The sequence below is a fragment of the Echiichthys vipera genome (genome assembly GCF_963691815.1).
Source record: "Echiichthys vipera genome assembly, chromosome: 13".
Classification (NCBI taxonomy): Eukaryota; Metazoa; Chordata; class Actinopteri; order Perciformes; family Trachinidae; genus Echiichthys; species Echiichthys vipera.
This window is the reverse complement of record NC_139838.1, coordinates 4,777,201-4,921,379: the sequence shown is the minus strand read 5'-3', so window position 1 is coordinate 4,921,379 and position 144,179 is coordinate 4,777,201. Positions and strand designations below refer to the sequence as shown.

Sequence of the window (144,179 nt, the reverse complement as noted above, 5' to 3'; positions counted from 1 at the left end):
AAACTGATCAGGAGGGCCATAGATGTCATGGGGGAGGAGCTGGACACCCTGATGACCGTGGCAGAGAGGAGGAGGCTGTCCAGGCTCCGGTCTGTCCTGGACAATGTCTCCCACCCTCTCTACGACACACTGGCCCGGCAGAGGAGCACCTTCAGCAGAGGAGCACCTTCAGCAGAGGAGCACCTTCAGCAGAGGAGCACCTTCAGCAGAAGACTCTTTGCACCCAGATGCACCACAGGAAATCTTTCCTGCCTGTGGTCATTTAACTATACAACACATCCCTTGGAGAGTCTGTAACCCCCTCTCTGTAATACGGACTCATTCATAGACAATCTGTCCTATTGCACATTAGTCTGGTATTTTTGATCTTGTTTATATTTCCTAAAAGTTCGTTATAATATATGTTTTCGGCTGTATAATATTTGTTGTTTGTATATCTGGAGTTCCGTAGCAGAAAATAATTTCCCCCTGGGATTATTAAAGTATTTCTGATTCTGATTCTGATTAGATATTGTGTGTTTTATTGGTTTGTTTGTTAATTTGTGTAAATGCATCATTGTGAATATAGGCTTTCTCTTTAATCAGTGACTCGTACTGCCAACCTCTTCTACAACACGACCTCTGAAATCCTTGGAGTTCAATGTCTATTGAAAATGGTCATTTTGGTCGTAGTTATTCATTTATAAAAAATTAGAATTCCAAATTAGTAATTTGGAATTGGCATATTTTTTTATGAAACTCAAGTTAGTAAATCGGCTATCTTTTTCGGATCAGGTTGGGTTGAAGTAAGTTAATTTAATTAACATTATTGAAATATAATCAATAATAATAGTTATGATAATTATTAGTTATTTCTGATAACCATTTCAATGCTTTGACCCCAACACAATTGGTACATTCAGGTGAGGTCTGGATCCCAGGTATACTTTACGAAGCATTCATATTTTCCAGGCTATAAATCGTGAGCAAAAAGAAACCAAAGCATAAAAGTCAAGGCAAGTTTACTTATAGAGCCCAAAATCACATTACATGCCCCAATGGGCTTCACAAACGCACATTTAAGGATTGAAGCAGGCGACAACTATCGAGCCAGAAAAGGTGCTTTAAAAACAATTAAAAGCAGTGTATTGAATGCATACAAACAAATGAAGACAATTCACAGGCCTAAAACCATTAAAAATGTAAAATAAATAAAAACAATTTATGGTTGATCATAGGTAGCAGAAAGAATGGGTGAGAGAAGGCTCTGCTGCCTGCAATAATGAACGATTGCATGCCAGAGTAATAACTAAATTCACAGGAATAAATGACATGCAGTCGTTTTCCAGAAAGGGCTTCTGCCACCTGCACATACTGTGGACACGGATCAGTAACAGTACACGCCATATGCAATGTGTTATTATGAGATACATCTAAAATTAAGTTCATGGACTGAAGCTTCTTTCTTTGAATGCTGTTTTACATAATTGAATCATTTCTTTTTGTCCTGCGTCATTATTGACTGTTGTCAGCAGTGTTTGTTCTCCAACACTCCAATTTCACACTTATAACACAATGTGTTTGCCAATAATAATTGATTCATCAGTAGCTCCTAGCAGGGGATCTGGTCCTCTTTAGATAACCCTGCTGCATTCCTGACCATGTCAATATAACTATCCAATAAAGGGCTATATATATATATACATATACATAACACTCTGTTTTCCATATTTGTATGACTCCAATACACAATGGAACTTTCTACACAAGACAAGGTGATAAAAGTTACAATTCTTAATAGTTTATAACTTTCCTTTGGAAGATTTTATTCAAGGTAGAAAATCTCCAACATTACTCCACCTGCCCAGCACCAACCAGCAGGTTCAGCAGCGTGGATGGTCAAAGCTGGCCAATCACAATCACACTAACAATGTAATGTAATTTGCAATTTAAAAAAAGTGAAAGCATTTAGTTTTAAAATGACCAGCAACAGCGAAATACAATGCACAGTTAAGACAATAGAAAAGTTAAGATAAACTTTACTGATCCCACACCAGGGAAATTAACATGTTAAGGCAGCTCAAAACTGTTGATGGCGAAATTAAATTATTATTCGGCAAGGCAAGACAAGGCCTCTTTATTTATAAAGCACATTTCATGCCAAGGCAACTCAATGTGCTTTACATAAAGACAAAACATTATTTAAAAACAGCATAAAAACAAAAAACAGTTAAAGGCAGGAGCAAAGAAGAGAAAATACACCTATCTGTGTGGAGTTTGCATGTTCTCCCTGGGTTCTCTCCTGGTTCTCCAGTTTCCTCCCACATTCCAAAAGACATGCAGGTGTTTGGTTCATTCATGACTCTAAAATTGCCAGTAGTGTCTGTCTCTGTGCGTCTCTATGTGCCCTGTGATAGACTGGCGTCCTGTCCATGGTGTACCCCGCCTCACGCCCGATGTCAGCTGGGATCGACTCCAGCCCCCCGGGACCCCAACAGGGACAAGGGGTTGAAGATGAAAGAAAAGAAAATAGCTAATGTTTAAAGTGATTAAAAAGAGCTCAGCTATAAGCACATGAAAAGAGAAATGTTTTTAACCTGGATTTCAAAGTGCTCGCAGATGGGGCTGATTTCAGATCTGCTGGTAGTTTGTTCCTGTTGTGTGCAGCATAACAGCTGAATGCTGCTTCATCATGTCTAGTTTGAGCTCTGTGCTCCACTATCTGACCTGAGTCTGTAGATCTCAGAGCTCTACTGGTTTATACTCTACTAACATTTCATTCATGTATTCTGGACCAAAACCATTCAGTTATTTGTAAACCAGTAGAACTTTAAAATTTATTCTGTAGCTGACTGGGAGCCAAAGTAAGGTCTTAAGAACTGGGGTGATGTGATCTGATCTCTTTGTTCTGGTTCAAACTCGAGCTGCAGCTGTTTGATCTTTTTTTAGGGGAGTCCTGTCAGAAGACCGTTACAGTAGTTGAGTCTATTGGAGATGAAAGCATGAATCAGCTTCTCCTGATCACTTTATGACATAAAACCCTTAATTCTGGAGATGTTCTGAAGTTGATAAAGGTTGACTTGGTGACTGATTTGACATGGCTGTTGTGAGTCTATCACCACGCCAAGGTTTCGAACTTGGTCTTTAGTTTGTAAAGACAGTGTCTCAAGGTGTTTACTGACAGCAACTCTCTTCTCTTTATTACCAAAAACAATGATCTTTTTTCCTGATTTAACTGAAGGGAATTTTGGTTCATCCAATGAGATGAAATGGTAGTGGTTTGGTTTAGTCCGTCCATGACATGAAGTGCCACCACCCGGGAACCTAACCCCGCTCTCCAGTGATTTATAAAGCTACCTCCACATGCAGCGACTCATTTACTCAGCGTTTCATACTACGTGTCATGCTTTCGGTACATGGTATACACACCAATTAATACGTGGAACACACAAATTACTGTGCATTACTATTCGTTGTTATATGTAAGAAAACTGCATGAGACCACCCTGTTTCATTAGTGGATCATATGATCAATCACCACTGTTTTGACTCACTCTGTGATAGATAAGAACTTCAAAGACAATTAACTAGCTAAAAACCTTACAGATTATAACTTTAATTCTTCATTAATGAGTAATTTTATGGCAAATTACCTCAACCAACCATCCATCCATAAACCTATCCACCCTTCATATTCAAAGGAGGACCTCTACTGCCCAACGTGCATGGACATCCACCAGCAGATGTCCTGTTTCAGACTCTGTACAAAAGGTTTTTAAGGAAAGAGTTGATCATGTGGCAGAAAAGAGCAGAAAACTGTCTATCAAATATGATACAAATGGCTTTATAGAAATCACATTGTATTACAAACTGGAGAAACATCAGCCATTATAGACGGATCATCATTACTTTAGCTATCTATAAGGCGATGTCAGTGTTGTGTTTACAGCTTGCAAATATAATCGAAAACCATATCTGTGGTTGGATGTTAGCAGAGCTGGCCGTGTGGCTCTGGGGATGGCAGATGTTGGTTGGTCCACGGTTAAATGTCTTTACTCTTCATCTGAACAGAATGAATTCCGATGCGTGCACTTGCTCATGTTCAGTCATCCGAAAGTTCACTCTCGGTCGACTTTACATAATTCTGACCTCAACCCAGGTTCCTTTCACTTGTGCCTCTCAGCAACACCACTGTTTATTCTCGACTGCGGTTAACAAGACCTCTGTACTTCTAAATTGATTGCGACTGATTAGAAAGTTAATGCTTTGGATGATTCCTTGAAGTGAATTCAACTCACATAGTGCTGCAAATGAAGCTGTTATGGAGTATTGATTTTTTCCCCCTCTCATGTTACGCACACTTCTTGACACAGCTGTGTTGTATGGTGAAGGAGTAGTCACGGTAATTGAGCAGCCCACAGTTCAGAGCCCATGCTCTTCCCTGTGGAAACATACAGACAGATTGGCCAGGTACTATCCTTTGTCTGGGTGTGCATCGACCTGTTTGTGTGTTGTTCGGTCTCATTGAAGGGCATTGCTCTTTTAATGTGTGTTTTGTCTCATGTAGAAGGTGTAAGATCACTGGCTGCGACAGCTGTCACCTCTTAAGTACAGGTGAGACCACAGGGAGCAGAGTGTGATGGTATCTCTGCTTATGTTTCATGCATTTGGATCCTTTTATCCCATTCAGTCCATCAATGATATATGGGTACAGCACCTCTTTTAAAGGTAAATTTCAATTTCATACAAATGAAGTCTTATTTGTGTAGCTCTGGCCATCATTCTGATTTCTAACAAATACACAAAAGATCCGTACCGTGAAAAACTGCTTCTTTGCTAGGAATAAAACATGTTCACCGCACACACACTTGGGATGCACTGGCATACAAACACACACTGAGACAGCCTTTACACTGAACAGCAGTGCCACAGAAAAATGCATTGACAGTGGATCTGAAGCTGCGTACAAAAGGTGCAACATGTTCATTCAGGGATTATTAGTAGTATGCTTTTTTTTGATCAACTATCAAATTTCCATATTTTAATGTTTGCCCACTGCGTACTCAGGAGGCCCGCCTCGTCCAGCAAGAGGAGTTCCAGATGGCCACGGCCAACCACATGGGACAGCTTTCTGCACAGCTACAGGACCTGCTGGGGCATCCTGCTGGGGCATCTTGCGCGACCAGCGGCCACAGCTCCTCCTCCGGCCGTGAACACTACCCCAGCATCCACCTTGCCAGCCAGGGGCGCAAGTTGCAGGATGGCTTCCCCTGCGCAGTATTTGGGAGAGCCCGGAAGTTGCAAGGTCTTTTTAATAGACTGCTTGCTGCAATTTGAACTTCTGACTCATGCATTCCCCACAGACCGCTCCATGATTGCCTTCATGATTTCTCACATGTCTGGCAGAGCCAAAGCCTGGGTGGCAGCTGAATGGAGCCAGGGCTCCGTTCTCTGTTACTCTTTCCCTGATTTCCAGACCACGCTACTCAAGACTTTTGACCCCGTTACCACACACCGAGAAAGGGCGCAGGAACTCAGCGTTCTCACACAAGGCAGCGGGTCTGTATGTGACTATGCCACCCGTTTCCGCATTTTGGCGGTAGAGAGCGGATGGAACGCCACAGCTTTATACAACGTGTTTTTGAAAGGACTTACAGCTCCCATTCAGGACCTCCTCGTTCCCACCGACCTGGACGATCTCATCGCACTCGCCATCCGAACGGATAATCGGCTCACACAGCTCGGACGACAGCCAGGCGGAGGATTCGCGGCGACGAAGCGACACTCGCTCTTTGCTACAGAGCGGACAGTCCTACCACCTTTCACCGCCAGAGCCACAACCTCGTTTTCGCTCCGATCGAGACGAGGAGCCCATGCAGCTGGGAGGAGCCCGGCTGACACCGGAGGAGCGAAGAAGGCGACTGCTGGAGGGGAGGTGTTTCTACTGTGGGGAGATCGGTCACCTCGTCGTCTCATGCCCAGCTAAGATTCCCCAGACGGTGAGTCCCATTAAATCTTCTCACCATACTCCCCGTACTCTAACCACCGTCCAAATTCTGCATCATGCCTCGTTCAATCAGAATGCCCTCATTGACTCTGGAGCTGATGAGAGCTTAATGAGTTGGGGTTTAGCTAAAGTGCTACTGGCCAAACATATCCGGGCCAGGTCGCTCAATGGCCAAGAGATTTTTTCCATAACCCATCTCAGTGAACCAGTTAGAATGCGGACTGAAAGTCACGAAGAACGCATTCGTTTTTATTTATTCACGTCTTCCATGAACTCATTGATCTTAGGATATCCATGGCTCATACAGCACAACCCGCACATAGACCGGAAGACTGGGAACATCATTAGTTGGAAAAAGGGGTGTGCCAAAGACTGTACTGTGTCCAGCCATCTGACTGATGTAACCTGTTTGCTGCCAACCCTGCCACAGACATTGAGAACCCGGACCTGACCTCGGTTCCACCTTAGGACCAAGGCCATATCTCTCCCCCCACATCGTCTGTACGACTGTCCCATTGACCTCATCCCCTGGCTCCCCCATCCCTAAGGGTCACCTTTATTCGGTGTCTGGACCAGAGAAGGAGGCCATGAAAGAGTACATCTCGGCCTCTCTGGAAGCAGGGCTCCTCATCACCCGCGGGAGCGGGGTTTTCCTTTGTCAAAAAGGACGGATCCCTCAGACCCTGCATAGACTATAGTCCACTTAATGACATCACGGTAAAGAACCGTTATCCTCTTCCCCTCATGTCCTCAGTGTTCCATCAGCTTCAGCAAGCTCAAGTGTTCACTAAACTTGATCTCTGAAACGCGTACCATCTGGTGCGGATAAGGGATGGGGACGAGTGGAAGACGGGATTCAATACCCCTAGTGGACACTATGAGTATCACGTCATGCCTTTTGGCCTTCACCAATGCGCCGGCAGTATTTCAGGCCATGATTAATGACATGCTTAGGGACTTTCTTGACCACTTTGTCTACGTGTATCTCGACGACATCTTAATTTACTCCCCCGACCCAGACACCCACCAGAGCCATGTTACCCAAGTGCTCAAACGACTCCTAGATAACCATCTTTATGTCAAAGCCGAGAAGAGTGTTTTTCATGCAGACACTGTATCTTTTCTGGGCTTCATTGTAGCCCCTGGAAAGGTACAGATGGACCCGGCTAAAGTTAGCGCTGTGGCCAATTGGCCTACGACTGACAGTCGCAAGAAGGTTCAGCAATTCTTGGGGTTTGCTAACTTCTACAGGTGATATGTCAGAGGCTTAAGCGCAATAGCTGCTCCTCTCCATGTTCTCACTTCTACCCAGGTGCAGTTCAGCTGGTCACCAGAAGGTGAAAGTTGCCCTTGAAGAATGGAGGCATTGGCTGGAGGGGGCCGGCCACCCATTCATAGTCTGGACTGATCATAAGAACCTAGAATACATCAAGAAAGCCAAAAGGCTAAACTCACGCCAGGCCAGGTGGACTCTCTTCTTTAACCGCTTTTCTTTCTCCTTCTCTTACAGGCCAGGGTCCTGTAACGTCAAGCTTGACGCCCTGTCCCGAGTGTTCGACCCCGAGCCTGAAGCCAAGGAACCAGAAACGATCCTTCCACTGATCCGTGTGGTTGGAGCGGTGACTTGGCACATAGAAACTGAGGTAAAGCAAGCTAATGGTGGAGCCCCATCACCTAGTGGATGTCCCAATAATCGCCTGTTTGTCCCCGAGTTGCGTCCACAGGTGATTCATTGGGCTCACACCTTGCTGCTTTCATGTCATCTGGGAGTCAGAAGGACTATGTCCGTCATCTCCCGGTGGTTCTGGTGGCCATCCATGGAGCCGGAGGGCAGGGAGTACGTGGAGGCATGTTCGGTCTGCGCACGGAACAAAACATCATCCAGGCGCCGCATGGGCTTGCTACAACCTCTTCCGATTCCCTCCAGACCGTGGTCAGATATCTCTCCCGACTTTGTCACAGGGCTCCCGGTCTCCCAAGGTAACACCACTGTCCTCACTGTAGTTGATCGATTCTCCAAAGTGGTCATATTCATTGCCTTGCCTAGCTGAGGAAACGGGGGCGTGGGTCTCACAAAATGATGATTTACTAATATAACAATTAAAATGATTATTTACTAATATAACAGTTAAAATTATGATTTATTAATATAACAGTTCAGTAAAATGATGATTTTCTAATATAACAGTTCAGTAAACCAAAGATACTCTGTTGGCTGCTCAGGACAAATAAACAAGAAAAGTAATCACAGTCAATGATTCCATGTGCAGTACACGGGCGGCTGTGGCTCAGCAGTTTGAATCCCGGCTCCTCCGGTCCGCATGTTGAAGTGTCCTTGGGCAAGACACTGGACCACGCATGGGTGCATGAATGTTCTACTTGATTAGATGGTATGGAGATGTTCACTACCATCAGTGTGAATGTCCATTTTACTTTTCGAATGATTATGGCTCTATGAAGCAGTGATTTAAGGTGGCATGGTATCACAGAGGACACGTTCAGCAGGTGCTGGTTGAAAGTTCTTTCTGGGTCTCCTGAGCCTTTTGGAGCTGCAGGGCAATCTTCTACCCTCCTCAGGTCAGAAGTACCTACTACATTATGAGTCTTTCAACACATTTGAGCAGGAGGCAGTAGAGTTCCTGCAGCGTTCTGCAGTTCACGATGAGGAGTCGTAGGCAGAGCAGCCGGCTGAAGAACAGGAGAGAGATGTGATCGATTCTAATCTGGGTCATATTAGAACCCACACGTGGATTAGACTTCAGGAGAAGTTGTGGCTTCTTCGGTAAGTTACAGGACACTTTCAGCATGTCTGTGGCTCAGGCTCAGAGCAACTTCCCCCCAAACCTCCCACCCCCAGGAGAACACAGTTATGGTCTTTTTATTCTTTGCCCCCTCCCCCAAAGGAGACAATTAAAATAAGAATTTCCAGGTTTTCTCTTCAGGATGTAATAAACACACAAACAACAGTTCGCACTAGAAAATGGAGTTACATATTATTGTTGTAAAGCAGTGTAAACTGTAGTTTCAATCATCACTCTCCTTTTTTAAGTAGCCACTTGGTAAAATATGGTGCTGCTTATTACCAAGTGCGAGGGAAGTGATGGAGGTCGTGTTAAACAATTACTGAAAGCCCCTCGCTTATTATCCTTCAATTAATTACAGTCCGGGCCTTTCAAAGCTGATATGAATCACTGATTTAATTAAGAGATTGGACTGGATGTAGCCTACTCAGTGATTGTTAGAAGGGAATTTATAAATCATACCATGACATAAAATATAACACAAATAATACAGTAATTAGAAGTCGGTCTATTTGTAACTGCACTGAAGCTGAAGATTTTTTTATTTTTTAAGTTTTGTTTAAAGGTGCTCTACTTGAATACAGTTCTCACAGACCGTTCCCAAACTCATCAAATAGTGACGTTTTGAGACGGCCCACAGTGTCTGATATCCACGGACAAGGCACTCGCATACATGTAGAGCTGGACTGACCATGGAGACAGAAACTCAGATTCCAACACACACACACACAGAGGGAGAGTGACTTTATTCTCCACCATATGTTTACAACGAAAATATTTGTTTACTGCTATAATAATGTTCTGAACATTGAGTACAGTGCCTTTTAACTAAAGAAGTACTGATGCAGGGTTTAGGACTTAGGGCGCACTAACACTGTCCATCCGTACCGTGCCCGAGCACGTTTCACGGGTAAAGTCTTGTTCGTTTGACCAGTGTGAGTGCAACCGCACCGCGCCTAGGAGCGGTACGCTTGCCGGTCACGGCCCGTTTGGGAGAGGTGCGCTTTTATAAAGCACGTTTGCACATGTACGAGCACGAGCATGCGCCTGTTTGGACATATAAAGAAGAAGGGACCATGCGCGGAAATTTAAAACAATGGCGGCAAAAGGTTCACGTTGGTGTGAGGCGGAGGTGGAGTGTTTACTGCAGATTTGGTCGATGAAAATATTCAAAAACAGTCGACAAGACACACAAAAACGCCGAGGTCTATTGAAAGATTTGTAAACAAAGCAATGCATCGCGATGACGTCATAAATGCGTGTGGCGTGTTACGCTGTGATGACGTATAGGCAGCAAGAAGCATTCGCAGAGGCCCAGGTAGTGTGAGTACAAATGGGCCTGGAGAGGGGGGGGGGGGGGCAAGTACCCTAAAGCACGGGGCACGGTACTGATGGACAGTGGGAGTGCACCCTTACAGTGCTGCTTGAAAGTAGGTGAACCCTGTTAATTTTTCCACACCATGTAGCATTATAGATTACACTTAATATAGATCAAAATCCATCTTATTCCTCATCCATCTACACACAATACATCATAATGACAAAGCAAAAACTGATTTTTTGAAAATAAAAAACTGAAATAACACATTTTAGTGCTAAAGTTGATGAAACCTTTAGTCAGTACGCTGTCGAAACACCTTTAGAAGTAATTCCAACCTGGATTGCTACAGGCTTTACACACCCATCAACATCCTCACCCTCTTTCTATCTGATTTTCAGGGAGATACTAAAGCATCTCTGCATTTGAATGGATCTCTATGAGACTTGAGGGCGGGACTAAATCACACTGGTGCAGTATGGAGCAGGCGGTTGAATAAACAGCGGTAAGTCATCGAGGGTCTGATGGATCAAGCCAGCCTCAAAGCATCGCTCTGCTGTCAGACATGCAGCAGAGGTGAATGGGTCACTTTAAGGGCGGATTTTCCTCTTGGACTCTATGGAAGAATTAGTCAGGAGAAGAAAACTGTAAAGTGACCACATGATCTATGCAGAGAGGCTTTAGTATCTCTTGTAAGGGTCCCTGAAAATCAGATAGAAAGAGTGTGGTAATGTTGATGGGTGTGTAAAGCCTGTAGCTCCATACACAAGAGGAAGCCAGGTTGGGATGACTTCCAAAGGAGCTTTAACAGCAAGTAAAGGCTTCAGAAACCTTTTAGGAAGGGTTTCGTTGCCGCTGTTACTCATGGGGGAATGCTGAGTCTCCATGAAATCCTAAATTAGGGCGCACTCACACTGTCCATCCGTACTGTGCCCAAGGACGTTTCACAGGTAAAGTCTAGTTCGTTTGACCAGTGAGAGTGCAACCGTACCACGTCTAGGTGAGGTACGCTTGCCGGTCACGGCCCGTTTGGGAGAGGTGGGCTTTTGTAAAGCACGTGTGCGCACGTGTACGAGCACGAGGCCTACGGCGGTTCTGATGTCATTTTCTGTGCGCCTGTTGGGACATAGAAAAAAGAAGGAGGGACCATGCGCGGACATTTAAAACAATGGCGGCTATAGGTTCACGTTGGTGTGATGCGGATGTTGAGTGTTTACTGCAGATTTGGTCGGATGAAAATATTCAAAAACAGTCGGACAAGACGCACAAAAACTCAGAGGTCTATGGAAAGATTTGTAAACAAAGCGACGCATCGCGATGACGTCAATCAACGCGTGTGACGTGTTACGGCGTGATGACGTAAAGGCAGCAAGAAGCATTTGCCGAGGCCCAGGTAGTGTGAGTACAAACGGGCCTGGCCCGCGGGGGGAGATGGACGGGGGGAACAAGTACCCTAAAGCAGGGTGAGTGCGTGAGTGCATGAGTGCGTGAGTGCGCCCTAAGAGTGTGGTCTAGCCCTACTTAGTGTCCTGAGATAACCTCTGTTTTGATTTGACACTATATACAAAATGGAATTGAATGTAACTAAAAAATACAAACGCAAGACTGCAACAGAGAAGATCTCCACAGCCGTAAGAGAGCGCCAAACAAGATGTAAATTTGGATGAGACCAACCCTGGCTCCTACAGTAAGGCCTTCTGGATATCACACACGAGGTATTCTGCAAACGTTTGAAAAGGACAATAGAAGCTATTTCTATCAAAACAAAGATGGCAGTGGGAGGCAGGGGTTCAACGCAGCATTATACTTGGACCAGATGCAGGACAAACACTCCTGGTAGCCATCGGGCACCGCTGATTATTTTTCCTTTGTGATGCCTGAACTCTGTGGGAGGCAATCGGTGCATCAACAACCGCATGTTGACGTTTAAACAGCTCTAACGCCCCTGCCTCTCCCCCTCGGCACCCAGCTCCTAGCTTTTGTGTCCGCGTGGATTCAAGTGCTCATATTTCCACGTGGATAATGAGGGTTTCACCCCAACAATGGCGCAGCGTCGCTGAAAGAGGTGTGATGCTGATGTGTTCCTGCGGAGGAGACAACTCGCTGGTGTTCCTTCACGACCACAAACTCACATTTGTATTCATGCAAAAAGAAAAAAAACTTGACAGAGGAAACTAATTAGTGCCACCTTAATGCACCTGTAAAGAAGACAAGCACGGTAACAAAGAGCTATTCCACAGCACTTTAATAAAATCAAATATTCTAAAAAGCCTCTACTTAGCCTTTGAGCACCATCATCTGAAGCACTCAGAGGTAATATATTAATGGTCTGAATCCATCATAGCACCTTGTGTGTGTGCTTTTCTTTTAAGTCCGGGCACATTTCTTCTCACTTGCCGTCCTCCTGGATGTCAAACTGTCTGCTGGATTTGGTGGATTCCAACATTAGTTCGTACAATTGGCCGATCTGGTCGTCCTGGAAGTGGCTGAGGTTCCCCTCTGACAGACTGGCCCCAAACTTGACTGAGCTGAGTCGCTCCCCTACTGACTCTAGCACCTGAGTCTGCAGGGTGCCCTTGTAGTTCTGCGGGGGTTTAAACACAGACAGAAATAGCAGCAGCATTAGCACCTGGTCTTTCATTCTATCTCCACTTTCAAATTCATTAGACACATCACAGTGGGACTTTTGCAACATATGGTTCAAGGTGGATATGCAATAAAATACCATAACTAAAATGGAAGACTTTAATCAACCTTTGTGAAAGGATAAGTCTGTGCTTATTAATTTTTTGTAAACAAAAAATATCCAAAACATATATACCTCCTCCTAACAATGTTGTGTTTATGCACGGCCTGATAAATCTTATTCTTCTGTGACACACACACATACACACACGCACACGCACTCGCACACTTTGACTCAATCACAAATACAGTGTACGGCTCACTAGAGCACAAGATGTGGATCAATCCGCAGCTGAAAATAGTCCTCAACAAACTCACTAGTTCCTTCTAACCCCTAACCTTTTCTGTTTGATTACTGACCATCTTTAAAAACTGAAACTATATGTGAGCTTGTTTTTTTTGGTGTGTGTGTTTGGTGTGTGTTTTTTTTGAAAGATTAATGTCTTCAGCAGAAACCAATGGATTTGAGATCCCCAGACATGGTAGGGAAGTCGGCATGGCACGATATGAAATTATGATTATAGCCAGACAAAATATCCTGGTTTCTGTCTTCAAGATTATCGATCAGGGAATTTATTATTCGACAATATTGAAAGGAAAAAGACGGACTAGCATTCTTAATTACTAGTCCTACGCCGTAGAATTTCTGTATGATTTATTTATCTAGCAACACTGTCTTTTCTTTGTACAGTGTCTATAGAAAGTGATGGTACCCTTTGGAAATAGTCACTTTTTTTGTTTTACAGCCTGAAATGATAATACATAAAAATATATAATCTTCCAGCGTGATTTTTGCCTTACAACATTCAAGTGAATCTTTTTTTTCCCAGGGGACAATTCCATCCACAGCTGTTGTGTAGGATTCAGGTCAGGGCTCTGACTGGAACACTCTAGGACATTCACCTTCCTGTCCTTTAGCCCCTGTGTTGTTTTTATGGAGGTGTGTATTGGGTGGTTGTCATGCTGGGAGGTGAACCACCTGCCCATTTTCAAGTGTCCCTTTAACAGAGGGACAAGGGTTTTCTAAAGAATGTGGGTGGACTTGGCAGCATCCATGTTCCCTTCAGTCCTGACCAACTGCCCAGTCCCTGCTGAAGAGAAACAAGCCCACAACAGAATGCTGCCACCACCATGCTTCACTGTAGGGATGCTGTGTTTTGGGTGGTGTGCTGTGTTTGGTTTCTGACAAACATAGAGCTTAGAGTACAGCCCAAAAAGTTCAGCTTTGGTCTCATCTGACCACAAAACCTTGTACCACACAGCATCAGAATCTTCAGTATGTTTTGTTTTTTTACGATACTAAGATTGAAATTTTTCAGAAGAGGCTTCTTTCTCTCCACCCTACCATACATGTAGAACTTGTGAAATTGCTGTCACATGCACAGATCGACCAACCTCAGCCATTAAGACTAACTCCTTCAAGGTTACCATGGGCCTCTTGGAAGCTTCCCTGATCAATCTTTTCCTGGCTCGGTCCTCCAGTTTGGAGGGGCGGCCCGATCTAGGCCAGGTCTGGGTGGATCCATATGCCTTCCACTTCTGGACAATACTCTGAACGGTCCTCAGAGGGAGAGTTAAAGCCTTTGAAATCTTTTTATATCCTTCTCCTAACTCCACAACTTTATCCCTGAGCTCTTTTGAAAGCATCTTTCCAACCATGGTGAATTCTTTGTGTTACCATGCTCTTCTAGGAGTGGAGTCCTCAAGGAAGAGCTGATTTTATTCTGAAGTCAATCAAAAACACCACAGTGGTGGAGGCCAGTTAACTAGGTTTGTGATCTGAAAGGTGATTGGTTATACCTGAGAATGTTTATAATGGTTATTCTAAAGGGATTCATCAATTTTCCAACCGTGCTATTCTAGTTTTTCTTTTTTTATTCATTTTCAGAAATTTTGAAAAAAAAAGTCACTTGAATGTTGTAAGGCCAAATGTGTAAATTACGCTGGAAATATATATTTTTTATGTATTATCATTTCAATTCAATTCAATTTAATTTATTATGCCAAATCATAACAAAAGTTATTTCAGGACACTTTACAGAGTAGGTAAGGACCACACTCTATGACTTATTTATGATTTACATAGACCCAACAATTCCATTCAATTTTTTCCTGCATATCCATCCTCTACAAGAACTCCCTGGTCCTTTTGTAGAAAAATGTAGACCGCGGCCACACTGAACTGCAATTATGAAATGAAATGAAATGAAAAAATGAAATTATGCAGCTGAAAAGCTGAAAATATCATCACAGTGAGACAAAATAGGCAATTTGTTATTTTTTTTCCCCAAGCATTTTTGAAATGATACAGGCAAACGCACTGAACTGCAGGCTGGAGTGTTTTCCACTGCTACCACCAGCAGCCCTCCTCTCGTCATGTTGCTTTTTCATACGTCAGCTGACTCATTTGCCTAATCCTCATGGGTCATTAGTCCAAAGTCAAAACGAAGACAATAATGGCCTGAAGTGCCCAAATCCTGAGGTTCTTAATATTGTTTTTCCATTGACTTGAAACCTTCGGAACCTTCTGGGGGGGAAATGCTCTATCTGTACAGTATAATGATGGGTACATTCTCAAATTGATGTTGTTCGTTTCTGAACTTCAAACGAATGCAGTCACAGTATTTGAGCTTCGGCTGGGGTTTCTGTTTTCATGCACTGAAATATTTGTGACGGAAACAACCAAATTGTTCAAGCCCATCTTTTGTATTCATGTGGACAGCAGGAAGCGGATTGTGAAAATTAATAAGATGTTTCAGATTTATTACAACATGGGTTTATTTTCATAGTTCAGGTTAGGATTTTTTTCTCACCAAAGTAATCACTGAGATGCAGGAACATTACGACATTGCTACAATAACATTTGACATGCCAAGAAATGACAAATCAGACAAGCAGACAGGTTGTAAACAAGCCAACAGTTTAACTAGATTATCTGAACCACTTTATTTATGGTAAAAATCCAACGTCCCCTGATGTTTTGCAAATTATCACTTAGAGCACAGAAAATCCCACAGGAAATAACAGCACATTTCTAATTTTCACCTCGGCCATCACAATAAATCTTTGGAAAGAAAAAAATGTACTGTATCGTAAACTCAAGGTTATTTCATTCAATTTACAGCACTATTGTTGCTCAGGGCCAGTCTGGGCGCATAGATCTCCTCTTCTTACAGAATGAACTTTGTAGTTAACATCAGCCCATGTGTGATGAGTCCAAGCTGTCAGGGTTGCATATGACTCATCCTGAGCAGGACCACAGCCACCTCCATCTGTTTCACTTCTGAATAGCCATCCATCATTTGAACAAAGAGCACACAGTAATTGCGAATGTCAGAAAGCATCTTAGCTTTTTTGGAACACATTCACTGTTCACTGAAGCCATTTCTCTGAGAGGCTTTTGCCTTCGAATAATGCAATTATGTTAAACATTTTTCAATGAGTACTATCCTCCCTGAGGCAGAATAAAGGAATACTCCCACAGTTGTGCTGATACTTTTTACTACATCATTAAAGGACTTATTGACAAGGTCTAGTTGACTAAATAGTTGTTTTCAGACCAAACGGTTCTGGGCACTTCCTGGGTGGAACTTCTGAAGAGCTGCCCCAAGAACTACATACCTTCAAGGGCGTTTTTCTTTTCTTTTTTTCTTTTAGCGTAACATAAGACAGCTTTCTGTGCTATGATTGGCTAGTATCATTGCCTTGACCCATCCTTGTGATGGATGCTGTGTGGAATTATGAGTGACAACTAGAAGAAGTAGCATTTCACTTTTTTTTTTTTTTAAGTTTGTGGTTTAAAGTAAAGTTTGAAACTAGAACTGGAGTGAGCTCCAGGTCCTGCTGCCACGGACAGACCCAGCTGCCCTGGGTACCATCATCTGCAAGGATCTGTGTTGTGTTGAAGCTTTTTCTGTAGCATAGTACAGGTTAATGTAAGGGAAATCCATCTCAACAGGGTCACAGTCTTGGACACAATGCCGTCAGGTGTCAGGTGCAGAGCTCTCCATCTCCAGCTGGACTCCAGCTGGACTCCAGCTGCAGTTCGAAGGTCACAATGTCTTTTCCTACTCTGTGCCAGCAGTTGAAACTCTGGAGATAGCTGGAAAGCTCTGCACCAGGCAGCAGCAGCTCGCTGAGTCAACAGCCAGCAAATGCAGGTACTGTGGCTCACCACCCGCTTCCTAAGAGCCAACATCAACACCTAGACTAGCTAGCTAACTAACAGAAGTGTTGGAAGTGTACCGACTCTGAAGTAATAGATCCCAAAATCCCAAAAGGGGGTTCTTAGAACCATGATCTTGGAACTATGAAAAGGTTCCTCTCTGAAAACGCCTACTATTTTGTGTTTTTATTGCCTCTGGACCCAAAGTACAGAAGCTATAGATTGGTAAAATGTATGGATTTGCTTAAAGTGTTATTCCGGTGAAAAATCATCCCACGGTCTTTTTCGGCAGTTACATCCATCAAATAAGCCATCAAGACAGTTTTTTTTCGTGTAACAACTATTAACGGAGAAATTGGGAAAGTTGCCAACAGCCCATTGGTGCTTTGTTTTCTGTGTAGGGACTCTTCTCATGCTACTGCAGAGGTTTTCTGTTGTTTTGAGCAGTATTAGTGGTTAAAGAAGACGTTTTAATGCCTTCACCGTACTGCCCCAAGCTAATCAATGTTGGCCACGTCCCAGTGTTAGTGTGCCACTGATGTCACCATCTCTTCATTTCTGTTTAAAAATACTCCATCTTTTCCTTTGTTCCCTACAAACACATTTCTCCTTGGCGAAAGCTTGTTTGGAGCCGATTTATTAGGAGCAGGAACTCCCATGGGTGCATCTGAAATAAATGGATTACACGCTGAACACTCAGTGCTTGTAATCTCATTGAGTCTTGCTCCCCGCCTGTTTGCACTGCTCTGTATTTTTCTGAAGAAGATGAGATACAGCAGACACTTGAAAGAAGGGACGGAGGGGGAAAGAGGACTAGGGCGACTACTGATGGACAAAGCAGTTCTTTTCCATGTAATGAAGCAGGTAGAATCTATTAAAAGATTTACAGAATCGTTGAGTCCAACTACATGTAGTCGAACAACTCGGTTGGATAAAGATAGCCTACCGTTTGCAGACAGAAAGCTCAAGTCGTGCCCTATTATACAGCACATATATTCTTTGCAACACATACTAACTATTTTGAACTGAACACAATATTAGATGTATATTAACCCAATTAAAGCACAAAGGTTCATTAACTAATGAAAGTCAAGATGTGCTGTTTCAAGTAGCAAGAACCAGAAATAAATAAAATGAACACAAGACCCTATCCTATTCCAGACACATAGTCAATACAAGAACACAGAAACAGCATTATTTTGGCAGAGTACATCTATAAGTAGCAGTGTGTTTGGCGATTTGATTTAAAGGGCTTTGAGGTTTTAAAAAAGTACATTTTAAATTTGAGATATCCATTTGGATCATCACAACAGCATTCAGAGTTTCTATTTTAGCTACTAACAAATGTAGTCAATTTAGTCATAGACCATACACAGCCTATTTTAAAATGTCACTTTCAAAATACGTTCTGCAGCTGCGCTACAATCCAACTCACTCAGAAGAAATAATGTAATAGTGACAGTTTACAGACCACCAAAAGTATTACTTATCAGCAAACATATATAGTAGGTGGTGCGTTCATGTGGAAAAAAACAAGTGTAATGTCCTCTTCAAATTCAATATGGACAGTGAGTAAGCCCAGTCCATTTGAAATACTTTCCCTTGTGGTCCAGCAGAGGGCACACTTACAACTCACAATAAGCTTATCTTATTACATGCCCTAATGACCTATTCGTAATATAAGCTATCACATAAAGATGGAGGACAATAGCAAGCACCGCCGTGCTAACTGGATAATCATTACACTGAAGCATCTGAGAAGCTGAGTGTGGACATAAGTTCCATACAGAGAATTACCTACAACCTGGTAAAAACAGAAATTAGCTGTCTTACACTCCAATGACAACAAATACCAAAGATCCCCACTAGAGCAACTGAAATTGTACAACATTGTCTGACTGCCTACGTATTGACATAGTCAACCTCAGGACCCTCCCCCAGAAGCTCATACAAAGGCCATCATCGATGCAGTGTTTTCGGAGAAAGTTTTTAGGATAATGACAGAGCTGGAGCCACAGTATAGAATTTAAAATTGCACCTCAATCTCAGTCATGACCGAAAGAACGAGGTCGCGGGTACAAGCAGCCGAAATGGGTTTTCTCAGGAGGGGGGCTGGAGTCTCCCTTAGAGATAGGGCGAGAAGTTCAGCCATCCGTGAGGAACTCGGAGTAGAGCCGCTGCTCCTTTGAGTTGAAAGGAGCCAGTTGAGGTGGTTCGGGCATCTAGAATGGGTTCCCCCCTGGGCGCCTTCCTAGGGAGGTGTTCCAGGCACCTCCAGCTGGGAGGAGGCCTCGGGGAAGACCCAGGACTAGGTGGAGAGATTATATCTCCACACTGGCCTGGGAACGCCCCGGGATCCCCCAGTCAGAGCTGGTAATGTGGCCCGGGAAAGGGAAGTTTGGGGTCCCCTGCTAAAGCTGCTGCCCCCGCAACCCGACCCCGGATAAGCGGTTGAAGATGAGATGAGATGAGACCTCAATCTCAAGATACATATATTACAGTTGTATGACCCAGTAAATATAAAGACTTTCCTGAATCATGTTCTTTTATGTATGATTCAACAGGACAGAACCGAGGACTTGTTTCTTCTATAGATGCACGGATACCGAAATCGGATATAGGCAGATACTGACTCAAATAGCTGGATCTGGTATCAGTGACAATGGGGCCGGCCTGATTAATCGATTTCTCATTCCAATTAGGCTTAAGACCAGGGTCAATTAAACAAAAAGCTATTAAAGCTCTTGCCATGAGAGTTATCTGTCCACATGGGGACAGCAATCCAGCTCAGGTGTTTTTCTCTGCGATTTATCACAGACAACTTTGGCTTTTTGTTGTTTAGGTTTGGCAAGATGATACAGCAATTAGAATCTGTACATTTCCATGAATGCCTCCCAGTACTTTTAGTCAAACTAAGTTTGCCTTAAAACGAAATGTTTCCATTTGAAATAGAGCCAAAGGAGTGTGGAATAGCCTATGACAAAAGCTACTCCTGTCCCCTGATTGGGACCAATGCAAATGGACTGTGTCTTTGGAAACAATGCATACTGATATAGTCAAGGCATAATGAAAGTGACTACCTCCTCCCCGGTGGCTTCAGCTACTGCAATGACAAAGAGACCTCTCAGGTTTCCAGCTGCAATCACCATTCTACTTCATTAGATAAATTGGCTGCAGATGGGTGATTTACCATCCCCCAGCAAAGCGTAATTGTGCTGGAAAACATTGGTTGCCCCCATAGGCACATTAAAATGACCTGCCATACTCTTGTGATTGTTTTGGGAACTGGAGGATGAGTTGCAAATACACTTGTATACAATAATATAGGCCTTACACCAGGCTATTAAGGAGTCCCCAATGCAATTTCAGTCAAAAGCAACTGGACTTGGTTATTTGTCTATGAAGACATTTCACCTCTCATCCAAGAGGCTTCATCAGTTCATGTACGCATCTGACCAGGCTGGGACTGGTTCGGACCAATAACCAAGTGCAGTTGCTTTTGACTGAAATTGCTTTGGGGATAACGATGACCTGGACAGATGAGAATATTCACAGGCTACATTAAGGAGTGTCACTACGTTTACATGCACATCAGTAACCCGAAAATGGTCTTTCCCTGGTTAAGGGAATAATCAGATTATTACAGTTCCTGACGTATACATGAGAGGGGTTGAATGGGAAAATGACGGGAGTAACTCTTCCTACGATACAGTAGGTGGCGCTCCACCAACATACAGCTGGTTGGAATACGGATTTTTCTTCAGGTTCAACTTTGTCAAAATCACAAGAGGGGGGGAAATTACTTTTGGACAGAATTACAACAGAAACAGGTCTTTTTGGTAGTGATGTTACTTTCCATGTCGAAGTCCTCCCTCGATTTAAAGGTAACGCTCTATTGTTGTTTTTTTCATGTTGTTTTTTCGGCGCTGTTGCTTCCTGGTTTATTCCATTTCCAGCTCAGAAACCTACCCCGCGGGGTGAGGAGGGGGAGTTATGATTTACGGAGCATGCGCAGACGCAAAACCTCATATTAATCCGGGAAGGCTGTTTACATGCACGACAAATCGTGGTACTGGATGAGTTATCTAGGACTGTTACCGGGGTGTGATGATTTTACCCGGGGTACGGTGTTTACATGGTGGTTGAGAAACCGGAGTATGCCCTTAACCCGAATATAATCAGGTTTTTAAACTGCACTGTGGTCTAACGGCAATATGACTGAAGGTAAAGGTCAAGCTTTTACATTCGATAGGATTAGTCCTAGAATAATTAATATACTGTAGCTATCTGCATAAGGAAATACAAATGGTATAGTAAGCTAGTTAGGCCTTTAAATTCCCCTAGGAACATAGACCATCGACGAAGTTCTTCCATCCTCTTCTGTCTTGGGCCCCCAGCTCCAGTTGTTGCTATGACACCCTTTATTTTTTTATCTCCTGTTCTATGGTTCTTCTCCTGGTTGTTCGTGTCCAATGGGTCCAGTGGCAAGTGGGTGTAAGTTGTGGACAAAATCAGTTCTGGTTAGGCTAGGGCCATGAACAGTGTGAGCAGAGGTGAAAGTAGTTTTTATTTCTAGCCGTGCTGGTACTATTATATTGGCCAATAGTGCACATAGCATGCACAATGAAGAAATGCACTTCATTCCCGACGACACATTCTCATTCCGGTCTTGTTGGGCGAGTTCCCACAGGTTGGCATTAGAGATGGTGTTGGGCCGGAATATTCCCAGGAGTCGTCTGAGGCATCGCTTGGTGAAGGTCTGCAGCTTATTGAGTATGGCGGTGGTAATTCTCCAGGTTTCTGAGCCGTAAAGTAGAGTGGTTTGTACGTTTGAGTTGAATATTTGCAGTCTGGTCTTGAGTGACAGGTTCTGTGCCTTTCAGACATTGTTTACTATTTGATGAGATGTCGTATTTAAATACAATAAATTACGGAATTATTAGTATATCCTTTTTCAGGAAATAGTATTCACTTTAATTAAGTATACAATAGCCTACTTATCAGTTGATGATATTTCAAAGTGGTTAAATGATCTGCAACAGTGCCAGTAAGTGGGCCTTCCATGAAGATAGTTGCAGTAACAGTTGCCATTGGCAACCATTTTGAGAAACTGGCAACCAGTTCTTGGAGTTCGGTTTCCATCAGTGGCAACCACTTTTTAACATACAAAATAAGGACAGCAAATGTGTACTCCAAAATAAATACATTTTGAATATTGGTTGCATTAGTGATATTCACATATTGCTGCTTTGAGTCTGAGTCTGCCAAATTGTAAATTTGTAACTTTTTGAGTCTTTCATGTCACATTTTCATTATAAGGCTGATGTATAGTATCTTAATTACTTATAATATAAGATGATGTATGGTTGCCAACATGACAACTATTTTAAAAGTTAGAGTTGAGCCCTGGATGATCTATAAAATGTATGTGATATATTTATGATTCAAATTAGATTTGCCTAAAATGCTAATTTTTCCGGTATATAACACAAGACACACCATACACAACAATAATGCATCTTTAAAATCTTGTTAAAAAATAGAAGTAATAAAAGTGATGCATGGGTTGGCTGGCATGCAAGACCATCAACACATTACAACAATGCAGTGATGCTCAGCATTCTTTAAACAATAAATAAATATACATTAAAATAATGTTGTTGGTTGCTGAATGTCCTATAAATCAGCCTTAATGTTTGGGCGGGGGCTCAACGTTCTGTAAAACCTGCAGTGAAAGCTGTGTAACTGAGATTCACTTTCACACAGACCTCCCCTGACAGGCTAAATAATAAACTACCTTTGGTCCAACAATAACATGTTCAGCAGATAACTGATTTACACAGGGGGCCGTGTCAATGAAAACTATAACCCAACTATGAATATTCAATTTACTTTTCCTCCAGCAGTCCCTTAATGTCACCTTACCGTTTACTGGAGCTGCTCTGCCATCATGTGGTGATGGACTGGCATAACACTAGCAATGCTAAGGCCATCAAAGATAACATTACTGATGAGAGGTGAAGTCAAAGAGCACCTGCAGACAGCACCACCATTGACACAGAAGTCATGTCATGTTTCCAGTGAACTCTGAATCTCTCAATTTGTACCCATGCGTGGACCCAATAACTGAGACCAAAATGGCAATGTGGTCAGTTGTTGGTGGCCCAATAGCAGGACTAAAAGTCTGGGAGGACTAGCCCCCAATTATTTTCGGTAGTTGAAGTATAGACCTTCGTATCCTACTAGGACCTTTATTCCAAATGAAGGAAGATATGGCTTGGTTAAAGCTTGGTTAATGTTGAATTTGTAGCCAGAGATGCAGCCAAACTTTGTGATATGGGTTAGCACATAGTTTTTATGTGAAAGCAAGCTTACCTGAATCAGCTATTTTTAAATTCAAAAAAGATTCTTGAGAATGATTTCATTTTCCACTAATCAAGCACCATCTGCACCCTTATTTCTAGCAAATTTAAACTTTTATCAATTCTCTCTATTAACATGTTTCAAACGTGTCTGTTTATGTCTAAATTCATTCATTACAAACAAGACATTCCAGGGACTTTTCATACGTTTTTTTTGTTATCATCAGATACTCATTCTTATTCAGTGAGAGATCTGAAGAATTTCATTTACCTCTTTGTCCTTTTTACCTCCAGTCATAAACCGTTTATCAAATTCCATGGCCCCCTACTCTGGAACTCTTTAGATAGGTCTCTTAAACTTATATCATCCTACAAAACGTTTAGGACTGGTCTGGTGAGGTATCTTCTATCCAGGCAAAAATAATACTCATGTCTAGCATAACTGAAATGAATTTGTAATTTTATGGATATTTTTCACTCTCTGTTTATTTGTTTATTGTGTCTTTTCTTTGTTCTTTTCTTTTTCTATTAGTAAATCTGTTTTAGTGATTTGTATTTGTATTGTATTGAGGGGGAGGATTTTATATAAGCCCTGGGCTTCTTTTCCTCTCCTGCACAAATATTTGCCTTGTATTATAAAATATGATTCTTGTTTATATGTATGTATATATATATATATATATATATATATATATATATATATATATATATATATATATACATATAAAATAATTAAATAAATAAAGATTCAGTGCACACTTGAAGTCACCTTCCATGATGAGCTGACGGGTGGCAGAAATCACTTTGGTGTCCCAATTTGGTGCGTATACATCACAGTGTGACTTTAGAGGAACACAGAACGCCGGACACAATTTCAAATCTGCTTAATAGGCCCTCAAGTGTAAACGAGGGGTGGAAGTGCACATTGTTTCCGACGAGGATGGCTACACGCCTGGCCCTACTCTGAAGTTTTGAATGGAAGGTTTGTGAGATCCGGGGCCTGTAAACTAAAATGACAGCGCGTGTAGACGCAGCCACCTCTCTCTCTCCCGATCATAACAGACACACAGAAAATGACTATGCAAATTGCACATATGGACCTGCTGCTATCAATCGTTTTTGCACTGTTATGCCACCATCGGCACTTTATTATTATTTTTATTATAACTATTGTATTGTTTTGTTGTTTCTATAGCATCATTTATGTTGTGTCACTTACCATCGTTTCTTGTCTTTGTCTTGTCTAGTCTACGCATGGGATAGTATGAAACAAAATTTAGATTCCTTGTATGTCTTGTTCATATGAAGAATTGACAATAAAGCTGACTTTGACTTTGTAGAGGTGATGGTTTTGATTTCATTCGAGGTGTGTATCTTGTAGAAACAGAACATCTGCATCAAAAATCTGATTACATTCAAATACCTTATTTCTTTTGATCGCTGAGTTAAGGCCTCTAACATTCCAGCTTAGGAAATGAACCACTCTATCCTTAAATGAATGTAACTTTAATCTGGATACAGTAGATCCACAAAACGGCACTTTAATACCTCAGTCCACCATACTCTAGCCTGGGGATGGACAATGTAGAGAAAATCAAAATATCACAATATTTCTTATCAAATATGAATCAATATTCTGTTATTGAATTGGATATTTCTCAAATAAAGTATTTTTAGGAAAGTATTTTAGTGAACTGTTTAGCTATAAGATGAGAACGTTTCTCTGGTGGAAAGGGCTTGGTTTTGGCTCGACTTGGACACAAACTTTTGGCTCCAAAGAGGACACTTTTGCACGCATTTTGGCTCCTGGAGGACACTTTAGCACACGTTTTGGCTCCTGGAGGAAACTTAGGCACGCATTTGGGCTCCTGGAGGACACTTTAGCACGCATTTTGGCTCCTGGGGGACACTTTAGCACGCATTTGGGCTCCTGGAGGACACTTTAGCACGCATTTGGGCTCCTGGAGGACACTTTAGCACACGTTTTGGCTCCTGGAGGGCACTTTAGCACGCATTTGGGCTCCTGGAGGGCACTTTAGCACACGTTTTGGCACCGGGAGGGCACTTTAACACGCATTATGGCTCCTGGAGGACACTTTAGCACGCAATTTGGCTCCTGGAGGGCACTTTAGCACACATTTTAGCTCCTGGAGGGCACTTTAACACACGATTTTCAACAATTGGGCAGCGAGCCCTGGGTGTTTCGGTACTGGGTACCGGAACTGCAACTTGTAACATAAGTATACGTGTCAACAACGGAACGGTTAAATTGAGAGCTTCTTGAATGGGGTTCGGTTAGTGCTCCTGGTGAGCGTGATGGTTTACCTCCCACTCTGCCATGAAGGTCTTCACTTCTTCGCCTGATGCACCTTTGTGTCTCCTGAACTCGTCCTTCAGGTATTGGTCACCGAGGGCTCTTAAATCTATCGGGAGGAACCGGTGCAGGACCAGAATCCTCTTGTACAATGACCGGACTCTGGAGACGTGAGCAGAAGCCGCCATGAAGAAGAGAAACGCTAGCTAACAGTGTGTAACACTGTCTGTTTAAATAACACTTCTAACACCCGTGCTGTAGTCCGATAACAGGGACAGAGGACAGAGACAGGGAGGGTTATTTAACAACACATGTCCTTGTTTATCCCGGAAATAAACCTTCTTCTTCTGGTTGGCCAACTAGCTAAAGCTAAAGGGCGCGTTTACGCCCCCTGCTGGACCGGAGCAGTAGTACTGCAGAAAAAGCCAAAATGTTCTCTGCTCAACCTTTTTTGTCGTTAATAACATTATTATCTATATATTTTCAATGGTTCCCTACCGCGAATATAGTTCCCTTTGTTTAGCATCTAACAGGATATTACTAGGACACGTTCAGTAAAGTCTGGCTGAAATGGATAATGATGCTTTCCTTGTTCAGCGTCATAAAATATTAACCAAAAGGTTATAATTATTATTATTATATAATATAATAATTTATTATTGTATATTATTACATTATTAATTTTATAACCTCTTTGATATAAACGAGGACAGAGATAAGACACTGCTACAGCTGCAGCTTCTAGCTTCTTCCCTTTCCCCCCTGATTTACTGCTTTATTCTTGATTATGGTGCTCACTCTCCTTCTTTTAGCTCTCTCTCTCCTTCTTTTAGCTCTCTCTCTCTCTCTCTCTCTCTCTCTCTCTCTCTCTCTCTCTCTCTCTCTCTCTCTCCATTGGTTTGTGACTTAACCAGCAGACTTTGCTAAGACTGTTAATTGGCTATGGGGACACAAAGGTGACGTGTTACGTTCTAAAACCAGCTGCTGGCGACTTGTCAAGCTGAGTCTTAGTCTGAGTCTCAGGCGACAACATCAGCCGGTTTGAGTCATGGACATGGAAAAAAGAATGGACGGCGGACGGGAAAATGGCGCCCATTCATTCCTATGGAAAGCTGCTCAGTGGCACTGGTTTCCTTAATGCCGCTGCCATTTTGGTTCTCGTTAACGCGGGAGGACTTACCGGGTGTAGAAATCATTGCGTTCCAGAGTCCATGCCGGAGCAAACAATGTTTTTTTTTCTGTCTGTGTTTCCCTGTATGTGTCTCCCCTCTCTGTTTTTGTCTGTTGGAGACGGGAGGCATGGTTCTGGACCAGCTAGTCCCACTAATCACCTCCCCTGCAGTATAAGAAGCCGGATGTGGGACATGTTGGGCGCCAGATCGTTTCATATGTGGTATCGTGTCTGGTTCGTTGGCTCCCCTTTGTCCCTTAAAATAGATATTCTGCTCCGTGTATTTTCGATGCTCATTGTTTCTTTGTTTCTTTTTGATTTAGTTACCCTTGATCCTGTTCCTTTGTCTGCATCCCCGTCTGTTTTCCTACAACCTGCTCCTGTTTTTCCTGTGATCATCTCGTCGTCGTTTGTTCCTTCCCCTTCACTGGACTCGCTCTGGACAGCAAACCCTTCACCTGGACCCCACTCCTTTTCCCCCTGCTCACTGGACACTCTTGTACATAGTTTAGTCATTAAAGACTCATTAAAACCTGACTCTGTTTCCATGTCTGCATTTGGTTTCTCTGTGTTTCTCCCAGTACCGCTCATGACAGAAAGTTAAACCACATGGGAACACTCAGTCATCTCATCCGATAACAAAGAACTGCTCATAAGTAATTTGTCAGCAGATTTGATTTTATGTTCTACAGCGATATGCTCTGCCTGGTTATAAACTAGTTGTAGATGGCTACCAGTGTGATCCCATAAGGGAGGACACCTGTGGGATGGGGTGACACAGCACTCAGACTGCAGGGAATCCCCACATGAACCAATTTGGCAGCTTCACCTGCACACACAAACCTCAAAACAGACAAGCCTAGATAATGAAAAGATATTATAGAGAGGGAATGGAAAAACAGGATACGTCTTAGAATAAAAAACAAGATTGTCAACAGGAATGTTGCTGGGCTGAAGCATAGGCTTACATTTCATTGTGCAGTTGCTAAGACAATGGGTCTTCTCAGGTTTGCCCTTATCATTATAAGTGAAGTGAGTTCATAACTTTATAAGTGAGGTGAATTTATAACTTTATAAGTGAGGTGAATTTATAACTTTATAAGTGAAGTGAATTTATAACTTTATAAGTGAAGTGAGTTTATAACTTTATAAGTGAAGGGAGTTTATGACGTTGTAAGTGAAGTGAATTTATAACGTAAGCGAAACAATGCAGTCTTTCATCTACTGCTGTTGCTTTACTCACAGTACGCTGCTCTGCAAAAAGCGATAATTTTGAAACAAGTTCGGATGAAAGCTGTCTGTATCTGTTCTAACCGTTTTTCTACAGCTGCCACAAAGTGCTCTAAAGAAGCTGCTGGCTGAAACAGACCAGCACCTGTCTCTACCAAAGGTGGCGTATTATACATGATGTCATCGGACCGAACAGTATTTTTTCAGAGTTTGCTGCAGACACAGTAGCCTGCACGGCATACAGCAGCGTCTGTGTTGATCCTGAAGTGATGTAGTTCAACAAGGAGTGTAAAACAAAACCATGGCGGAGAAAAACAAAACACTGTTTTTCCAACTTTGAATCTCGTAAATCGGCGACATTTTTACCATAGATTTGCTACTTTTTAATCTCTTAGATCTGCAACTTTCCTCCGTAGAATTGATACTTTTTAATCTTGTGAATCTACGACTTTTTTCTCATAGATTTGCTGCTTTTTAATCTCGTAAATCTGTGACTTTTTTCCTGTAGATTTCATACTTTTTAATCTATTAAATATGTGACTTTTTCCCCGTAGATTTGATACTTTTTAATCTCGTAAATCTACAACTTTATTTCTCATAGATTTGCTACTATTTAATCTTGTAAATCTGACCCTCTTTACCGTAGATTTGCTTCTTTTTAATCTCGTAAATCTGTGACTTTTTTACCCGTTGATGTGCTGCTTTTTCATCGCGTAAATCTGCAATTTTTTCCTGTAGATTTGCTACTCTTTAATCTCCTAAATCTGCAACTTTTTTCTCGTAGATTTGCTACTTTTTAATCTCCTAAATCTGCAACTTTTTTCTTGTAGACTTGCTACTTTTTCATCTCCTAAATCTGCAACTTTTTTCTTGTAGACTTGCTACTTTTTCATCTCCTAAATCTGCGACTTTTTTTCTCCTGTAGATTTGGTACTTTTTCATCTCCTAAATCTGCGACTTTTTTCCCTGTAGATTTGCTACTCTTTAATCTCCTAAATCTGCAACTTTTTTCCCTGTAGATTTGCTACTCTTTAATCTCCTAAATCTGCAACTTTTTTCTTGTAGATTTGCTACTTTTTCATCTCGTAAATCTGCGACTTTTTTCCCTGTAGATTCTACGTGGTCTCATGGGAGGGCGTATAAATAGCACGCCACTTTTCATGACTTTCATGACTTTTCGCATGCATGTCTACGCATATTAAGCTTTTCGCGTGTCATTTAACGCCCGTAGTTCGCCAGGGTTAGGGTTAGGGTTAGGGGTTAGGGGTTAGGGTTAGGTTTAGGGCATTACACGCCCGTTATTTCAGCCGTCCTTCACATGAAATATTGATTTAGAAACAACCCTCTGACAGAAAGCTCCACCACTTCGTTTTTCTCCGGAAAGTAGCGGAGAAATACGAACACGTGGGTTTTCCCTCAATGATTTGATACTTTTTAATCTTGTAAATCTGAGACTTTTTCTGTGTAGATTTGTTACTTTTTAATCTTGTAAATCTGCAACTCTTTCCCCTGTAGATTTGAATAGAATAGAATAGAATAGAATAGAATAGAATTACTTTAATGAATTATTAATTATATAAATTATTTTGTAACAGCAGTAGTGGGTCAGCAAATAAAAACTTTGTACACAACATAAATAAATGCTATAAATCTGCGACTTCATTCTCGAAATAATACTTGGCACTAATATGCCGCCATAGCGCTACCATACTGTACAAACCTCTCAGTAAATAGCTGATGACTGCCAGCCATCATGGGCGTTTACAGCAACTATTGGGCATTCACGGGGCAGATGATCTGGTTTTTCAGGCAGTGGAATGTGTTGTGTGTAGCTCCGCCTGACGGGACTCTGACAGTGGAAACACGGATATGAGCGCAGGGGCCGTGACATTGTGCGTCTCCTGAAGGAAATACAGAAAGAAACGGCACTGGTGCTAGATGATCATCTCATCTAAGGTAAAAATGATTTATAATTGAAAACACTCACAAAGCTCAATTGATTACTGCTCTGTGATTATTTAAGGTTTAATTGTGTGAGGTTATCAATTTAACCTCTCTGAACATTTTGACTTTTATTCTCATCATGTTGAGTCGGCTTCAGTGTGTGCTGTAACGATTTAACTGACTAATAACCGACTAATTCCACATTGTGTCCGACAGGTAACTCAGAAGAATGCGGCCCAGTTCATCTAGTTTAATATTCACCACTGGACTGATGATGGGATTTCTTTCCCTCCGCTTTCTGTTGGAGTCAAACTTTTTAACAGACGACGCTATGTATTTCATGAGGGCTGTCAAATATGAAGTCAAACAGGATTTACATCATGTGCATACAGGTAGGCACTGCTTTAATGGATATTTTCATTCCCATGTTTCATCTGTGCATGCTTTATGGCTGATGCGCCCCAGTAAGAGGTGTCATGTCTTGTCTTTGTTTTTCCTTTTAATGAAGTAGCCTGGTAGTCCTGCACTGAGACCACACTGAGAACCAATGAACCACGGTAGCGTCATAAATCAACGCATAGGTGAATATAGGTTCAAATAGTGTAGGATATATTGCATATGTTGCTTTGTCTTAACAAAATCTACATGTTAGGTTAAGTTAAAATTGGAATTTTCTTTGGAGAAAAATGCAAAAGTCATCTGTAAGGATCGGATATTCCCCCGAGAGTCCTCATTATAATGAATCAATTCAGAGATTTATTTCATGTATTTATTTGTATCTATTTTATTGAATATGTTATTTTGTATAAACTGTGGTGACGGTGCGTAATTGCGCACTACAGGCTGCTCAGCTGAGAAGGCTCATAGACAAGTCGTTCAATACATTACATCATTTCAGTTCTAGGCTATAAGTCTTTATCAAAAATAGCAAACTTCACCAAATCATTTCCTAGCTGTGATATAAAGTACGGGAGAGCGGGGCATCTTGTCACACTTTTTGCTGTCATTTCAATTTCTCAGCGTTGGTTCATTACAGTCACTCATTTTCCATGTCCAAACCCTACATCCTTGTGCAGAAAAGCTCAAATGCTTAGACTTCACTTCTCACTTTATAGTTAGAATAAAGTACAAAATGGGCATCTGTGGCAAGTTGCCCCATTATAGCATAAGTTGTCATTTTCCAACCGGTAAGAACAGGACAGGCTTGCCACACTCATTATTGCACATCTGTAAATGATGTAGAAGAATTTGGCAGTTACCTATCCGTCAAATGGTTTGACACAGAACCATCTGAGAGGACCTAATTGGAAACAGATTGGGAAAGTAGGTGATTGGATTAACCATCTGTCTATCAAACTCTCACTGAAGTCACACATGTTTACAGGAGTAACTCGGCCTCCAGTACAGTAGGTGGAGATCCACCGACATACAACTGGTCCGAATACAACTTTTTTTCCGTGTTAACCTTTGTCAAAATCACAAACGGGGGAAACAGATGACTTTTGGACAAAAATACAACAGAAACGGGTCTTCTTGGTAGTAAGTCAAAGGGAACGCTATTGTTGTTGTTTCTTCACGTTGTTTTTGGCGCCGTTGCTTCCTGGTTTATTCTATTTCCGGGTCAAAAGCCATCTACGTGGAGTTGGGAGGGAGGAGCTCTAACCCCAGCACATGCACAGACGAGAAACCCGATAATACTTCAGGCACCAGATTTTACCCAGGGTACGGTGTTTACATGGTGTTTGAGAAACCAGAATATGCAGAATTCCTTTTCAACAACTTTTTGAATCCAGTTGTGAACTAACCACAGGTCCTGTACCTTGGGGTGGTACCATGATAGTGAGTGGATATGCTGTCATCAGGGCGCTCTCAGCACCTGGGATCGTTTTTAAGCTTCACCTTATACAGTCTAGAGGGCGAACAACACTTTCTGTTAATAATCTTAAATTGAATTAAACTAATGCAAACATTACGTGACATGCATTTAATATTAATTAGGAAATCAGCCCATTAGTTTGCTGTAAATGTAATTTTGAAATTTGTTTCCCACACAGTTTACAGGGAACTATTAGTATTATCTTTCTGCAATAACATCGAGTATTATGGCCCCTACCGTAGCTTCAAATAATAAAAGAGGGAGTCTCTTTATTTTGGGGGGCCGAGGCAGTTTTAAAAGCTTCAGCAAACTATGATTTTGATCATACTGCCAATATTGTTGCTTCAGCATGTAATCCATCTTAATTTTATTAATTGTTTGCATAATCCTTCAAAAAGATATTTTATTATTGTTTATTTTTTAAACCCTCCTGCGTGTTTCATCCATTTCGTGAATACATTATTCATAACAATTGAATTACTACTAAATTCTGCGCGAAGCATGTATCAATACACACATTGTTGTTTACGTGTTACATAGCAAGCAGCCACCAACTTCAGCAGCAAAATCAGCTTCAGGTCACAGCAGGGTAATGTATACTGGAGAAAACTGCCACAAGTGATGAATAGCCCTGAAAGCCGTTTGTTCTGTGTATACACACTATTTATTTATTAATTTATTTTAGTTTAATATTTAGGTGACATGCCATTGTACATTTTGTACTACAGTGACAATAAAGGTAACTGATCCCCAAAGCAATTTCTGTCAAAAGCAACTCGACATGGTTATTTGTCTAGGAAGATGTTTCACCTCTCATCCAAGAGGCTTCATCAGTTCATGTACGCATCTGACCAGGCTGGGACTGGTCCAACTAGCTGGTGTGAGATCCAGGTATTTAACCTCTCACAGGGGCGATGATGTCACTGGAACCCTTTGTGCTCCAAGTGCCAACGACCGTCGTTAGAGTGACAGTCGTTGGTGGGAAGTAGGTTTGGACTCCGTTAGTGCTCTATTGATTCTTAACGACAGTTGTTGGAGTGGCAGTTGTTGGTGGGAAGTTGGTTTCGACTTAGTTAGTGCTCTATTGAGTCTTAACGACAGTCGTTGGAGTCACAGGAGGCCATTTGTGAACAGTTGTTGAATGAAGGGATGAAAGGGCAGCATTGTAAACTGGAGATAAGTGGTGTCTCAGACCTCCTCCTCCGTTTTGCGATGGTTTCTCAACTTTTGCATAGATGGCTTCAAACCATCTGTCCTCTCTTTTCAGGATTTGGAACATTCACAGGCTTAAGGGTAACTGATCATATCTGATCTGCTCTTATCTTAGATGGATTTCACAAGATGAGACCCGGTCCTTTTTTGCTTAAGAAGGTTCCTAACTGATTGAAATTACCTGAAAATATTTAAGTGGCAACCATGATAAGGGCTGGCTCAAAGGTGTGTTCACATGCGCAGCTGTTACTGGAGTATGGTCTTACTCCGGTTAAGTGCCAACTGGAGAATTGCAGTTCTACCCGTTTACATGAGCAGGGATTAATGGAAAGAACAACTAGAGTAACTCTTCCTCCGGTACAGTAGGTGGCGCTCCACCAACGTACAGCTGGTTGGAATACGGCTTTTTATTCCGGATCACTTTTGTCAAAATCACAATCGGGGGGAAATGGCCGACATTTTGACAGAATGGCGACAGAAATGGGTCTTCTTGGTAGAGATGTTATTTGCCATGGTGAAGTCCTCCCTTGGTTTAAAGGTAACGCTTGTGTTCCACGAGTGGGGAGGGGAATTATAACCAACGACGCATGCACAGACGTGTGACCTTACCATACTGGAACACTGATGACATTCATGAATACTTGGGTTACTGAAGGCGTTATCTAGGTCTGTAAACATAGGTATGAGAACTCAGATTTGAACCCGGGAAAGGTGTTTAAGTGGTGTCTGTGCAAGGTTGGGTCCATGCACTTTGAAATAAAATCCTGCTGTCTAATGCTCTAAAGTTACAACCTGACAATACATATAGAACAAACCCACCCAAAAAAAGTGAACCCTCATGCAAGAACAAAAAAAATGATTTTTCTTCTTGTATATACTTTTATTGACTCATGGGCCAATGTGCAGTCTGAACAGGTGAGTTTTCAGTCTGTGACAGAAGGTGTAGTTTAGTTTGGCATGAGAATATTTCATCCCAGCAGAGAAACTGGTATACCAGCTTATCTGTTGACAACAGATGCACACTGTACTGATCAACCTTAGGTCTTAAAGTGAAATTCCGTTTGAAATCATCCCAGGGTCTTTTTCTGCAAAATACACTCATAAGCCATAGAGAAAAAAATGTCTGTGAAATAACTATTAACGGAGAAATCCTGGTGAGTCGTTAACAGCCGAACGCGGCTAACACTGATTAGCTTGGGGCAGCATGGTGAACGCAGTAAAACGTCTTTTTTAACCACTAATACTGTGGTGTTTGCCGCATTCGGCTGTTAGTGACTCTCCAGGATTTCTCCGTTAATAGTTGTTTAGTATAGTAAAAATTGTCTCGATGGCTTATTTGAGTGTATTTGCCAAAAAAAACCCGTGGATGATTTTACTCCAGAATTTCACTTTAAACCCACAGGTCTAAAATGTCCATGTAACACAATTTTTTGATACTTTGTTCTCATATTTCTCCAGTTGAGAACACAAGCTCAGCAGCTAAATCTTACCCAACACGGATCTTATGCTGGATCATGACGGGGCCCAAGTACATGGAATCCCGAACCAAGCACATCAAGGAAACATGGGCAAAGCGCTGCGACAAAATGCTGTACATGAGCTCCGTCGAGACTGACTTCCCCACTGTGGGACTGAACGTGAGTGAAGGGAGGGAGAACCTGTACTGGAAGACCATCCGAGCCTTTCAGTACATCCACCAGTACCACCTGGATGAAGCAGATTGGTTCCTGAAAGCGGATGATGACACATTTGTGGTCGTGGAGAATCTACGCTACACTTTGTCCAAATATGATCCAGAAAAGCCGTTGTACCTGGGCAGAAGGTTTATCCCCTTCATCCGTCAAGGCTACATGAGTGGAGGAGCAGGTTATGTCCTCAGTAAGGAAGCAGTGAGAAGTTTTGTCAAAGGGTTCGAAACCGGGGAATGTACACACTTCTCGGACATTGAGGACATGGCTCTGGGCAAATGTATGGAGACAATGAAGGTAGAGCCAGCAGACAGCAGAGATGTGAAGGGGAGACAAACATTTCATCCTTATCCTCCAGACCATTACCTGATCAGAAAGCCACCAAGACAACGACCTTGGTATCTGATTTACGACTACTATACTCCAGTAGAGGTACGCAATACAATAAAAAACACTACAATTCCTGTTGAACCTGGGTTTTGGTTTTAGGAAATCTCATTATAGACCTTTTCAGCGGAAGGTAAGGTAAGAGGTATGTAGGTTGTCATTTGTCACAATGAACATTGAAAAACATTGCAGTGTTAGGGGCTCTGTCAAGGTATACTTAGGCATGGTGATGCTTTGAGCTAAATGCTAACATCAGCATGCTAACATGTACGTGGTCTGTCATGCTGCCTGTCATGTAATGTCCCAACACAAGGCATTACATGGATGTCACTAATGACATTTTTGCCTTGTGTTAGATGCAAAATTTGGAGGGGGTACGCTGTACCGGAAAGAGAAATATACTGTCTCAGCAAGAGCAGTCTCTCTCTCTCGCAGCGTAGCGCACGTACTGCTAAAACACTTTGGAAACCATCCTGCGCCAACATCCGCAGGATGGTTTCCAAAGTGTTCTAAACAGGCGTTTGTTTCAATGTTATAGACTTTCACACTAGCAGTGTGATAAAAATGACTAGGGTGATAAGAAGTCCTGGTGAATGCTTGATAAGTAGACTATAATAAATAGTGAAGTGTAGACGTGTGCATTCGGGGCTGTGGCCTTGGATCTCTGTGCCGAAAAAAAAACGACAACCTAATGATGATGAAAATAGCCTAGTACAGCAGACTTGTGGTTGCATTACCAGCAGCCACAGATGCAACCTTGTAGCAGTAAAAAATGTAAAGCTCTGACATGTCCAAACTGACAAGAGATAACTTCAAAACTTATAGCAGACTTAGCTGATACCTTCAGAATCAAACTTAAAGCAGACTGACTTGATCACTTCAGAATCAAACTTAAAGCAGACTGACTTGATCACTTCAGAATCAAACTTAAAGCAGACTGACTTGATAACTTCAGAATCAAACTCAAAGCAGACTGACTTGATAACTTCAGAATCAAACTTAAAGCAGACTGACTTGATAACTTCAGAATCAAACTTAAAGCAGACTGACTTGATAACTTCAGAATCAAACTTAAAGCAGACAGACTTGATAACTTCAGAATCAAACTTAAAGCAGACTGACCTGATAACTTCAGAATCAAACTTAAAGCAGGCTGACTTGATAACTTCAGAATCAAACTTAAAGCAGACTGACTTGATAACTTCAGAATCACACTTAAAGCAGACTGACTTGATAACTTTAGAATCAAACTTAAAGCAGACTTACCTGAAAACTTCAGAATCAAACTTAAAGCAGACTGACTTGATAACTTCAGAATCCAACTTAAAGCAGACTGACTTGATAACTTCAGAATCAAACTTAAAGCAGACTGACTTGATAACTTCAGAATCAAACTTAAAGCAGACTGTCTTGATAACTTCAGAATCCAACTTAAAGCAGACTTACCGGATAACTTCAGAATCAAACTTAAAGCAGATTGACTTGATAACTTCAGAATCAAACTTAAAGCAGACTGACCTGATAACTTCAGAATCAAACTTAAAGCAGACTGACTTGAAAACTTCAGAATCCAACTTAAAGCAGACTGACTTGATAACTTCAGAATCCAACTTAAAGCAGACTGACTTGATAACTTCAGAATCAAACTTAAAGCAGACAGACTTGATAACTTCAGAATCAAACTTAAAGCAGACTGACCTGATAACTTCAGAATCAAACTTAAAGCAGACTGACTTGATAACTTCAGAATCAAACTTAAAGCAGACTGACTTGATAACTTCAGAATCACACTTAAAGCAGACTGACTTGATAACTTTAGAATCAAACTTAAAGCAGACTTACCTGAAAACTTCAGAATCAAACTTAAAGCAGACTGACTTGATAACTTCAGAATCAAACTTAAAGCAGACTGACCTGATAACTTCAGAATCAAACTTAAAGCAGACTGACTTGATAACTTCAGAATCAAACTTAAAGCAGACTGACTTGATAACTTCAGAATCAAACTTAAAGCAGAATGACTTGATAACTTCAGAATCCAACTTAAAGCAGACTGACTTGATAACTTCAGAATCAAACTTAAAGCGGACTGACTTGATAACTTCAGAATCAAACTAAAAGCAGACTGTCTTGATAACTTCAGAATCCAACTTAAAGCAGACTTACCGGATAACTTCAGAATCAAACTTAAAGCAGACTGACTTGATAACTTCAGAATCAAACTTAAAGCAGACTGACCTGATAACTTCAGAATCAAACTTAAAGCAGACTGACTTGATAACTTCAGAATCCAACTTAAAGCAGACTGACTTGATAACTTCAGAATCCAACTTAAAGCAGACTGACTTGATAACTTCAGAATCAAACTCAAAGCAGACTGACTTGATAACTTCAGAATCACACTTAAAGCAGACTGACTTGATAACTTCAGAATCAAACTTAAAGCAGACTGACTTGATAACTTCAGAATCAAACTTAAAGCAAGCAGACTTGATAACTTCAGAATCAAACTTAAAGCAGACTGACCTGATAACTTCAGAATCAAACTTAAAGCAGACAGACTTGATAACTTCAGAATCAAACTTAAAGCAGACTGACTTGATAACTTCAGAATCAAACTTAAAGCAGACTGACTTGATAACTTCAGAATCCAACTTAAAGCAGACTGACTTGATAACTTCAGAATCAAACTTAAAGCAGACTGACCTGATAACTTCAGAATCAAACTTAAAGCAGACTGACTTGATAACTTCAGAATCAAACTTAAAGCAGACTGACTTGATAACTTCAGAATCAAACTTAAAGCAGACTGACTTGATAACTTCAGAATCCAACTTAAAGCAGACTGACTTGATAACTTCAGAATCAAACTTAAAGCAGACTGACTTGATAACTTCAGAATCAAACTTAAAGCAGACTGTCTTGATAACTTCAGAATCCAACTTAAAGCAGACTTACCGGATAACTTCAGAATCAAACTTAAAGCAGACTGACTTGATAACTTCAGAATCAAACTTAAAGCAGACTGACCTGATAACTTCAGATCAAACTTAAAGCAGACTGACTTGATAACTTCAGAATCCAACTTAAAGCAGACTGACTTGATAACTTCAGAATCCAACTTAAAGCAGACTGACTTGATAACTTCAGAATCAAACTCAAAGCAGAGTGACTTGATAACTTCAGAATCACACTTAAAGCAGACTGACTTGATAACTTCAGAATCAAACTTAAAGCAGACTGACCTGATAACTTCAGAATCAAACTTAAAGCAGACAGACTTGATAACTTCAGAATCAAACTTAAAGCAGACTGACTTGATAACTTCAGAATCAAACTTAAAGCAGACTGACTTGATAACTTCAGAATCCAACTTAAAGCAGACTGACTTGATAACTTCAGAATCCAACTTAAAGCAGACTGACTTGATAACTTCAGAATCCAACTTAAAGCAGACTGACTTGATAACTTCCGAATCAAACTTAAAGCAGACGGACTTGATAACTTCAGAATCAAACTTAAAGCAGACTGACTTGATAACTTCAGAATCAAACTTAAAGCAGACTGACTTGATAACTTCAGAATCAAACTTAAAGCAGACTGACCTGATAACTTCAGAATCAAACTTAAAGCAGACTGACTTGATAACTTCAGAATCAATCTTAAAGCAGACTGACTTGATAACTTCAGAATCCAACTTAAAGCAGACTGACTTGATAACTTCAGAATCCAACTTAAAGCAGACTAACTTGATAACTTCAGAATCAAACTTAAAGCAGACTGACTTGATAACTTCAGAATCAAACTTAAAGCAGACTGTCTTGATAACTTCAGAATCCAACTTAAAGCAGACTTACCGGATAACTTCAGAATCAAACTTAAAGCAGACTGACTTGATAACTTCAGAATCAAACTTAAAGCAGACTGACCTGATAACTTCAGAATCAAACTTAAAGCAGACTGACTTGATAACTTCAGAATCCAACTTAAAGCAGACTGACATGATAACTTCAGAATCCAACTTAAAGCAGACTGACTTGATAACTTCAGAATCAAACTCAAAGCAGACTGACTTGATAACTTCAGAATCACACTTAAAGCAGACTGACTTGATAACTTCAGAATCAAACTTAAAGCAGACTGACTTGATAACTTCAGAATCAAACTTAAAGCAAGCAGACTTGATAACTTCAGAATCAAACTTAAAGCAGACTGACCTGATAACTTCAGAATCAAACTTAAAGCAGACAGACTTGATAACTTCAGAATCAAACTTAAAGCAGACTGACTTGATAACTTCAGAATCCAACTTAAAGCAGACTGACCTGATAACTTCAGAATCCAACTTAAAGCAGACTGACTTGATAACTTCAGAATCCAACTTAAAGCAGACTGACTTGATAACTTCAGAATCAAACTTAAAGCAAGCAGACTTGATAACTTCAGAATCAAACTTAAAGCAGACTGACCTGATAACTTCAGAATCAAACTTAAAGCAGACAGACTTGATAACTTCAGAATCCAACTTAAAGCAGACTGACTTGATAACTTCAGAATCCAACTTAAAGCAGACTGACTTGATAACTTCAGAATCCAACTTAAAGCAGACTGACTTGATAACTTCAGAATCCAACTTAAAGCAGACTGACTTGATAACTTCAGAATCCAACTTAAAGCAGACTGACTATATAACTTCCGAATCAAACTTAAAGCAGACGGACTTGATATCTTCAAAATCAAACTTAAAGCAGACTGACTTGATAACTTCAGAATCAAACTTAAAGCAGACTGAATTGATAACTTCAGAATCAAACTCAAAGCAGACTGACTTGATAACTTCAGAATCACACTTAAAGCAGACTGACTTGATAACTTCAGAATCAAACTTAAAGCAGACTGACTTGATAACTTCAGAATCAAACTTAAAGCAGACTGACTTGATAACTTCAGAATCAAACTTAAAGCAGACTGACTTGATAACTTCAGAATCAAACTTAAAGCAGACTGACTTGATAACTCTAAAATCAAACTTAAAGCAGACTGACTTGATAACTTCAGAATCAAACTTAAAGCAGACTAACTTGATAACTTCAGAATCAAATTTAAAGCAGACTGACTTGATAACTTCAGATTCAAACTTAAGGTAGACTGACTTGATAACTTCAGAATCAAACTTAAAGCAGACTGACTTGATAACTTCAGAATCAAACTTAAAGCAGACTGACTTGATGACTTCAGAATCAAACTTAAAGCAGACTGACTTGATAACTTCAGAATCAGACTTAAAGCAGACTGACTTGACAACTTCAGAATCAGACTTAAAGCAGACTGACTTGATAACTTCAGAATCAAACTTAAAGCAGACTGACTTGATACGTTCAGAATCAAACTTAAAGCAGACTGACTTGATAACTTCAGAATCAAACTTAAAGCAGACTGACTTGATAACTTCAGAATCAAACTTAAAGCAGACTGACTTCATAACTTCAGAATCAAACTTAAAGCAGACTGACTTGATATCTTCAAAATCAAACTTAAAGCAGGCTGACCTGAAAACTTCAGAATCAAACTTAAAGCAGACTGACTTGATACGTTCAGAATCAAACTTAAAGCAGACTGACTTGATAACTTCAGAATCAAACTTAAAGCAGACTGACTTGATACGTTCAGAATCAAACTTAAAGCAGACTGACTTGATAACTTCAGAATCAAACTTAAAGCAGACTGACCTGATAACTTCAGAATCAAACTTAAAGCAGACTGACTTGATACGTTCAGAATCAAACTTAAAGCAGACTGACTTGATAACTTCAGAATCAAACTTAAAGCAGACTGACTTGATAACTTCAGAATCAAACTTAAAGCAGACTGACTTGATACGTTCAGAATCAAACTTAAAGCAGACTGACTTGATAACTTCAGAATCAAACTTAAAGCAGACTGACCTGATAACTTCAGAATCAAACTTAAAGCAGACTGACTTGATAACTTAAGAATCAAACTTAAAGCAGACTGACTTGATAACTTCAAAATCAAACTTAAAGCAGACTGAGTGACGGTGTTTCGGTTTAACGAGTGACCCGGTTAACTGAAGACTTTCAGCTGTGTGCCTCTGCGGTTGCCGTAGCGACTGCAGATGATTCAATTTAATTTTCAATTCAATTTTTAACAGTACAATAACCACCTGTCATCACTCAATTGTGGAGGAGATAAAAGTTCAGTATTCCTACATGAACCCAGTATAGACAATAAAACAATGCTTACATTAAGGGACACTTACTCTTTCCTCCTTTATGACGTGAGAAATAATGTAACAACCACTTTTACTTCGTGGTTGTAAATCAAGTACGTTTAGTGTCTGGTGTTCTTGCACTCCAAGAACATAAGCCAACGTCCATATCCTGGTACTGAGAGGACAAATGCTCCCTTCACAAAGTATCCTGTTCCCTCATGATGGGCAAGTCTTGGAACACCCACATAATAATTTCATAACCAGCTTTATCAGACAAGAGCCCCTTTTCAAGGCAGACCCTGTTGCCGTTTGTCTGCGTGTGTACCGCACTTGACTTTTTTAAAGGAGATTAGATTGATTCTCTCCTCTATAATTAGGCCAGAACAGAGGTGGAAGTTTACCTTAAATGTTATATTATTATTATTATTATTATTATGTTTTATATATATATATATATATATATATATATATATATATATATATATATATATATATATATACAGTTTTAGCTAACTAACTTTGTTAGGCAATCAGTTTGTGGCTTTTCACAGCTACTAACCAATCACACTAGTGGATTTCAGCTTCCCATTTTATAACTCAGAATAAAACTTCTGCATGTCCTTTTTTATAACATCGTGACTCTGTGCACACAATATGTTTCTTACAGTAGACCCACTAAAATAATAAAATGTTTATTGCACATAATGTGTAATCTCAGTTTAAATATATGGTTTTCCCTGGGCTTTTATAGGGCTCAGGCTCAAATGACACCATAAAGCCATTTGCGTATTGCACAATATTTTGCATAAAGCTTATTGGTAGTTGGTTGCAATGAGTACTACTAAAGTAAAACTTAGCCGAAGTTGTAGCATTTATTCATCAACAAATAAACTGTACAAACACTGCTCTGCTAATGTAACTGTCAGGGTAAGTTGAACTTGTTTCCCCAACAGGTAGCACTAAAAGAATACGTTGCAACGACTGGTGTTATTACCGGTCTGTATATATACTGTGCTGTGGATGGAAGATCATGGTACTCGTCAAACATTCAAACCTGCTGAGTTGTCACTGGCTTCCTGCTGTTTAAGCACAGACTTCTAATGTGTTTCTGTCTCTTTCCCTCCAGGGTCCAGGATGCTGCTCAGACTTTGTTGTGTCCTTTCACTACATTAATGCTGTCCAGATGCATGTTTTGGAGTACCTGACATACCATCTACGGCCATATGGATACAAATACAGATTTAATCCAGATGAAAAAAATGAATTTTACACCACAACTCCACTCAAGTCCACATGACATCAGTGTGCGCAGAACAGCCTCTAATTAAACGCTATTCAGATTTAAAGAAAAAATGAATGGGTAAACTGTGTTCATGATGTTTGGGGGGGGTGAGTCGGTCTGTTTTACTAAGCTACTTTGTACATAAAAAGAAATTAGGAAATGTGTGTTTTTTGTTTTTAACATTTCATTTCTTAATGATGATAAGTGCTTTCAATATGTCTTCCTTAATATTATTTTTTTTATTTTTATGTTTGTACTTCAATAAGCATGTCTTTCTCTGGGAAAACTGTGTATATTCTACGCTCAACTTGCTGAAAAGTAGATTGGTGTAGATTGGCAACAAGGGTAAACGACTTGGGGTGTGTAGGTGAAATATAGAGAAAACAGCAGTCATTTGCACAGGGTTATGTATCTACAGAAAAGGCCAGCTGGTCTAAATAGCTCACATAAAAAACTAAAAGTTAGGCCAACGAAAATTGGTTTTCTTAAAAAATTAAAAAAAAAAAAAAGCTGCTACAGTGCTGCTTCTGCAAGCAAAGCAAGAGCAGTTTCTTGTAGACTGGTCACCAAAGCCTGTGAATATTCTCACTTGTCCAGGTCATTGTTACCCTCAAAGCCATTTCAGTCAAAAGCAACTGGACCTGGTTATTTGTCTAGGAAGACGTTTCACCTCTCATCCAAGAGGCTTCATCAGTTAATTTACGCATCTGACCAGGCTGGGACCGGTCCAACTAACTGGTGTGGAGATCCAGGTATTTAACCTCTAACTAGGCCGATGATGTCACTGAAACTCTTTGTGCTCCAAGTGCCAACGACCGTCGCTAGAGTGGCAGTCGTTGGTGGGAAGTTGGTTTCGACCTCGTTAGTGCTCTATTGAGTCTTGACGACGGTCGTTGGAGTCACAGGAGGCCATTTGTGAACAGTTGTTTTTTGAGGTTAGATTGTTGAATCTCCTGAAGGGATGAAAGGGCCGCATTGTAAATTGGAGATAAGTGGTGTCTCAGACCTCCTCCTCTGTTACTGTACATAGACAGCTTCTTTTACTCCTCTTTCAAACCACCTGTCCTCTCTGTCCAGGATGTGGACATTGTTGTCATCAAAGGAGTGGGCTTTCTCCTTGAGATGTAAGTGGACCGCAGAGTCCAGGCCTGAGGAGTTAGCTCTCCTGTGTTGGGCCATGCGTTTATGCAGTGGTTGTTTTGTTTCTCCAATGTAAAGATCTTTGCATTCCTCGTTGCATTGGACAGCATAAACCAGGTTGCTTTTGTGGGTGTGTGGTTCTGTCCTTGGGATGAACTAGTCTCTGTGTCTGGTCACCAAAAGAGTAATGTACTGTCAAATGTGCAATAGTTGAAATGCACTGTACTTGATATTCAGAACATTAATATAGCAGCACACAGATATTTTCTATGTCAAGATATAGTGGAGTTTCTGTTGTTGGCTGCGGTAAATGGTCCAAACACACATGCATCTTAGCACATGTTAGAGCATGTAACCGTGAAAAACCTTATTTTCCAGATTGGGATGAGAGCTGTTTGGAAGCAATACCAACCCACTTTGTTTCAGTATTTTATAGTATTTCAGTATTGCTGGCCCTTGTGGCGGCAACTTGCGATGGTGACCACGGGAAGTGGGGGGTCAGGGTTCAATACCAGAGAAGGAAGCAAGAGTTTCGGGACAGTTTTGGTCAGAACTTAGAATAGTTTGACATTTTGGGAAATATCTTTACTTATTCACTGCCGGGAGTAAGAAGAGAAGATCGTTTACAGCTCACGTTTGTACAATATATAGGAAGCTTACACTAGCACCTGTTTAGCTTAGCATAAAGATGGGAAACTGAAGGGAAGCAGCTAGCGTGGCTATGTCCAGCGATCACAGTGTTGCCAGAACCTGTAAAGGTCTCTAAATAGTATTGATGGGGATGAGTACTGGCTTTGGACTTCAGTATTAGTTTATTGGATCAAATACTAGCTTCGTTATTTTTTTTGCTTTGTAATAATATCTTACTATAATGTACTAGCCTATTATGGCAAGTGGCTAATGCAGACACCAAGCTAATGTGTATGGTAACGTTATAATGTTACAACTTACGTTCAACTTGCTCATGAAGTTATCTTTAGTATATTGTTTTAACCACAGATATCACGAGGCTGCACAACGACTAAATTCAGCAAATAATGTTAGCTACTGTGGGCTGATAGTTGATTCCACTAATGGTACCTGAATGATAAGTAGTAGTAAGCTAGGTAGTGCACCCCATGTTCCCTCTGCATCGCTCTGATGCTGGGAGACTTTGGCCAGAGGAGAGCCTAAGGTAGGACCAGAGCATACAGGTGGCTGGCTAGTTAGCTAGCTATTTAGATTTCTAATTCCCTCGTGCTTTACACCGGTTATAGAAAATCAGTCCATCCTGATTTCTGAGCTCCATTCTATTTTACCCTCAGATCAGTCTGGTAACGTGCAGCAGAGAAAATTTTCCAAGCGACAGAACCAATCAGCGTTGGTTTAGAGGCAGGTCGAAGAGTGACGAAAAAGAGAAGCAACTGTTGAGTGTAAACAACATGGAGGCTTCCACAGATGAGATGAGCAGCTATGGAGCAAGCCGCTCACTAACTCTTCTCTGGATCCTTCTGTTGAATATGGACCGGGCTCCTGAAATTGGGCCTTTGATCCTTAAATTCACATTACACTATTGGAAAATATTCTTTACTCACCTGTTGTTTCCTTTCTGAGCTTTGCCTGGATGCTGTTAGTACCTCATGCACTTCAGTGATCTGATTGGTTGATTTGGCCCATATGTTGGTGATAGATAGATGGTTTATCCAATCAGCATCAGTATTTTCGCCCCTTCCCAAAAGATCTCCAAACCAGAGGTCCCAGATGGATATGCTGAGAAAATGTGAATTATGCAAATCAATCCATCTGGCGGAGTCAGCTTATCAGTCCTCTACCTCAACAAATAAAATCTAAATATGTCGGAAACACTGTGGCTATTTAGAATGAAAATTACATAATGTGAATAAACTCTACTGGGAACGAAACTTTAACGTCTTTTCACCAGCTATATACTGTATCTACAACATATGACAGTGGTATCAACCCAAATTGAACAGCAAGTGAATAACATCCAGGTGGAACCATCATCTACAGTTTGCTTCTGGCCGGGGACCTTTTTTTGTCAGTCCTCCCTGTTTCTCTTTTTCTCTGGACCACTCTCCTGTCACTGAAAAAGTCTATATATTTTTTCTATCTGAATGAACAGCCACAGCCAGAGGCTTTGGATCAGGAGAACTGACAATGTTCTAACTTTGTGTGCTCTGTGTCAAATGTACCCTCTGAGTTGCACTTTTGAGAGGATTATTAAAACGGACCATTTTTAAGAAATAGTTTTTAATTTATTGAAAAAGAACTTTATTTTGTTGAACTATCATGTTCTAAGTTTACTATTCCTTCTGGCACTTTTACAGTGTTAAACAATAAAGCAACTTATTTTACAGTCAAGTGTGTCTTTTTCCATACAACATTCATCATAATGGAGATTAATAGATTTTGTTAAGATTAAATAAAACATCTACATTTTAAGAAATGAACATCGAAGTAGCTACAACATAGTTTGAAAATAGCATAAACTGGTTAATAATACAATACACTGTGTGTTCAGATATCAATGCACGGTTGCTTTGTGGAAAACTCTTAAACACCTACAAATAGTGACCCCCAAAAACAATATATGACAAGACAAATCCCAGAATTCAATACCCTAGAACGAAAAAGACAGTGAGTTTTACTTTGGGTCCAGAAACTACATCTGTAACAACAGTATGTACAGTAACTAAGTTCACATTGCAGGTGAAAGTGCCTCAATTCTGATGTTTTTCCCTGTGCTCTTTCCATATTGTAATATTGTCATGATATACTTCTCACTGCGATATTCAATTAAACTGACCAGATTTGGACATAACTGTTAATAATTCAGAAATGAATTGTCATAATAATAGACAGAACCATCTATGCTGCATGGGGCAGATATAATGTGCTCACTGTACAGTGGGTACTGAGCTGTTGAGTAATTACCTGCTGAGGGTACTGTATTCTCTCAGTGACTCTCCCCTGTGCTTCCCCGTTGCTATTGTTGTTAACGTGACATGAAATCCTGCTCAAACAAGTCAGCTCAAGTTCAAGCTCTATTGTCTCTGAGAAACCGTTTGCCGTTTAGCTCTAAAGGAATAGTTCAACATTTAAGGAAATACTCGTATTTGCTCTTTGGCAGATAGATATTCAGCCTGCTACCACTCTCATACTTGTTGTAAATATGAAGCTATAGCCAGCAGCTGCTTAGCTTAGCTTAGCTTAGAAAATCGACTGGAAACAGATGGCCGCTGGCTGTAGCTTCATACAACAGCCAGAAATAAGAGTGGTATAGATTTTCTCTTCTAATTCAAGACAGCAAATTCAAAATGTCTCTAAAGACACAATCCGTCTAAAAGAAGTGTAAGTAAATGATGTCTGGTTTGCAGAGAGATTGTATTTAACATATGAATCTCGGACGTTTTGTCTGCACTAAATATGTGTTAGCTGTTATTGAGTTTCAGTTTACAGTTTGATATCTTTGGAAAGGAGGATGGAAAAAGTAGAACCAGTTTTGCGAGCCTGGCAGTGCAGAATGATACTGGTGGCATCTATTGGGAGCAGACAATGAAAGAAAAAAGCTATGATCACTGAGATCAGCTGAGCCGTGTCATGTTAGCTCCTGCTGATTGTTCTGGCTTTGCTGATTTTGAACAGACACCAGCCTCCTTCTGCATTGGAATTGTTCGCAAAGATCCGCCTGAATCATTTGACATTACATCTTTAATCATGCTATTTGAAACAGTACGACTAAATTCACAAAGTCAATAAACCTGAGTTAAAGTTTATCCTGTTGCATAAAACATATGCTCCTGGTAAATGACTATATGACTTAATGACATGTGTGTCCGGAGGCCTGTATCACAAAGTGAGTTTAGTGGGTTAGCCAGCTGTCTTTTGTTTGAACTCTGGTGTCACAGAGCTGGATCATCAGGGTAGATCACCACATGCTACACAGCTAACCTGCTCCAGAGCAGGTTAGCTGTGTAGCAAGGGGAAGCATGCCCATTTTCAAAATTCATGCATGCTATTTCCATTGCCTAAGAAAATTTCATCAATATGAAAATACACATTAGCTACTCTCTCAAAGCCAGAAAACAGAGAAGTAAAGGCTTTTACACCCTTGGGGCGTGAAAAATAAATAACACCAAAATGCAAAATGCTTGCGTGCAAATATGTATACCATCTAGGGCTTGTATTATGAAAGGTAAGACTGGAAGGGGTGGATTGTGTATGCACTGCCACTGTCAAGGCTGAAAGGAGTAAAGGCTGCAGTCTTGGTTCAGACTAAGGAGCTTCCATGCTGTTGTTTCATGCTCCTCAAGCCTTTATTTGTGGTGCAAAAACTCAGAAAAATGTTCCTCGATCCAAATCAAAATAACATTGCTTCATCGTTTCATAATATTCACGTTCTGTGTGACAGTACAAAAACTACAATTTGCAAACAGTATATTGACGTGTGAATGAATGTCATCAAGTAAGAAGCGAGGAGCTGCTCCAAAGATAAAGAATGTTAACTGATTTTTTTCCTTTATTTTATTGTGGGGTTGTCAGTGGTGAAACAGAAACTGTCTCCATATAGTAACAACATTTCCCTGGTGCTCTCAATGTCAACATCTCTCCCAGTTCACTGTCAACGGAGCAGCTCCACACTTTAAACTTGATGACGTTTGACTTTTAGCACTCTAGTTTTGGATTTGGGAGAAAGTGGTCATATTCTTGGACTTTCTTAGACCATATGAATAATGTATACATTTTGAAAATGGGCGTAGTTCCTGTTTAACATAACTGACTTTACAATAGAGTGATGCAAGCATTAAAGAGCGTTAGGCTACGTTCACACTGCAGGTCTTAATGCACAAGGTCTTAATGGTTGCCTGTTCACATTACGTCTTTAAATGTGGCCTGTCTATGGACTGCTGTGTGAACAGCTTACGCTCCTGAAGTGACCCACATGAGCAGTTGATCATTGATGACACCACACCACAACGGTGTTTAAGGAAGCGAACATGGCAACGGCGACTGGTCTTGTAGGACTTCATGGCTAAATGCTAAAAACAGTTTTGGGCGTCAGCCAGTACATTTGTGAGTGGGTGATATCAGGAAGGAGGAGGAGGAGAAAGAAAATTCATATTTTACTGATTCAATGCTGTCCTCCATGTTTGTTTTGATTCTGTTCCTGGCTCCCGCCAGTGGCACACCTTTTTTTTCATTCATTTACAAAACAGTGCAGCGCAGGTCAGTATGAACGTCAAAGTCACCTGGCTGTACAGATTGCGGTCGCATTCAAAAAAATTCAGTAGCACATTTAAAAGTGACCTAATTCTGATTGAAAATGTCAGATTCAATGCGACTTGTGCTGCTCACACTGTCAAAAGCAGATCACATATGGGTTACATCAGCAAACAAAACAGATCCAGGTCACTTGGAAATGCAGTGTGAACGGAGCCTTAGAGATGTTGTTGCAGATCACTTTGCTCTGCGGTAATAATTATATTAAATATTTATTAATTATATTAATGAAATGTCAGCAATAGAAGAATCATGTGTTCAGACTCTGGGTACTTAATCACTCTACCAGACTAATGAATGGCATACACTGCTAATTAGCTCGCAGTTGATCATAAATCGGACATATCACTCTGATAGATCAGGCATTCCTTTCTTTTCTTCAGTCTTTAAGTGAATCACATATTCATAAGACAACTGTATGTATTATCCACTGTGCTCACTCCAGACCACGGAACAAGTTGTGAATTAGTACTCCTTTGATATTTGGATTGTCCTCATTTTTCTACAGCTATTCTATTCAAGTTGTGTGATCACAGTATATTGTGTCATTCTCCTGGTGCTTCATGTCATGTTATAATATAGTTAGTACTCTTATGTTACTGAACGAGCAGAACACCGCCATCTAGTGTCGTAGATTGTAGTTGCAACAACAAAAAATAGTTCCAGGGTCGGGTTGCCAGGTTGGTCAGACCCGGCCTAGTAGCTACAGGAAACCGGGAGTCTGTTTTAGCCTGTTTGAACCCATCCCCTCCAGCAAATCACACCATAAAAACAAGTATTAGAGGAGTTTGACTGACAGTTAGCGTTAGCCGTTAGCCGTTAGCGTTAGCCGTTCCAGGTAAGTAAAGATGAAAGTGATGTTAGCGATCAAGGAGAAACGTAGCCATTTGGGCGAACGTTTTAATGGCGTTTCTCTCCTTTCTCTCAGTCCATGGAGTGAATGCTCGGCCTACTTTTGCCCGTCTCCACTCACTCAAATGCTGGGACAAATAACGCCCCCTTCACTGAGGCTCCGAAGCAGCTGCAGGATTGGCAAGCTCCATTTCACCAAGTGCCAGCCTACAGTAGCTGCACCCAACAACAGACAACCCTGGCAACCAGCAACGCCCAACGCTATTGGCTGCTACAATGGAAACACAACGGGACACAAAGTCATTGTCAAACTCGTCAAAATGTTCTTAAAATATTAATTCAGACTAAATATTTTTTCACGGAAAAGCAATACTTTCATTCTGTACCCCTCAAAACGCCCCGTGGGTGTATTATTGTTTTAAATATATAGCTTTTAATAATTCTACATATTCAACCTTTAATGTGGTGGCTTCCGGTTAAGAGCTTTCACATAAACAGGAGCCTCATTTTTAAAACCGCGTAGATTCCACATTAAATGCCTCCATACAAATCTGTCCATACAAATCTGCCTCATTAAATGATTTTATGTTTATGATAATGTGGATCTATAAGGGTGATATTACTTTGACTTTTGTGACCTTTTTTAATAAATCTCAATTCATGCTTAGAAGGTGGCATGTGCACATTTCTCTGCCCTTTTTTGTGCACATGTAACGGTTACAAATGAAGCCCCAGAGCCCAAGCCCCAGAGCTGTAGAACTCAGAGTTAACTGAGCCAGTTAATAAGCAGCATCGTGGAACTGGTTACCCAGGATCACTACTGTCAGACTCTGTGAACACCAAACAGACTTAGTTGAAGTTACTTTGTGATTCATGGCCCTGGTTTTTCCACTCCAGTGTAAATAGTGTTAGCCTGGGGGACTACGACAGAAAGACAGTGAAAATAAAATGATTTGCATTTGGGATGACACATTGAAGCAGTCTTTTTGATGCTCCTGTCAGCTTATATTGTTTTTTTTAGTTCTATATTTAGGTATAATTTCCAGAGCAGATAGAAGTAGTTTTCCAAAATAATCAGAGAACAAGTACATGTGCAGCAAAATTGAGCTGGAGCACCTGCAGTGTGAACATAGCCTAAGTGACAGTGAGGAGGTCCAAGTCTGCTCTCCAACAACTCCTCCCCCTGTAGCAGTCCACAGAGTGTGAGCAAAGCCGCAGCTGCTGGCCTGCATCATCACTCCGCTCTGTTCCTCGGTGACAGTGATGGAGCGTGTGAGCTTCGCACACAGCCCTTTCTCCAAACACAGTTTGTTACGTGTAGACGCAGGAGCTCCTGCAGCTGGCGTCAGTCTCAAAGTTGTTCTCGTTGCCCTGACAGCCTCCGAACCAGAACTGAGCGCAGGCGTTGGCCTCGGGGTCATAGTACCACTTGACTACATACTGTCGGCAGGGACCTGGGTCCAGAGGCTGACTGCACCCCTCGTCTGAAAGAACAAGAAGGGTGCAATACATTAAATCACTGCTGTCATTTCAACTGCATCTCACTGTTTCAACATGCAGCAGGTCATGTGTAAGGATGATGATGACGCTCATATATAAGTTCTTTGTTGGGTAGTTCACTTTATAAAATGCAAGTTCAAATGATTAAAATGATCTTTGTATGTTAAAGTGGCAAGAGGTCACGTTTCTGTTCTAACGTATCATTGTCAAATGTAGACAGGAAGACTGTCCGTCGTCATCCTATCTCACATCTCCCTCGCTCTGTCTCTCTTCATCAGATACATCAAGCTGTCAGCTAAATGGGGGCGGGTCACCAACACTCTCTAACCTATCAGGGATCTCATTGCTCTACCCTTGGCTTCACAACCCCTTATACATGAAGTCTCGATGGAGTTTTATCGCCAAAGACTATTATTCAATCATGTTATATAATATTGTCATGCGTTTTTAATAAATTCTTACTTTCACATCTAAATCTGAAATCATTGAATCTCTCCTGATTGAAGTAATGGTGTAATGGCTCTAGAATACAGACACCACCAGTGTTTAGACTGGGACTGTGTCTCTGTCTGTCTTTGTCTCTCTCTGTCCATCTGTCTGTCTTTGTCTCTGTCTCTCTGTCTGTCTTTGTGTCTGTCTTTGTCTCTCTCTGTCTGTCTTTTCTCTCTTTCTCTCTCCCTTTCTTCCTCCCCAACCGGTGCAGACAGATGTCCGTCCTCCATAGAGCTGTGTCTGTCTGACATTCCTGCCTGTTAAAGGGAAGTTTTTTTCGTTCCACTATGTGCACAAGATTGCTGCTGCTACTCATGGAGGAATTGTTGGGTCTATGTAAACCATAAATAAGTCATAGAGTGTGGTCTATACCTACTCCATATGTAAAGTGTAAGATAGGAGATAACTTTTGTTATGATTTGGTACTGTAAATAAAATTGAATTGAATTGAATTCAAGTGTTCCTATGAGCACCACCGCCTTGTGTTATAAAGATCTGCAGCAGCCAGACTCCCTTTAACTGCAGCAGGGTGTGACTGCAGCGGGTCTGCCCCGCTCAGTCCTGGGTCTGGCTCTCCCGTGCCTCCCTTCCCTTCAGCGGGCCCAATAGTATGGCCTGAGCCTCCAGGAGTGTGTTGGCTGCCAGGAAGCAGGTGGTGACAGACCCCACTGCCCCTTTGCAGCCTCTCGGCAGTGGAACTTCCTGCAGAAGTCAATGTACAAGCCATCCTGGACCAGGTGAAATGTCCTCCCTACCACCACCTTATCTGTGGCCGTTCCCATCTAGATCAGTTTGGACCAGATGGGGAGCTCTCTGCCTCATGTTATTGGAGGTCGAAGATAGAAGCAAAGCTGGATCTAGGTCTGATCACCAGATCCAGCTATGTCTGGTTGCTGTTGGAGTCTAAGCTGAAGGAGTTTCCGTCAGATGACGTGTAACGACACATTTTGTGTCATTCAGCAGATTTCAGGAGAGCATGATGATACCAAATGAGAGGGACCAAACACCGTTGATCTAAACACAATGCCCACACAGCCATGGCACAGACCTATGAAATCCATATGTGCCTATATACTATATTTGATTACCAGTAAAAAAGTCCTTGTTGTAACTTTAAACAAGATAAAATTAATAATGAAACAGCAACTCCTGTCCCTCCCCAGTATGTTTGGTCTCAGTATTGTTATACATATAATATATGTCATATTGTTAATATTATTATATGTTCACTACTGCTCATCTAACAAAAAAAAAAATATTTGAGAAAGGGAGGCGGCTGATTTCCCGTCCAAAGCGAAGACACAATCAGATAAGCAGCCTTATGATGTGTTGCACAACTCGATCCCATCATCTATGTGTCATGTCATTGTCTTTAGCTAACACAGTTATCAGCAAGATCACATGGTATGTATCTAAGGCATAGCTCATCTGTTGCCGTTCTGCTTGTTTACCTGGCAGTGATGAGTCTGTCAGGGGTGGAGGAGGAGGGCTGACGGGGGCCTGTGTGCCCTCAGCCTCATACAGCCAGTCAGTGGGAGACTGAGGACCCAACACAGAGATCACCCCAGGGCCCTGCGGCCCCCTGCCACCAGGGGAGGTAAATGTGATGTCTGGCAGCTCGTTCCAGGACTCCACCAACAGATTACTATCAACCAGGTTCTCTTCCGCCGGACCTGACCCATGGAACTGTGGAGTCGGGGCGGTTGCTGTCTCCACTGGGAGCTCGAGCTGGGGGGTAGACAAGCTCAGATTAGACACACTTAGTCAAACTTTTACAAAACAGGTTTTTATGCATTCTTTTCTGTCTTCCATGCAGCTTCCTTCTAGTAATGTCAGTATTAGTTCATTAAACAATGAAAAGCGACTTCCAGAGACATGTTTGGGACAGTAAGACAGCAGTTGGTCTGTAAATTTGGTCATATTCATGATCCATATTCCCCACGTAGCACATTATCAGCTGACTATCTAGGCCTTCAATATTAAACACCTGCCAAAAACTGCTCATCTATGAGTATGAGGGGACAACCGAATGGATCAGTAACCAAAGACAGTGAACTCCGTGTAAGAAGGAAAGGCTGGGGTGGTCGATGGGTCAAACAAACACTTGACTATCAGCTGGGATGTTGGTGTTTGTGTCCTGTGTGAAAACCAAGAATCAGCATTGACTTTTTTAAAGCTGTTACCCATCCATGAAGTTGACTTTCTTACGTTCCTCACGTAACGTTCTTAACTAACGCCACAAACCTTAGTTTTTTTTAACCCAGACCATCATCTTTTTCTAAACTTAACCATGTAGTTTTGCTGCCTAAATCTAACCTAAGAATTAGAGCGACAAAAAAGGTCCTGACCATAGCAGCGCTAGGAGTGGGACAAAATATTGATACGCCAAAATAAGGCATTACATTCTCTTGCGATACATTATCCATACACTGGAGCCAAATATTAATAGTATAATAAATGTGTCATTTTTGCATTCATTTATTCGTTTTTGTGAGTTTTCTGTATATTCTCTCTCTCTATATATATATATATACTGTATATATAATATAAGTAATCTTAAATTGTAATGATGGCACACATGGGCATGGAAAAGTTGCAGCCAGTGTTTGTGTGTGTGTGTGTGTGTGTGTGTGTGTGTGTGTGTGTGTGTGTGTGTGTGTGTGTGTGTGTGCGTGTGCGTGCATGTGTGTTACTAAGCTAATATGCACTTTGTTGTACATAGTTTGATCTCAGAAAATGACACCATAATGCGAATAAATTCATAATTGATGCTTTCTGTTGTTTCTTCTTCAGTTACAAAAATATCCTGATGTGTCATAGCTGAATGTCTGTATCGTGAAACCATTTTTATCTTTGGCAAGACATCGTGATCATATCACATTTGCTACGTCCACACTGCAGGTCTTAATGCTTAAATCCGATTCTTTGTTTGTCTGTTCACATTACGTCTATAAATGTGGCCTGTCTACAGACTGCTGTGTGAACAGCTCACGCTCCTGAAGTGACCCGCATGCGCAACAAAACACAATGGTGTTTACGGAAGCGAACATGGCAACAGCAACCGGTATTGTAGGACTTGATGAAACACTAATGAGTTCTAAAACATCACTCTCCCTCCACTGGCCGCCTGCTTCACTGATGCCCTCCATGTTTGTTTTGAATCTGTTCCTGGCTCCCACCTGTGGCACATCTTTTTTTTCAGTCAACTTTATTTGTCATTCATTTACAAAACAGTGTTGCGTGGGTCAGTATGACATCAGTCATAAGTCACATTAAATGTGACCTGGCTGTTCACATTCAAAAAAATTCAGTAGTGCATTTAAAAGTGGCCTAATTCTGATTGAAAATGTCCGATTCAATGCGACTTGTGCTCTTCACACTGTCAAAAGCAGGTCAGATATGGGTCACATACAATATGAGTGAAAAAAATTGGATTCAGGTCACTTGGAACTGCAGTGTGAACGTAGCCAATGTGACTTCATGTGTGCCTCCTATCCCTAAACAGCGAATAGATGATAACAGCCTTCTGAACCTACTGTAGCCGTATCTATGAGGCACTCAGTTGTCCCTACACCAGGACTTGGTGTAAAACTCCCTCGTGCTGTGCTAGCTGGGCCGCGTCCATCGCTTATGTAATGCTAGTCTTCCTTGTAGCAGTCCGACATGGGGACTCATTCTCATTAAATACTGAGTCCAGTTGGGTATTACAAATGTGAAGTGAACTGTTTCTTCAAAATAAGGTGTTTTAGTCATATTCATCAGCTGAAGACTGAGGTTATCCAAGTACTAGCATTTTTCCAAACAAGATAAAAGCAGCATTACTTGTATGTTTTCCTCAACTGGGAACTCTTTGGAGCGGCTGTCTTCTGGAGTCTTTGGGTGGATTTCCACAGGTGGAAAGACAGACTTTGGTAGAAATGCCATTGTGTCATCCTGCTCACAAATCTGACTCAGTATTCTGCTTTCCAGGGCTGTACCAAAACAAACAACAGAAGTTTGCAAATTAAGTCTAATTAAATAATACAAGTTGGACTCACAGGAAATGATAGAGATTTATAAACCGAAGTTGACAAAGCTATGGGAAATGCATCCCCACAAATGTTTTTGGCATACCATACAAAGATACTATGCATGTACATACATAAGTAAAATGATCACATTAATGGAGTTTCTCATTCTTCTTTTCTCTCTTGCATAAACGTGCTTTGACTTTTGCTGCAACAGTTTCCATCATACTTCCCTTCAGTTATATTTAGCGTAGCCTTGTGCTGTGGGGGTCGTTTGTCTTTACTTACTTACCATGAAAGTTATGCTATATTAGCTGCCAGTTTTTCCTGTTTGCATAGTAACCATGGATACGCAGACACCTATCACTGGATTACGGCTGAAATAATTTCATTTGAATTTGATGATTATGGATCTGAAGTTATATTCTAAGTAGGAGGTCAAAGATACTGCAGTGAAGGAGGTTAAAGGTTGAATATGGAGAATAAATGGCAGATTTAGTCACCAACAACGTAATTAGTGAACCCAGAGTTTATTAAAAGAGTGTTTTAAAGACTTACCTACTGGCCCCTGTACCAGCTCCTCTCATAGTAAAGTCCATTCAAGTGGATTACTAAAGTCAATCCCAAAGGAAGGAGCCCATTGGTGCTTTGTTTTCTGTGTAGGGACTCTTCTCATGCTGCTGCAGAGGTTTGGTTTGGTTTGGTTTGGAGTTTTTTTTTGTCATGTCAGATCAAACTGACTGGACTTTTACTTACTTTTTACTTACTGCAATATCTCTAAAATGATTCAGTGGAAATGCTTGGTTTTGTGTCTTTATGTAGTCAGAGATGCCCTTATATCAAATGTAGCAGTCATTGTTGTACATACTGTATTGTAGTATACATAATTCACATATTTCCTTCCGCTCCTTAAAGGTTGAATATGTAGAATTTTTATTAAAATTAAAATATTTTATATATTTTTTTAAATAATACACCATGCTGCATTTTGAGGTGTACAGAATGAAAGTATTGCTTTTCTAATAGCGTTGGGCGTTGCTGGATGCCAGGGTTGTCTGTTGTTGGGTGCAGCTACTGTAGGCTGGCACTGGGTGAAATGGAGTTTGCCAATCCTGCAGCTGCTTCGGAGCCTCAGTGAAGGGGGCGTTATTTGTCCCAGCAGCTGAGTGAGCGGAGACGGGCAAAAACCAGAGTCAATATAGGCAGAGCATTCACTCCATGGACTGAGAGAAAGGAGAGAAACGCCATTAAAACGCACGCCCAAATGGCTACGTTTCCCCTTGATCGCTAACATCACTTTCATCTTTACTTAGCTGGAACGGCTAATGCTAACGGCTAACGCTAACTGTCAGTCAAGCTCCTTTGTTTTTAACAAACATTGTCTTGCTATTACTTGCTGCAACAAACCTGGAAACCCGACTGCTGGAATAATTTTTTGTTGTAGCGACTACGATCATGATCATTATTTTCCATATTCAACCTTTAATATAGTTATAAAAATAAACATATTTTATTTGTATTTCCTTCACAATAGCTATTTCTTACATTTACATATACAAGTTGACATTTACTGCAGCTAAATATGTAATGTATACATATTGTATTTGATTGTATTCATTCTTTCTATTCAGTGTTATTGTTCATTTTTATAGGCTAATTTATATATTTCTTTATATATTGTTCTATACAAGAACGGAGCAATTATAATGAACAAATATTTCAGGATGAATAAAGTATTTCTATTCTATCGTAGTGTCATTGTTCTATGAATTATTCATTTTCCCCAAAAAAACTAAAAGAAATCAAAGAATAAAGACATTTCTCTCATGATTAAGTGGTATTTTACCTCTCGTGAATTTCATTCAATAATGGTATTTCCATACATATATATAGTCTCTATTAACACAAATTTTTTTTGAAAGCTAGACTTTGTGATCTAAAGATAAAGATATTAAAACATTATTTTTTACCTTCTCAGCTTCCGTTGAAACCCAATGGTTTATGGAAGATTTGTCATCATGCAAATGTAAATAAGAATTTGTATTCAATGGTGTACCAGCTTAAATAAGCCTAAAGGTTACATAAATATTATAAATAAAATAAATAAGACACCAGTATGATTATGGTTAATGAGGTGTGAGAAGACATTAATTGCTTACTAGGCAGTGCCCTGAAGTCATCTGTGAGAAAGACATGCTCGTCATCAGGATCAGAAGCAACAACATCCATCTGAGCCTGGAACTGTTCGTATAGAGGGTCAGTCTCGTTCACCACTCCAATCACAAACACTTCGATCCCCTCTGCGTGGGCCTCTGTGGCTGTTTCTTCAAACTGCATGACGTCACGGGGGTCGGCCTGGCCATCTGTTAAAACCACAGCCACTTTCCTCACACCGGGACGCGACGCCTGGAAAAGCTGGTTGGCTCGATGAATGGCGCTGCCCGTGAAGGTGCCCTCGCCTAGGTAAGGCATCTTCCTGACGGCGGCCTTGATGTCCTCCTTGCTGGACTGCTGCTGCAGACTGACTACCACCACATCCACATGGCTGTAGAGCACCACGCCGATCCGACTGGCTTCTCGGCTAACTGTCACGCGGTCGATAACAGCGTTCACAAAGTCCTTCACCAACTCAAAGTTTTCTGGTCCCACACTCTCAGAGCTGTCTATCACAAACACAAGCTCAAGAGGGCTCTCTCTGCACTTGAAACCGCAGCCTAGGAAATAAATCGCTCATTATCAATTATAAATGTCAAAAACTACAGGGATGGATACAAAAACATGAACTATTGTGAAACAAAGCTTTGAAATAAGTACTATCCCTGTGCATCTTATAATCATACCTGATGGAACAAAATACACTGCAAGTCCCTGCATACACTGAGTCTGGGGGCTTTGAAGAAAGAACACAACTGCTTTGTGTAAACTTAAACAGTTATCCGACACCAATGTAAAGCTGTGAAAATATTAATAATATATTTATTTAACTGATATATATTTTAGGTGAGCCCTTTTTTAGGTGTCTAAAATACGTTTAGCTGCTGCTACCGTCCACAGCAGTACATTATTAGTTATTAGTCAGTGCGTTTACATGCACATCAGTGACCCGAAAATGGCCTTACCCTGGTTAAGGGACTAATCGAATTATTGAAATTCCCTTCGTATACATGAGCAGGGGGTTGAATGGGAAAATGACAGGAGTAACTCAACCTCCTGTACAGAAGATAGCGCTTCTTTAACATACATCTGTACAGAATACGCCTTTTTCTTCCAGTTGACCTTTGTCAGACTTTTTGACAGAATCACGACAGAAATTGATCTTCTTGGTAGTGATGTTTCTTGCCATAGCGAAGTCCTCCCTCGGTTTAAAGTTAACGCGCTGTTTTTCTCACGTTGTTTTCTGCGCCGTTGATTTCTGGTTTATTCTATTTCCCGGTCAAAAGCCACCTCCGCAGAGTGGCAAGGGAGGAGCTCCAACCCTGTCACATGCGCAGACGAAAAACCCGATAATAATCCGGGTAAAGCTTTTACATGCAAGAGAACTCCGGTTACTAAAGTATTCTCTAGGTCTGTCAACCGGGGTATGAGACCTCCAATTGTTCCCGGGGTACAGTGGTACATGGTGTTTAGGAAACCCGAGTTTGCCCATAACCCGAATATAATCAGGTTTTTAAACTGCATGTAAACGCACTGTGTCTGCCCTCTGTCTGCCTCTCCAAACTGGCGGTGTGCCGACATCCATCTACTGTTGGTAACACACTGACTATTGATGTACTGTTACTCATACAACCACACAGCAAAAAAAATCAAAATTATCCCTTGAACCCGCTGAAAAACATGAACAAATGTGTAATTTACCACAGATTTCCCTTATAATCCTGATGACCTCTTCTCTCTGTGTACAACAACAAAAGGAAAAAAGGTCTTCAATTTGAATCTTAAGATATAGAACTGTTCATTGAGTCATTTGTGCCAGCCACTTTACTCACTGTCAGTCCTGGGTCTCCCTTTTCTCCAGGTCTCCCCTGTAAGATAAAACTCAGATTAGTCAGTAGAATGATGACATAGTACGTACAAGAACATGTGAGCTTAAGTAAGGGAGGATAGCGCAGTATTCATGCTGAATGTTGACAGTATAGGATGTGACACGTGCAGAAATCAGTTTGTTGGTTTGTAGTCCGTTTGAGTTCTGTGGTTGTTGGTTTTGTAATAAGAATATTAACTGGAGTCAAGAAGTCAAGAAAGTCAAGAAAGACAACCAGACGGCATCTCTCTTGTGGGACAGTAATTTCCATGGAGAATACTGTGTATTACAATGATGATTGGAGCCTGTATTTATGACATTTTTTCACGATGGAAATGGACACCAACATGCTATCAGGTTCTGTTTGACAGGCTACTGTATATTACCATTTGTCCAGTGGATCCATGTTCTCCATAGTCTCCCTTGTCTCCTTTCTTTCCCCGGTCTCCAGGGATGCCTCTGTCACCCTGTTTGTGTGTACATGTGTGAAAGCATTCTTTATTTCAGCAAATATGGAGCACTGGTAACCAGAGGCAATATGTCACAGGCCATGCAACCACTGGCACTGTTGTTATTACCTTCTCCCCTGGCAAGCCGTCCCCTGGTGCCCCTCGAGGGCCCATCGGCCCCTGAAACCCAGGCTCTCCCTAAAAATAAAGATGGATGAATTGGTAAGTGTGACAGTAGAGAGTATCATCAGCATATAGAGTCATCCTGAAGTCCTGTCCATTGAGTCAAACGGCACATTGATTGATTTGATGTAACTTTTTGAGACTGATAAGTTATCAGGCTAACAACTTAATAGGGGACATAGTTGAGCCTTACAGGACCAGATTATGGATCAAAAACAAGCTCAGCTCCAGCTGAATCTTTAAAAAAAAAGTACCCATCATTGGTGAACAACATGATATAGTTGAAATACCAATTTTCCAGTGACACAAGACCAGCTTTGTCAAGTGTTTTTATTACCCACCTTTGGTCCCTGGATGCCCTCTCCTGGAGGCCCTAGCAGGCCTGGTGGACCAGGCTGTCCCATAGAGCCCTGGGGATACAATACATCACAGTAATTGTAAAGTTATAAGGCTAATATCATTATGATATGCAGAGGGCATGGTTTACAAGAACAACTGAAATTGTGTAACCTTCTTCATATTGTATAAAAAGACTAACCTTTGGTCCGTAAAGTCCAATTCCAGGAGGACCTAATGGCCCTCGCACGCCCGCCATGCCTCTGTCCCCCTGACACACAGACAAACATAGTAAAAATGTGTTCTACTACTAACCCATATTATACAGCACTTTATACTTTTTGGTAACACTCACTGTGAATTTTAAATGTGCAATGCCACATACACACACACACACCATTCAGAATTATATTCTATAGCCATTTGTTGTGAAAGAAATGTGGATCAAACTTCAAGCATTTTCGAGTACCGTATGATCCCTGCACGCACACACACACACACACACACACACACACACACACACACACACACACACACACACACACTAACGTGCAAAGAGATAAGCCATAGTTGTAATAAGAAATAATTTAAGCCTGCTTTCAAAAGAGTCTGCCCCTCCGACTTGGGGCATAAATTCTGAAGGCAGCAGCCTCTCCTGCTGTATGGTAAGTACAACTGATGGTTTAAAGACCTCCACATGTGGACATGAAGGTTCTGACGGGTTTGTATGTAATAAGCATGTCTTTTACATACTGAGGAGCAAAGCCATTTAGAACTTCCTACAAAATCAGCAGAGTTTTAAAATCAGTGCAGAGATCCAAGAACAGGTGTAATGTGCTTTTACACATTTTGAATCAACTGTAGTCGCTGCACAGCTGATGTTGGGAGGCCAGTGAATAGACCATTACAGTCTGCCTGTTATAAATGCATGTATTAGTTTGGATGAGTCTGATTATGATAGAAAGCTTCTGATTTTTGAAATGTTTTAGATGGTAGAAAGCTGGTATTGTGAGATGATTGGTCGCTGTCTAGGATTACACCCAGATATAAAGCTTCATTTTTGCTAATGACAGAGATGTGAGATTAATGCAAATGTTCTGTCTCTGAGCCTTTGCACCAAAGATGAGCATGTGTGACTGTCCTTCGCATATTTCAAGAAACATCGGTCCAATCGACTTCATACCTTGAATTCATGAAGTAAGATTTGTGCCTCACCTTAGATCCAGGTACTCCTTTCCCTTCAGGCCCCATCTCTCCTTGCAATCCTGGTAAGCCAGGCAGCCCCTGATGATTGAGGAAGAGATGTTCATTTAGGCCTGTGAATGTTCTCATTTGTCCAGGTCATCGTTGTCCCTCAAGAAATTTTAGTCAAAAGCAACTAGACTTGGTTATTTGACTAGGAAGACGTTCATCAGTTCATGTACGCATGTGACCAGGCTGAGACTGGTCCAACTATCTGGTGTGGAGATCCGGGTATTTAACTTCTCACAAGGCCAATGATGTCACTGGAACCCTTTGTGCTCCAAGTGCCAACGACCATCGTTAGAGTGACAGTTGTTGGTGGGAAGTAGGTTTCGACTTCGTTATTGCTCTATTGGGTCTTAACGACAAGTCATTGGAGATGTTTATCTAGGGCGCACTCACACTGTCCATCTGTACCGTGCCCCGTGCTTTAGGGTACTTGTCCCCCCCTCCCTCTCCCCCGCGGGCCAGGCCAGTTTGTACTCACACTACCTGGGCCTCGGCGGAATGCTTCTTGCTGCCTTTACGTCATCACGCCGTAACACGTCACACGCATTGATTGACGTCATCGCGATGTGTCGCTTTGTTTACAAATCTTTCCATAGACCTCGTAGTTTTTGTGCATCTTGTCGACTGTTTTTGAATCTTTTCATCGACCAAATCTGCAGTAAACACTCCACCTCCGCATCACACCAACGTGAACCTTTCGCCACCATTGTTTTAAATGTCCGCACATTTTTTCTATGTCCCAACATGCGCACATAAAATGATGTCAGAACCGGCGTTGGCCTCGTGCTCATACACGTGCGCACGCTCGTGCTCGTACATGTACAAACCTGCTTTAAAATCCCACTTCTCCCAAACGGGCTGTGGCTGGACCGTACACACACAGGTCAAGACTTTACCTATGAAACGTGCTTGGGAACAATACAGATGGACAGTGAGAGTGCGCCCTTACTAACCTGTCTGTAAGGATACTAGATTTGCCTGTCTTGTTCCTAGTTCATTTTGTCATGTTCCTGGTTTGTTTCCTGTTTTGTTTTGTAGTTCTCTCCTCTTGTACCCTGTTGGACCAGTCCCAGCCTGGTCAGATGTGTACATGAACTGATGAAGCCTCTTGGATGAGAGGTGAAATGTCTTCCTAGACAAATAACCAAGTCCAGTTGCTTTTGACTGAAATTGCTTTGGAGATGTGTCCTTTCTTGTTTCTCTTCCTGTGTTGATTGCCCTCTCCAGCTTTGTCTTGTCTATATATACCCTGGTCCCCTTTCGTTCCCTGACAGTTAATCGTCACTATTTGAGGTTTGAAGCTTTTTCTGTGTGGAGCCTTTTTTGCTCTTATGCTTTTTTTACTTGGATTAAACCAGTTATTCTTTTAGTTCTCTTCTCCTGCCTGTGATGTTCTGCATTTGTGTCCTCCTCTCTGCTTAAACCATGACACTGTCTTTCTCATGCACTGATGGTAAGGATACTACAGTCTTACTCCTCCTGGTTTCCTCTCACCTGTGGTCCTGGGAAGCCATCTCCCTTCATCCCTGGTCGCCCCACAGGTCCAATATTCCCTTTGTTACCCTGAAGACAGTCAAAATACTGTAATGTGATATTACTCTGATATAAAAAATTCCCACAGCAATGAGGTGTGATACTTAGCGCTACCTTCGGCCCAATGATTCCTACTCCAGGTTCCCCGAGAGGTCCAGTTGGTCCTACAGGCCCAGGATCTCCCTGTTATTTGGACAAGTGAAGAATTAACACATAATTATGGCCCATAATAGCTCAGTCCATAGGTGACTTGGCTGGGAACCGTAGGGTCGCCAGTTGGAGTCCCTGTGTGGACCATGAATGGAGTGTGGACTGGTGGCTAGAGAGGTGCCAGGGCACTGCTGAGGTGCTGTTGAGCTGAGCTGCTGATACAAAATTTTGGCGATCAAACTATGGAGGAGTTGATTGCACAGTGTGTATCTCCAGGGGGGGAATCACCTGCTGAAACTAAAATACAACATGGCGGCTGGCACCACAGTGGTTAGAGCAGTCCCCCCGTGTAAAGAGGTAGTAGGTCCTCGAGGCAACGGCCGTTAATTTGACTCCGACCTGCGGCAATTTGCTGCATGTCTCCCCCTCTCTCGCTCTCACCCCATTTCCTGCCTGTCCTATATAATAAAGGCTTAAAAACTGCCCAAAAAAACCAATCTTTAATAAAAAAAATTTAAAAAGAGAGAGGGCGACTAACTGGGAAAAACAGCTCAAGTGAAATTCCCGCATAAAATCCTCCCAGGGTCTATTTCGGCAAATACACTCACTAAATAAGCCATTGAGACAATTTTTGTGTAACAACTATTAATGGAGAAATCCCAGAAAGTTGCTAACAGCAGAATGCGGCTAACAGTGGTTAGCTCAGGCAGTATGGTGAACGCATTAAAGCGTCTTCTTTAACCTTCACCGTACAGCCCCGAGCTAATCACTGTTAACAATTCCCGGCTGTTAGTGGCAGTTAGTGACTCTACCGGATTTCTCCGTTAATGGTTGTTACACGAAAAAAATTGTCTCGATCGATTATTTGATGAGTGTATTTGCCGAAAAGGACCCCGGGATGATTTTACGCCGAAATTACACTTCAAGCAAATCCGATGGGCTGTCAAATGCTTTGAAGACTGGTCTCAGGATAAAGATGTAGTTTTAAACCGTTAAACAAAGGATCAAATCTCTGTCGATAGTACTTTAACTACGTAACATTCCTTTAACATTGTGGTACTTTTACTCACCAAAGTGTATTACAGAGGACTGCAGGCTAGCAAACATAGATGTATACAATGCAGACTTCTAAAACGTTTTTTTATGATGTTTGTCAGACCATAGGGATGCATACATGTGTGTTGATGAGTAATGGTGAATACAAACATTTTTCCCATTAAATTTAATTTGTTATTGGTGTGTGTGTGTGTGTGTGTGTGTGTGTGTGTGTGTGTGTGTGTGTGTGTGTGTGTGTGTGCGTGTGTGTGTGTGTTGGGGTGTGTGTGTGTGTGTGTGTGTGTGTTTCTGATTTACTGGGTGTCATCACCTTTGATCCAGGTAAGCCACGCCCAGCAGTTCCAGGTAGGCCCATCATTCCTGGACTGCCAGGCTCTCCCTGAACAAAAGGGTCAATCAAAATGACATTAAGCTGCTGGAAGTAAATGTTTCTTTCAAGACAATTCAAGCAAAGCAAATATTTGTCATGTCTTTTGTTAAACGTAGTACAATGTTTGTCACGAGGGCTACAGTAGAGGCTTCCATCAGTGAAGGCATTAAAGAAGAAGAAAGAAGAATTACTTTATTGATCTCGCAACGGGGGAATTGAATTTTTATTTTTATTATTAATCATGTTACACACACAGGCCCGAAATACACACATGCACAACCAGGACCTATACATGCAATTCTCCTCCTATTATGGGTCACAATAAGCAGACCCTGGGTGGAGGTGAGGTGGGTGGAGCAAATCTGTCCAGTGTCTGTGGTTCAGTGTCTGTAATAACAGCAGGACAGTCCAGTGTCTGTGGTTAATTCAACTGTCTGTTATAACAGCAGGACAGTCCAGTGTCTGTGGTTAGTTCAGTGTCTGTAATAACAGCAGGACAGTCCAGTGTCTGTGGTTAGTTCAGTGTCTGTAATAACAGCAGGACAGTCCAGTGTATGTGGTTAGTTCAGTGTCTGTAATAACAGCAGGACAGTCCAGTGTATGTGGTTAGTTCAGTGTCTGTAATAACAGCAGAACAGTCCAGTGTCCGTGGTTAGTTCAGTGTCTGTAATAACAGCAGGACAGTCCAGTGTCCGTGGTTAGTTCACATGTCTGTGATAACAGCAGGACAGTCCAGTGTCCGTGGTTAGTTCACATGTCTGTAATAACAGCAGGACAGTTCAGTGTCTGTGGTTAGTTCAGTGTCTGTAATAATAGCAGGACAGTCCAGTGTCTGTGGTTAGTTCAGTGTCTATAATAACAGTAGGACAGTCCAGTGTCTGTGGTTAGTTTAGTGTCTGTAATAACAGCAAGACAGTCCAGTGTCTGTGGTTAGTTTAGTGTCTGTAATAACAGCAGGACAGTCCAGTGTCTGTGGTTAGTTTAGTGTCTGTAATAACAGCAGGACAGTTTAGTGTCTGTGGTTAGTTCAGTGTCTGTAATAACAGCAGGATAGTTCAGTGTATGTGGTTAGTTCAGTGTCTGTAATAACAGCAGGATAGTTCAGTGTATGTGGTTAGTTCAGTGTCTGTAATAACAGCAGGACAGTCCAGTGTCTGTGGTTAGTTCAAGTGTCTGTAATAACAGCAGGACAGTCTAGTGTCTGTGGTTAGTTCAGTGTCTGTAATAACAGCAGAACAGTCCAGTGTCTGTGGTTAGTTCAGTGTCTGTAATAACAGCAGAACAGTCCAGTGTCTGTGGTTAGTTCAGTGTCTATAATAACAGCAGGACAGTCCAGTGTATGTGGTTAGTTCAGTGTCTGTAATAACAGCAGGACAGTCCAGTGTCTGTGGTTAGTTCAGTGTCTGTAATAACAGCAGGACAGTCCGGTGTCTGTGATTAAAATAACATTGTCGGTAACATTGATGCAATGCAGCCAAGGTGCATTTAAAGTGGAGTGACTGCATGGAATTACACCATCTACAAAATAGTCTTTTAAATGCTACACTGCTTGTCAGCTCTTGGCTGTAAGTGTGCTCTCCAATAATTTGTTATGCAGATGACACATCAGTCATAATTCTCAACCGCTCGTTCAAATAAAAAATGGTTGCTCCTAAAGACGTTAACTTAGCTTTTCTTCACTGAGGGAAGAGAATGACACTGAAGGGTTTTCCCAATGAAAAAGATGTTTCTCTCTTCTCCTGATTGACTTTGGTGAGAGTTTGATAGACATATGGTTCATCCAATCACCTGCCAGGTATGTTTTGAAAGTCAGGTTACCACTAAACATGACCTGATCTTAAACCTTTTTGCTAATGTGGCAGCGATCTGAACCTGACCTTATCTTTCTGAGCTACAGCGAGCAGACATGTGAATGGGGTCAGTAGCTTAGTCTGTGGGGACTTGGGAACTAGAGGGTGGCTGGTTAAAATCCCACATGGACCAAGTACAGAATGTGGACTGGTAGCTGGAGAGGTGCCAGTTCACCTCCCTGAGCAAGGCTCCGTTCCCCTAACTGCTTGGGGGATGGTTCAACTACTTGTCCATGGATCCTGTGTGTGTGGTATGTGTAAAACAATAATGTGAAAAATAAGTGAAAAATTTCCCCCAGGCATTAATACAGAAATGTTTTTTCTTCAGACAATTTTTAACATACCTTAGCTCCAGCAGGTCCAACAGGGCCTGGAGACCCTGAAAGTCCCCTTGGTCCACGGTCACCTCTGTCTCCCTGCGGAAAAAACTCATAGACATGAGGTATTGTAATGGGAAGGCAGGTAACACTTCATATGAAGGTCATATCTATAATGTATTATAAGCATATTCATAAGACATTGTCATTCATATAAAGTTTTTATGGAACTCTATACTAAGGTTTATAATACATGACAACTCATAACATGGGTTATAAAGTATTATAATTTCATGTCATGTCATGTCTCATGACTGTGTTTAAAAGAAGAAACTGGGTCGTGTGGAAATCCTGTATACCACGGCTATGACGTCCAATTCCTTGTCACAATTCTATATAACTCCGCTTTCATCTTTGTATACAGTGTAGGGACTTGCAGAAGATTACAACATATTTGTAAAGTGATTGGTTAAAATATTTTATTCATATCATATCTAAGTTATAACACGATTGGGCTAACAATGCAGTTTAGTGTTTATACATGTGGCATTTATTTAGTTTGATAAACTACACAATGTCTACACGCTAAGCTAGGTTACGCTCACATGCTGTTAAGGGGAGAGTACCTATGTTCCCCGGGTCCTATGTTCCCCACTTTGTTTGTGACAGGGGCACAGCTGACCTTTTTTTTTAAAAGAGGGTCTGATGTTCCCCGCTTTTCACAGAAAGGGTACTATGTTCCGTTATTTTTCCACCATCATTGGCGAATTCCCTGGCAAATAGGCCTATGTAGACCCTAACACTACCCCCTAACCCTAACAAAATACTGAATTAAATCCCCGAAGGCAGAGGCTTATGCGACCGGGGAACATAGGAATGACCCCCTGTTAAGCTAACAGGCTAAATTACGTCAAGATAGTATGTTCCATAGCAACCGCCAGTCAGGAGGGCCTATTTCTTTGTAAGAACAATGCTTTATGAATTTTTTTTGTTATATACACTGTTTATATTTGAATATGTCCCTCACTTTAATATTGCCATGGTTGAGAACAGTTATAAAACAGTTCTCAACTATGGCGTGAGCTAAGGCTTAAATCAATGCTGCACTTACATTATATTATATCCACCACTTATAAGATTTTATGCATGATTCTAAATATTTTTAAAGAGTTCTATAAATCCTTATGAATACATTATAATGTCTTATGAATGTGCCTATAAAGCATCATAGATATGACCATAATATAAGGAGGGTATCGGATGTTGAATTCGAAAAGCATCTGTTCTTTGAAAGATAAATACAATAATCCAGTAAGTCGACTCCACACGTCAAACCATATTCAATTCTTAGTCACTATTTACATAAGTGCCTGTTGTTTTACAGCTTGAATGTTAAAACAAAAGCTCAAGTTCAAGGGCTATTTAAACAAACTGTCATTTGTTCATGTTAAACAAACACAGCGCCGGCGCTGTGTAAAGCGGCAGCCAGCAACAGTTGCTCCCTCTCCTTTCCGCACTTTTTTGCTATTTTATCTTATTTTACTGTCTTTTTATTAGTACTTTTTCCTGTAAGTCGTAGTGCTAACCTTAGCCAACTATGTTCGTGAACTTTCTTACGTGTTTTTTGTCCGTTTGTCTCATTCTTGGGACTATTTTTGCCGACCGCGTCTCCGTCTGGACGCAACAATGCGGCGGCTCCATTGTTTACACCCGTGAACAGCTGTTGTCGCTAGCACCAACGGCGCTAATGCGGGAGAGGCCTGAAATCCCCAAAGAACTGAGGAGAAAGTACAGGGGATGTAAGGCTGGACGTAAACAACGGGAAAAGAAGAGGAGATATAAACCATCTCTCCCTTCCATCACCATGGGGAACGTGAGGTCGCTGGCTAACAAGATGGACGAGCTGGCGGGCCTGGTGAAGACTCAGTGGATGTATCGTGTGAGCAGTGTGCTGTGTTTCACAGAGACGTGGCTCCACGAGGACATCCCGGACTCGAACGTAACTGTGGACGGCTTTCAGACTGTTCGGGCGGACAGGAGTCACCGTGAGAGTGGCAAGAGGAAAGGTGGGGGACTTGCTATTCTTATTAACAACAAGTGGTGTCATCCTGGACACGTGACTGTAAAGGAGCGTGTGTGTAGCCCGGACATTGAGCTGCTTGCCGTGAGTCTGCGGCCATATTATCTGCCGAGGGAGTTTTCACACGTGATCGTTCTGGTTGTTTACGTTCCTCCGACTGCAAACGCGGCGCGCGCGAGTGACGTCATCCACACCGTCGTCGCGGGACTTCAGACACGGCACCCAGACGCATTCATTGCAATATCTGGGGACTTCAACCACATCACTCTGGCTGCAACACTGCCCACTTTCAAGCAGTTTGTGGACTGTCCCACCAGGGAAAACAAGACACTGGACCTGCTGTATGCTAATGTTAAGGAGGCTTACAGCTCCACTGCCCTTCCTCCTCTTGGAAGATCAGATCACAACCTCATCCATCTGCAGCCCCTGTATAAGCCCCAAGTCCAGCGGCTTCCTGTGACCACCAGGACTGTGAGGAGATGGTCACAGGAGACTGACGAAGCTTTACAGGGTTGCTTTGAACTCACAGACTGGGATTTGCTCTGTAATTCACATGGGGAGGACCTTGATGATCTCACGGACTGCATAACAGGGTACATCAATTTCTGTGTGGACAGCGTTGTTCCTACAGAGACTGTACTCTGTTTCCCAAATAACAAGCCGTGGGTCACCAGAGACATCAAGGTCCTGCTGAATGCGAAGAAGAGGGCCTTCAGAGAGGGGGACAGAGAGCAGATGAGGCAGGTCCAGAGGGAGCTGAAGGAGAGGATCCAACAGGGCAAAGACACCTACAGGAGGAAGCTGGAGCACAAACTCCAGCAGAACAACTTAAAGGACGTGTGGAGCGGCATGAGGAGCATCACTGGCTACAAACCATCTGGTAGCCAGACGGTAGGAGGTGGTACTGAACGTGCCAATGAGCTAAATCTGTTCTTCAACAGATTTGATGAAAGGGCTCTGGACCACCTCCCCACGGCTCCTCTACAACCACCCACCTCCAAACCTCCAACCCTGCTGACACCTCCCCCTCAATTCCTTCCTGATTTTGCCCTACCTGTCCCCTCCCCCCCGCCATCACCTCTCTCCACCCCCACCAACACACACAGCAGACAGACCTTCACTGCAGAGCAGGTGAGGAAGGAGCTGTGCAGACTACGCCCAGGCAAGGCAGCGGGTCCCGACGGTGTCCGCCCGAGGGTCCTCAAAACTTGTGCGATCCAGCTGTGTGGAGTCCTGCAGTACATCTACAACCTCAGCCTGAGTCTCGAGAAGGTCCCTGCGCTGTGGAAGACATCCTGCCTGGTACCATTACCAAAGAAGGTGCGTCCCAGCACCTCAGAAGACTACAGACCGGTGGCGCTGACGTCGCACCTGATGAAGTCCCTGGAGAGGCTGGTTCTTTCACTTCTTCGGCCCCTGGTCAGCTCATCACTGGACCCTCTACAGTTTGCCTACCAGCCGAGACTAGGAGTGGAGGATGCTATCATCTTCCTGCTCAACCGTGCCTGCGCCCACCTGGACAGAGCGGGGACCACAGTGAGAATCTTGTTCATGGACTTCTCAAGTGCGTTCAACACCATCCGGCCTGCTCTGCTGGGACGGAAGCTGACGGCGATGCAGGTGGACCCTCCCCTGGTTTCCTGGATTACGGATTACTTGACGGGTCGACCACAGTATGTCAGACTGCAGGACGGAGTGTCTGACACCGTGGTCTGCAGCACTGGAGCTCCACAGGGTACTGTTCTTTCCCCATTTCTGTTCACCCTGTACACCTCAGACTTTCAGTTCCTCTCTGAGTCCTGCCACCTGCAGAAGTTTGCCGACGATTCTGCAATTGTTGGCTGTGTCAGTGAGGGGAAGGAGGAGGAGTACAGGGGCGTTGTGGACTCCTTTGTCGACTGGTGTGCAGCTAATCACCTGATTCTAAACGCCACCAAGACAAAGGAGCTAGTGGTGGATTTCCGCAGGAGTAAATCTGCCCCCACACCCATCTCCATCAACGGACTGACTGTGGATGTTGTCCAGGATTACAAATATCTTGGAGTATACCTGGACAACAAACTGGACTTTTCCAAGAACACTGAGGCTGTATACAAGAAGGGCCAGAGTCGTCTCTATTTCCTGAGGAGGCTCCGGTCATTCAATGTTTGTAACACCATGCTGAGGATGTTCTACCAGTCAGTGGTAGCCAGTGCCATCTTCTTTGCTGTTGTGTGCTGGGGCAGCAGACTGAGGGCAGCAGACGCAAAGAGGATCAGTAAGATCATCAGGAAGGCTGGCTCCGTCCTGGGGGTCAAACTGGACTCTTTGGTGGCGGTGTCTGAGAGGAGAATGCTGTCTAAACTGCACAGCATCCTGGACAATAACTCTCACCCTCTCCACCAGCTGCTGACCTCCAGCAGAAGCACATTCAGCCATAGACTCATACTCCCCCGGTGTAACACTGAACGCCGGAGGAAGTCTTTTCTTCCGGCGGCCATCAAACTTTAGAATTCATCTCCCCCCGGTCAGGTAAGGAACAGTGGAGACACTGTATCCTGAAAATGTCACTTTGTCACTTTATACCATCACTGCATCACTTTATTCAGTTGTACTTTATTCAGTTGTACTGTCACTTACTTCAGTAAGTAATGCTGCTATACGACACTGTCACTTTATACGACCACTACATCACTTTATTTATTTATTAATGGTTTACTGTAACTATCTGCTGATACACTTACTGTGCTTTAGGACATGCTGCTACATTTCACTGTGGTTTACTGTAACTGACTTAAGTACGAAATGCTGCTACACTCCACTGTGCCATACTGTCACTTAGTTCTGTAGGACATGCTGCTACATTTTTAACATTTTTAACACTTATAACTTATCGCTCCTTCTCACTTATTTAGTTTGTACTTATTTTATTTCAATCTGCTGCTAAACTGCACGCTGCGTATTGTTGTATATTGTATATACCTACGCTTAACCACAACGTCTGTTGCACTCTGTCACACTTGGTTCATTGCTTGATTTATCTGACGTTAGCTTTATTTTGATTTGATTTATGTTTATGCTTATTGTTACTCTGATCCTTTTCCTCCTTTGTATCGAAACTGTTGCACAATAATTTCCCTCGGGATAAATAAAGCTTCTTGAATCTTGAATCTTGAATCTTGAATGAGGATCAGGATATCCTCTGCAATACTGTAAGTGTTATGCCTGGGCAGCAACTGCACCATGGCTAATTATGGATTACCTTTTCTCCAGGGATGCCTTTCCCTGGTGCTCCCTCTAGGCCTCGCAGACCTGGAAACCCCATCTCTCCCTATGGAGCAAAAAGATCAAACTGCATCAGAGCATTAAACATTTTCAAGTGAATCCCAAGCTAGTTAGTGATGCTTGTGAGTGTAGGCAGAGTCTAGGCAACATTCACATTGTAACTGGAGCAAGATTTTCGGCTTAGTTGTGGTTACTCTTTAACCATTCATTTACTTTCTAGATGTATATGCTGAGGTGGGACATAATGCAAAGAGGGATCATTTTAGTTTTACTCCTACTAGAGCATAATGATGTCACCAACTTATATGTGGCCACTTCTTTATATATTTCCATTTCCAACTGTTATTTGTGGCTATAGTAAACACAAGTTAAAGTCTTGGTCCTGAGCATAGATTGTATATGAAGGTGGATGGCTTGCCAGCTGGATTTCACTCTGGTGGCTGGCACAGGTCCGAAACATATACATTTTTACCAAAAATGGTTTCTGTTTTATAGGGTAGTTCTTATCATCTTATCTGTGAAAATGTAGCTACACAACTTGCCTTGTTGAAGTCATATTACACAGAAACAAAAGTAAATTAAAGCCGCAAGCGGCGATGAATGGGCCTTCGCAACTGCCAGGCTATCTATTGCAACTCTTGCACGTTTCCCGTGTCCCATGTGTGGTGCTAGAGAGCGTGTACTGAACACGCTTTGTGTTGCTCTGTATCAGCTGTGGAACGCACACTAAAAATTTGATTTGAATTGAATGAAGTTTATCATATCAGGCTGACTTCCTGTTGCCAGTAGGTGGCGCTGTGGCTGTTGGTCACTATTGGCATGTGGTTGTCTTCAGGCCTGGACTGTCATCATGTAAATGTGGTGCAGTTTGGACAATGTAAGTTGAAGTTAGAACAACTTCCTTCTTCATCGCGAGAAGCAAAAAATGGCAGCAATGCCATTACACAACATGCACAAAACATGCCTTATGTTTCCATACATGAAGTGCAGAACCCCCAATGTAAATTTCATGTAAATGGGATGATGTTTGTCATTTTTCATCCTGCCAATATGGGGAGATATCACTGTGATTCAATATAGAAATGTAAGTGTCTTCAGGCCATGACTCTTGTCATTCATGAGAAATTTGGTGCAGATTGGACAATGTATTCTCAAGTTACAGTGTCTTAGACACCATGCCACGATGACACAGAACAAAAAAAAATCGTTCAATCAGACATTTCTTTAGATGATACTCTAGGAGGAGTTCGTTAAAGTATGACAAATGTGGAAAAATCGCGATCAAATTATGGCTCCAAGAGACTGTTTTAATTGTCCGGAAGAGTTCTATATTCCTATCGGTTTTTGTAAATGTACCTCAATCGTGGAGTCTGGGCTGATTCAAGGGGCCGCTAGTGAGCCAATTGGCCAGGCCTATTTCTTAAAACAATGATATACGTACATTTTCACAATAACAAGAAAATAATAAACAGAGCAGTAAGCCTGTAAATGTTCTCATTTGTCCAGGTCATCGTTATCCCCAAAGAAATTTAAGTCAAAAGCAACTGGACTTCCAAGACAAACAACCAAGTCCAGTTGCTTTTGACCAAAAAAATTTTGGGATAATAAACTTGCCCTCCGATGGCTTCGTACAATACACTTTTTATTAATTAATATGCAATATGCAGTATGCAATATGTAATGCATATCAATGTTGCAGTCCACAGAGTTACCTAGATTATATAAAAAAGTTATTCATTAGCATTAACTCTAATAACAAGTTAGGTAAAGCTATGTTTTATTGGTTTTAGGGGATGTTCTGGTGCAGCAACAAGTCTGGGACAAAATCACCAGACTTGGAGACGTGGAGACACATCGTCCATCTTTATATAAAGTAATGGTCCTGATTGGTTCTCATGGCCTGCCATACAGAGTTGGGAACACACGTCCACACTTTTGAGGAGGTAATGTAAGCTGATGAAATCACATCCACCACAGATATTGGTTTATTATTATAGGAGACTTTAGGGGTTAGCTAGCTTTGTTACTGTGTGTTGCCACGTTACATTAGCTCAATGTGTATATGATGAAATATTTCAAGAGCTCTGATGCTAATTTATCACCGCGATTATGCAGATTATCAAATGATTGTTGCCACTGGCATTTTAACCTCACCACACACAGTGCCATGTCACAGAGATGGATTTAAGTCAGCAAAATTCAATAGATATTTAGCTTGAATGAAATGATGACCCAATGAAAATCATCAAGATTGTTACTTTAACTGTTATGTAATTGGGTATGTTCAGTTTCTGAACTGTGCTAAATTCAGATTCCAGAGTCATTTCACAAAATGCGCCCTTTGACCTCCAGTCACAGACTCACCTTAGGCCCAACAGCTCCATCCTCACCAGGTATGCCAGGTATCCCAGCAGCCCCATCAGGCCCTGGCTCCCCCTGAGTGAACACAAACCATAAACTGCAAGGTCCCACTGCATTTTATTGAACATGCTTTATTTAAGGCGAGTTTGGTTGTCTTACCTTGGGTCCTGGTTCACCGACACCCCTCTCTCCCTGAGGTCCAGATTCTCCGGGAAAGCCCTGGTCACCCTGGAAAGTAACACAAATCACTGGCTTGGTCACATCAGATGACCAAAAACTGAAAACATGCTTTTGGTGCTGCATAGTTGGTGTCAGGTAAATCACATATTTTAAGATATTACGACTCAGAGGGAAAGGAGATTGTGAAATACTCCAGGTGTGAAATCGGTAGAAAAACATGGTTAAACTATTACCCAAATTCTATGATGCACACATCCATCTGTTGGGATGACAACAAACCAAGGCGGAACTTGTTAATTCACGTGTCTTAACTTTAACGGTAAAAGTTAGTACTTCCTAGGATTGTAACCTGATACCCTGTAGCCATAGGTTACAGTATGACCCATGCCGTCAGCTTATCAACACTCTCGTTCCCCCCTCTGCACATCCAATTGGATGATCTGAACAGCTGCAGCATTGTTGCCCAGCTGAGCAGACAAAAAGTAGCACAAAGTAGACTCACAGAAACTCTTTCTATGTTAGCAGCAACAAAAAGCCGGCCTAGAGTAAGCAAGTCAGTACCAGCAGCCACGACACAAATTCTGCCGGTTAAAGTAATAGCTGACTACCAACATCAATGCCAGAAGTTAACAGTAGCGCCAAGTTAGGATCACTCTGCAGGACAGCAAGGCCTAAAATGACTGTTTCCTTCTGATCTGTATAATCAGACCACAGTGTAGAAAAGACTGCATCAGTCGAACATGGAACTGAAGACAATTCCAGCCTGTTCCGTCCACTATCCAACATAGAAGAGATTTTTTGCATCTGGCCTCACCCCGCCCATCGCTGCTTGTGCAACTCCTGGAGCCAATTAGGGGGATTGACCGACACAACATTAGCAATCTGCATTTACGTTATAGTTTCAGTGTCCTGAACCTGGTGTCAGTCAGACCCAGACTCAGATGAGGAGTCTGTTGTCACTAAAATGGTGGACTAGCAGACGTATCAGAACCTTAGGTGTAGTTAGCCTCTTTTATTAGTTTCTGTTGTTTGTTATCTTGTACGTGTCAGTGGCTCACAGCTATGATGGAAGTGTGTTTTCTATCTGTACTGACAATTCACTCTGAGCTGGAGGTTTCGCGTTTCTTTAACGGTATTGTGTTGAAGTTGGTCCCCTGTTGAATAGTGTTTCACATATTAGAGGCGATTGGTTTATGGATTAGTGACGTACCAATTAAAGCTGCCTGGGATTCGTTTGAATCTCAAATTTCAGAGAAGTGCACAAACATTCCCTACTTCAGGAGAGGAATGTAAAAACAACTTTTATAGATACAAGTCACTACAGTCAATGTCAGACATTTTTGAGGACAGAAACAGAAGGAAAACGCTTTTTTGAGCAGAGGGGACTTTTAAATCATGTATTACACTATACTCATGAATGTTATATAAATGTATGAAGTACTGTATGTCTGTTTAGCATTTTAACCATTTCTTTAAATAACATTAACACCACAGTGTAAACTATCTACTGCTACTAACCTTTGGTCCAACTATACCCAGTCCTGGAGGTCCTCTGGGACCAGAAGGCCCAGTTGGCCCTTGGTCTCCCTACAGCCAGAGGGATTTAAATATATAATTGAAGAATTATAGACTGTAGATTAGCTAGACAAATATAGGATAAATTGGGGGATTCCTAAAAAGTTCATTCCTTGCCTTTTCTCCTTGCATGCCTGCCCCTGGAAAGCCCACCAAGCCCGGCAGCCCTTGGGCTCCTGTGTTTCCCTTAGGGTCAGACAGGTGAGAGGTCAGAAATGTCATTCTTTACAGCAGCACAAGTTTTTACTTAATTTTTGTCTGAAATTCCAACAATGCTAATCATACCTTGTCACCTTTGTACCCGACTCCTGGAGGTCCGCGGCTGCCCTTTGGACCCTCATACCCCCTGACACCCTGCAAGAAACACACTGGGAGGGTTAAGACAACAGGAGGGCCCAGAAAAATAACACATCATTTTGGCATCTTTCGACTTGAATCATACAACTACAATCGGAGTGATACATTTTCAGATTCAATAATCAAAGGCTATTTGAATACCTCCCACATCAATTCTGATCAGGTGGTTTTAAAGCACTAATATGCCACATCTCATATTTAATAAGAAACATTGTAGTTGTTTGTGGAAATGTTAATTGCTGTACATTGCAGACTAAAATGACACATGCTAGTTGGAGTGAAGCAGCTTGTGCTGGAACTTACCTTGGACCCTGGAAGACCCTCACCAGAAAACCCTGGCAATCCTTGCATCCCCGGTGGCCCTGCTGGACCCTAGACATGTCAGCACAAGGGTAGTAAATATTTAATACTGAATTAACATATTACATTTCTTCAGAGATCTGGAATTGAGACTTGGTGATTTGGACTTGAAGTGATGCTTGAAAGTACCCTCATGACTTGACTTGACTTGAGACAAGATGACTCAAATGACTTGTCTGGGTTCATTTTATGTTTTCAGTTTAAATATTAAATGTTCAAAATGTTCAGTGTTGTCAGGGTTGACATTACAGGTGAGTGTGTAATGTTATGGGGCTGATGCTAACTAACATTAGTCAGATACAATCTGTTCTCTAACATTAGCCTAATACAATTAGTTCCCTAAAAACTCCAAAGCTAGTGTAAAGTAGCTGTAATTAAACCTCTTCTTAAAAAGCCCAGTCTTGATCCAGAGGTACTAGCCAACTATAGACCTATATCTAACCTTCCTTTTCTCTCTAAGATCCTCGAGACATTAGTCGCCAATCAGCTGGGTGACCTTTAACATAATAATGAGTTATTTGAGGACTTCCAGTCAGGATTTAGAATGAATCATAGCACTGAGACAACACTGGTAAAAATAACTAATGACCTTCTAATAGCTTCAGACAAAGGACTTCTCTCTGTGCTTGTTTTACTAGATCTTAGTGCTGCCTTCGACACTAGTGACCATTGCATCCTGCTACAGAGACTGAAACAACTAATTGGCGTTAAAGGAACCGCATTAAGCTGGTTTAAGTTGTATTTATCAGATGGATCTCAGTTTGTACATGTTAATGACAAATCCTCCATGCACACTAAAGTTAGTCACGGAGTCCCACAGGGTTCTGTCCTTGGACTGATCCTATTCACCTTATATACTGTATTTTTCCCTTAGGAAATGTTATAGGGAAGCAGATGTTCTGCAGATGATACACAATTGTATTTGTCGATCAAAACAAAAGAAACCGATCAGTTAGATAAACTTCAAATGTGCTTTCAGGAAATAAAAAGCTGGATGACCTGCAATTTTCTGATGTTAAAATCCAAAGGCCTCCGGAACTCAATAGCTGAAGATATTGTTACTCTGGATGATGTTGTGTTGGCCTCCAGCACCACAGTAAGGAATCTGGGTGTTATTTTTGATCAGGATATGACCTTCGATTCTCACATAAAACTAACGACAAGGACTGCATATTTTCACCTGCGTAATATTGCGAAATTTAGGAACATTGTGTCTCAGAAAGATGCAGAAAAACTAGTCCATGCATTTGTTACTTCTAGGCTGGACTACTGCAACTCCTTATTATCAGGCTGCTCCAATAAGTCTGTTAAGAGTCTCCAGTTGGTCCAAAATGCTGCAGCTCGTGTACTAACTAAAACAAATCAAAGAGAACATATTTCTCCTGTATTAGCTTCTTTGTACTGGCTATCTGTAAAAGTAATTATAGAATTTAAAATCCTTCTCCTTACCTACAAAGCTCTTATTGGTCAGGCTCCGTCGTATCTTAAAGAGCTCATAGTACCTTATTACCCGACTAGATCGCTGCGCTCTGAGAATGCAGGGCTACTTGTTGTTCCTAGAGTCTGCAAAAGTAGAATGGGAGGAAGAGCCTTCAGCTACCAAGCTCCTCTCCTGTGGAACCAACTCCCAAGTGTTATTCAGGAGGCAGAAACTGTTCCCATATTTAAGAGTAAACTTAAAACTTTCCTTTTTGATAAAGCTTACAGCTAGGGCTTACCAGCCCTTAGTTATGCTGCTATAGGAATATTCTGCTGGGGGGAAACTACTGTTCCTGTGATATTCTGAGCTTCTCTCCTCTCCGTCTGTATCACTCATTCTGTCTTTGTATCTGTCTGTCTGTCTGTCTGTCTGTCACCCACTCTATATGTAGAGTGTCTTGAGATGGCCTTTGGACCTTTGTTATGATTTGGCACTGTAAATAAAATTTAATTGAATTTAATTCACTAATTCACTAATGTGGCCGTCAGAGTTTCACACTTTAAAGGTGATGGGGAGGGATATGCTTTTGATTGAGAACATCAACAAATAAATAAGCTTTTATAAAGTTATTTGGTTGCATTTATGAACAGGTAAAATAAACTGGCCGATGATATAATTAGATTGCTGTTCACGTGCATTTATTGAACATCTAAAGTCACGTGTATATATAGTAGTTAATAAAAATTCATGACTCTTTACTTTGAGGGTTGAAAATATGGTTCTTAACATGCTCCCTATGTATGAGCACACCTGCTACTGTGCCACTGAGTAACGAGGTGGAAGACTCTGTCCCAAAATGGAAAAATAAATCACCAATGCATACTGACAGGAAATTATGTGGCAATACCTGAAATATCAGTGTTTAAAGTAGCATACGGACGAGGTGATGGTATTAGTGACATCCTTTTGGAGGTAAATGCTGTTACTGTAGTTCCACTAGGTTTTGTGTACTCACCAGTGTCCCTGGTTCGCCCATACCCATCGGTCCAGGTGGACCTGGTCTTCCTTGGTTGCCCTTGTCGCCCTTAAACATAAAGTTTACAGATTACAGATAGGCGAGTAGGAAAATGTTTCCTATTTAAACAAATATGAAACCAAACCTAAATTTACCTTGGGACCAGGGAAGCCAATGCCGTTGTCTCCTGGAGGTCCAGGGGCACCCCTCAGTCCTCGGCCCCCCTAAGGGGAGGGAAAAAGACACTTACCAACGTGCCTTTATCTGCAACCTGGGTACAAACTGATTCACTTGATATATTTGAAACTTGACTTCCAGTGTTCTTACTTTAGATCCAGATGTCCCCTCTGGACCCGGGTCTCCAGGTCCTCCCCTGGCTCCCTGAGACAGGAACAAAACAGGAAGGGACAATGCACAAGTAAATACATTACATATGATTCTATATATAATATTATGTGACATAAAAAACAAAAATAAACACCACCATTTTTAACAAAGAACTAATTAATGAAGAGCTAGTCGATATACTTAGTATCTTTTAAGACATACCAATAAAGACATTTAGCACATTTGTAAAACTTGACAATGCCAGGGATTGATTTTTTCTTTTTCAGTCCCCATTCTCGCCAACCCTCTGGGAAGTGTGTGTGTTCTCTGATACACAGACATTACTTTCCATTCTTTAAAAATCACCTTAGACAGTCACAACTATACTGTAGCTTGACCATTTAACTGATGCATGTATGACAGATAGGCACTAGCTGGTGAGCAGTGACTGCCCTCTGCTGGAATTTGAGAGGAGTGGGACTGCAGTGTAGGAGTGTCTTTTCTCATGTGTGCGTTGATTGAAGTTCCAATACAAAACAATCAGAGCTCTCAAAATGCATTACCAAACATTACCCACATAGCAGCACAGTGCTGTGATAGATTACCTGACTGAAGCAAATATAATAGTATTGAGTTTGACCACTTATATTCATTTGAATTAAAGAGGGTTTTTGGTTACAGTTTTACCACTTTATTTTCCGATTAACTTTTTTCTTCTGCTCTGGAAGAATGTGAGTAGTAAAAAAGTTTAGAGTAGAAGTTATGAATATGGATGTAGTCATTTACTATTGAATAGTAATATTTTATTCACTATGTAAAAGTGTTAAAGTGTAAGTGAGTTTTAAACATTGAGCTGATTAAAGCTGAAGACGGTAAATTTCTGTCTAAAACACAAGTTTTGTTCCTATTTGCTGAAACTGTCACTGTCTCCTCACAGCACAATGAGACAGATGACCTGTGAGAAATGTCTTCTGTTAGATCCACCGCACCTGACCAACAACCAGTCAGAGCAGAGGATTCTCTGACACAGTGTCAATAACTGCTCATCAACTCTGATCCAACTGAAACTAGGCAGCGTTCATCAAATATGGATCAAGATTCTGTTTCTGTACTGGATATTTCTCACATAAAGTGTTTTCATAAACATATTTTAGTTACAGTTTAGCTGTAAAAAAAAAAAGAAAAATTCCGGCCAGTGTTGTTTAACATGCTTCCTGTTTGATTGTCTATTTTTTTCATTTGTAAAGCATCTTTGAGTTCTGAGAAAAGCGCTATATAAAATGGATCTATTAGTATTATTATTATTATTATTTACTTAAGGAGACTCCTTAAATAATGTAGCTATGTGGTAAGAAAGCAAGTTCTTGATGATAAGGCCAATAATGAACGATAAACCCGTCACAACAATCACAAAATGACTTGAGTGATGTGGAACCGCTAACACCTTATCATCTGCTTCTACCTAGGGGCTAAACTGGACTGTCGCTACCATTGAAAGCATGCTTTGGAAAATGGAATGTAAGATAGAAAATAGAAAATGGGCCAAAACATGCAAAAACACCAGCTGGTCCTTTAAATTGAGATCATTTGAAAGTGATATAAGATATAAAGGACCCAGATTTTTCCCAGCTGTTGCAGGACTGCTGGATCATGATGCTCTGATGGTGTATACTTTAGTATTCCAGGTTTATGAATACACTTTTGACAGTGTGTGTCGACGCATTTCATGGGAACTGAAGAGAGAGCCAAAAGATGTAAAACCTAATGGCACTCTGAATACGGTTGCCGTTGTTCTACCAATGCTGAAGGGGGCAACAAGCATTTAAGAAGAGAGGGAATTGATAACATGTGCCTTAATCCTAATCCTTTGGGACAACGTCTGCTCATAGACTACAACCAAACAGTGCAAGCTTGGATTCCCCGCTTTGGAAAGGCTACATTAGGAGGGGGATAAGACCTAATCCACAGCTCACATTCCACAAGTGCAGAGCACGAGATGGACTCCGAGTGTGTAGCTTTCACTGCAGCACTGATTGTTTCAGCACGGATGTGGCGGGACACAGGAATCTTTCAATTTGACCACACACCCATTCAGTAAAAAGGGCTCAGACACAGAGTTCTCCTCAGTTTTTAAAACAAGTCTCTGTTCCATGGGCACGGAAAGGCTACACACCACTTCTAATAAACAGTCTGAAATTCAGTTCTATTCTATCACTTTAATGAATATGAACCACACATGTGTTGGTCATCCCTTTAAAGGATAAATGACTGCACTTTGTCACTTTCTTTCAGAGAGAGAGACGTCTGCCATTTGTTAAGTACAGAGCTGGACGATGTGGTTAGCCTAGCTTAGCATAAGGACTAGACGCATGGGGAAATAACTAGCCTTGCACTGTCCAGTGTTCCAGTGAGAACAGGCTCCAGGTGATTGACCGATTGATTCAACGATCAATAAAATCTCATCGATCCCATCCCTACTGCTTATAGCACACGTCGGCAGTTATGATCGGTCAGCACAGTTTTTTGATTTTGGTCTCACAAAGTCTGTACAGGCACAATGGCTGGAAACCTGGCAGCCTCACTGTGATGACAAGATTTTCGGTGTGAGCACACACACACATAGACAGACACACACACGCACACACACTGGGCCTGTTGTTTGGGAAAAATAATTCCAGCTCTAAACTCTGAACTGAACTGAAACACTTTTTTGCACATTTCTGTCTGTGTACGGAATAAACAAACAGGTGTTAATTAGTGAACTTCCTTGGTGTTGATAGGCGTACAGAATGCTGCAGGGATGATGTATTTCTGTTGGCTGACCCTGAAGTCACGTCACCATGGTTCCCTCGAAAAAAGTCAGTGGGTTTTTTCTGTTGGATTTTGGAATATTGCAGAAAAAAAACTTACACATACTTTAAAAAATCTCTATATATTGTTCCTGTTGTTCTTATATTTTTACATTTCCCTGTGTTTCTATTGTTCATGTTTTTTTCTACTGTATATTTTTTCTACAATTAATTGTTTCTTATTGATGCTTCTTTTATGTGTGCTATCCACTTTGCTGCTGTAAATAAGAAATGTCCCCTTTGTGGGACTAATGAAGGAATATCTGATCTTATCTTAAACTCTGTGGTGAACAAAATGTATGTTTACATGTTTTGTTCAGTAAGGTAATCTTGAAAAATAAACACCACTTTTATGATTTTTGAAGCATAAATGCAATCCCCAGAAGCAGGCTATGAAGGAACTATGAAGGCCCCCTCTCGTAGGCATAGGCTTATGCAATTAGTTTAGGCGCAGGCTTATACGACCAGGGAACATAGGACCCCATGTTCCCTGGTCGCACAAGCCTGCGCCTCCGCTGATTTACCTCAACATTTTGTTAGGGTTAGGGGTTACGGTTAGGGGGTAGTGTTAGGGTCTACGGAGGCCTATTTGCTGTGGACTTCGGCACTGATTGTGGAAAAAATAACAGACAGGGGATGATAGGACCCTTTCTGTGAATCACATGCAAAGCGGGGAACATAGGACCCAGGGAACATAGGTAAGGTCCAAATGACTTCTCCTGTACGGCGTGATGGCGTTTGTAGTCTCATTTGGCCGCTTGTTAGCAACCGCCTTTCTTAAGACACGTATAAGCTTCAAAGTGAGGTATTCACTGATGTATTTTATTTTGCAGAAAAAAACATTAAAAACTGAAGCTATCTAATCAAAAACACATAATAAAAAAACATTGACTTCGATACGAGGGAAATGGAATCCAGGTTTTAGGACTCATTCCTGGAGCACTCCATTTTTTCATAGAGCCAGGCTGTCTTGATGTATTTCCCCAAACATTGAACTAATCATGTCATTTCTGCTCAGTCGGTTTGTTAAATGAATTTGATATCTATTAAAATATTTAACCAACATACTGCATGACACCAGCCCGGACTCACAGCACTGTCAGACAATGACGTGATGCTGAAAAGCAACGTGGTGTTTCCAGCGTGCACCCTGAGGTTTGACTGAGCTGCATTTCAGGCGCCTGTTTGGTTTCTCTTTCCATTCTTACACTTCAACGTCCTCCATGTGAAGGTTTGCCAAGCTGCTGTGATGTCTGTCCTAATTCTGATATGAATACGAATATGAATGCCTGTTGTCAATTATAAATCATTTAAACTTATGATTTGAATCTAACTCATGTACTCTCTGAATGTGGATCCAGATTTGGGAAACATCATGCATTTGTTATATAACTGGTAACCAAAACAGACTCACAGTCTGTGAATTGGTAATGTGGAACCATTAACTGAGACTCTGTGTATAATGTATCACTGAATCACTGCACTGCCCAGCCAATTTTATATGTACAAAGAATATTGGTCAATGGGATAAAAGGTTAAAAACTTCACCTGCTCTCCTCTGGGACCTCTGGGGCCAGGAGCTCCTCCTGCACCCTAAGGAAAGACATCAGTATAAAATCATTATATTTACATACAGGTCTTGGTCACAGAAAATCCATAATGTTTATTTAATAAATATATAAATGATGAGACCTACTTGTTCTCCCTTTTTACCGGGGGCACCACATTCGCCCTGTTCTCCCTAGAAAATACAAGTCAAGACACAGGTAAGTGTAGTTCTAAGTCATTTGTTTCTAGCGGCCTCTGTGGAAGTAAGATGTTACTGCAGGCGAGCCGGTTCTTTCAGAGCCTCCATCAGAATCAGAATCAGAAATACTTTAATAATCCCAGGGGGAAATTATTTAAATCTAAAATTAAAATTTTTGAATCTTGTCACGTTCATGGTATGTGTGGCATATAACTTCATAACTATGTGAGTTTACTTTTTTATTTGCTCTTTTGTAAACTTTATCGATGCACATTCACCCAGTCTGTCCCCTATATGTTTCCTCTAAAATCCATACCAACACACAGAAGTTGGAAGTTCCTGATTTCTAATTACAAGTGAAGGCAGCATAACCGTTAGTGATCTGGGCTGACAGACCAACAGCTGTCAGCAGTGTCACTAACATGGAGGATTATTTATATCTAGAGAGGGAAATGTCTCCACAGACACACAGTTTGGAATACTCAGCAAAAAGGGCAACAAGGTCTTTCATTAGTGGGTCATGTGATCAATCACCATTGTTTTAACTCACTCTTTGATAGAGAGGAAGTTAACTACAGAAGAGTATTAGTGCCAGGGATAAAAAATGTGGGGGAATATTTTGTTTTTTAATTTAACATTTCGAGATAAGGCGAAATGTCAAGGAAAAAATCTAAACAAAATGCCTGGTGTAGATGAATTGGTGAAATTGTACTTCAAAATCAGTTTAATAACTAGGAAATGCTTTCTCTTTAAAGACAGTGTGATGATAAGAGTTAGGACTTTGAAGAGATTGTGCCGAACTAGGAAGAGGTGGACGCATTGGTGCAAACTGAAATAGCTGGTAATGGACAGATGCAAGCGTATCCATGGTTACACATTGCAATACAGAGAAGATCTGTTGTACCTAAGACACAAGTAAGGCCCACCCCTGTAATACAGCTTCCAGGAGACCCCATGGAACCTCTGCTCCTGAAATATTTACACTGTTGTCTATTGAAATGGAACAATTCTTTTCTGGTCCCAGTCATTATCTGTCCTGGATTACACACATGATATTTGCGGGATTAAATTATCATTTTTCATGTTAAAATTGTTCAGTGAAAGGCTCTGGAAAGAGCGTAATGAGATTGACTACATTTCATGTCGCCTATGTGATGTCACGTCATCACGCTTTCCCTCCACTTCTAAACCCTGAGTGCTGCTGCTGTTTCTTCTGCAAAGATAAAGATCAAGATGTTATTGTGTCTTGTGCCACAATGTCCACATTCCAACAAGAACGGGTGTTCTTTCTTTCAATTACTGTCTGACCGTAAGACTAGGAATTGCTGGATATAACTGATCAGGTAAGAGATATGTGTATGTGAATTTAGCAAAGCTTAGCAAAGGCGGTGAAATGTGACAGAGAGACAGCCATGTTCCGCAGCACTCAGGGTTGAGAAGTGGAGGGAAAGCGTGAAGACGTACATATGTCACACAGGCGACCTGTAGTCATTCTCATTGCGCTTTTTCCAGAACCTTTCACTGAACAATCTCACAATAAATTGTCAAAATCATAAAAAAAAGATCAGAAAAAAGAAAAAAGAAAATGAATGTAAATTTTCCCAGAGCTGAGGTCCCACGGGGTCTACAGGGGGGGGGACTTACCAGCCCTATAGATTGCATGCTGACAGAAGCACAGAAGACGGGCTTGTCGAAAACACGCTTGTCTTTTTGCGCAGGAATCACAGATCATTTTGCAAGAGATTGAAGTTTTCATCTATAGAGCAGCAAACCAGTGGATTGAATCATGGTGGGGAATATTGAGAAAACAAAGAAGATTGATCCAAAATTGTACTGTTTGTTGAGACAGAAGATCAAATATTACTGATCAAGTAACACTGTTGCTGTCCTGCATATTTGTCACCTAAAGTTTTTTCAGAAAGACATTTTAGTGTACGGTTTAGCCGGGGGGCGTGGCTTGGTTTTGGATCAATTTGGTCAAACACTGTCATTTTAGGGCTAAACAGTACGCTAAAATATTTGATCAGTGCCGCCTAGTTTCACAGTTTGCTCCGATTGGTTGTTTTAGGTCGCTTGCAGTGGAATCTAGCAGATGCCCTTAGGATCCCTCAGGGAGCAGCAGGTGGAAACATAGTAACATGACTTTTTCACAGGTCGTCTGTATCACAAGATTTTTCATAGAAAGTTAAGTTAGTCAGCTTTAAAATGTTTTCCTTTTGTTTATCTGGATTTGGCAGCGGTGATTCATCATGAATAAAAGTTATGTTTTAAAAACATATCAAAAATAATAATAATACATACCTTTTCCCCTTTGCTGCCATGTCGACCCTATAGAGAGGGACATTTATTAAATCATATATATCAGACAACTGAATGTCAACTGTCAACCAAGCAACATCAAAACAGGATTACTAATGTCATGGGGAGCAGCAGAGTTCCATGAACCAAGAATATTTTGCTAATTGTAGTATAGTTTTATATTTATTTATTTATTAAATAATGATGATGAAATGATTCAATCCACATAATGGTAAAGTTATATGATTATAAGGTAACATTTCAGTAAATACACTTATTACACTTATACATCCCCTGTATCTGTGCGTTATTAGGATGTGATTAGCCTAGCTTATCATAAAGACTGGAAGCAGTTGGAAACCAGCTGTCTAAAGTCCAATTCTAGGGTGAAAACAGTTAAACGTACCAACTTTTTACCATCTTGTTATCTCAGTGACCTTGTGAATAAATAGTTCCAGCACATTTAAGTTTCCATTTGTGAGTAGTTTGACAGAGGTGCTAGGTGTATATTGAACACCTAACTTACTATTTCCCCATTGTGTCCAGTCATTATGCTAAGCTAGGCTAATTGCCTCTTGTCTCCTATACTAATGGTGCGTTCCAGCTGAACTGGGAAGTTGGAATTTCTGATTTACCAGTTAGAAATTTTAACTGGAAGTGAAGTCAGATTTCCGACTCTGAAAGTAGGGAGAACCTCAGCAACCCCAACTTCACAATCCAACATGGCTGCTCTCCACATCAATCGTATTAAAGCTGTACTGTTTATTCACATTTTCGTCACAGGACTGTCTATCTGTGGGCGTAATACCACATAATGTGTTGTCATCAACTGGTATTGCTAACAATGGCTAACCTGGCTAGAGTCCCCTCGCCCCATTAAACTGAGTGGTTTTCCGACTTGTTACTGGAATGCGCTCAATTTGGATGTTAGGTAATTCACAGTTCTGACCTCCGACGTCTGAGGCAAGTGGAACACAGCAATAATGCATAGACAACATATTATTCGTAATCGTCTCATATTGTTCTTGGACAGAAAGTGAATATGTGTATTTCCCAAAATGTATTGGGACATAACTAATACATGAGACATAACCTAAAACCTGAGTCAGAATAAGTAAAATACTTTAGAACAACTTTTGCTTTGTTTTTACAGTGCATTATGTAACAGAACAGTATTTTAATGGTAAGACGTTGTAAAGGAAGGGTCAGTATAACATTAATAAAAGATCCTAAAAGATTACTCAGATATACAGCTTGACCCAGGCAAGAGAAGGATAAAAAAAATATTGGATGATTACCTCAAGGCCCTCCATTCCTGGACGTCCATTAATACCAGGTTCCCCCTACAGTGACCGAGCCCAGACAAAACAGCACATCAAACAACACTTCATGGATTCTTTCTGTTACCAGCGCGGGATTATGGAGACAATAGGGACTTACACGAGATCCTTTTGGACCTGAAGCTCCGTCAGACCCCGGCTCGCCTGGTTTCCCCTAGATGAAAGAAAAGGAATGAGAATATTTGGGCCCCTTTATAGTTTGGACTGTGTATGTATGGTCTCAGTGTGACCTGTCTGTAACCCCCGTCCAACATAAACCTCCACCTCAGGGCAGCAGGTTCTCAGCTCTTCTCAGTCAGTGTGTTTACTCATGTTTAATCTTCCATCGTTGACTTTTGTTTCTTACTATGGGCCTCTCCACCAGTGAAAACAGCCCTTTCAGCTGGCCCCTGCCCCACCTGCTACACTTGCATTGTGGGAAACATTTCCTGCTCATTCACATCTTTTCCCTGTAGTGTTCTGAATGCGGGCCAAATGCACCTGGAGCTGGGACAATCCCCCACTATCCAGGGATAACAAGCCAATGTGAGAGGCTTACTGGGCTCTGAGAGGAAGTGACTGTCAACCAGAAGCCAGCAGACACTACCATAGCTGGGCAGCACACTGGTACAGATGTCCCATTAAAAAAGTAAAGTCTGTTGGATATCAGGCCAGCACAGCAACTTATTTCCTCTACTCTCATGAGTAAGTGTAGAAAGTTGACTTTGTCTGGGTGAATGGAGAAGCTATTGTTCAAGGATGGTGTGACTGGCCAGTTGGTCTGTCCACCTGCAACACTTTGATGCAAAGCAACAACTAGTAAGCTCTTCAATGGAATTTAGTGCAGACATTCAGGTTTAAACGGTATGTAAATGTCATTTGAAGACAGTAACCGAAAGTGCCACTGTATTCAGAATTACTGTGGATGTGAAAACCACAAAAATTAGGGGCACTAATTATTTGAATTAACATTAAAATATTAACACAGTCTTTTGCATTGGATTTTCTTTCTGAGTGATATGCAGACCGGGTGAAAATTTTCAATAAAGTTTTCCTTAGCACTCTCATAAAAAACATAATCGTCAACAGATGACACATGTTTGCAAAACTCCACTGTCATGAAGCATCCCCACACCTGTCTGTCCTGCAGCTGGATGCAAACATGCTCACACCCTCCAGTCAGGAGGAAGCAGCACATCTTATGTGAACAGCAGAGGATTTGGAGAGTTTCTCTCCAAATCCTCCTCCATCCTGGAGAGAAATGTGTCTGCTGTTAGTGGAGACTTTTGTGCTGTTTTCTGCAGTTTTCAGGCTCCGATAATGCCGGCTGTGTGTGGATGATCGACCAAAACGATACCAAAGTTGTGCGGTTACAGGAAAACGCGTCTTGGGATCAGATTTGTCGCAGTCATAGTCATCAATGATGTGGAGCTTCTTGTTTTATAGTGCTTTATTCTATTATTTTGTGTTTGTTGAGTTCTGAGTCTTGAGTTTTAAATGCACGCATCTCTTGTTGATACTTTTTATAGGCCCATCTACTCTTCAGATGGCCGTGGATTAGCTTAGGCATTGTTACATACTTGTGCCAGTACAAATAAACATTACAGTAAATATGTTTAAAATATTAACATAATTTAAAGAAATGAAACTAAATGTGAAAAGTGTTAGGACATAAATATTAGTTGAGTGACTGAAATGAACACATTATAATACACTCACCGGGCTTCCAGGGTGACCCCTCTCCCCCCTCTCACACAGACAGGTCTTTGGCTGTGGGCACTAAATATAAAGAAAAAGATCAATAATGTGATTTAGATACAAATCAAAAACAGTAATAAGGTGAAAACCTTGGTGCTAGAAAATGCTGGCCTCCTTTCTCGTCTTTTTTGTTATTTTTGTCGAGGCTCATTATGAAAGCGTTTTTACTGTTTATTTCCTCTAGAATGTGTTTCATGCACCTGTAAGAACAATATCACAGAACAACTCTGTTCTAAATTACAATACAGAAAACGATCACCTGAGTCAGAGATGATATCAGGTAAACACCTCATAATACTTACTCCAGTCTCGACAACTGTGTTCTGAAAGAAAACAGACAGACAGTTACTCGTAGGCTAATCATGCAGAATCATTACAAAAATCAACAAGTTTTCATACTTTCAAGGGTTATTATCATATATCTTGTGTGTTATTCCAGCGCAAAATCATCCCATGGTCTTTAGCGGCACCTACACCCATCAAATAAGTCATCGAGACAGTTTTTTCCGTGTAGCTATTAATGGAGAAATCCCGAAAAGTCGCTAACAGCTGGACGTGGCTAACACTGATTAGCTCGGGGCAGTACGGTGAAGGCATTAAAAAGACTCTTAATAGTTCATACATGAAAAAAACTGCCTCAATGGCTTATTGAAGTATGTAGATGCCGAAAAAGATCACTATTTAACACTATTATGCATTATACATACAATGTATTACACAATTCTAGGAAGGAACAGTGATAAACAGCTAAATAGAACTGTATGTTCACTATCATTTAAAGTAAAAACTAACTAATAACACCATTTCAAAATTACCCCAACTTCTGTTTGAGGTATATAAAACGCTTTCATATCATTGTATATGAGACAACATACACTCAAATACCAATATATACTGATATGGCAATATGTGCAGACAATATTGATAGGGCTCTAAAGACTAATAACACTGATGCAACCCTAACGCAGACACAACTGACCAGTTCATTGAAGAGTTTGTCATCCAGCTGGCTGTCGGTGAGGCTGAGGACATGCTGCTGTGGGGGGGCGCTTGCGATGGATCTGAGTCTTGCACCCATGGGACCGTCCCTTGACAGACCTGTCAGCCTGATGGTGAACACCCTGATGTTGTGCTGTTTGGCCTCAGCAGCAGCTGTCACAGCACTGGGGCTGCGTGGGTGGTCCGTTCCGTCTGTCATCAACAGCGCCACCCTCAGGCTGCTGGAGGACGTCTCGTGGCTGAACACCTTAGTGGCGTTGGTGATGGCGTAGGCGGAGTAGGTGCCGTGGCCAATGAAGGTCATGGAGGCCACCCGGCTCTGGAAGACGTCCAGGTCCTGCCAGTCTCTGAAGTTGTGCTCCACTGACACCATGCTGCTGTACTGCAGAGCAGCAAGGCGCAGACGTAGACGCCAGCCGGCCGGCTGGAGCTGCATGAGCTTGGTGCTGAAGCGCAGGATGAAGTCCTTCTGTCGTTCAAACAGCAGTGATTTGGCTTTCTCTGAACTGTCCACGATGAACATGATCTCCACTGGGCAGATCAGGGCTAGGCAGAGGCCACAACACAGCAGGATTACATTCTAATAGCAACCATTCAGAGAAGTCTTAAAGTGAAATTCAGGCATAAAATCATTCCAGGGTCTTTTTCAGCAAACACACTCACAGACACACATCAAATAGGCCATTGAGACATTTTTTTTCATGTAACAACTATTAACGGAGAAATCCCGGTGAGTCGCTAACAGTTGCTAACAGCCGAATGCAGCTAAAACTGATTGGGGCAGCACGGTGAAGGCATTCGTCTATTCGTCAAACGTCTATTTTAACCACTAATACTGCTGAAAATAACAGCAAACCTCTGCAGCAGCATGAGAAGAGTCCCTACACAGAAAACAAAGCACCAATGGGCTCCTTCCTTGGATCGACTTTGGTAATCCACTTGAATGGACTTTACTATGAGAGGAGCTGGTACAGGGGCCAGTAGGTAAGTCTTTAAAACCAATCCTTGTCTGTCAACTAGGACAGAGTATTAGTGCCACTGATGGAGAGATTGAGAATTAAGTCATATGACAAAAAGGTTGCTTTGAGTCATTTTATTACATTTTTATATAGATGTAATAAAATATTTTTTACATAAATAAAGACATGTCCCCATAAACTGGTGCATTAACGTTTCCCCAATGCAGAAAATGAAGTATTTGAAGCACAAAACTTTCTGCAGGTGGACCACCAGACCCCACTTAATATGTGTCCTCCCCAATGAATCTGCACCCTTGGCTGGACATGGTGATATACAGCGTTGATACATTTCATAACTGTTTAAAACACTTACTTTTGGCCTCATTCATATTGACCTGGTTATCATCTCTCTGTCCTTTCCTCCTCCTGTTTTGGCATCTGGTTGGGCTTGACAGGGCCACGGTAAGGACCAAAACCTTTAGGAGCCACAGCATAGTCATTGTTCAGTCCAGCTGCTGTGGGGAACTGGAGAGAAGATCAGAGCAGCATTAGCGGTAAACGATGTGAGAGCATCAGTTCTTTGACATCTTCCATGCAGCATCATTTAAATTCACACTCAGAACCACTCCCTCATGGACACAAGAGGGAGACAAGCCTGGAGCCGCAGACTTACACACAGCTATATGCTCCCTGAACAGCACACACACACACACGTGCGCGCGCGCGCGCGCGCGCACGCACGCACGCGCGCGCACACACACACACACACACACACACACACACACACACACACATTTTATCACCTCAGCTGCTGTCTGGCATTATCAATATTACCTTTGTTGCATCAGCTGCTTTTACCTGCTATTACTACTGCACTTCATCACTATGCTCTGTTGGTATTATGAATACTTCTGATACATCTACTGCTGCCACTGCAACAAATGCTGACATTAAAGTTGTACTCTGTAAGATTTCCATCTAGTTAATTGCCTTTTAAGTTAATATCTATAGTCAACACACACAGTGACCATAAATGTGACAAGATCGAGGCTGAAAGAACAGGCTTACCTGCAGTTACATCTTACTGCTGAAGAGGCCACTCCAACACATCTCAAATCTTATGGAGGTCAACTTTAAGGCTGCTAATATTACAACAGCTACATTCCAATGCTGCTTGTTATTATACTGATACTGAAGAAGCTACTATATATTTAAAGTGTAATTCCGGCGTAAAATCCTCCCATGGTCTTTTTCAGCACTTAAATACATCAAAGAAGGCATCGAGACAGTTTTTTTTCGTGTATAAACTATTAAGAGAGGTTATATGGTATTAATTGTCTGTATTTCTTCATGTTTTATAAAGGCTTAAACCTGAGCCAGAACATACACAATGGTCGGAATCATATCACAGATATCTATCTTATAAAAGATATCTTATCTACCTTAATTCTATATATAGAAAATATCTATAAACACCTCTATAATAAACTCACAAACTAAAGCAACCACATGAACTGGTCATTAGTTTTGGATATATTAACTACAGCTGAACTATTTCAACATATAATAAAAGTCAAAGTGTTTTTTTTTTTTTTTTAAAAACAGCCTGTCTCCACAGTAGCATGACAAATGACAGTTTGACAAAGGTTTATACAGCAGGAGACCCGTCCACGTACCTGTGTGTTAATGAAAGAAGAGCTGGAGGTTAATCCATCAGAGAAGAGCAGGCTGCAGTTGTGCTGTCACACACACAGACACACAGAGTCCAACCTGCAGCAGGGCTGCTCTCAGCACAGCCTTTCACCGTGCAGCTCACCGATGACAGGGCACACGTTACAACCACACACATTTCCGACACGAACAACAATTAACAGAAAAAATCCTGTAGAGTCGCTAACAGCCGGACGTGGCTAACAGTGATTAGCTCAGGGCAGTACGGTGAACGTATTAAAACGTCTTTTTTAACCACTAATGCTGCTGAAAATAACACCGACCCTCTGCAGCAGCATGAGAAGAGTCCCTACACAGAAAACAAAGCACCGATGGGCTCCTTCCTTTGGGATTGACTTTGGTAATCCACTTGAATGGACTTTACTATGAGAGGAGCTGGTACAGGGGCCAGTAGGTAAGTCTTTAAAACACTCTTTTAATAAACTACAGGTTCACTAACTACGTTGTTGGTGCTTTGTTTTCTGTGTAGGGACTTTTCTCATGATGCTGCAGAGGTTTGCTGTTATTTTGAGCAGTATTAGTGGTTAAAAAAGACGTTTTAATGCCTTCAAGCTAATCAGTGATAGCCACATTCAGCTGTTAGCGACTCTGCCACATTTCTCCGTTAATAGTTTTCACATGAAAAACTGTCTCGATGGCTTATTTGATGTATGTAAGTGCCTTAAGAGACCATGGGATGATTTTTGGGCTGGAATGACACTTTAAGGCTGGGCAATTATAGCATTTTATTTTGAATTGGGATAACTGGCTTCCAACAATTCTGAAAACAAGAAGATAAAATGATTACTGTGCTGAAGCATTCCATTTCACAAAGCTGCTCTTGTTTTATCTTGTGCTATAAAGCCAACGCACCCTTCCTTGTACCCTTACAGCGGTGCACTTTCACCTGTTCCCCCGGAGTTACTGAATGGAATATGTTGTATAGTTTTCTGCGGTTTACCAAGACGTTGAACATATGTTTAGGAGTTTTCAGCAGGTTGTTGAAGTGAAGCAATGTCACAACATATTTGATCTTTTTTATTTAGATGTATTATTTATTGTATGTATTTGTGTATTTTTTTTTATACATTTATTATTTGTATTTGTTTTACATTTGTTTGAATTATAGGTAACATTTTCCATGGAGACCACATCTATAGTGCATTATGAGGGCAATCATGGTGAATTATAATGCATTCATAATGTTGCACCCATAAACACACATAATACTTTCTGATGCATCATATCAGACATAAAACATTATAGATGTGACTTGTGAGTCATTATTAGGGTGGTTCAAGTGTCCTCTGGAGACTCTTGAGTAGTTATAAACTAGAGATGACTAGGGGTCGGGAAAAAATCGATTCATGTAAAAAAATCGCGATCCCCATTTTGTAAGATTCATAATCGAATCAGAATTTCCAAAAATTGATTCATGTAAAAAAAAATTGAGATTCCTATCTTCTAAGATTCATAATCGAATCATAACTTCCAAAAATCGATTTTTAAAAACTCTTTTTCCGTCTGACCGTGCGCACTTCGCAGCTTCCGTAGCACACTGTTACAGGGAGCTACAGACTAGTCTGTCACTACCAGGCCGCCCGTCAGTGATGAAGACAAGTCTTTTGGATTTCACAACCTCCAGGACAGACGGAGCTGGACTTGACTCTTTCAATATGAAGGTTTGCAAAATGAAAGTCAAGTATTACAGCAACACTACGAACGCCCACTGTGCTCAAGAGAGGCCTCACTGTCTTCTTTGTAGTCAAACCAGCCGGCCCTACATTTTACATTTGATCATAGATTTGCCTTTGTGTGTTAACATTATAGCAATCATTTAAAACTTTTTTCAAATAATAAAATATAATCAAATGTTTTCATGCCATAATTAGGACTGGAGCAGATCCTGAAGCATGTACTAATTCAAAAATCGATTTTGAATCAGTAATCATTCTGAATCGAATCGTGACATCAAGAATCTGAATTGAATTGAATTGAATCGTAATGGAATCAAACCGTGAGACGCCCCAAGATTCCCGGCCCTAATAACGACCCTTTATACTCACCTATACACACCTCAGCTGTCAGGCTGTAGGAAGGACTCGCAGTACGCTATGCTATAATTCTATTTTGGCATTTTACATGTTAATCACTTATGATGCAACATCGATTCTTTTATACGCATAAAATTCATTACACTTTACTTCCCACCAACAATGAAACATTATGATGAAGCATGCATTTTATCATCAGCATACTTCACTTTACTAAACAGCATACTTCACTTTACTAAACACATGTAAGAACTGATACTTATTAGAGTATTAGAACACACTGTGAGTCCGTCCTACAGCTAACCGTTGGTGTGTACAGGTGAGTTAGGTGGTCATAATGTATTACCATCAGTCAACCTCTAGTTTATAACTAATCAAGAGCATCCAGAAGACATTTATAACTATATAATGTTTCTATGGTGCATCACAGTTGTTCTGATAATGCCTAAAACGCTGGTACTGGCAAGTCTACCAGTCTATGCATTGATCAGATGCAGTCAGTTTTCCTTGAAATTACAAAATTGAATTATGTTCTTTTTAAGGTAACTGAGCAACTAAATAATAAAAGACAGTTATATGGTATTATTTGTCTGAATTTCTGCATGTTTTGTAAAGGGTTAAACCTGAGCCAGACCATTCACAATGGACTATCACAAATATCTATCTATATCTATATAATAATTTGGATAAATATACAATATATTTTTTATTTTTTTATTTGAATCCACTGGTATCGGACATGTCTCTGTCATAAACTCACACACTAAAGCAAACACATGAACTGGTCATGAGTTTTGGAAATATTATATTTCTCTTTGAAAAAAGTTTTTGAACTACAGCTGAACTATTTCAACATATATTAAAACAAGTCAAAGTTAAACAAAAAAAACAACCTGTCTCCACAGTAGCATGACAAATGACAGTTTGACAAAGGTTTATACAGCAGGAGACCCGTCCACGTACCTGTGTGTTAATGAAAGAAGAGCTGGAGGTTAATCCATCAGAGAAGAGCAGGCTGCAGTTGTGCTGTCACACACACAGACACACAGAGTCCAACCTGCAGCAGGGCTGCTCTCAGCACAGCCTTTCACCAAGCAGCTCACCGGTGACAAGGCACACGTTACAACCACACACACTTCCTGTCACACCCTTCACAATAAAACTTTACTTGAGGAACAAAGTAACTCGTGCAATTTCTGAAAAACATGAATTGTCCCCCCTCAATAAAAAGAAATAAAAAGAAATGATGGAATAAATAATGTTTGACAAACATATTTCTGACTCCACATCCATCTCTGCTCTGCTCCACCTAAACACAAATGAACGGGAGTTTCTTACACAGACGCTGATGATCAGCAGGCTTTAAAAAAGGATTCATATTTTCATATTCATCCATATCAATGAATCCTGCATACAGTAGTCCCATACACTGGGAGAAAAGGAAGATGGAGAGAAGAACTGGGGCTGAGGAGACTTTACATGAAGACCCTTAAGATGATGATTTACTAATATAACAGTTCAAATGATGATTTACTAATATAACAGTTCAAATGATGATTTACTAATATAACAGTTAAAATGATGATTTACTAATATAACAGTTCAGTGAAATGATGATTTACTAATATAACAGTTCAGTAAAATGATGATTTACTAATATAACAGTTAAGTAAAATTATAATTTACTAATAAAAAAGTTCCGTAAAGTTACAGTACTTTAATCTACAGTTTACACTCAGTGTTTAGTGTTAACAGGGTTAAAAAAAAGGGAACATATTACTCCCACCTACACTGTCAGACTCCTGTCCGTCCAAAACTATATAATTCTGCCCCTACTGGACTGAGAGCACTGGTGTAGGTCCATGTAAAGGTTATTGCAACTATCAGCCTTCTTCCACTGGGAAAGAAGAAATTAATAGTCTGCTCATGACCCCAGGGGCGCAGATGAGATTTTTGAACCGGGAGGGCAACCAAGCTGTCAGCAAAGGATTTCAAATCAAAACGTTATTTTGGTATAATTTGGGCTTTATCTAGCGCTCACTTTGGTAATAGCCTTTGGGCCAATGGTTTGCACTAAAAAGCCACAGGATAATTCTTATTTAAAATCATGGATAAACAACAACGAACATTGATAAAGAAAGACTGACCTGATCAACACTAGCAATGGATGATGAAACTGTTATTTGTCTGTGTGCTAACCACCCACAAAAACATCATGTCCTATTTCTGTCCTGTTTTATCTAAACATTTGTTTATAAACTCAGAAGTGTAAACAACAGCATATGTACATAAATAAAAAATAAGTATGTGTACTGTAAATAAAATTCACATTTTAAATGACAGAAGTAGAACTATTAGGAATTCCCTATAGAGCAGCCAAACAAATGTACTGTCGTCGGATAATGTTAATGTTTTAAATCTTATAATTTCACAACAGTTGCTTATTAAAATAACATTATACATAAAATATAAAAGAAACATTAAGGCTATTTACCTATGGCCTGAAAATAGTTTTATTTTACATTTACAGCCTACTTCAGGTAAGAGCAAATGCCGTTTATTAATGTCAGACTAGCTACTCAACATTACAAAATGATTAGCTGCCACATCGGGGAGAGTCGACAGGCGTAGGATCCAGTAGGAGAGTCTGATTGTTCTTTGTTTCTTCATTTTGTTTCTTCATTGAATCAAAATCACCCCTCTGTCATGGTAGACAGTGGTCTGACCGCCGCAACAGGCACAGGCCCAGCTACCAGTTCCTCTTTAGGACCCCGGGGAGTGAGAGACGTGCCTTATGGTGTGTTCAAGTTACACTGAAAGTCGAAACTTGCAGCTCTGAACAACGTGACCCCAAAATTGAGTGCTTCCAGAGCTTCCCAGCCTCACAAACTCAAAAAAAAAATGTAAACTACTGTTAACGTGAGAAGCAGATAGCATGAATTCAATGTCTGGCTGTTGAGTTTAATCCAACTTTTAGAGTTGGAGATCCCAGTGCACGAGCAAGGGGGGTTCTGATTAAGATTCTGAGTTGGAGTCGGAAATGTCAACATTTGTGCACAACTTGAACGCACCATTATTCGTAGTACGTAGTATGCCGGGCTCTCAATGCCCACTGCAGTGTAAATTAGTCCAACTAACGGAACATTAATCCTCCATTTTTTGTTTGTCGCCTTATGTAGGACAGTGGTGGGGTCACTGTGAATCTGAAGGGGCCATGTCCCCCCCTTCCCCAGTGCCATCTGCGCGCATGCATGACCCACTGAGTCAAATACAATATCAGTAGATATACTACAAATTAATTATAAGGTGAAGAAGACAGGACATGGAGTCTGGGGTTAGACTGAAATATGGTTCATTCCGGGTAGAGGAGAGAAAAAGGAATATTAAGCATATTTCAAACTTAATCTTAATGGAGTCATACTGTATGCTGAGTGGCAACCTGAGAATGTTGAGCGGCTGTGAGAAACTACCTGGAGGATGTCTTCTATTAGCTGCTCCCATAATTCATACAGACAGGCTCAGATAAGGCCTCATGCCAATTCCTAACATAAATCATTAATATGTCTGAGAGCTGCCGCTGCACTCGCTGTAAATAGTTACCAATCATTCAATAAATATTACCTGGAACCTTCAAGAACACATTCCTCCAAAGAACCTCTCCTTCCATAACCCTTACATTTCCGTACTGCTTAGAAGAAACTATAAACACTTATAAACCTAAGGCTAAGGTGTGGTTGCATCTAGTTCATTGTGGCTTTAAGGTCACAATAGGATATCTAGTCAAATATTCCATAATAAAACCCAATATTTTGATTAAGAGAAAGAACTGGACATTGAAGCTGATATTTTTTGTAAATGTGTTCCTGTCAAATTTCCCTCCCACTGCTCACTTGTCAGTAGGAGTCATGTAGTCAGGATGCAGTATATAGCGCCTTTCTAGTCTTCTGACTGCTCAAAGCACTTTCACAGTGTTCGTCACATTCACCCATTCACACTGAAATTCACACAGATGGCAGTGGATCTACATACCATCTAATCTATCCATTTAAACCACATTCACACACCCATGCATGCGCAGCACGGTGGGGCTCAGTGTCTTGCTCAGGGACACTTTGACAAGCAGAGCAGGGGATCAAACTGCCGATCTCTCAAATGGAGGACGACCCACTCCACCACTGAGCTACAGCCGCCCACAGCCGCTCTCCTCTACAAACATATGCATCTTTTGGCAGAACAAACTGTAAATACAACACTGACATATTATCATCTTATAAGTTGTTGAAAACAGTTGACTATTTACCAAGCGCCTGCCTCCGGGTCTGAGAAACATGGAAGTGCCAAAAACTTTAGTTCAAATGGTCACTTGAAGGTAGCTCCAACACAGAGCAAATCCCCCAAAAAAGCTAAGAATGGTTGGAGGGGCTTAATACCTTAAAGCTATGGTCTCTCTCTCTCTCTCTATATATATATATATATATATATATATATATATATGGTCTAATAATATTGGTAATTATTATTAACATTGTTTATACTGCAATTATGATCCTGTACCGATCTACACAATATAAACAGCAAAAAGAACCAAAAAAATCCATTCAGTCCATTAGCCGTAGGCCTGCAGAGAAATTAACTAATGGGCCAACCGGGACGAAAGTTTCCCATTGGCTCGTACCCTCCATCCAATCTTCTCCTCTCCCCTGCTCCTCGTCATCCCACCTCATCCCCTCCCACTGCCCCTCCCTCTCTGTAAACTCTGAGCAGCTAGCGATTAGCTTAGCAGCTCAGCTACCGGACGACGTAAGTCGATTGAGGAAAAGGCAGAAACCAAGAGGAAATGTGACCTCCATAGGAACCAAAGAGGAGTCAACATCGGGGACTTCTCTGACTGGTGGAGAAGGCTACATCAGGATCTGGGACTGAAAACAGATGCTGAGACAGCAGACTTTTTGTTGAACAGGTCATTTTTGTGTTTTATCCGGTTGATGTTACATAAATAGCGTCCGTTACTCTGTGCCAATAGTGGCTTATGACTGTGAACGTCCCCTGTCTGATAAACAGCCATGTTTACCCATGTTAGTATACATTAGCCATGTGTTTTTAGCCGCGCAGGAGGGGGCTTTGAGTTGCAGGTGGCTGCCATCTCAGGAGGCTAATGGTAGCTGCTAGCTGTTAGTGCCGTTGGTGCCTGGATATTAAACTGACTTGATGAATACATGTGCTGTGCCTTTTGGGGAATTTTCTATCCTAATATTGGACCAATAATCTACTTTGCAGAGCATTTAATTGGATTAACGGCTCCAGTAAAGTGCTCCAGTTTTTTCAGTGAGTGAAGTTAATATTAGTTTTCGTACTATGTTAGAATTATTATTTCTCATATTCAAGATAAGACTATTCCATGGCTTTCCTACCCTTCTGGGGAAGTAGCCTAGCTAGCTTCTTGGCCTAGGTTCTTAGCCTTGGCTAGCTTGTTAGCTTCAAACCAGGCTTCATTCAGCCCGCCTCAGTGACGTCACAGAGACTGCAGTTATATTTATACAGTCTATGCTATTTACATAGCCAGCGAACATGGACGTTAGCATTCATCAGGAGGTGTGTTTTATATCAGTCAAAAAGTCTCTTTCCTTTTAGTCCTGTTTTCATCTCCATCAACCTCTGAGAGAAATATTTGGCTCTTTAGCTCTTTTGTTTGTGTACAGTGAGTTCATTAAAGAGCTTTGCTGGAAACCATGTTGATGAGAACACTGAGTCTGAACCAAAAGACAGTGAGCTGAAATATGCTAAAAGGTTTTGTATAGCTCCGCAGAACCACAGAGTCTGGCCACTAAAAACAACCTTTTTCATTACACAGTCACATGATCCGTTGGTGCAGCTTTGAGGCTATTATCATAACCGGTGATTTAAGATGGGGGCAGTACGTTAGATCAGTCAGTGGGGATGGGCATGGGAACCAGAGGGTCATTCGTCCCTGGGTAATTCTTACAGTACATTCTGTTTGTTTCTTGGTCAAATACGAGCCACTCAAGATCCGACAGCCATTTAGAATGAAAAGTCCCCGTTTTCTTCTTTTCCCCTCCTCTTTCATCTTTATTGTCCTGTGTCTGCAGCATTCCTCTCTTGCTCTTCTGGTTTTTAATTCCCAAGAAATATCTTCAGGTTGGTTTAACTAAATGTCATGAACAGAGAAGTGGGACCCAAATGCAGACACGCAAAACAGAGTCAGGTTTTAGTGTTTTAATTGGTGACATTGCTATATACTAGGGATGGAACGGTTCACAAAATCCACTGTTCGGTTCATATCAGGGTTTTGGGGTCACAGTTTTTCGGTTCGGTTGTTTTTTTCTATTTCTTTTAGATTCTAAAAATACCATGTTTCAGATCTAAAGCCTAATAATTAAATTATTTTTAATCAGATATTCTTAAGGACATGTCATGCAATCATGCAAAAACTGAAATAATAAGGCAGCATGTTTAGGGATTACTGTAACAATCTTAAATGAAAGTGAAGTGAGATTTTGAAACAGTAGGAGAGACATTGCTGCATTTACGCGTTTATATATTTATTTGGCAAAAAGGTAAACAATTGTTTGCCTTCTAGGTAAGAATATAAACACTTTTACATTATCAAATCTTTAAAAAAATGAAGAAAAAAGGTTTTCTTTCTCTAAAATACGCACAAACAGCAATCACTGAACTGACTGAAATAGGCTACATCAGGGTTATTTAATTAATGTGGAATTGAGGCTTGTTGACCAAAATGATCCAAAATGAGGGGCCGTAAAAATCTGAGCATCACATTCATGGATATATAATAATATGGAGAGGTAGCAGACAGAATGTGTGTGAAGAAACCACCTGATGCTGCTGGCTGTATGGGAAGAGACTGGTGGTAATGCTGGCCGTGGCACACTGTCTGCAGACAGCTCTGTGTTAAGACAACACAGCCAGGCAGCAACAACACCAATACCAGACTGGGAGTTTGGAGGGCGCTTCCTGTACAGTTAAACATATTTTGACCAACAGTCTTTCTACTGCACACGGCTGAACACAAGCATGACCATGTGGAACACTGCTTATGGTGGGCAGGAAATCTGCCACTGCCTTGTAGCTTCTACATGAACAGGAGTAATCCAAAAAAGTAATGGAGGAATTCATTCAGATACTGTTGGAGAGGAACTGTTTCTGAAACAATAGCTTTTCAACTGCATACAGCCTGATTGAGGCCATGAGATGAACTGGACCTGGCAGGTGTATTTCTATCTGATGAGGCTTCGGCTAAAAATGTTGTAATGTGATTTTGCTGCAACACATCATCTGTCATCACAGTGCGTTTACATGCACATCAGTAACCCAAAAATGGTCTTTCCTCGGTTAAGGAAATAATCAGATTATTGAAGCTCCCAACATGTAAATGAAAGGGGGTTGAAGGGGAAAATGACAGAGTAACTCTTCCTAAGGTACAGTAGGTGGCGCTCCACCAAGATAAAGCTGGTCGGAATGCAGCTTTTTTTCCCCGGTTATCCTTTATCAAAATCCCAAATGGCCGAACTTTGGACAGAATTACGACAGAAACGGGTTTTCCTTGGTTTAATGGTAACACTCCATCATAGTTGTTTTTTGATGTTGTTTTCTGCGCTGTTGGTTGTCCTGGTTTATTCAAAAGCCACCGTCGCAGAGTGGGGACTGGGGAGGGGGGAGTAACCCGAGAAGGCTGTTGACATGGGGAGTTCTTTAGCAGTTGTTTACATGCAGTTCGAAAAACCTGATTATATCCGGGTTAAGGGCATACTCTGGTTTCTCAGACACGATGTAAACACTATACCCCAGGGAAAATCTGAGTTCTCATACCCGGGTTAACAGACCTTGAGAACTCCTTCAGTACACTGATTTTTCACGCATGTAAACATGTCTGTGCATATGCCAGGGTTAGAACTCCCCCCTTCCCACCCCCCGGAGGTAGTTTTTGACCCGGAAATAGAATAAATCAGGAAGCAACAGCACCAAAAACAACATGAAAAACAACAATAGAGCGTTACCTTTAAACTGTGGAAGGACTTCGCAACAGCAAGTAACATCACTACCAAGAAGACCCTTTTCGGGCGTAATTCTCTCCAAAAGTCGGCCCTTTGTGATTTTGACAAAGGTGAAGGTGAAAAAGCTGCATTCAGTCCAGCTGTATGTTGGTGGAGCGCCACCTACTTTACCGGAGGAAGAGTTACTCCGTCGTTTTCCCATTCAACACCTCTCATGTATACGTCGGGAACTTCAATAATATGATTATTCCCTTAACCAGGGTAAGACCATTTTGGGGTTACTGATATGCATGTGAACACACTGATGGTCTGTTAACCGGGTATGAGAACTCCGGGGGTACAGTGTTTACATGGTGTTTGAGAAACCAGAATATGCCCTTAACCCGAATATAAGCAGGTTTTTAAACTGCATGTAAACGTACTGACTGTGCTGGCCAATCAAATATGCAATCACATGTAACCAAGCAAGGACAAGGGCTGAAAGCGTGAAAATAATCACCTGGCCAACAACGCAAAAATTGTATCTGAGTCAGGACAACCTGAATATGTATAATGACAGTGTTGACAACGCCATCCTTGGGGCTTTCACCCAAAGATTTGTATTTTGTTTAGTTAACACTTGGGGTTCCCCCAAATACACAGGCAAGTTCACAGATAAAAGTCTGAGATGGTAGTTTTTTGACGAATTTGACAATAGCAAAATAGGGTCGGTGTGCCTTACAATAAAGTACTATGGGTTAAAAAGATGGTCACAGTTGATATATTAAAAAAAAAGCCAATCATCAATAGAGTAAAAGAAAGAAAGAGGAAGGGTGTATGCATGTACCTACCGGTTACACATACATTCCTAATACTGACTTGTAACACAAACAGAGTTTCAGAGTTAAATGTATTATAATTGCTTTTTTGTGTCTGACCAAAATTCAAAAAGTTGGTTCCTGGGAAAAACTTTTTTTTTCATATTTTCCGAGGCAGACAATCTCAGTCATGTAAAGAAAGTCATATAACTCTGCATTGAGCCTCCTCCCCGTGTGCTACGAATTGCATCTGCAGGATTCCAGCACACACAACCTAAAACAACCTACAGGAGACACAATGTCAATGACTGCTTGAATCTAGGCAGTGCTGATCAAATATGAATCAAGATTCATAGCTGGAGGGTGCCCCACATGACTGTGTGTGTACTCTAGCTCAACTGGTAAAGCGCTCACCCCAGATAGGCTGAGCCCTTTACAGTGGCCCGAGTTCGAATCTGATCGGCAGCCCTTTGCTGCAAAACACCCCTACCTCTCTACCCACTTTCCTGTCCATCACTCTAACTCTATGGTGACTCTGGTTCAGACTGCAAGGAAGCTGCGGGTGACACTGGATGACCAGCTGTCCTTCGCTGCCAACATCGCTGCAACGACCCGCTCCTGCAGATTTGAGAGAATGACGTCCATAAGCTCTTGACATGGCTGAATTCAAAGGTATGCCCCAGGACCTGACGCTGTCTCCACAGCCATTCTGAGGCACTGTGGCCCCCAGCTCTCACCAGTGTTCTCATTTGTTTTCAATCAGTCCATCTCTGAATGTCCTGTTTCAAAACACCCACCGTTGTCCCAGTTCCAATGAAGGACAGAGTTATGAGCCTGAATGACTCCAGACCTACTGCTCTGACATCTGTAATAATGAATGCTTTGAAAGACTCGTCTAGTCCTACCTCAAACTAATAATAGTCCCGTTCTGGACCCTTTACAGTTTGTCTACAGAACCAAACACTGTGTGGATGATGCTTGATGAAGAAAACCTCAGTCTCCCCAACATTCCCCAGCACCTGTCAGAGCTCTGTTTGTGGACTTCAGATCAACCTTTAACACTATCCTCTGCGACGGTCTGCACACCAAATTATTTAATTAGGCCTATTTACTGCGGAAATAATATGTCAACATATCACCTACAGTCAGGTAACACAGCAACACCTGGGTGTAAATAGAGACTCTGTGAAAAAAAATCTAGGCCTCATCAACAACAAAATATTTTCAGAGGCTGTATAGGTTAGAATAAATAAGATCTGTGCAGTTTATTTGTCTCAACAAAAACAAAACCACCAACAGACACTAACCTTTTAGCTCACCAACCACTGTGGCTAGTGGTTTTCAAAAGTTACTAGCCACTTAGCATTCCCACTAGCCACAAATTTGTAAACAGTATATAGTATATTAAGAAAAAAAATTACCCTATATAATGGGTTGCTTCTTCATAAAAAGTGGTGCAGGGATGTAGAAGATTAATTAGAGCGATAACTCTACTGAAATAAACCTGGCAAGATGAATACCGTCTGTTTAAACACTGAAGTCTAATGCAATTCAAATACATACAGTTCATAAAACATACAACATTTAAATAGTTTTTCATTGAAAGCCTTAGTAATGACTCTTTATACAGGATATCTAAGGTGCATCTCAAAACATTAGACCATCATGACATTCCCCCCTTATATTAGATGAGTCACTGAAACTTTGTGTTCTTTTACAGTTTTAAATTTCAAGTTAGAGCGGCACGGTGTTGGGGTGGTTAGCATTGTCACCTCACAGCAAGTGGGTTCCTGGTTTGAATCCTGACCTGCTCCTCCTGTGTGGAGTTTGCATGTTCTCCCTGTTTCTGTGTGGGTTCTCTCCTGGTTTTCCAGCTTCCTCCCACAGTCCAAAGACATGCAGGTGTTAGGTTCATTGATGACTCTAAATTGCCCGTAGGTGTGAATGTGAGTGTGAATGGTTGTCTGTTTCTGTTTGTCTCTATGTGCCCTGTGATAGACTGGCTTCCTGTCCAGGGTGTACCCCGCCTCACGCCCTATATATGTGCATATATAGGGCATCATATATGCATCATATTGTATACCTTTTTTTTAAATTTAAGATAATTTTTTGGGCAGTTTTCAAGCCTCTTATTTGATAGGACAGACAGGAAATGGTGTGAGAGGGAGGAGACACGCAGCAAAGGGCCGCAGGACGGAGTCAAACCTGCGGCCGCTGCCTCGATGACCTTCAGCCTCTTTACATGGGACGACTGCTCTAAGAACTGTGTGTACTTTAATCAAAGATTTGCAAAATCTTTCTCTGCAAATGAACTAGTAATAACAACTCAGATACATTTCTGTGTAAAAAGTACAATATTCCCCTCTGAAATAAACTGAGATAGAATGAAATGAAATACTCAATCGTTCAGTAAGTATGTAATGTAGGCTATTGGCCTTCACACGTTGTTGTTGGACAGGAAATATTTCAAAATCATTGGGTTCATTTTCACAGGCGCTTGTAATGAATCAGTATGTAACATGATCCAATTTTTCCAGAGCCCTGGGTCTGAGTGTACATTGACAGGATTTTAATTTGTAAGTGTCGTCCTTTAACAGAATAATAAATGCCAACCGACTCAGGACTGTGACACAAAGTGTGATCAAGGAGGAAATGATCACTGTGAAAAATAGCTTTATGGCCAACCAATGTATGGATGTGTATATCATTACCAAAGAGGTGGGATGATAATCACAACAGTTGTAAAAAGAACTCTATCTTGGCCACAGTCAGTCTGTTGATGGGTGGGAGAGCAGTAGCCTGGAGGAAGGCAGCTGCCATGTTCCAGCAAGTCCAGACACTGCTGTTAATGTTGTAGCATCTGCTCCATCTGCTTCCACCCGCACACACTATCGCTTCCATCTCACACACTTTGTCATGGAAACATCTTCATTCTCTGCCACATCCCTGTCAAATCCTGCACACGCATTCATCATTCCTCTCTTTTTTGGGTTTACTTTGGCTCAAAAAGGCAAAAGCTTGTGATTGTGAACTAAATCATTTTATAGTATTTATGCCTGCATTTTACGATCATACAAAATCTCATCACTTATTTTTAAAAATGCCAGGCATTTGCTTCATTTCTGCATTTTGTAAAACTTTGGGGTTTGGACTGCTGGTCTGCCGAAGGAAACTATATGATGCCATTTTCACATCCAGTAAATAGGCATATTCTCACCATCTATTATGTAACCGCTTATCAATAATCTACAACGTAGAGGGTTGCGGGTGATCCCAGCTGACATTGGGAGAGAGGTCACCAGTCAATCATAGGGTTGACTCATAAAGACAGACAACCATTCACACCTACAGGCAATTTAGTGTCTCCAATTAACCAAACCTGCATGTTGGACTGTGGAGAATACCCACGCTGACACAGGGAGAACATGCAAACTCCACACAAGTTGAATCGTCTCGTTGTGCTAAGTGCTAACCACTGCCCCACCATACAATTTTAGTATCCATGTTTTAATTCAGAACATAGGACAAGCTTTTGATTTAGTTCTTGGGAAAGACTAAAGTTATTAAGTGAAATTCTTGAGATAATAGAACGAGAAGGCAGAATGAGACACGTTTCATAGCAGGTTTTACAGACTGACACAGCTGAAACTGTCAAATAAAATGATCCTCTTGATCCTGATGGTGGGTCCATTCTGACTGGACTGGACAAAATATTGATTTTAAAAAGCAGTTATCCACCCATTTCATCATCACACCCATACATCGTTGTAGGCTTGTTATTTCTGTTTGCTTTTGTTACATAGTGTCAGTCATCACTCATAATAATGTAAATTCTTCTCTCAAGGTTAGTCCTTTAGAGGCCTTTTTTGTGAGGGCAGGATGTTTACGGTGCTTTTCAGTTTTGCTTGTTAACCGTGAAATGACCACCATAACTGGTAGACTGAGCTGTAGATCTTGTAAAACTCCCTGTGTTTAACCTATAACCGTTCCTCCAAAGGTTATAGTTCATATTCTACATACCAAGGTGGACACTGATTTTTGCATTCACTAGTTGCCTGTTAATGCAGCAGCTCCTTGTGATGCAATGTGAGCCAACATGTCTAAAGCCACCTCTGCATATCTATGACAGGCCTATCAGGGCCGTTGAGCAGGGCTTTTGGACCAACCGTATAAAGCTGTCAGGGCTGCCGAAGTGCAACAGGGAGCTTTAACAAATGATTCAGGCATGGCGAGTTCAAGAAGACTCCATACCTGCAAACTCTTCGTGTAAGAATCCACTCTAAAACTGTCTCTGCAGCAGAAAAACACTGGAGATCAAAATTAGAGAACAAATTATTAAAACATAATTTATTCTGAAATACTGTTATTTCTTATTGTTTAGAATTTGATAAAATATCAGCTGTGGCTATGCCACTGCTGTACTAGCATGTTTTTTTAAATAACCAAGGCGCTTCAACAAAAACCTTCTTTTTTGTGAAAAAATTAAAACAGTAAGCAAATTTAGAGAACACTTTCAGATTCCTCCCAGTTATTGGTGTTCACCTGGTGAAAATTGACTTAATTATTGGACACACGCTGTTTATCTGCAGCTCTCCTGGTTACTGTGTAAGATGGCGAGCTGCTCTAAGGAGACTGAAACCCTGAGACAGCAGGTCGTCTGGATGAAGGCCAAAGGGATGACCCTCTCAGCCATCACAGAGAGGTTGGGCGTTCACAGTCTGTGATTTCAAGAAGATTGAAACTTTACAAGGATGCAGATTAATTTAAGTCCGTCAAAAAGGCCGGTCATCCAAGTGCACGAGAGGACAGGATTATGAGAAGACTCTCAATGGGGAATCAGTTCAACACTGCAGCTGGAGTTGGTCTCCAGTTCAGTGCTGAACAGGACAAGGATCTGTCTTTGCACACAGTTTCTCATCGTTTAAGACTTTTGGATTGAAAGCCCACTCTGCAGTGACCAAACCTCTCATCAGCAGAAAGAATAAAAAGGCTGGACTTGCCTTTGCTGAGGAGCATGTTGTGTGGACAGAGGAGAACTGGTCCAGAGTGACTTCAGTGATGAGAGGACATACAATCTATTTGGATGCAAATGTTTATGTGAACTCCTTCACGTCCCCCCCTGTAGTAGTCCAGCAATACCTTCACTGCAATTGACTCCAATCAGCTGCACTTTTCATGCAAGACAATGCCCACTGTCACACTGCAAAACAGGTGAAGCAGTTCCTTGCAGCTGAAATGACCTGCCCAGAGTCCAGATCTAAACCCCATAGAGATGAATCTCTGGAAAATCCTTGAGTAATAGAAGTAATAGAAAAACAAAGTAAAAATCTTAGTGGGTCTAAGAAACCCACCACAGTTAGTGAACTGACTAAGATCAAACCAGAGCAGTGTGAGGAACTAATGATGTCCTGGGTGCAGATGTGCTGAAGTCATTCAAAGCTGTGGCCCGTTTTGGTGATGTCATGTACAGCCGCCTCCGCCAGCTTCACCTATGGCTTAAAGGACACTGCCTGGGGAAGGGCATTCCATTCGTGGACAACTTCACGACTTTTTTTAGAAGACCCAAGCTTTTTAGACGCGATGGCCTGCACCCTAACCAAGAAGGGTCAAGACTTTTGTCTGCAAACATTGACCTGACTATCGAGTCCTGCACCTCCACCACCTCCTGACAAAAACCCAGTGTTGGGATCAGGATGCAGAGTCAGAGTTTAATTCACCTCTCTGCGCTGCCCATACCGCAAGCACACAGCAAGCATAGCTGCAGTCTTACACAACTCTCCGCGAGCTCTGTGGATCACTTTACAGCTCAGTATCCTATACAAACGCTGTGTGCCCCACGATCATCTACATTAATTAAATCAAAAATGAACAGAAGAGGAGCTATACAGAAAAACTTGATGCAAATCAACACCAAATCTGCGATAATGCAACAAAATCAGAGAATAAAATGTGGACTTTTAAACATCAGATCTCTGTCATCTAAAGCTGTATTAATAAATGATCTGATATCAGACAACCATATTGATGTTCTCTGTCTGACTGAAACCTGGCTGCGTCCCGAAGAATATGTTAGCCTAAATGAATCCACTCCTCCCAGTCATATTAATACTCATATTCCTCGAGGCAGTAGACGAGGAGGAGGCGTTGCAGCGATTTATGACTCAGGCCTATTAATAAACCCTAAACCTAAACTAAATTATAATTCATTTGAAAGTCTTGTTCTTAGTCTTTCACATTCAACCTGGAAAACTGTGCAGCCGATTATACTCGTTATAGTGTACCGGGCTCCCGGTCCCTACTCTGAATTTCTGTCTGAATTCTCAGAGTTTCTATCAAATTTAGTCCTTAAATCTGACAAAGTAATCATTGTAGGAGATTTTAATATTCACGTTGATGTTGTTAATAGCCTTAGTACTGCGTTTATCTCTCTATTAGATTCGATTGGTTTTAGTCAGTGTATACATGAACCTACTCACTGTTTTAATCACACCCTCGACCTTGTTTTGGTTTATGGTGTGGAAATCAATGACTTAATAGTCTTTTCACAGAATCCTATTTTATCAGACCATTATTTAATAACTTTTGAATTCATATTACAGGATTACTCACCACTGGGTAAAAGTTTCTACACTAGATGTTTATCTGATAGTGCTGTAACTAAATTTAAGGAAGCGATTCCATCTGCATTTAATTTAATGCCTTATCCTAATATTCAAGAGTCCTGCACTAACGTTTGTCTCTCTGAAATTGACCATTTTGTTGACAGTGTTGCTTGCTCACTAAGAAAAACACTCGACTCTGTTGCTCCGTTAAAAAAGAAGAAAATAAAACAGAGGAAGTTAGCTCCGTGGTATAACTCACAAACCCGTGAACTAAAACAAATATCGCGAAAATTAGAAAGTAAATGGCGCTCTACTAAATTGGAGGAATCTCACTTAGCTTGGCATGAAAGTCTAAAGACATATAGGAAGGCCCTCCGTAATGCCAGAGCTGCCTATTACTCATCTTTAATAGAGGAGAATAAGAACAATCCTAGATTTCTTTTCAGCACTGTAGCCAGGCTGACAGAGAGCCACAGCTCTATTGAGCCATGTATTCCTATAACCCTCAGTAGTAACGACTTCATGACCTTCTTTAATGACAAAATTATAACTATTCGAGACAAAATCAACTCGCTTGGCACCAATCTTTCATCAAACCCAGGAACCTTAGAAACAACTGTACGACCTGATATATTTTTGGACTGCTTTTCTCCGGTCGACCTTAACAAATTAAACTCTACTATTTCAGCATCAAAACCTTCTACTTGTCTCCTAGACTCTATTCCAACCAGGTTACTCAAAGAAGTGTTACCTTTAATTAGCACTCCTGTATTAGATATGATTAACATGTCTTTATCAGCAGGTTATGTACCACAGTCTTTTAAAGTAGCTGTAATTAAACCTCTTCTTAAAAAGCCCAGTCTTGATCCTGAGGTTCTAGCCAACTACAGACCTATATCTAACCTTCCTTTTCTCTCTAAGATCCTCGAGAAATTAGTTGCCAATCAGTTGTGTGACTTTTTACATAATAATGAGTTATTTGAGGACTTCCAGTCAGGATTTAGAGCAAATCATAGCACTGAGACAGCACTGATAAAAATTACCAACGACCTTCTAATAGCTTCAGACAAAGGACTTGTCTCTGTGCTTGTCTTACTAGATCTTAGTGCTGCCTTCGACACTATTGACCATCACATCCTGCTACACAGACTGGAGCATCTGATCGGCATTAAAGGAACCGCACTGAGCTGGTTTAAGTCATATTTATCAGATAGATCTCAGTTTGTACATGTTAACGACAAATCCTCCATGCACACTAAAGTTAGTTACGGAGTCCCACAGGGCTCTGTCCTTGGACCGATTCTTTTCACCTTATATATGCTTCCCTTAGGAAATATTATAAGGAAGCACTCCATACATTTTCATTGTTATGCTGATGATACACAATTATATTTATCGATCAAACCAGATGAAACCCATCAGTTAGATAAACTTCAAATGTGCATTAAGGAAATAAAAAGCTGGATGACCTGCAATTTTCTGATGTTAAACTCAGATAAAACTGAAGTTATTGTACTTGGCCCCAAAGGCCTCCGAAACTCAATAGCTACAGACATTGTTACTCTGGATGATGTTGTGTTGTCCTCCAGCACCACAGTAAGGAATCTGGGTGTTATCTTTGATCAGGATATGTCCTTCGATTCTCACATAAAACTAACAACAAGGACTGCATATTTTCACCTGCGTAATATTGCAAAAATTAGGAACATTATGTCTCAGAAAGATGCAGAAAAACTAGTCCATGCATTTGTTACTTCTAGGCTGGACTATTGCAATTCCTTATTATCAGGCTGCTCCAATAAGTCTGTTAAGAGTCTCCAGTTGGTACAAAATGCTGCAGCTCGTGTACTAACTAAAACAAACCGAAGAGAACATATTTCTCCTGTATTAGCTTCTCTGCACTGGCTACCTGTAAAATCTAGAATAGACTTTAAAATCCTTCTCCTTACGTACAAAGCTCTTATTGGTCAGGCTCCGTCGTATCTTAAAGAGCTCATAGTACCGTATCACCCAACTCGATCACTGCGCTCTGAGGATGCAGGGCTACTTGTCGTTCCTAGAGTCTCCAAAAATAGAAGGGGAGGCAGAGCCTTCAGCTACCAAGCTCCTCTCTTGTGGAACCAACTCCCAAGTGTTATTCGGGAGGCAGACACTGTCCCCATATTTAAGAGTAAACTTAAAACTTTCCTTTTTGATAAAGCTTACAGCTAGGGCTTACGAGCTCTCAGCTGTGTTGCTGTTGTTATTCTTAAAGCTGCGTCCGTTCAGTTTAATGATGCTGCTATAAGCCTAGTCTGCAAGGGGAAATATTACCTTTCCTAATACTCTGAGATTCTCTCCTCTCTATGTCATTCATGTCTCATCAATGCATGTTATTAATTCAACTTCTTCCCCGGAGTTGTTTGTGCTTTGTCATCTCCGAGGTCTCTGCTGATCGTGGTGGTGCCTACTGCCGTAGTCCTGTGGGTCACTGCTGATTTTGGTAGAGCCTGCTGCCTTGGTCCTGTATATCAGGCCCCTGCTGATGGGGGTGGTGCCTGCTGCCGTGGTCCTGTGCGCTAGTCTCTGCTGGTGCTGGTGGTGCCTGCTGCCCTGGTCCTGTGTGTAGGTCTCTGCTGACAGTGGTAGTGCCTGCTGCCTTGGTCCTGTGTATCAGGTTCCTGCTGATGGGGGTGCTGCCTGCTGCCCTGTTCCTGCGCGCACGTCTCGGCTGATGGTGGTGATGCCTGTTGCTGTGGTCCTGTGGTCCTGTATGAAGGTCTCTGCCGATGGTGTTAGTGCCTGCTGCTGTGGACCTGATTGTTGGTCTCTGCTGATCGTGGTGGTGCTTGCTGCCGTGGTCCTGTGTGCTGGTCCCTGCTGATGGTGGTGATGCCTGCTGCCCTGGTCCTGTGTGCAGGTCTCTGCTGATCGTGGTGGTGCCTACTGACGCTTCCTGCTACTTCAATAACTATTAGTCATTTATTCTGTCACTACTTTTATAAATTATAAAATCTGTAGCCATAAAAACACCATCAGTGGTATGTCTTGCTGTATCGTAGCTGCTATTGCCCCTACTCATCATTTTGTCATAATTATTTTCATTTTCATGTTCTGTCACCTTGGATGTGCGTGTTCCTGCTGTTCTGCTATGCAGACTGCCATAACATGTGGGTCATGTTCACATTACTATAGATATTGTTATAGTTACTGTTACTCGCTGGCTGCTTGCATCTCTGGAAGTGTGTCAGTCTCTCTGTCTTTTGTCTATCTTTGTGTTTCTCTCTTTCTCTCTCCTTTTCTTCCTCCCCAACCGGTCAAGACAGATGACCGTCCTCCACAGAGCTGGGTCTGTCCGACGTTCCTGCCTGTTATAGGGAAGGTTTTCGTTGCCACCGTACTCTATGGGGGAATTGTTGGGTCTTTACCTACTCTGTAAAGTGTCCTGAGATAACTTTGGTTATGATTTGACACTATAAATAAAATTGAATTGAATTGAATTGGCCTCTACACTTCCTGTTCATTTTTGAATCCTATAGAAGAAAACATTGTTGAAATCTTCTCTTCTGACACAATGAACACTGTTCACTTATTTTGCTGACTGTTTTTTTTCACATAATAAAGGTTTTGTTGAAGTGCCTTGGTTGTTAAAAAAAACAACATGCTAGTACAGCAGAAGTATAGACACATTATATATTCTGTCAAATTCTGAACATTAAAAAACAATATTTTAAAATAAATCAAGTATTTATAATTTGTTCTCTAATTTTGATCTGCAGTGTAATATATTAAAGTCCAAAAGTCCTCCGGTTTAAACAAGTACAATAGTAAATCCCCCTCCAGAGGCTGCAGCTCTGTATGTGTAGACATATGGAACCAGCAGAGTGTGCTACAACCACATCAATGATGCTGCGTATCCTGTGGCCCATTGAGCTGGAAGGGCTCCATCACAGTCAGGGTCAAGTGTTTCTTTCCCACAGAGGTGTCCCACACACGTACTTAGATATTAATAAATCATACTATCTAAAGGTACACATTAAACATGTCTATCAGATAGTAGATGATATGTTTACAGGTAAACAGGCAGAGAAATCAAGCAAAGACACATTTTTGATGAAGTGTTCCTTTATGTGTTGAGAGAATTCTCCTCTTCTTCAGCTAAATAAAGTCTTTAAAAAGCCTCTTTAGATCAGCTGGGAAATTCCCACAGGACAGCCACGCTACAAACATATGATGATCCAATAGAATGTGATGCAATCATGTAAATTAAACTACCAGAAAGTATATAAAGGACTGTTTATTATTTCTTCTGCATATTTCCAGATACCATTACAACACAGTCCTGGACAGTGTAAAATCTAGAATAGAATTTAAAATCCTTCTCCTTACCTACAAAGCTCTTATTGGTCAGGCTCCGTCTTATCTTAAAGAGCTCATAGTACCGTATTACCCGACTAGATCGCTGCGCTCTGAGAATGCAGGGCTACTTGTCGTTCCTAGAGTCTGCAAAAGTAGAATGGGAGGCAGAGCCTTCAGCTACTAAGCTCCTCTCCTGTGGAACAAACTCCCAAATGTTATTCGGCAGACACTGTCCCCATATTTAAGAGTAAACTTAAAACTTTCCTTTTTGATAAAGCTTACAGCTAGGGCTTATATGCCCTCAACAATGCTGTTATTTTTAAGATGATTTTGTCAAGACAGATGTCCGTCCTCCACAGAGCTGGGTCTGTTCCACGTTCCTGCCTGTAATAGGGAAGGTTTTCGTTGCCACCGTACTCTACGGGGGAATTGTTGGCTCTATGTAAATCATAAATAAGTCATAGAGTGTGGTCTATACCTGCTCTGTAAAGTGTCCTGAGATAACTTTTGTTATGAATTGGCACTATAAATAAAATTGAATTGAATTGAATTGAGTGCTGTTAGACTGTGGACAGCCATTTCTTCATTATAGACGATCACCTGCACCTTGAAACGGAGGACTGGATTGTCTAATTACAGCACACCAGTGCAGTGACCCTCAGCATCTCTATGTACTTCTACAATTTACTAAACAGGTGAGTGGAGCTCTAACACTGACAGAAAAGGAAAGAAGGAGAACCACAGAAGGAAGAATGAAAAAATATTATTTTTAAATTTTATTTAGTAATCTAGATCCACAAGATCTGGATTTAAATGATGCAACATTTACACTAAAGAAGGAGCAGCCTCTGAAGTGCTTAATGATTCAAATGATGTATTTGATTTCTGAGACTTATTTAAGTGACATTCCGGCATAAAATCATCCCAGGGTCTTTTTCGACAAATACGCTCATCAAATAAGCCATCGAGACAGTTTTTTTCCGTGTAACAACTATTAACTGAGAAATCCGGTAGTGGCTGACAGCTGGACCTGGTTACCTCTGATTAGCTCGGGGCGGTATGGTGAAGGCTTTTTTAACCACTAATACGGCTCACTCTCTTGGCAGCATAAACATCCTTCTTCAGTGCCCATGGGCTTACAGTACCACAGACACACTAAAAACTGCCCTCACATCAAGACTGATGCTATGTCTGATGCTACCTCTACCTGTAGCCCCTTCTGGCAACAGACGCCCCCACCCTCACGCGTGACATTTCGGTGCTGCAGGAAATTTGCTGTCTAGGAATTTTCCAAACCTTTTACATCTATTATTAACTTATATTTAACCAAACTGCCACAACAAGTTTACGTGTTGTGCTGGAATCAATCACCAATGGGCTCCTTCCTTTTGGATTGACTTTGGTAATCCACTTGAATGGACTTTACTATGAGAGGAGCTGGTACAGGGGCCAGTAGGTATGTCCTTCAAAACACTCTTAATAAACCCCAGGTTCACTAACTATGTTGTTGGTGCTTTTGTTTTCTGTGTAAGGACTCTTCTCATGCTGCTGCAGAGGTTTGGTGTTGTTTTCAGCAGTATTAGTGGTTAAAAAAGACATTTTAATGGCTTCACCGCACTGCCCCGAGCTAATCGATGTCAGCCGCATTCGACTGTTAGCTACTGTCTGAGATTTCTCTGTTAATAGTTTATACACGAAAAAAATTGTCTAGATGACTTATTTGATGAGTGTATTTGCCAAAAAGGACCCTGGGATGATTTTAAGCCATAACTTCACTTTAAGTAGGGCAGTCACTCATGAATGCCCTCCAGTTACCCATATTTTACCATACCCTTAAGAGAGTTATTGGTAAAACTGTGCAGGAAAGTATTATGCTGTATATGCATGTACAAATGTGACAGAAAGTGAAAATAACTGTATGTTTGGGTAAAATTAATATAATCTAATTTTGAATCACTAAACTTAAGGAACTGAACTGTTAATGAAAGTAAAGAATCATCGTGAAACACAATGAAGTAATTGTGAAATGTAAAAAAATAAACAAGGTAAGATGTCATGAACGGTTCAGGTATAACACAGAAAAAGGTGGACCCAATGCAGACACAGACAAAAAGGTAAAGTTACAAAATAAACGTTTAATATAATAAACGGACAAACGAAAAAACACTACAGATATACAAACACAAAGACTAACTAAACGAACACGGGAATTACAGAAACAGGAAGACGACGGAAGATCAGGAGACGGACGGGAAACACGGGAAAGTACGGAGAAAACAGAAAACATACACGATCAATCAACTTACTACGGGGAGCGTGAAAACCACAACGAGAAAGGGGATACCAGTCCGGGGGGAATAGTTTTACCAATGCAGGGTCGACAACGGTCCGGTGCTGCATGCCTGTCAGCTTCAGGTATTTAAGGTGTTGGGGTAATCAGCATAACAGGCTGCAGCTTGGGGGAACGCCTACCGGACGTACACAGAGACGAGGGAGAGAACATGCAGGGAAACACAGACAGGGGGAGACAAACTCACACATAACGGAAGAGAGGAGGGTACTGACAGAACCAGATCTTGACATAAGATGAGGCTTGCTGTGGTTTAAAATGAAACCCCTTTTTAATGCAAACTTAAGGTTGCTTTTAAATGACCACATTATCATCTACTCATCCCCGTTATTGCAGCATATTTACGTCACAAATACGTACACAAACATTTATACTTTTTGTTTCTCATTTTGTGCTTTGGCTTGGTGCTTTTGCAGGTTTCACTTGGGCCACAGAAGAACCTGGATCTTGGTTGGTGTTCTGAGATAGATCTGAAGCCAGTGATCTTGGAAACTACATTAGAGTTTTTTGAGATCTGATTTCTTACACTCGATCAAGGAGAATTGAGATTAAGCAGTACAAGCCACCCACAGTGTAGCCTTGTGTAGTACCGCCCCAACCCTGAAGGTTTACCAAAACTCATGCTGGACATACAAGTGGTTGCTGTGTTCTCTGGGATTCTATCAGATGACCGTCCACCATAGAGCCTGGTCTGTCCGACGTTCCTGCTACAGAAAGGTTTTCACTACCAATGTTTCTAAGTCTCTGTTTCTGATGTTGCAATTTGCTCATGGGTCAAAACATGTGGTCTAGACTACTGTATATGGAACGTGTCCTGTGATAACTCTATAAATCAAATGAAATTGAACTTAGTATTATGGTGTATCATACACTAACCAATGAATGTGTCCCATTGTGTAATCTGCTGAGAGAGATCAAATATCATTTTTTTCTTTAACACTAATCTCTACATTTTCTTCATATTCTTTCAAATGACACTATCCTCACCTATAAAGAACTTATTGGAATAAACAGAATTCACCACCATTATAAAACACTAAGAAATCACTTAGAACGCATGGCCCTACCTGAACAGCACAGAGAAATCTCACTTTTCTGATTCGGATATCAGCAGTCATGGCATCACCAGATGAACCAGTCCTGGACCATGGGAAGAGTTTCTCACTGAAAGTGTCTCTGAGTGCAGATTTGAGTCATGTCTTCAAGGTCATAGAGGAACACGTCCCCCCTGTAGTAGTCCAGCTGGACTCTGATCCTCTGGAGACTCTTCACTCTGACAGTCTTACCAGCTCTATTAGTGTCATTTCCACTGGCACGTGATAAACACCAGATTCCATATTTTCGCAAAGCTAGTAGCTCTCCTTTCTTGTCCCCTGACTAACTCCAAAGGTGTGTTTACTGTCTTTCCTTTCAGAGATGATGACCATGAGATGCAACCAATAAAGCTAATAAATGGAAGGATATGTTCACATTTTTGTAGAGGTGTCTTAAAACTACTCACATGTGCACTGAAAGGACACTGAAACAGTTGGTGTCATAAATCCCCCTGTCCATAATAATCCTTTCAATAATGTAAGTGATGGGGACCAAAACCAGTGCTTTCCCATGTCAAAAATCATTCCAAAGTTTACCTGAATGGCAGAGGGAACGTAGCCCACAGAGGAATGGATGTAATGTAAAGACTAACTTTGGAAGTTATTGACTTCAACTGTTTCACTTGTAACGTTTTTGTTGAACCTCCCATTTGCTTTAGAAGGGATCTCTAAATATATCAACTGCCATAACATTTCATTACTATAGATAATATTAGAGTCACTGTTACTTTTGTGGTTGCTTGCATATCTGGGACTGTCTCTCTGTCCATCTGTCTCTCTCTTTCTCTCTCCTTTTCTTCCTCCCCAACCGGTGCAGACAGATGTCCGCCCTCCACAGAGCTGGGTCTGTTCCACGTTCCTGCCTGTTAAAGGGAAGGTTTTTGTTCCACTGTGTGCACAAGATTGCTACTCATAGAGGAATTGTTAGTCGATTGATCCATATAAATCGATTAGTTTGTCACATTTTTTTTAATTGAAATGTCTGTTTAGCGTGTCTCTCACTTATCAATACATGCGTCACATTAGCAGATTGATTAACCTATTTGCACTCTAAATAAATATGTGTTGTTTTTTTGTCACAATAAATGCGTAAAAACAAAATAACACATTTTGCGTTGTTTTATGCACATGTGTTGCAGTCAGCACCCTCTTCATCTGCCTTTTAAACTGCTCCCGTCCTCAGTCCTGCTTGGCAGAAACGTCTTCTGGGATTAACCGAGAAGCAGGACTGATGAACAGGTAAATCTGAACTTAAAATATTATTTTTGTATTTAACTTTATCACCCATATGATGTTTGGAAGTGAGGTAGTGAGATTATTAACCAAAATTTTGACTTGGCCTGAGTAATGTTCGCCCGTTTGCTACAAACCGTAATGAACCGTTAACTTGTGTTACATTAGCTTTTGCTAGCAATGACTTTATGTTTTTATTTAGACTTAATACACTGGAGAATATTTGGGTTGGTATTTTTTGGTGGACATGCTATGTAACACGGCTGTCTAACAGTTAGCTAACCTCAGGCGAGTCACTTTGGGCTGACAGAAAGCCATGGCGCTAAAAGGATTGACAATTGGAAATGATTAGATCACTCATTTATATTTTCATGCCTTTTGCGGTAAAATTAGAACTTTTTTAATAAATAACAACTCGTTTATCTTCGCTTCTACTGGCCAGGGGTACAAGAAGTAACGAGACCCTTAGTAACAGCAAAGCAACAGAATGTAACAACCAGTGTTACCAAATCTCGCGAGAGAAACAACCGAAAGAAGAAACTTGGCTCTTCAAATAAATAAATGAAAGACCAAAGTAGTAGATACGACCTCAAGTGTCTTCCAATTGAGGTCGTATCCATTCTAGTCACTCTCTTTCTCCCACTCATGATATTTGTTTCCATATTTTGCCCACATATTCCTGGGCATTTTAGCAAAGTCTGTGGAGCAGGTTTGAACCCAAAGATTGTATAAAAAATGGATATAGCCTCCCTGTCGGGGTCCATTCTCTCAACTTGATCCAATCAAATTTGCCTCTGGGAATCGCCATCTTTCAGACTTTGACACCTCCTCATTTCCTTTTACCAAAAAAGGGCATTGATGTGACTTTGGGAGGAGGGAGATATGTCTGTCTGGCTTATAATGGATTAGCCACATTAGCTCCACCGCCCGGGAGATAGTCTAACAGCACACGCTGTTCGATAAATGGGAGTGGGAGTCAGGGTTGAGATTATTAGGAAACAAGTGTCATTTTTTATAATTTAGTAAGGGAAACAGTATTTTTGAGGGTAGAGACACGCGGCAATCCGTGTCTCGAGCGGAGATAACATCGGCTCCAAGAGTCAAGTAGAGGTACTCCTGTGTCAGTCTAGTGGAAAACACACCGGCTCTGGGAGTCAAGTGCAGGCAGCATTTATTATCTATGATTTCAATGATATTAAACACAGTACCATGCCCATAGACTGTAAAACACCGACCCTCACGGCCCAAATCCTCCCGGTGCTCCAGATTAGCATCTAGTTTATGTGCCATCAATAAAAAGCTATATTCAAGTCATTGTGCAAGTGCAGCTTGCATTGTGCAAATGCAGCTATTTAATTAGCATAACATTACCATCTGTTGGTGCAGTCGATCGAAGAGCAAACCATCTTGTCACTGATGGAAACACTACGACAAGGATGACTGCAGTCCAGGTCAAGATGACGGAGTTAGCATGCTAATCCTGACAACTAGGCTCTGAGGAGAAGTGAGGGCCAGAGGTTAAGATGTCACGCCCCTAATTATTCATAAACTTTAACTTCCAATAAAATAAAAACTAGCCTGGTACAAAAAAATTCACCCCCCTCAGTGTTGTCATGGAGATATGACCTCAACATACAGACTAGAATGTTTTTTTGTACCGAGCCTTAAACAGGTTTAATTATGCTGTGAAAACGGCCTGTTTAACATGGGGGTCAATGAGAAACTGCTCTATTATAAAACCTGCTCCTAGTGGACACTCGGAGAACTGCAGTTTTTGGCACTTCCTTATTGGATCAACCAGGAAGTCGCTGTGGTGGGGGCTTGGTTGAACCGAGGCTTTATTGTAAATGTGGACGCAAAGTTCAGAATCACAGAGCCGCTCCTCTTCCTGGTGTGAACAAAGGTTGATAAAGCTTCCCTCCTCCTCCTCCTCCTCCGAAACACAGCCAGCTCCACTCTGTCCGCTCATTTCCTTGTTCCCTCCCCTTCAGATCTACACTTTGAAATTGGGTGGAACCAACATGGTGGTGACGTGCAGGAGCTGACAGGCCCCACTCAATACACAAACACATGTTGTTGAGATCAGAGCTCAGATTAGTTTCACTTTTGAGGAAGAGAAACTCACACAGGCGTTGGCACTGAGAGGTGCAATGGCGCAGAAAGGAGTTCATCTGGACCAGGAAACCTTCTCTTGTTCCATCTGTCTGGATCTACTGAAGGATCCGGTGGCTATTCCCTGTGGACACAGCTACTGCATGAACTGTATTAAAAGCTACTGGGATGAAGAGGGGGAGAAGAAAACACACAGCTGCCCTCAGTGCAGGCAGAGCTTCACACCGAAGCCTGCCCTGCTGAAAAACACCATGTTAGCAGTTTTAGTGGAGGAACTGAAGAAGACTGGACTCCAAGCTGCTCCTGGTGATCACTGCTATGCTGGACCTGAGGATGTGGGGTGTGATGTCTGCACTGGGAGAAAACTCAAAGCCCTCAAGTCCTGTCTCTTCTGTCTGGCCTCTTATTGTGAGGAACACCTTCAGTTTCATTATGACTCAGCTACATTCAAGAAACACAAGCTGGTGGAGCCCTCCAAGAAGCTGCAGGAGACCATCTGCTCACGTCACGATGAGGTGATGAAGATGTTCTGCCGTACCGATCAGCAGTGTATCTGCTACCTCTGCCCTGTGGAGGACCACAAAGGCCACGACACAGTCTCAGCTGCAGCAGAGAGGAGCGAGAGGCAGAGAGAGCTGAAGGGGAGTCGACTAAACATCCAGCAGAGGATCCAGGACAGAGAGAACGATGTGAAGCTGCTTCAACAGGAGGTGGAGGCCATCAACCGCTCTGCTGATAAAGCAGTGGAGGACAGCCAGAAGAGCTTCAATGAGCTGATCCGTCTCATGGAGAAAAGACGCTCCGATGTGAAGCAGCAGGTCAGATCCCAGCAGGAAACTGAAGTGAGTCGAGTCAAAGAGCTTCAGGAGGAGCTGGAGCAGGAGATCTCTGAGCTGAGGAGGAAAGACGCTGAGCTGGAGCAACTCTCACACACAGAGGATCACAACCAGTTTCTACACAGCTACACCTCACTGTCTCCACTCACTGAATCAACATCCAGCTTCGAGATCCGTCATCTGAGACACTTTGAGGACGTGACGGCGGCTGTGTCAGAAGTCACAGAGAAACTACAGGACGTCCTGAGAGAGAACTGGACAAACGTCTCACTGACTGTGACTGAAGTGGATGTTTTACTGTCAGATCCACGAGCAGAGCCCAAGACCAGAGCTGACTTCTTAAGATATTCACTTGAAATCACACTGGATCCAAACACAGCACAGAAACATCTGTTATTATCTGAGGGGAACAGAAAAGCAACATTAATGAGAGAAGAACAGTCTTATTGTGATCACCAAGACAGATTCACTGAATGGTTTCATGTCCTGAGTAGAGAGAGTCTGACTGGACGTTGTTACTTTGAGGTGGAGCGGGGAGGAGAGATTTTTGTAGCAGTCGCATACAAGAATATGAGCAGAGCAGAGGGATTTGGATACAATGACAAATCTTGGGTGTTAGATTGGTATAACAACATTTATATCTTTAGGCACAACAAAGTCAACACTCGTGTCTCAGGTCCTCGATCCTCCAGAGTAGGAGTGTACCTGGATCACAGTGCAGGTGTTCTGTCCTTCTACAGCGTCTCTGAAACCATGACTCTCCTCCACAAAGTGCAGACCACATTCACTCAGCCTCTCTATGCTGGACTACGGCCTTTTAATTGCGGAAGCACAGCTGAGTTGTGTAAAGTCAAATAGACAAATTCATTTAAGGGTCAATCCAACATTGTGGGCGGGACTTTGACATCCTGTCATTAGTTGTTGTGTAAATGTTTGAGTTTCTTTAGGTGGCACCACTGAGGCCATCACTGCTCATGATGTGTGTTTTTCACCTGAACTGACATTTCTCTGCATGAAAATGGAAAATTGTGTGCGCTCGAAATGTCTGATGGATATTTGATTATATTGATGAATATCCACTGCATGGGTCTGGAGAGAGTAAGCACACTTCCTTAATCCTGAAGAAATCTTTAATGACGTGTATGGCTCTTTAAAGAATAAATAAGTCAGAGTGTGGTCTTTACCTACTCCATATGTAAAGTGTCCTGAGATAACTTTGGTTATGAATTGGCACTGTAAATAAAATTTAATTCAATCTCTTTATAGCCAGTATGGACAGGAGGAACAATTTCAGTCTTATTTAGCACTTGCTCATTTTAGGTTAGACTTAAACTACACATTATTGTCGTATGCCTTTGTTAAACAGACATATTTGAGGAGGACAATTCAATGAAAAGTATTAAGTGTATTATTTGATCAAATGTGGATGATCTCTACAACCATCACAGTTTCAGCATCAGTGTCACCAGTTCAGTGTGTGACCAAATGTCTCCTCCGTTCCTGAGTTATGAAACATAATGATTTCCCAGTCAAGTTTACCTTTTGGATTCACTTCATTATTTTATCTTGTTATTCATTTGTGTGAAATGTCAGAATTAGAGCAGGAGTTACTGAGTTATGGACAGACTGGTGTTTTGTGAGATCAGTGACCTTTGACCTCCAAAATCGAATCTGTTTATTAAGTGGAAATTTTGCATCAAGTTGAAGAAAACTGATAAAATTGTATTGACAGGAATGGGTCGAGTACGATCCTCCATGCTCAACTGAAAGGAAAGTTGAGAATTTCATGTCGAAATTTCCCTCAAAAACAAAAGAAATTCTCCACTTCCTTTATTCTTTATAGCTTTTTATTTTTTCTGCTAGAACTCACTTGATATTACAGACTTTTGAAAAAAAAAAAAAAAAAATCTTCCTACAAAAACTGGGCACATGAAACAAACAGTCGACACTGAACTTGAGGACAATCTTTAGTGGCCACGTCTTCACATGAGCCTCATCCACTTGCAGCCACTTCAAAAGGGTAGTGCTGGGGGAACTCATGGATGACTTTCAGGGCTTCAGTATACAGCTCTAAGTCTGTGGGATGAATGGACAGAACATGCTGTAAGCCACCACGGATGAATGCTGCTGCAATGTGTACTGGAAGGACGTGAGAATAAAGAAGACCTACCAAAAGGAATGCCCTTGTCCTCTCGTAGCATGTTGTATGTGGTGGCCATTATTGCTCCTTTGTTGGACACCATACCAATGACCTCCACCACACCGCTCAGCTCCTCTTGAAGCTGGAGAGATAAACATAACTGGATTTAACACAATTATCTTGTTGACTGAAAAAGGTCTAGCCTTTAGTAACTGCTAAGTAACTGTACTTATGACATACACTTTGAATATACAATGCATGAGATGTGTGTTGTAACTAGTTATGTGGAGCTAATTTGAACAATTTTGTATCCTGTTTAATCTGCAACAAAATCCTATGTTATGAACAACTTTACTTTTTAGCAAAGGTTTATACTTTTCTATTTGCTATACATTTCTGATTTTCCCTCAGTTTAACATGAAACACATTAGAAACATGATGAGTGTACAGACCTGACGGAGAGGGGAGGGTTAAGTACTTTTACTTTACTTTTAACTACTTTTGGTTGTCATAATTGAATGGTAGTTGACATATTTATTTAGTCACCTAATATTTTTAAAAGGTAAGATACTGTGCAGTTACACGTCAGATTGAAAATGAAATTCACCCCACAGTCAAACGACTTAATTTGCTTTGCCATCGTCTCTAATACAAATGCATGTGTGCACGTTAGCAATATTTAACTGTCACTATGATGTTTGTCCCCTACTATGAAAAAAGGCTTGGTAACCATAATACCAAAACCCAAAAACGATTCGTTGATGCTAGACAACTGGAGACCATAAACCTTACTATGAATGAATGAATGAGTGAATGAATGAATGAATGAATGAATGAATGAATGGTCTATATCAGGGATGTCAAAGTCAAACACATCAGAGGGCCAAAAAAACTAATTTGCTACAAGCCGAGGGCCGGACTGGTTCAATGTTTATTAAAACATATTAAAATGATTAAATATAACCTGTTGAACCAAGTCCTAACACAGTGTACGTATTTTATTTAATAATTAAATGAATAATCCAATATTTTTGTACGGCTCTGTCAGTAATTTCAGGTGAAAACATTTTTCAACAGGCAAACAGACAAAAACAAACTTGTCCTGTATATTACATGAATAAAGCAAGATTTTCTAATGACTTTAGTTATTTCAAGGAAAAAACATTTTCAACAGGTAAACAGACAAAAAAGAAAATAAAACGTGTTCCTTAATATCAAGATAAAGACACACAGCTTAGTGAACATGTGCTCTGCCTCCCACCGAGCTTGAAACACCCTGTTCTCATCGTCCACCTTCCCTTTAGCCATTATTGGGGGGGGGGGGAGTGCTGAAAGTTGACATCTGCCCTGAATGCTGAGGCGGCGCTGCAGTGAGTTTGCAGGCTACCGTTGCATTGTGGGTAATGTAGGTTTGGTGCGTGAAAAACACCAGCAGGCGGCTGTGGCGTGCGGGCCGGTTCTAATACTAATCAAATATCATCCCAGGGGCCAAGATCATTCATTCGCGGGCCGGATCTGGCCCCCGGGCCTTGACTTTGACACCCATGGTCTATATTGTCATTGTACCAGTACAACGAAAAGTACAGTACAATCCCTTAAAGTGCAGAAATAATTTAACATTAAAAGCACCAAAAAGAACAGGCTAGACCTTTAACACACACATTGGAAACTACAAGCTTACACACCAACACCCAAACACGCACACCGTAGCAGCTTAAGGAGACAAAACAAAAACACAGTAGACTGCAGAGACCCAGAGCAAAGAGCATCATGTTCCATCATAGGTAAAGGTCTTTGCGGTGTTCAGCACTGTTATGGCTTTTGGATAAAAACTGTTAGTTGTCTGTTAACTGTCTGTTAGTCCGAGCATTTAGAGACCTGAAACATCTGCCCTCAGGGAACAACTCATAGTGATTATACAATGATTATACACGACTTGCTTTAGTTTATGCAAATGGCTTAAAGCATATAATTGGAAACAATGGAAAAAAGAGCATCAGTCAGCTCTTATAAAGGGAAGATATATTCACGACTAGTGTTGCACGATATACCGATACTAGAAAGGTACCGCGGTACCCAGCCGTTAAGAACGATACTTTTTCACGTTTTATTAGTATCGGTACTTTCTGAATTTTCTGCGACAGCGTGTCTGTGCAGCTTCTCTCTGCTTCCTCGCTGCCTGCAGACGGAGTGGGCGTGGCTTTACGGTGACAGACAGTCACAGAGCAGAGCGAGACAGACATGGCCGAAAGTCTCACGAGTGCTCCCGCCGACCGTCCGAGGCTTGTTGTAAAAGCAGACGCACGGAGCGAAATATGGAAATATTTCGCTTACATTGCAGACAGCGAGGGCAAGCCCACGGACACCACAAGGCCCGTATGTAAGAGATGCTATAAGTCGGTGATGACCAAGGAAGGCAACACGTCCAACCTGGCGAAGCATCTCGCGGACAGACACCCCAATTTGCACCGAGAGTTCAAAGAGCTGCAGGTTAGCAATAGATAACGTTAAATATCCCCCGGATGAAGTCAAGCGAACTGTTTTCCCCATCAGAATTGCAGGAGGCAGGACTTCCGGTGGAGCAAGACTACAAGATGGCTGCATGAGCTTGAGCTCCCGATAGCAAGTCAGAATTAGCCCCCTCAAATACTCGAATGTTGAGTAATTCATACATAATTTCACTTTGGAATGAATAGGGGAGTAATAACTAGAAGTCAAAAGAATCGTGACATTAAAGAAGGGGAAAATACAGCGGAGATGGACGACGCTCAACATGCTAATGATAACCCCGTGGAAGACATGTGCTCGGTGCTTCAAAGTATCAGTAAGGAAATACGCAACTTTAGAACGGAGCATAAAGTGGATATACACACTCTCAAAGAAGAACTTAAGGAAGACATGAAAAATGAACTCAAGGATCTCAAACAGGAAATTTACCAAAAACTTTCTGCTAACTCCGCTCAGATCCAGGCTAACGAAACTAGGCTGAATGAAGCGGAGGCACGGATCAATGAGACCGAGTCGGCTAACATGGCCATGAAGGAGGCGCTCATTAAATCCATGCAAAGACAGAAAACAATGCAGGAAAAGCTGACAGATATAGAGGGAAGGTCAAGGCGGAATAACATTCGCATTTACGGTGTACCCGAAGGAAAAGAAGGCAACTCCGTGCCTGATTTTGTGGCGCAACTTCTGAAAAGGGAACTTCTGACAGCGGACATCGACATGCACATTCAGCGCGCACATAGAGCTTTAGCTCGTAAACCAGAGGAGAACCAACCACCCAGATCTATCGTGGTAAATTTTCTGGAGTTTAATACCAAAGAAGCATTATTGAAAAAAGCCTGGGGAAAGAAAATACTGATAGAAGGGCGACGCCTGTCATTTGATCACGATTATGCCACGGAAGTTGTTCAGAAGCGCAAGACATACACGGGGATAAAGAGGCTCCTGAAAGAGAAAGGAATCCGTTTCCAGACTCCCCTGGACAAGATGCGCATTCACTGGGACTCGGGAACACGTACTTACGAGAGTGCATCAGACGCAGCTCAGGAGCTGAAGAAGAGAGGTTACACAGTGGAAATACCAGGCAGCAGCGCCGCGGACCCGAGCCGGGAGATGGAGCGGCTTCTTCGGGACCCGACGTGGCATCGAGCCGGGCAGAGGAGCACAGACACTGAGCGCCGTGCCAGGGAAAGATTACAGGAGTTTGAGCGGACTCCTTCTAACTAATCTTGGTTCCTTACCTTGTCACGGTATGTAAAACTAGGTTGGCCCCTTATAGAACCAGCGGGGAGAAGTTAATGTTTTGATGGATATATCACGTCTGCCCGTGGTGTGAGCCCTAAACTTTTAAGGGGAAAATATATCCGCACGTCATTCTTTATTATTATATGTTTTTATTATTATTATTCCACCCATATTATAAGTAGAGACAGACAACCAACACGAGATTGTTTTAATTTTAAGGGATATCTTCTTTTCATTCAATAGGATGGTTTGGTAGGGCAGCTGCTTTATTATTTTTACGATGTTTCCAAATATATATAAACATAATATATATATATATATATATATATTTTCTCTTCAACGCTGGTATATGGGGCCAAAATAAGACTAATGTTAAAGACTACATGTGAAATACAAAATGCAAGCTATCGGATGACGTTGGACTGCTAGGATGTGTGAAATTGCGCGTTTCACTTCTAGTGAGGGGCCCTCCAGGAGGAGGCTCTCCTCTCACCCTACCAACGGGGACCCAGGGTGGCGAAGAATCACCCCAACTTGGGAGTTAAATGTTTTTCCTTTGTTTTTTTCAGTTAGCACACGTTGTCCAGATGTTCAGGTCTGTGCAGTTTTAAGTTGTCTGGAGGTCAAAGAATGTATCACGAGATTATATCATATTAATGTCACATAATAATATAAAACTGGTGTCACTTAATGTAAATGGGATGAATAATCCAGTCAAGAGGAGCAAGGTCCTGGCTAAATTGAAAAAAGAAAAAGCTCAAGTACTATTTTTGCAGGAAACTCACCTGCCTCAACAAGAGCATGAAAAGTTAAAACGCTTTGGTTATAGGAATACATTTTACAGCAGCTACAGACCCAGTCAGAAGAGGGGAGTGGCTATCCTTATCACAAATGCAGTTCAATTTGAATGTTTTAAAGAAGTTAGGGACAAAGAAGGGAGATTTGTGTTAATCAAAGGAAAGCTAGAACACACAATGGTGACGATGATCAATGTTTATGCCCCACCAGAAAGCACTAAATGTTTTTTCAAAACACTGTTTGATACTATTGCTATGGAAACTGAAGGTATTTTGATATGTGGGGGAGACTATAATGTGGTCATGAACTATAACCTGGATACAACAAGCTCCAAAAGAAGCAAGAAGCATCTAACCAAGTTTATTAATACATCAGTGCAGGAAATGGGACTAATTGATGTGTGGAGAGAACTCCACCCACTAGAAAGGGACTATACACACTACTCGGTGCCTCACTCCGTCTACTCTAGAATTGATTACTTTTTGATTAACGCAGGTGAAATTCATAGGGTCACAGAATGTAAAATCGGGGTGGCAGATATATCAGATCACTGTGGGATTAGCTTGACAATACACTTGAATAATAGGAAAATAAATACCTAATGGAGGCTAAATGTGGGCATTTTGAACAACCAGACTAATGTGGAACAGATAAGAGAAGAAATAAAAAGGTATATAGTAGAGAACGATAATGGGGAAGTAAACCCTGCAATTCTGTGGGACGGTATGAAGGCAGTCATCCGAGGGAAATTAATTGCTCTGACAACATCACAAAAAAAGGCTCGGATAGCTATATATAAACACAAAGTAGAAAATTTGCAAGAATTGGAAAAGAAACATAAGAATTCAGAAAATCAGTCTGTTTTACAACAAATAAAGACAGCAAGGGAAGAAATAAATGAGTTACTCAGGACAGATATAGAAAAGAGGGCAAGATTTGTAAAGCAAACATACTATGAAGCAGGCCCAAAAGCAACAACGCTCTTAGCTAGACGATTGCGGAAACAGCAGGCCATTAACACAATCCATAAAATAAGGAACCCTCAAACCAACCAACTATCACACGAACCGGACAAAATAGAAAGAATATTTGAAGAATACTACAAGAAACTCTATTCTAAACCATTATCAGCTGATGAAAAACAGTAAGAAGTTTTCTTGACACACTTGACCTGCCATCTATTGGTGAGACACAGAATGACACTATTACGTCACAATTCACAGCTAAGGAGCTGGAAGCTGCAATTAGTAGGCTAAAGACTAGCAAATCACCAGGTAGCGATGGGTACCCCTCAGAATGGTATAAGGCCTTTCAGAAGGAGCTAACACCTTTGCTTTTGTCCTGTTTTAATTGGATCCTTGAAAAGGGTGGTGGCCCCCCATCGTGGAAGGAAGCGATCATCACAGTTCTACCTAAAGAAGGCAAAGATAAAGAAGACTGCAAAAACTATAGGCCGATTTCCCTATTAAATGTAGACTACAAATTATTTACATCTATTATCTGTAAAAGACTCGAGGCCTTCATACCAGATTTGATCGATGAAGATCAAACGGGTTTTATTAAAGGACGTCAAACACACGATAATATTAGAAGAACCCTCCATATTCTAGACAATGCCCAAAAATGTGGTAAAAGTACAATTCTGATTAGTTTAGATGCAGAAAAAGCATTTGATAGTGTTAGTTGGTTATTCTTGTATGAGGTACTAAAGAGATTTGGCTTCAACGAAAAGGTAATCCAGTGCATTAAAACTATGTACCAAGAGCCCACAGCTAGGATCAAAGTAAACGGTAGCCTGTCTAATTCGATTCAGTTGGAGAGGGGGACAAGACAAGGTTGTTGTTTGTCTCCTACTCTTTTTGCTTTATATGTCGAGCCTTTAGCACAGGCAATAAGACAGAGTGGGGAGCTGCAGGGTGTCACTGTAGGGGAGACTGAACATCGCATTGGTCTTTTCGCAGATGATGTCATTATTTTCCTTGAACAACCAGATATATGTTTCCCAAACCTAATGTCTCTTCTGGAAAAGTATGAATACTACTCAGGGTATAAACTGAATATATCAAAAACACAAATTCTCCCGTTAAACTATTCTCCATCCCGACAAATAAGAGATGCATATAATTTGAAATGGAACTCTAAAACAATGAAGTATCTTGGTGTAACTCTGAGTAGAGCCCCTTCTGACATGTTTGAAAACAATTATAGTGAAATTGAAAAAATATCATAAAAGATTTTGAAAGGTGGTCTACCCTCCCATTAGACTTCAGTGCTAGAATACGGGCAGTCAAAATGAATATTTTACCTAAATTGTTATATCTATTTCAAGCTCTTCCAATCATGATCCCCCAAAACAAATTCATAACCTGGGACAAGATGATTTCTAGATTCATTTGGAACAGTAAAAAACCAAGAATAAAATTCACGACACTTCAACTACCTAAAAGCAAGGGGGGGGGGGGGTGGCTGTACCCAACCTATCAGAATATTTTTATGCAGCACAACTTCGGTATCTGGCCTGTTGGTGTAGACCTGACTATGAGTCTAAATGGAAAGAAATAGAAAGAAAAGTTCAGGGCTTTCAAACCCAGATATTGGTGGGGGATAAAAATTTGATAGATGCTTTGAGACTTACTGTGAACCCAATAGTAGCATTAACACTTGAAATTTGGAGCACCGTTGTAAGAAAATACAAACTTAAGAGGGATATAGGCACACTGAGGTGGTTTGCGTATGATTCAACGTTTAAGCCAGGGACGTACGACCTAGCATTCAAAGAATGGACGCAAAAGGGTGCGACAGCAATATGCACAGTATCAGAAGGTGGACGTTTTCTAAGTTTCCAAGATCTGAAGACAAAATACAACCTCGAAAACAAAGACTTTTATAGATACTTGCAGTTAAGAGACTATTTTACAAAAGAGATAAGGTCAAATGAAACAATAAATAAGGTGATTGGAGTTATTATCGAATCATACAAACAGAAGGAGTCTCGGCCCATCTCTGCTTTCTACCGGGCTTTGGGAGAGAGCAGGAAGGAATCAACACTTTATATAAAAGCAAAATGGGAAGCAGAACTAAAAATCCAAATACAAGAGGAGGAGTGGTACTACATGTGTGAGACACAATGTACATCAACAAATTCATTAATATGGAGGGAGTTCTGCTGGAAGAACCTAACTCGCTATTTTATAACACCAAAGATAAAATCTAGGCAACTCGCTATACAACAAGACTGCTGGAGATTATGTGGGAGTGTTGAGGCAGATCACGCACATGTCTTCTGGAATTGTACAAAAATAAGGATATATTGGCAAAATGTTAACGCAGTTATAAAAAATGTGTTGGGATATGAAATCCCTAATACTTGCCCAGTGATGTATCTTGGGAATATTGAGAAGGTTGTCATGAAAGAAGATCTGTACTTGACTAAAGTCTTACTCGCAGCAAGCAAGAAAGTGGTCACGAGAAACTCAATGTGAACGCTCCAAATCAGGAGCAGTGGCTGGAAATTGTTCAGGAAATCCTAGTTATGGAAAAACTGACATATCTCTTGAGACTCAGGGGGAATGTATTTGAAAAGAACTGGGAAAAATGGAACATTTATATGAGTCATGACACCATCTGAACGAATGCCGAATAGATAAGTGGACTGAATAGTGATATCTCCAGACAGCTTGTTAGTTTTATTATTGTTATGTTTACTTGCAACCTGTTTGTTGTATTGTTTTTGTGTATATAAATGTGAAAAATCAATAAAAATTTAAGTTATAAAAAAAAAAAAGAATTGCAGGAGGCAGTCAGGGGAGAAGCTGTTTAACAGTCCGATCTGGTTCCACATATCTCTGTCTGCTAACGCAACGTTCACACTGGTGACATGAACTTTACGATAACATGCGCTGGTGTTCACAAGTATGATAAACAACAACACTCATTTTAAGTCAACCGGTGCTAGTAATATAATCATAGCATGTACATTATTGTCAAAAATTTACAAGATATATTGTAATTTACATTATTAGAAAATGGTATGGTAAGAGCACAGACCTCCACCGGGTCTGGGTCATTTGTGTTATACTTTACTGCACTAATGTAGTTTGCAGGCTGATAATACAAGGTTTGAATTTTATCAACTTAAAATACAAATTGCAAATTTCCCTTTTGTGGGAAATTATCTTATTTTATGAATTGCCAGATTTACAATTATTTTTATGCTGAATAGAATTGTAGTTAATGTGCTGTTAATTTTTTTCTACTACAAACACTGAGCTTTAAATGGAAAATCAGGTCATTCAATAATCTGTGAGAGCAAACAAGACAAATAAACAACACAAGACACTTGTCTTTTTGGACACAGAGATGCTTGTAACCACATTGGCAGCTAAGTTAACTATCAGCCTGAAATAATGATGATAATATTAGTAGTATTGAAGCATAAGCATAAAGTTCTGCAGCTTTGACAAAAATCTCTATATTTATTTTGACTTTTTAAGTTTAAGTGTTGTAATGAATAAAAATAAATAATTTTAAGTTCCACATTTTGTCATCTAATATTTTATTCCATTACTTTTGCTGATGTTTTAGTTTTCTGCCGTGGTATCGTTTCAGTATCGGTATCGAGATATTTTAGGCAGGTATCATACCGAAGTCATAATTTTGGTATCGTGACAACACTATTCACGACCATATTTGACTGATTCTGGAGATGATTGACTAACAAAAGGCTATCTGACTGAATGAATGAATGATTGGTGTTCATAGATATTTTCAAAGCGTTCGACACTGTGGAACATGATTTTATGTTTACGGTGCTCAAAAAACTTGGATTTGAGAAGGGTTCTGCAAGATCCTAAAAAAAATTTATACTGATATTTACAGATACACTGCCTATAGCAAGTCATGATACCCTAATTGGTGAGGACTGAAGGGAACATGGATGCTGCCAAGTCCACCCACATTCTTTAGAAAACCCTTGTCCCTCTGTTAGACACTTGAAAGTGGGCAGGTGGTTCACCTTCCAGCATGACAACCACCCAAAACACACCTCCATAAAAACAACACAGTGGCTAAAGGACAGGAAGGTGAATGTCCTAGAGTGGCCCAGTCAGAGTCCTGACCTGAATCCTACACAACAGCTGTGGATGGACTTGAAGAGTCAGTCCATCAGCGCTCACCACAGAATCGGTCTGAACTCCAACAGTTCTGCAGGAAGAATGGGGAAATATTTCCAGTCTATGTGCACAAAGCTGGTAGAGACAGATCCAAACAGACTGATGGCTGTAATTAAAGCAAAAGGTGCCTCCACAAAGGATCTGGGGACTCATCACTTTTACAACCCTGATATTCTAGTTTTCCAGTTTTTATTACTTTTCAGAAATTTAGAAAACAAATTAACTTAAATGTTGTAAGGCAAAATGTGAAAATCACGCTGGAAAAATATATTTTGTATGTATTATCATTTCAGGCTGTAAAACACAAGAAGTGGCTATTTTAAAAGGGTATCATGACTTTCTATAGGCACTGTACATCTCACTCAACACTGGAATGACACAAAAATTTAAGATTTTACATGGTATTAGACAAGGTTTTCCTATTTCGCCAAATTTATTTGTTTTATGTGCACAAATGCTAGCATATCTAATTGTTAATCACCCTCAAATAAAAGAAATTAGCATTTTCTATTAAAAATATTGAATATGTTCATTTGCAGACAACACTAATATTTCTAAAAGATACATTTTTAATTGAAAAGCTCTTGGATATAATATCAATCTTTTCCAGAGCTTCAGGACTGTGTCTAAACTTGAAAGCATGTGAAATACCATCTCTTTATCTGTGTGCTGAGACAAATCTAAGCCCCACTCCTGTCAAAACCGAATTCAAAAACATAGGTTTAATAATGTCTAGACTCTAGAGATAGAAATAAAAGAGAACAACAACATTGAAGAGAAAATAGATAGTATGAAAAAAACAACCATTGGCTTATGAGAGATCTCTCTGTTCTTGGCAGAATTGTATTAACATGGGCAGAAGGCTTATCAAAATGTGTATCTCCTTCTCAATATCTTCATGTTCCTCCCAAAATGATTAAAAAGGGAAATTCCATCATTTTTAATTTCCTATGGAAAAATCTGTGATGATTAAAGACTATAAACATGCTGGAATAACAGCAAACCCACCATAAACTGTTTTAAAAAGTAAATTAAAAACTACATAACATCTCTAAAGGTGTTATCGGAAGAAAATCAGTCTATAAATGAATTATATGAAACAATGTCAAAGTCTGTTGCTCTTTAAGTTACAATTCTGTGTTCTTTTAACACGCTTAAAGCATCTTTGTGGAAATGTCAATTCCTGTAAGAAAAACTGTGATATGAAATAAAGTTGAGAAAAAAAACACACACACATACATATATTCAAGTATCACTAATGCACATAAAAAAACATTTTGCTATTTGCTTTCCCTTTTATGCTAAGAAGTGGTTGCCACAGGTGGGCATGAAAGGCTGATAATTGGTTGCCAGTTTACCTTTCACTAGAGTCTTCTCCACCTATCAAAACAATGACACCTGACTAGGCGTACTCCACTGGGAAACACATTAACTTCCCCCAGAAGAAATCAGAAACCCAGCTGCCTCTTCCTATTGTTCTAACTGTTCTCGTTAAGCATGCGTTCCTGCATCTGTGATTTTATAAACCAGTACTGTGCGCAAAGACTTGTTTCCTTAATGTCATGGTATTGTAGGAGGTTTCAAGTATTGTTTTTTTGATATAAGCTAAAATAAACTTTATTAACCCATAAGGGAAATTTATTTTGTCTGGGGCATAACTAATTCCACTTCATGCATTCAGGACCCCAGGGATCTTCTCAAAACCTTACATAACTTTCACCGTGGAATTTCAGAATAAAAGCCCTTTGATGTGTAAAGTTGAATATGTATGGTTCATACTTCATGGAAGAGTTTTCCACTGCAGAGTGAGAAAGAATGACAGTAAAGTGTTCACCATGCAGGTCAGCTCGCTCTGAGCAGTTCCAATGCATTTGCCATAAATGTCAGAATACGGGCGCACTACAAATTTCCCTTTGGAGGTAATGCAGTTTATTTTATCTGTTATAAAAAAAAAACAGTACTTGGAACCTCCTACAATACCATGACATTAAGGGCACAATTCTGGTTTCTAAAGTCATAGATTCAGGAACGCATGCTTAACTAGAACAATTAGAACAATAGGAAGAGGCAGCTGGGTTTCTGAGCTATTGGGGGCGGCCCGACCCCGGATATGCGATTGAAGATGAGATGAGGGCGGCAGCTCACTCCATAGGTGACTTGGCTGGGAACCGGAGGGTCGCCGGTTCGAGTCCCTGTGTTGACCATGAATGAAGCCTGGTGAAGTTCATCTCCTGGGCACTACTGAGGTTCTGTTGAGCAAGGCACTGAACCCCCAACTGCTCGGGGCGCTGAGCCACTGGCAGCCACCTCGCTCTGACATCTCTCCATTAACTGCATGTATATAGGTCCTGTTTGTGCATGTGTGTATTTCGGGCCTGTGTGTAACCTGTATAATAATACTAATAACAGAGTGAAAAAATGAATTTCCCTTGCGGGATTAATAAAGGAATTCTTCTTCTTCTTCTGAAAGACGTCAGGGTGGTGAAGGTGGACAGGGCATACAGCACAACAGTTCATCCCTGTCTCCACACTAAATATCAGTTTTCTTCTGGGGGAAGTTAATGTGTTGCCCAGTATAGTATGCTCAGTCCGGTGTCATTGTTTTAATTGTGTCGTTTGTTTTGAAAGCAAATAGCATGTGCATTAGTGATAATTGTGTGTATATATATATATACACACACATGTGTTTGTGTATGGAAAACTAGAATAGCAGGACACACACACACACACACACACACACACACACACACACACACACACACACACACACACACACACACACACACACACACACACACACACACACACACACACACACACACACACACACACACACACACACACACACACACACACACACACACACACACACACACACACACAGCTAGCTCATGACCAAGCTAACAAAGTGTAATAACAGAAAGGAAGAATGGTACGAAGCGTCTGTGACACCAACATGTTTTCCCTTCTAAGTTCTAAAGTTTATGCCGAAAGTGAGCAAAGACATAACTTTTACCCGACGGTGCCTACTCATTTTCTATAAGCTCATTTACAGACCCAAGAAGTGGACGTTACTCACAGGGTCGTTAAGTTCCACTGTTGCAAGTTTTCCTTCTCCATCCGCGACAGTGAACGTTTTCCCTGTTGGGTGAACCTGGCAGAAAGGGAAAGAAACACTCAGTGAGTGTGACACTTACCCACGACAGGTCAGCGCCGCTCGCGACTGTTAAAAGCACATTTTCACGCCACTCGGCTGGAGCAGTACTGACCTTTTCAACCCGCCCGACGAAGCACACCGGCCGGCCTATGTGCTGCGACAACATGGCGCAGGTTATTCTTGGTTTGGGCACATCCAGTATTCCTGCCATCTTATCTCATCTGTTATGGCGTTTACTGAAGTCTTCACAAAGCGATATTGCGCGGGAAATGTGTTGTTATCCGGGGTTTGACGGATAAGAGTCCGACGTAACACCCTTTCAAAATAATATTTCCGGGTCCGCTGCAAGACTTGTGAAAAGAGGCCGAGCTTTTGGGGTACGACGCATGCGCAGTAAGATCTAGTGTGCATTTCTCGTGAGGCCCATCAAGTGGCGCACTATCACAGAAAGAGAGAAAGAGATGGCCTAAGAGCACCTCAGTGGAAACAATTGCTTTATTTGCAGCGCCATCAGCAGTAACCCTCCAACAGCAACATTTCTTGTTGTTTGAATAAATGTCTCAATAAATAAATAATAAAATGCTTTACATTTATTTCTATATTTTTGTTCACCTACATCTATTTATTTAGGCATTTCTGTGTCCATATGTTAATAAGGTAGGAGGTTGCATTTATTAATGAAGAAGAAGAAGAAGAAGTAGACGAAGAATTTCTTTTTATTTGTCCCGCATCGGAAATTCAATTTTTTCCCTCTGTTATTATACATGTTACACACACACATGCACAAACAAGACATACATGCAATTAATGGAGAGATGTCAGAGCGAGGGGGCTACCAATGGCTCAGCGCCCCGAGCAGTTGGGGGTTCGGTGCCTTGCTCAACAGCAACTCAGCAGTGCCCAAGAGATGAACTGGCACCTCTCCATCCACCATACCACGCTCCATTCATGGTCCACACAGGGACTCGAACCCTCCGGTTTCCAGCCGAGTCCAATGCATTTATTTATTCCATTTATTTCTGCATGTATTTATTTATTTATTCCTGTATGCGTGTATTTATTGAGTCATGTTGAGTCCTCCATATGTGGGTGGGCTTGGGCTGTTTCTTTCTTCCATTTTCTTTTCATCTTTATTAATAACACAAATAAAGTTAGATACAGTGACAAAACCAGTGCTGTAAATCAAGTATGATTACTTTTCAGAACAAGGTCACAGCTCTTAAACATAATACTTTAAATTTAGTATTATGAAAAACACTATAAATATTAAAATTAAAATGCTATGCTAGTGCGCCAGCCACTGAGCCTCTCGGCAACCGCAGACCAGATGCTACTGCGCATGTGTCATACCCCAAGGCGCTGACACCTTGTTTGTTTTTGGTGTCCCGGCCTCCTTTCATTAGCCGTGGCTTGGATCCGGAAATAGTATTTTGAAAGGGCGTAATGTCGCGAGTTAAAGGCCGGGTACAGTTACTACATTTACGTAATATTTTTTTTGTTTGTTTTCTTTCCTCCAAACTTTATTTCATATCACGAGACCACGGAGTTCTTAACGCAAACGCAGGAGTTGAGGTTAGCATCACATGGACATGACATATCCGCTGTGCTCTAACATTTCGTTCCCCGGAAACACCTAACTATAGTTCTGCTACATGTCGCTCGCTGACAGCATCGCGTACTGAAGGTAGCTCTAGTTTCTACACGAACACGGACGAAAGTGAGGTCAGTGACGTCAGTGCCATAGCATAACACGGATGTTGGGACACAAATAAAGTACCGAACCTATTTGTATTAGATGATACGTGTATACAACCGAACGGAACTTAACTGACACTGGAACAGGAAACAGGAGCGAACCATGAACTGAATTTCTGTCGGTACTGAACCTCGTGACAAGGCACAGCCACAGTAAGACCGTGTATTTCTCTCTAGAGCCGTGGCGTTTGTCCTCACTGTTAAAAGAAGCCCCCGAAGCAACGACTCGGGGCACACGTCATACATTTTATAGTGACACATTACACTTAGTCTCGTTTGCATTGATGCATTTCATCATTAACATTAAGTGCATTTTTCCAAACGTTTCCTACAAACAGCAACACACAATGAGGTTACCTCCAAACATAGCCTGTGACTCCAAAGTGAAAAATACATCAATGAAAATGGCCTTGACAGAGTGACAGTGTTTGCAAACCATTATAGTCAAAATGCCTAGTCATGTTGTCAATAGAATAGTGTAGGCTACTAAGTATTTTGTCATGGCTGAGGCTTTGATGACAATGTCTGAAGGGCTGCCCTTTTCTGTGTGGCATATATTATTTGAACGATATAAAGTTCCACATAAGTGTATGTGGGAGATTGATTGAAGTGAATAATACATCAATGAAAATGGCCTTGACAGAGTGACAAGTCTTATGTCACTGTTTGCAAACCATTTTCCATATCCATAGATATGATAAACATTGGGTATATCCATATACCTGGATATACCCAATGCTTAAAACGGTGGGTATTTATGAAAATGGTTGATTTTAATATCGGCCAAGTCTTATGTCACTGTTTGCAAACCAATTCAATTCAATTTTATTTACAGTGCCAAATCATAACCAAAGTTATCTCAGGACACTTTACAGAGTAGGTACAGACCACACTCTATGACTTAGTTATGATTTACACAGACCCAACCATTATAGTCAAAATGCCTAGTCATGTTGTCAATGTAATAGTGTAGGCTACTAAGTATTTTGTCATGGCTGAGGCTTTGATGACAACGTCTGAAAGGCTGCCCTTTTCTGTATGGCATATATTATTTCAACGATCTAAAGTTCCACATAAGTGTATGTGGGAGATTGATTGAAAGAGAGTGGACAGGATTCACATGTTTTACAGCACCTCACTTACCTGGGTCTACACCTTTAAAAAAACTCCAATGACTTGACTGAAGATGGAAACAGAGTGTAACTATTTGGCATTTCTGTCTGAAGTCAGGCAAACACTCATAGCAAGTCTAATAGAAATTAGTATTAAATGTGCTTGACAGATTAATATAGCTGATTCAGCCAATCATGACTAATGCAAGGAACTGATGCCTGGATGTTTCGGGTGGTAAAGACTTTTTGTATCATTCATACATAAATTGCATGAATGTGCCCAAGCATTTTCAATTTGTTCAAATGAAAGAGAACCTGCTTTATAATGTGCACACGACACTAGAGGATGTGGAGGTGAACACGGAGTATCTGAGACAGGAACAGCCGTGCGTAGTGCACCGCCGAGACCAGTGGTGTGCACAGACTTTTTGAAGGGCAGGGGCGAAAAGGGTAAAAAGGGCACATATTCCGCATCCTCGACACTAAAGAGGGCACTTTAGCACACATTTTGGCTCCTAGAGGGCACTTTAGCCCACGTTTTATCTCCTAGAGGGCACTTTAGCCCACGTTTTGGCTCCTAGAGAACACTTTAGCAAACGTTTTAGCGCCTAGAGGACACTTTATCACACGTTTTGGCACCTAGAGGGCACTTTAGCACACGTTTTGGCTCCTAGAGGGCACTTTAGCCCACGTTTTGGCACCTAGAGGGCACTTTAGCACACGTTTGGCACCTAGAGCGCACTTTAGCACACGTTTTGGCACCTAGAGGGCACTTTAGCACACGTTTTGGCTTCTAGAGGGCACTTTAGCCCACGTTTTGGCACCTAGAGGGCACTTTAGCACACGTTTCGGCACCTAGAGGGCACTTTAGCACACATTTTGGCACCTAGAGCGCACTTTAGCACACGTTTTGGCACCTAGAGGGCACTTTAGCACACGTTTTTCAACAGTTGGGCCACAAGGGGGGTGACCAACTGTGCACGCCAGTGACTGGGACCTTAATAGTTCAGAGCACACAGTGAATTTAGTTGATGAAAACAGTGAGGCTACTGATGATGATTTATTTGAAATGAATAACGTACATATTATTTACGGGCCTTGTTGTTGCACCCATACACCCTAATTTAGTTCCCTACAGATATGTTTCAGCTAAAAGTATTTCAGAAAAAGAATTCAGTAGTTGAATGTTTGATTAATTTAAAAAAAGGAAAAGTTCTTTTTTTTCTTCTATGCAGCTCACAAATGTGTCGTTTGCTTTGAGAAAAACCCTATAAATGAAGTCATATCTCCGTGAGAAAAGCATTTCTGTGTGCAGACTGACTGACAGGGAACATAGGGATGACCCCAGTGAATATAAGCAGCTAACGTATGACTGTGACTCCTGGTCTAACCTTTCCTTCCTTCTGTTGACAGAGGACAACCATGTTGAGTTTCCTTGGTCTCCGTAAAGACTCGAAGAAGTCAACATCCGAGAAGGAAGCGGATGGAGGCTTTGTCATCATTGGTGAGGAACTCAATCTAATATAATATTGAATGGACATTTTGGCTTTTGAAAATGCTGTTTATTCGTGGTTCACCATACTTGTCTGTTTAATTTACCACAATTAAACATGAAGTTGTGTAAAAGTAAAGCAGAGAGTGTTGAGAAATTCAAAAAGTGTATTCATTTGGATGTTTGTCTTGATGTATTAATGATCTGGAAACGGAAATATATGTACGGAAATGTGAAAAAAGTGGCGTTATTTTTGGCATTATCATTGTTCTGCAATAACTCGTACTGTGAGGAACTAGTCAGCCCCGTCACTCACTCCAGAGATCATTTCTGATGCAAAACCAATGAAATCCTTTGATGATTAGGAATGAGTCTGCTGGTTAAGTTTGTTTAATATTTAACCCTGTAACTTTTTAAAAAGTGCTAGCTGGTTTTCAGTTAAGAGTCGGGTCATTACAGGAGAAATGCTTCATGAATCTGAACAAATAAATAACACCACGTAGCATTCAGATGTTATGTGGTGCTCCACTATGACTTCCTGTCATTCACTGTGTTTGGAGCTCATTGAGATGCTGAGCTGCACAGATGGGTTGTGACTGTGAAGGGAATAACACCAAAGGAAATATAAATGCAGGAAGTTTGTGGTCGTTCACTGTTGTGCTCCTCGTCTCATGACGATCACCCTTCACTCTGTGACAAAATCTGAACTATCACACACTAAACTGCTCACTTAGACTGTGTGACTTTGTTTTGCAATCATTGAATCCAATATTCTGAAACTTCCTTCTTGACCTTGGAAACATTTGGGTAAAAAAAAATCTTAACTTAAGTTAAGTTAAGTTATCCTGAAGGTACAGAGATCTCAAGTTTACCCCATATATGGTCACCTGTCATTGCACGGCTGAAATCCCACACTTAGGTCACACCTGAGCTATATTCAAACTAACCGTGCATACACACCAAAAGCGATGGGAGTGCCAAGCTGCCATTCAAAATCAATGTAAATGACGACATGGGATGTCGCTTCGGGCGATGCGTTCTGAGCGATAAGAGCGATGCGATAAAGCGTCCATCGCCTCATCGCTTGTGTCAGCTTGTGAAGCTGTGCCGTGACAGCCAATCAGTGTTGAGAGTGCGGTTGTAGGTTTCTCCCTTCTCTAATACACCTGATTCTAATGATGTCGTTATCAAGCAGCTGAAGCTCTTCACAGGTTTAATAATGGTTAGACTCAGATGTGTTAGAGAAGGGAGAAACCTACAACATGCAGGACAGTGGCCCTGGACCAGAACTGGGCACTGCTGTTTTACGTGGACGACCAGCAATTTTGAGGGACTTA

General features: G+C 41.2%; 6 protein-coding genes across 6 annotated transcripts in view; 3 read left to right on the top strand and 3 right to left on the bottom strand.

Annotated features, from left to right (window-relative positions):
• Nucleotides 1–12,438: 12,438 nt before the first annotated feature.
• sdhaf3 (succinate dehydrogenase complex assembly factor 3) lies at nt 12,439–25,890 on the bottom strand. The gene is made up of 2 exons (XM_083925556.1): nt 25,643–25,890; nt 12,439–12,689 (listed from the first exon to the last, which is right to left on the bottom strand). The coding sequence occupies exons 1-2, from the start codon at nt 25,817–25,819 to the stop codon at nt 12,495–12,497; spliced, it is 372 nt and encodes a 123-aa protein (XP_083781682.1). The 5' UTR covers nt 25,820–25,890; the 3' UTR covers nt 12,439–12,494.
• Nucleotides 25,891–29,895: 4,005 nt separating this feature from the next.
• On the top strand, nt 29,896–46,018 carry c1galt1a (core 1 synthase, glycoprotein-N-acetylgalactosamine 3-beta-galactosyltransferase 1a). Its single transcript, XM_083925273.1, has 4 exons — nt 29,896–29,988; nt 30,193–30,368; nt 34,523–35,184; nt 42,498–46,018. The coding sequence occupies exons 2-4, from the start codon at nt 30,206–30,208 to the stop codon at nt 42,666–42,668; spliced, it is 996 nt and encodes a 331-aa protein (XP_083781399.1). The 5' UTR covers nt 29,896–29,988; nt 30,193–30,205; the 3' UTR covers nt 42,669–46,018.
• Nucleotides 46,019–51,236: 5,218 nt separating this feature from the next.
• Nucleotides 51,237–92,808, bottom strand: col28a1a (collagen, type XXVIII, alpha 1a; the record flags this gene model as incomplete). Its single annotated transcript, XM_083925081.1, has 32 exons — nt 51,237–51,409; nt 53,369–53,645; nt 55,740–55,888; nt 58,084–58,638; nt 59,780–59,816; nt 59,911–59,946; nt 60,332–60,412; nt 60,524–60,592; nt 60,919–60,987; nt 61,116–61,184; nt 62,129–62,197; nt 63,659–63,727; nt 63,812–63,880; nt 65,214–65,282; nt 67,468–67,539; nt 72,762–72,830; nt 75,149–75,220; nt 75,305–75,373; nt 76,844–76,912; nt 77,018–77,086; nt 77,186–77,254; nt 77,561–77,629; nt 80,053–80,121; nt 80,208–80,276; nt 80,380–80,433; nt 84,925–84,969; nt 87,277–87,303; nt 88,572–88,616; nt 88,714–88,767; nt 90,312–90,371; nt 91,309–91,895; nt 92,682–92,808. 32 exons carry the CDS (start codon nt 92,806–92,808, stop codon nt 51,237–51,239), a joined length of 3,486 nt encoding a protein of 1,161 aa, XP_083781207.1.
• Nucleotides 92,809–122,669: 29,861 nt separating this feature from the next.
• Nucleotides 122,670–124,216, top strand: LOC310956070 (tripartite motif-containing protein 16-like; the record flags this gene model as incomplete). Its single annotated transcript, XM_083926188.1, has 2 exons — nt 122,670–123,992; nt 124,115–124,216. 2 exons carry the CDS (start codon nt 122,670–122,672, stop codon nt 124,214–124,216), a joined length of 1,425 nt encoding a protein of 474 aa, XP_083782314.1.
• Nucleotides 124,217–125,331: 1,115 nt separating this feature from the next.
• rpa3 (replication protein A3) lies at nt 125,332–138,758 on the bottom strand. Its single transcript, XM_083926304.1, has 4 exons — nt 138,596–138,758; nt 138,406–138,480; nt 125,638–125,749; nt 125,332–125,543 (listed from the first exon to the last, which is right to left on the bottom strand). The coding sequence occupies exons 1-4, from the start codon at nt 138,692–138,694 to the stop codon at nt 125,461–125,463; spliced, it is 369 nt and encodes a 122-aa protein (XP_083782430.1). The 5' UTR covers nt 138,695–138,758; the 3' UTR covers nt 125,332–125,460.
• Nucleotides 138,759–140,240: 1,482 nt separating this feature from the next.
• Nucleotides 140,241–144,179, top strand: part of umad1 (UBAP1-MVB12-associated (UMA) domain containing 1) — a 23,545-nt gene continuing 19,606 nt past the window's right edge. The window contains exons 1-2 of the mRNA XM_083926173.1: nt 140,241–140,391; nt 142,764–142,854. Of these exons, the coding sequence (XP_083782299.1) occupies nt 142,773–142,854 (82 nt within the window). The 5' untranslated portion in view covers nt 140,241–140,391; nt 142,764–142,772. The remainder of the gene's footprint in view (nt 140,392–142,763; nt 142,855–144,179) is intronic.

Bases quoted from the DNA above. Each gene is read 5' to 3' on its own strand.
- sdhaf3 (XM_083925556.1), bottom strand. From the start codon at position 25,819: ATGGCGGCTTCTGCTCACGTCTCCAGAGTCCGGTCATTGTACAAGAGG. The intron at 12,690-25,642 runs GTAAACCATCAC...AAACCCCCGCAG, and splicing joins CCTTCATGGCAGAGTGGGAG to AACTACAAGGGCACCCTGCA.
- c1galt1a (XM_083925273.1), top strand. From the start codon at position 30,206: ATGCGGCCCAGTTCATCTAGTTTAATATTCACCACTGGACTGATGATG. The intron at 30,369-34,522 runs GTAGGCACTGCT...ATATTTCTCCAG, and splicing joins TTTACATCATGTGCATACAG to TTGAGAACACAAGCTCAGCA. The intron at 35,185-42,497 runs GTACGCAATACA...CTTTCCCTCCAG, and splicing joins ACTACTATACTCCAGTAGAG to GGTCCAGGATGCTGCTCAGA.
- rpa3 (XM_083926304.1), bottom strand. From the start codon at position 138,694: ATGGCAGGAATACTGGATGTGCCCAAACCAAGAATAACCTGCGCCATG. The intron at 125,750-138,405 runs GTGAGTAACGTC...TTATCTCTCCAG, and splicing joins CAGTGGAACTTAACGACCCT to CTTCAAGAGGAGCTGAGCGG. The intron at 125,544-125,637 runs GTAGGTCTTCTT...TTCATCCCACAG, and splicing joins GGACAAGGGCATTCCTTTTG to ACTTAGAGCTGTATACTGAA.